This window comes from Strix uralensis, chromosome 10, assembly GCF_047716275.1.
Source record: "Strix uralensis isolate ZFMK-TIS-50842 chromosome 10, bStrUra1, whole genome shotgun sequence".
Lineage (NCBI taxonomy): Eukaryota > Metazoa > Chordata > Aves > Strigiformes > Strigidae > Strix > Strix uralensis.
Window position 1 is genome coordinate 7420560 of NC_133981.1, and position 144179 is coordinate 7564738.

Here is a 144179-nt window from a genome sequence, read left to right on the forward strand (position 1 = left end):
TAGGAATGCTTGGGAAGGAAAGCCAGGACCCAAACCATGTGGCAGGTATTACAGGCAACGAACTCTCAGTGACAACAAAAAGAGAAAACTAATCCTGCAGGTTTTCTGATAGTTCAATTTTATTCACACTCCTTCCCTTGGCATTAGATGGAAATCCTTCTTTAATTAAAAACTGCTCCCAGTCCCCCAGTGCAGCAGGTGCTGAGCTGGGCCATGGTGGGCTGTGCTGGGCTGCATGCTTGTGCCATGTGCTGGGCTGAGCATCCCGCTCTGCGCCGCGCTGCCATTCCTCCTATTTCCATGAGTCCCACTAATCTTGCCTCAGGTACCAGCCTCATGCAGCCATTTCAGGACAGGTGATGGATTTCTACAACGTAGGTGAGAAAAAAAGCAAACAGGATAGTTTCCAAGGTGAAGGCACGATCTCCAAGCCACCAAGTGTGCCTCTGTGCGAGATGGCGGCGTCTGCGCTCTGACGCTCTGCGTTATTTCTTCTCAGAAAAGTTGCTCAAATACTTCCCTGAAATGCAAAATATTTTGGAAGCTAAAGATAGTTCAGGCGGAAAGGCAGACATCTAACTGACACTGAGAAAATAAATACAAGTTATGAAGAATTCTTAGTGAAAATAAAACCCTGGAGGAATGGAGCTCGTTACTGAAAACAGGGCGGGAGCCTGGGACAATGGCAGGCTCCACTGATAACTATTGGTTCCATCCACAGAGTCCATTTTGGGGTTGGGGAGCATCCACAGTTTCTGTTAATGTCACTGAAACATGCTGCAGGTGAAGGAAATTACAGTACTGTCATATGTTGCAAGGTACCTGATCTTGGTGTAACTTGAGTAACGCGGGTGGCTTCCACTGAGCAGTGTGCATGGCCTGCGGTCTGCAGCAGTATCCTGAACGGGGTGAACTGGAGTTTTGCATTCCATTCCCTCCCAGTCAACCGTTTTTGGCTGCAGATGGAGCTCAAGTTTCTTTCAGAGCCAAGACAAGCTCTGGGGCACATCTTCCCAGGTCATCCTCAGGGGCACTTTTTGGTCAGGTTGCTCCTAAAGCCTGGCCCAGCCCTTAGAAGCATTGATGCTGTTAAACACGCATGCGTTGTTGCTTTTCCCAGAACCAGCCTTGAGGCATTGCCTTCAGGTGTCGAAATTCCTGGACTTCAAGGGAGAAAGCAGTGTGGAGAAAATGTACTCTACCCAAGGAGTGCATTTCTTTAGTATCTTTCCTGGCTTGCTCTGTCCTCTAGATTTTAGTGACTGCAAACACTACGAGCAGGGACTGATGTCCCTTCTTTAAGCTTTATTGCTGTTGAGTGAGGATGTAACAGAGTCAGGTGGAATTTCAAGAAAAAAAATAGTTTGCAGAAATTACCCTTCTTTTAAACATACAAGCTTTTGTATGTGTGTGTGCGTGCACCATTGCCTTTATCTACTTGTAACGAAGACTGTATCGGATAGCTGCTGTTGTCACCTGTTGATGGTAGTAGGACGTTGGTGCTAAGCAGAAGTTACTGTTAAAAATACTTTTATTGGATTTTATGTGTTTATGGAAACTGTCACTAGAGTGATTTTCAAGGGATACAATGCAGAAACTTCAGAAGAGGCACTGAGGTGTTGGCTGAATCGCCTTCGACATCTTCACTTCCCAAGAAAATGTCAGGTCTTGCTGCTGTTTGACATGACGACTGTAGTTGGTTGTGTAAATACAATATCAGATAAAGAGACCAGAAGAGGAACTGAGAAAAGATACTAAAGGCTGAGGAGTGGTTTTGTGGAGTTGGCATCTTCTTCTCTTGATGTTTCAATTGTGAAGTAGTTTGGCCTCATGGGTTGAAGCCTTATTCTTTTATGAGATCACTGTTCAGTTCCCCACCATGAGGCTGCTTTCCTTGGCTCAAGGGAGTCAAAAGCACTGGCTGTTGCTTGCAGGGATATATTCATGGTAGTGTCAAGCTAAAAGCCTGTTTCCACCAGCAGTGCAGTCATTGTGGTTTGCCACCACATGACGCTGGGGCACTGCACTGAGCCCAGGGTAAAAGGCTGCTATCCTGGGATGGAGAGGCTGCCCCAGTACACGCAGCCTCTTCTGTCATAGTGAATGAGGAAGGGCTTCTTTTTGCAAAGAGCTGATGAAATGATGTAAAAGGCTGGCTCAACCAGAGGAGAAAAATTCTCAGCTACTTAATAGTGCCGATAGCCACCATTGTTTCTATTTCCTGGGGCTGAACCAGGGCTATTTTGCAGTGAGTGGGAGTAAATCCCATATTGAAATACCACAATGAATATTAGCTATTAGAAGTGCCTTGATAGAAATACTAGATACAGCCACAGCAATCAAGAGGAATATGCCAGAGATGATTTCACTGCTCCAGAAGCTAATGAGCTTGTTAGAGGAAGGCACTATTATTAGCTCCTGCAGATACTTGTAGCTTGCCTTGTTCAATAAACTGCTCATGGGGCTTGGTTTCCAGTGTGGTTTATTGCAGAGCACGGTGCCCACATGGTTTCCATCCCATGACGCCATCCTGCAAAGCGCAGGCTGGCTTCCTGAGGGATGACAGCTGTGATGTGGGCCATGCTGCATCTCTCCGGACACCTTCATGCACCTATTTAATCTCCTTGGGCTTCATCTTTCTGCATCTTTCACCTGGCACTGTAGGGACTGGGGGTTATATTCAGCTACCCCCATGGGAAGATGTTGAGAAAAACTTACCGCAGTGGTTTAATTTCCCAGGCAACCCTGGGCTGCTGTTTAACAGGGCTGTGGCCCCAGCTGTTAATCCAGCCCTTGCAGACTCCACAGCTTCCTCACTTTATATTGTGGTGAGTGGTAAGTGAGTCCTATGGCCATACTGGAGTCATCAGTGACTTGCAGATTGGGGAAGTCTGTATGGGCAAGCAGCGCCGCACAAGGGACAAGCTCATCTGGCAGGCGCCGCTGGGCGACGGTCCTGCTGCAATCTTTGACCACGTTTGATTTCAGGGGGTGATGTACATAATGGCTCAGCTCGACTTGAAAGCCTCTGGATGCGAGATCATTAGCCTTCTCATTTGGACAAGGTAGGTTCGTTTTCCTTAATGTGGCCAAAGTTGCTGGGCAGGGCAGCCAGGGAAATGAGATCAAAGTTTGCCCGATGCCTTTCAAAGCAAAACGGCCTATCTTCTGATTGGGCTCTTAAATAAAAGCCACACAGCCACCCTTTGAAAGTGCACGGACCTGAGTGTAAACGTTGCATTATGCATGGAAAACACCAGAGCAAATGCTTTTATCAGCGAGAGCGATCAGGGCTGGCTATTAGCTTAACGCAGCACTAAGAGGACAAAAATTGCACCCGCTGATGTGGTTGAGAGAGGTTATGAGGTGTAATGAGTTTTTCCTCTTGGAGGGGCCTGACTGGAGCAGGAATAAGGGCAGCCTCCTCATGGGCAGCAGAGGTGAAATGGGATCTCCAAAGAGGACTGGGACGCACAGCCCGGTTGGTGCAGCTCAGTTATCCCCAGCACCATCAGGGCATGTACACCCTAAGGCTGCTGCTGCCTTGTTTCTGCAAAGCAGATTCAAAAGCAAATACACGGTGCTCACACCAGCCGGGCAAGAGTCTCACCCTGTTCCTTAATACGGCCAACATGGCAAACTCTGAGCACCTCCGTACATAATAGAGGATGTTTCCAGCCCTTTGCAGGTCAAATAGTTTGTGTGAAACATGTTGGCAGCGAAGGGAGTTTTGAGGGTTACAGGAACCAGGAGAGAAGGCTGAGAAGTTGGGGTGAAATTGTGGACCTCTGGAGGCTCTCCTTGGCCTGCTACAGACTTCTTGTGTGACCTTAGCTCTACTTTTTTTTTTTTTTTTTTTTTTTTTGAATGAAGCAATGATTTTCATTCGCTGAAGATGGGGCCTTCATCTTTTCTGGTCTGGGTTCTCTCTTGGTAGATGAAAAATGCTTTCTCTTCTCTAAGGGGCTCCCAGGATGCGTGTCTGTTCTCACCACTGAGGTGCTCACAGACTGAGGTGATGAGAAACCTGTAAAAGCAAATCAAGCTCTCAGAACTGAAGAAAATGAAATAGGAAACAAATGTTCGCCCCAGATTAGAATAAGCACAGAGGGATCGCTTGCTCTGTTGGAAAAAAAAAAAAAAAAGAGTAATTCTGCATATTTTGGCCTCCATTTGGTGTCAAACTGCACAGCTGTGAGTACTCCAGGGTGAAATGACAACCCATCCCGAGGTTGCTCTTAGGAATAGTGCGCCTTCAGAAAGAGGACAGTTTTAAACAATTTGTTCCTAATTGAAAGAGGTCACATGAGACTGACTTTACAAAGTTTACATAACAAAGAGTAATTCTGTTAAGTAAAATGATTAATTCCTGTCATTGCACATCAAACGGCGCAGTTACAAAACAGTATTGTCTATGCTCGCATTGCATTGAAAGCCATTTTTTCTCCAGTTTCCCTTCCCATAACGAAACCTTTTGACAGAGCCTTAACTCTTTGGTGTTATTCAGTGGAGGAATTTGTGAATGGGAAGCGAGTAGGCTGCCATGGATGTGTGAGATATGTTACGCTGGTGTGGTGGCAGGCAAAAGACAACAGCTCTTTAGAGTGGACCCAGCTTACCCAGGGACCCAGTGCGATGAGAAATGCTTGCCAGTACAATGCGTCGGTTGTCGCCCTTCCTCGGCACAATGAGGCATTGAGGGAGAATTGCAAGCCCAAAATGGCAGATTTTTCCTTTGAAATGCTTCCACGGTGTGTTGCACAGACATGTCAAGGACCCAGAACAGCAAACGGCTGAGTAATGTGCTTGGATACCCTGGGAGAACATGGGTAGCTTCACATCCATCACACTGTGTGCTTACAAGTCGTTGGGGTAGCATGCTGGCTGTTCAGAGAGACTGAAAAACCTGGGGAGTCCCTGTGTGATACACACAGAGCTGATAGAAGGAGAATCTTTGGCTTTGGAGCAGTTCCCTGTCACTGCTATAGGGCCGGATCCAGCTTTGGAAGGAGGCTGTATATCCATGTGGCTGCAGGGAGACCAGATGCACTACCCTGTGCATGGGGATAGAGGTTCTTTGTTGCCCTGAGGACAAACCTGCATCTGTGGGTGCTGGAAGACACCTTCCCAGCTCATTAGTCAAGGGGGTGGTCTTTTCCTCTGCTGCTGCTGAAGAGCATAGGCAGACTGGGGAAAGGCTGGGGTGCACTGGGGTGCACAGTTTTGCGGGAGAACCATGCTTCCAGCTTGGGCTGGCATTATTAAAAGCCCACTGCTGGACTTTAATATGATGTCTCCTGCACACCATGAAGTTTTGTGGCACACCTTTTCTTGCCAGCTGGTCCCTCTGCTCACTTTTTTATCCCTAAGACAGTATCTTTCTCACTCAGTAAGAGCCACAGCGAAAGGAGGTGCTGAGACTGGTGAGGATATAGGGGACAGGGGACACAAATTTGTGCTTACTCAGGCTATAGTTCTGCAGCTCCTGAAATTCCTTGTTTGTTCAAATAGTTTGGGATTTGCTTGTATGTAAATCTACCTTTGCCCAGTCTGTGAGGTATAAGTGACTTTCCTGTAAGAACTTATTCTTGCTTGCTTATTCAATGTAGAGTGCTTATTTGCTCCCTTTGCTTTTCTTCTCATCACAGTCCCTTTCCTTCCCTTTCTCCAGCCTCCCCTTAGGTCTCTCCTTCCTTGCCTGCATTTCAATTCAAAGCCCTGTTGGAGTTTTCCATTCTCTTCTAGGGCTGAGTCACTGACTTTTGTCAGCCTCCCACCATGGATGGCAAAGGGGAGGGGGAAGAGAAAGAAGAAACAGACAGAAATTGCTTCAACACCAGCCAAAAGCTGCATAAAAAGGCCCAAATGTTATGGCATCTGAAATAAAATCAAGCACAAGCAAGCCCTGCCAAATCTCCCTTGAAATGCTGGAAATCTGGAAGTGTTCAGCACAGCTAAAGTGCAGCTTTCCAGCCTAAATGTCAGTGGAGGTGTCGGGGCACGTATCCTGCTTTGCAGGTGGGATGTCCGTGTTCTCGGTCCTTCCCAGGCACAGCCAGGCTCTGCATCCCTTCCCTGTCGTGAGGGCATTTGCTCTGCAGAGAGACGATGCCATGACTCTTGCTGCAGTTTGGTGGCCTGATAGCCAACATGCAGTAGAGCTTGAGTTAATCTCCCGATGAGCACACGGTGGAGCAGTGCTGCCAGCCCCCGTCCTGCCCCTGGCACCCTGCTGGAGCCAAGGGAAGAAGGAGCTGGGTCCACTGCTACATCCTAGTGCCGTCTTCAGTCTTGATCACACAAAGACTGAGCTTTGGACTCTGACTTTCATAGAGTGCTCCCAACCTGTGCCCAGGCTGTGAGGCATGCAATACAACTATATCCCCTATACAAATTATCCAGTACCTCTTTTTATTCCCCACGTTTTCATGGCAACTGATCTTATTTCCAATTACTGAGAAATCTGCCAAGCCTAATTAATCTGTCTGGGCTGATGGCAAGTTTCCCCATGTTGAAATCAGACTCCTTTTTTTAGTAGAAAGCCCTGGACTTAGCATGGCACCTGGAGTCCCAGAGACCTTCCCCTGCCTGTGCGCAGCTCTGCACCTCCCTGAGCATCTCAATCATGTCTGCAAGGAGTGCTCAGGCTTTGAAATCCCCACCCACAGAGCATCTGAAACTCCTGCAGCCAGGCCATTGCTTTCCCTGTTCAGGTGGAAATGATGGAGCAAAAATTCTTCTTCTTCTCCTGTATCTCCAGTGACAAGACCCACCTCTTCCAGGTCTTTGCCTGGAGAAAGAAGGGTTGAGTTGCTCCACAAGGACATTTGAGCTAGATTTTGTCCCTGTCTTTGGTTATCTTCTGGAAAAGCCTGCTTTTCTCCACCGAATATATAAGTACTAATCTTCTCACCATCATGCCTCCTACATTAAATAAAAACCCCCTCTGCACCCACCACCTTGCAATATCTTTTCAAGGTCCCGTGACAGACCTTGCAAGGTTTACTCTCATGGCACTTGGCTCTGGAAGTGTGCAGAGTAGGTGAAGGTTCATTTCAATATATGTCCACTAAAATCTACTATTGCCATAAAAGGCTATCACTGGCAAATCCCAGGCATTTTCTACACCTCTTGCTATAAATCTAAGCAGTTTTAGCTGTATTTACTTATTTATTTGTGCCACCAGCTAATCTGTTCTGTTGGGAAAGCAGATTTTGTATTGTTTGTCATTTCAGAGACATTTTTCCATCTCTTTCATGTGCTAAATCACAAACTCCCTAATGTTGCAATCCATTTTTCTCCATAAAAGTGTTTAATAATGATAGATTAGATTGGCCCTTCTGACAGATTAGATAGGTTTTTAGTTTTGGCCTTTGATGAAATTACAAGGGAGAGCACGAGGCAAGTAGTAAAAAATGTCCTCGTAGTGAAAGGTTTGACTTCTTATCTTCATAGATTAGCACCCTGCCTCTGCAAACAGCTTCAAGAAAGCTTAATGAGTCTGTGGGGACTGGCTGTTATCAAGAATAGTTGCTCTCCGGGGACTTGAAGGGCAAGGAGCAGCCACTTTGATTTAATGAGTAAAAATACACTGTGCTGCCCACTGCAAGGGCCATTAAACAAAGAAGGCCATGGGTTTTCTTACTGCTGCATATACATCGTCTTCTCTCTCTGTGTCTCATGTATACTTATTTTAAAACATTTTGAGAAATCCCAGTACAGACAGTGTAATCAGGATGGGTAAAGGTTGGTGGTTTAAGTACTTGATTCTGTCCATGGCTGGGTCCAGCCAGTCAGGAAAGGGATGACAAGACCTGGAGTCTGGAATAGGACATGAATTAGCAAACCAGTGTGATTTCCATCTAATAAAGACAAGTTTGAGGACATTGTCTATCCATCTGCACCTCTCCTGTGATATATATCCACGGCAGACTAACATGGGCTCTCTCTGCCTGTCTCCATGAGCTAGGTAGAAATTTCAGGAGCTAGGAGATGAACACACCCAAGTGTACCATACTGTTGCACCCATGCCTGGGATGAGCTGTGCTCCGTAGCTGTCACTAGTATGAAAGGAGACTGGGCACCAGAAGGATGCCAAGTGGATGGGAAAGATGGAAACGAAAGCCCTTAATGTCCTTTTCAGTTGCAAATGTGTTGGAAGGGTGTTAGAGAAAACATTCTAGCAGAGAGTCTGTGATGCACAAAATATGCTCTCAGAATGATACAGGTCAAGTGTTTCCAGGAGGAGCAGGGATGTATGTATGGAGCTTGTAGAAGCTGTGGGTGAGGCAACATCTAGAGCAGTGAGTATGATTTTGGTCACCCATGTTCAAAGACTTGTAGCTGAAAGGGATGCACAGGAAGACTGCATGACAGCAAGGCAATGGGGAGTCTGTCAGAGAAGAAGCTAAACCAGCTTGTTTAGTCTGGCAAAGATGAAGGGTGAGAGGGTGGTCTCTATAAATATACATTTGCAAAGCAAGGCCCCATATTTATTTCTTTTTTCATTAGATCAGTTTAAAAATGGGAAACCTCATTTTATTTTTTGAAAAATAAATGCAGTAGAGTTCACAGTCATTTCCACATCTCAGTTCCATTTTATAGACATTTTCAAGTGTTCCAACTTCACTTTTATCTTATTTTCCAGAGGGCTGAGTTCACAGGTAGCAGGAGGTGGTGGACCCACTGGAGAGGTGGGTCCTGCCAAGGAGGACCTGTACCTATGGAACCTGTGTGGGAAGATACATGGTCTCCAAGTGCAGCCTACGTATCTTGCGCTTCATGGTTGTGTTTGCTCCTTAATAGCCATGTGGCCCAGTGAGGTCATCTCCTGAGGCCAAGATCCCTGTGGCAGCCTCAGCCCAGCAGACAAGGGGCTGGATGTTTGGTCACTAATGGGAATCTGACCATTTCCAGGCCAAAGGAAGGTGATATCTTCCTGTGTGAATTTTTCTGATCCTAAAATCTGTCCATTGCTTCCTCCTGCACCAAGAGTATCACTGGGAATATCTCTTGGCAGTTCCACCACAGATTATTGCTTTTCTTTTTAATTAACTCAGAATGTTCTCTTTTTAACAAATGGAGGCCAAAAGAACGTCCTGGGCCTTTGCATTGTGGCTCAGTGCCTTAAGGAACAGCCCTGTCTCCGAGGGGCTGCAGGACTCCCTTCCTTATAGGTCAGGGGCCCAGTTTTCATCTGACTGTGTGGTGTGGTGCCCTATAGAAGTGCCATAAGCCTGGGGACCTTATATAGGGGCTGAGCTGGGCACAGAGCAGCAAACCCCACAGGGGAGCTTTATAGGGGAGCGCTGGGATGTCAAAGGAACTCACAAAGCACAGCAGGTGACTTTGCTGAGCAAGAACACCACCTCCCCGTCTCGGGAATGCCCGGATTTCTTATTTTTGCCCAAAAGAAAGAAAAGGTCAGCTTGAAGCATGTGCAAATTTCTGAAGCTGCTTTCGCCCTGCAGTTCCCACCTGTGGAAATGCTGAAGGGGTGTCAAGGCAGCATTGTTTCCCCACCAGGGAAAAGGAAACACACCCCGCTGCAGCAGAGTCCTTGTAGTTCCCCAGAAAAAGCAGATTTGGCCGTCACTGTACAGAAGTACCTCTTTTTTGGAGGTGGCTGCTGTGCTGCATCCCTGATCCTGATTCCAGCAAAGCGACTAGCCGATCGATTAGCTGGTTGGTGAAAAAAGTAACGTAACACCATCCCCAAGTCCTTCTTCTCTGAAACAAGTCAGCCTCCGGACTGCAGGCTCAGTTTCATGCCCTGGCAGCAACCCCCGCGGTGTGTGAGCTCTTCGAGAAACCCAGTTTCAAAGGGGGATCTGTGCCCTTCCCTCACACTCCCAGATTAATTAAAAAAGGCTTCAAACTTCCCAAAAGCAATGATTTCCCTGCAATTTTTTCAAATAAGCAATTTATTTTAGAAATAACACCTCAGCCTCGGGGACCTGTTATCTATGCAACTGGTTTTTATTAACTGCGGAGCAGGAATCCTAAGAGGAGAAAACACGAGCTTTCGGAAGATTGTAATACACTGCTAATTTGTACTTATTTATTTATTTTACAAAAGGCATGAAAATTGAAAGGCGTCCCAAGGATTATTTTAATCTCCTTGCCATACTCTGGGTATTGTTTGCATTCTGGGTAGATTACTTGAAATTTCAGCGCCGTCTTCCCATACAAAGGATATGTTATTAACATGCATATTCTTTGGCAGTGGTTCCACATGTTTTTCGAACCAGGAAGGCATTTTTTATCTTGCTTGCATTTGAAAGGTGGAAAAGCTGTTTTTCCATTAGGGCAGATCATCAAGGGAAATACTTCAGGCTGGAAGAAATCAGTCACGGGAGTGTCAATTCAGCTGCACAGGGCCCCAGAGGAAAGCTCGGAGGAGTTTGGCTCTGTCTGGACTTTATCTAACATGGCAAACCGCTCAGGCCTGATGGCTTTTTGGTGCAGAGGGTGATGTGCAGGGAGCCTGTGAGGATCTGTGCTACCCACTGAAAGGCAAGGGTGGTTCAACTGGGCTTGGCATGGAGAAAGTGCCAGCCATGCCGCTGAGGACTTTTAACTCGTGACACGTGCTGGCCAAGCCAGGCAGCGGGACCCTGGCTCCTCCTGGGCTACGTGAGATGCTTTTGGCAAAGGAAGGGGATCAGTTCCCCTGCCACCTGTAGCCCGGGCTGATATGATCCCCCTGTAACCGGGCCAGCCCCACGGAGGTCTACTCTACCTGAAGACTTCAGCTCATGCAGTTTGTGTTAATCTGAATTAATTCAGCTGCTTTCTCTAGACACGAGTCCGTGGGCTTTTCTGCTGCAGCAGGAGGACAAGCGAGGGTGGAGGGGCCGTTTTCACTGGCATGGCTGGATCCAGAAGGGATTTCTGTCCACAGGAGGGGTTTGGAGCAGAGACGTAGCAGTGAGGTCCCCCCAGCGTGGCTGGGCACAGCTCCTGCAGGCACCCCAGTGGAGGCCTCTGGCAGGACTCTGCCTCCCCTGCGCTTCTGGACACCCCCCAGTATGATTTCATCTGTTGGCCTAAAAATGCATGCAGTTGTTTCACTGCTTGCTTTGTGCCTGTAACACACACGCCTGATAACACTCACTTTGGATTTACCAAAACCGTTAGTTGGGAGTGATCTTGTACATCATCTTGTACTTACCAACCTCATTTGCAGCCAATAAAATTAATGGCCACGGCTGGCTCCATTTCTTTTCCTACATAAAGGGCACAGGTGAGAAGGGAAGGTGCCAGCGAACAGGCAAAATTGGGTGTCCCTGCAGACCCTCTGGAGATGCGTCCCCCTTTTCTCATGGTGTGCAGGCAGTGCCCTCTAGTGCTGCTAACTTTGGACATCGTTGGAAATATTAAAGAAAATCTGTGAGAGCAAAGCCCCAGTCCGAGCTGGCTTGGTGGCACAGAGAGATGGACATAAACCCCTGAGCTGCTGTGCCAGCACCTTGGGCATGGGGTGGCCATGGTTGGTCTTCTCCCTGGAGGACCTGCATCAGCGGTGGCCATGGTGGCCAGCGGTGAGGAGAAACTGGGGCCACCATGGAGAGGGGAGATAGAGAGGAAAACCCATTTGACAGTGGGATTCCCCCCTGGAGTCACAGAAAGAACTGGGACATGTGGATGATCAATGGTGGCTCTGCAGGGATGTCCCCTCCTGGCGGTGCCTCAATGTGGTGGCCAGGATCCTTGCAAGCTTGTAGCATATTCATGTTGGGAGCTCCCATAAGACCCATCACACTCTGCTGCCACTAAACCAGCACGTTTCAACCAACAGGTGATGCCCAACACAGGCAGTCGAACTCCTGATGAAACAAGTGCCATTGGCATGAATGGGGAGAAAAGTTAAATCTGTTTTGAGTTAAGAAAACAGCAATGTTAGTTTAGATTAGGGACTTCTTTTGTATCTTTCTTTTCTTTTTTCCTCTAAGAAGTGTTTTTTACTGTCTTGCAAGTACTAAACATTTCAGTGCTTCATTTTCATTTCTTGATCGCACTTTGTTTGCTGTTGGCTCCCAGCTCAAATCAGCTCTTCTTTCCAGAAGGGAAAAATGCTTTTTTCTGGATGCATGTATGTTTAATGAAAAAAAAGGCCAAAAACCCCCATCCTACCTCTGGTTTGAAGGAAATTTTCATCGGTACCCTCGGGAGCAGGCGAAAAGCTTTTCTATTAAAACACAATGAGAGAGGAAATTCGATCCATATGATTCACTGCACAGCCTCTTCCTTCTTATTTCTGGCAGCATCCTCAGAGGATGTCTTTTATCTTCATATCATCTTGGCTGACACTAGCCACAATCCGTGTACTGCTTTCAACATACTTGAGCACAATCTTGTTGCTGAAAATGCCTCCCATTTCTCAGCAAGGAAGATGTCATTTATTACTTCCACCCCATTAGTCTCTGGGGACTGAGAAGAGAGCAGGTTTCTTTTGCGTTAGTCGCTGTAAATACAGACAATTAAAAAATTGCCCACTACTTCTTACAGATGGAGACAAATGGGAATGGACTTACCCTTGGCAGCAGTCCCTTACGGCAGAATGGGGGCCAGATGAGGTGCTAGCAGCAGCGCTGTACCATGGAGAAACTGCCTCTTCTCTGCCCATCTCAGCTACGGGCACCATGATGGTCACAGCTCCAGCAAACGCCCCCTCCACCCATACCCCCACAGGTTCGTGCAGCCAACTTTGGTGCCAGCAGTGAGATGTCACAGGTGGGGCTGGTGGGCCCCAGAGATGTTCTTCTTGGAAAGGTCATGTTCTGAGAAGTGTCTTAATTCTTCTGAATGAATGCAATCTCAATAGTCACAGTTTTTTCTTCTCCAGTGGACTAAATTGCCTCCACTGAGACATCCTTTTTGAAACCAAGAGGACTAGACAACTCTTTGGTTGACACATAAATATCCTGGCCTGGTATCAGAAGAACAAGAATCAGGGTATGTCTCCCTGGGACACAGTGAAAATCTGGGCACAAGTGCTTTGTGGATTCCTGCTGCAATTGATACTCTGACACTTGATCTCCAGTGTAGACAGTACCTCATTAACAGAAGAGTTTTAAGAGAGCCACAGCCCCATGCCAGCATCTTCCTTGCATGGCCAGAAAGTAACTCCCCTTCCTTTTAGTTAGCTGGAGTTCTTCGTTAAGACTCCTTTTTCCTTAAGTGATATTTCACTGCTACAGTAAATGATCAATTTCTGTTCCTTGTAACCAAGGTCAGGTGTGAGAGAATAATAGTCTCCTACTCTAGCCTTGCACGTCATGTAGAAATGATTTATCGCATTTCTAAAAGACGATGCTTGACATTTTGAAAATGCAATGTAGTCCAACAGTAATTAAGCAAAAAGTAGACCGCTGAACAATTGATTGCCACTGTCGGCAAAGCCTGATTAACTCAGATGCTTGAAAAACTGTTTTTGCCACTTATGAATTAAAGGTTAGTGATTAAATTTATGGGCCACGGCCACTGTCTCTGGATGGTACTTCATTTATAAGGGTCCCAATGAAGAATAATCAGATGGAAAAAATGCAGGCTGTTAACTCAAAGGCTTTTTATTGAGAGACAGAGTGAAAAATTCCTGAGGACTGTGCCAGCCTACACACAGCATGATGTAGTGGTACCAGCCGTCGGGCAACTTGCCTGAGGTGGCCAGCAAAGGCATGCCTGGCAGGACTGATGTCCCAAGAGGGGGATGGAACCATGTTCAAACTGAGAAGCAGGAGCTTGGTTTGAACAGGAATTTTAATTTGAAGGGATGAGCATTAGTAACTTCTCTCCCACTTGGAGACTTCAGGGTCAGTTCCTGATCCACCAGCCCAACTGCACAATGTTAAGCTTGATGCAGAAGTCACTGGTTGAGTTCTCCCAGTGATGGGAGAGGCCAGAGGGTGATTGCAGGAGCCTTTCTGCAACGCAAGCTGGTTATAATCACAGCTAGTAACAGGGAGTTTATTTTTGGGCTCACCTGGCCAATGTGCAAAACAGATGACAGACAGCAGCTGCCATGAAAAATTGCTGAACCGTAAAGACAAGGGTCATCTCAATGTTATCAAGGCCCCATATTTCAATTCCTCCCTTGTGCAGGCTAAGAAACATGAAAGACTGATGGGAATTTCCCATCCTTTCAAAGACCAAAATTTAGGGCTCAGGTGTTTAGAGTTTCAGGCTCTGCTTTGGGCTGGGGCTGCCTCATCTGGGACCCACCAACCCCAGGGTAGCCAAAAGGCAGAGTCTGTACCCAACCACTGGATTTTACTGGGAAGTGACAAACACTTCTGTGAAAGGACACTTTGGGGTTTGGTGAGGCCATCAGTTTTGTACTAGATTCATGAAAGCTGTGCTGACAAATACTGGCTCTGATGCACCTTTGGATTTCCTCCATCACCCCTCACCACTGGAGCTCCTCTTGTGGTCCAGAGCGCTAAGAGTTGGTCACTGAAACAGGGAGTCTGTGAACAATTCAGTGCAGTGAAAATGAAAAACTGAACTCATTTACATGTGGATGTCAACAGGATGAGCTCGTGGTGCAAATCCACTTGGCAATAGAGAGCAAAAAGCACTTCTGGAGCGGTTGCTTGGTGGGGTTTGAGGGGACTGTGCTGGAGGAGAGGGAGGCTGTTCCAGCCGTGCCGGGGGTGCCGCTGAGCCACACTGGTGTGTGAGGTCATGTAGGTTCTCCACCTGCCCCAGCACAATGCAGAACTCCTCAGGGACATCCCATGTACAGGAGCAGCCAGGGATGGGGGACACAGACAACAACTGAGTCTGTTTTCACATTTGAGTGCAGATACCCAAATTCTGCCCTTTCAGGCACTCCAGGGAGCCTACAGGAGCATGCAAAAACTACAGCAAAGCACCTGACTGGCACAACCTGAACCTGGCTTGTGCTCAAATCAACCATCCTCCTGCTGCCCTCCATCTTCATGGCACTGCAAAAGCTGATAATTTAAGGAGGTTTTGGGAGAGGCCTGAAGTTTTGTACCTGAGCAGAAGTTAACAGGTGATTTTGATTGCTTTGACAGTCTTCAGCATTGTTTTTGCAGCTTTTTCTCCCACTGCTGGGCTGTCATTCTTCATGAAAGCAACTTGAATTTAATTGCAAGGCTATGTCGGACTCCTGCAGAAGCACTTTTTAGTCTTATTTTGACATTATGACAAAACAACAACAACAACAAAAGAATCAATGCATAGTAATTTCTGCAATCTGCCATCCTTTTTGGTCAAACTCATCCATAACAAACTAAATAACAGTGAAAAACCACTGCTTCTACAAAGACCCAACTGTGCTCATTGCACATTTCAGATTTCTGCAACCTTTTCCCTGCTTCCTGCCAATCTTGACAGATACATTTAAAATCCTTGCACTTCACTGAGAGCAAATGACTCCTAGTTTCAGCAGCTGGAAGAGCACAGCATGATCGAGCTCATGCTGCACCTTTACTATTATTTGCCCTTGTGAACACAGACCTGCAAACCCTCCTGTGCGTTTAGAGGGGGTTTCCACCACACATGATTAGGATTCACACTCCCTTGCTGATAGAAACACACAGGATCTGAACCTGCCCTTTGCCACCCAGTTTGCTCTAGTATGAGTTACCTCTCCTGCTAATTGTGTCTCTGTAGCTACCAGTGCTGTCCCTCAGCACGGCTGCCAGCAGCTGAGACATGAAGCATTTATGCTGTTTGCAGGATTTGGGTTGTATTTGCCCAGTGGCACCAGAAATACCAGTTATTTGTGAAGGAGCTCAGCTCATTCCCATGTGAGCAGGTCTTTGCTGACATGCTCATGTCTGGTTGAAAATCCAGAGTGACCAAAACTGGAACACAGAACTGATTTTTTTCCCTGAATTTCAAAAAGGATAAGAGCATTTAAAATCCTGCCCCAAACCCAAAGTACTATTTCCTATGCATCTAAACAGCAGAACTGCTTAATGGGATTTTCTTGGATCCAAACCAGCAGAAATCTCATGGGATTTTTGATGATTTGGGGTTAAATTTATTAGGGTGGTTGGGAATTTCATACTGCTGGCTTTCAGACTTTGTCCTGGGGCTCTTCCTAACTGAACCTGCACTGAACTCATCTTTCTTCTACATCTAAGCAAGGGGCTGAACCAGTCTCCTTTTAAAAAAATGGTGTTTTATTGAAAGGAACAGAAAAGGGACATGAAGACTTGCCACCATTAACTGAACATGGGATGACTGGCTGCACCCCAGTAAGTCTAAGGGGTAAGGATGGTAATTATACAAGTAGGTAGGATAGTAAATATTCCTTCAAGTTTCTTCCTATTTAAAATATATTTGGGCATCCCAGGAAAGTGAAGTGACATCACCTGGATTGGGGGGTTTGCAGCTGTGGTCTACAGGCTGGTTGTGGTCCAGCTTATGGCACCTTCAGGACCACTTTGCCTGGTGGTATTGCATACGGAGCTCGATGGTGCTCGTCTCACACCACAACAACATGAAAGTGTGCCCATGGGGCAGACTGGGGTGGCCAAGGACACATGACCAGGGCAGCAGCATTCATTCATGCAGCCTGAATGTGATAAATAGGCAGCGATTCATATTTCCACGGGTTCGTACACATTCACACAGCAGAATGAAAGGAGAAGAAAGAGTTATTTATGATGTGTTCTGAAACATAAATTATATCAAAGTCAAAGCTCAGGGTAATTGCTGCTGAAGTAGATCCAGAGGTTGGCATTATGATTAAATAGTGCTGCTGCCTTTTAGGGGAAATCTAGTTATAGACAAACAACATGGAGGTCAGCAACAAAATATAATTCAATTCTTCGCTATGAATTAATGAATGTGTTTTAGATTAATTTAAATCCACAAAGAGACTTTGTGTTGCAGAAATATTCATTAAGAAGTTTACCAGATTATTCCTCTGGCAGGGGTTCAGCTTTCTGTGCTCCTCCAGGTGAACCCGCTCCTCCCAAAGCACAAGTGACGTGCCAGCTTTCCTTACAAAATGCATCTGTTTTGGTTCTCCGATGCCTTCCCCCCTTTCCAGCTGACCTGTACAATGCCTGCCGCTGCCCATTGCGCTCTGAATAGGACGTTTGCAATGTGCACCAACAGGATGAGAGACTGAGGGTTGTTTGAGCTCAGCTTGATTCAGTAGCAATGAGAAAATGGTGAAATGGAACAACAACAACAAAAAAAGGCTGGAAATACCATTCATGGACCAGGTGATATCTTTCCACCTTTTGTTCTGGGAGTGTGACCTCTCTGCAGGAGAGCACAGGCTTCAGTGGGGCTTAAGTGTGTCCTTGAATGTTTTCTGGAATAATGAAGCTCTTCCCAACCAGTTCTTGTGGGTGTGTGTGTTAGAAATCTTTTATTTTTGAGGTTATTTGGAACCTCTTCTATGTGATAATAGTCTCTGGCCGCCTTCCTAATCGTACAAGGAAAAGAGCTGATACAGCCAACAACCATCCAGGGGAGGAAAATAAAATGTTTCCAGTGGTCGCAAGAGGGGATGGAATGGGGACAAGTCACACCAGTAGATTCACAGCCCTGCCAAGGGGTGGTGAGCCCCAGTCCTGCCTCCAGGAATGGTGCTGGAGTGGGAAGGGCCCCTCAACCCACCACCCCTTCCCTGGAGGGAGTGGAGGCCATGGGGACTGTGCTGGCAGGACATGAAAGCAGCTCTGACACTGCCTTGGCTTCGCTGTCCCTGTCATGGTGGTGGAGGAGGGAGGGATGGCCGGGCCAGAAGGCCACCCGCTTCCTTCCACCTCCTGCGAAGTTAATTTGCTTCCTCCCAGTGCTGGAGGGATTTATGATGTGCTTTTATGGGGGCAGAAGGCTGCATTTGAAATAAGATGGACAGATCCCTCTGTCCTCACTTGGAGCTTCTATGGCTTTGGGTTGCAAACCAAATCACAAAGAGTATATAGGGCATGAGAGATGATCAGATAGCACCTCCCTAGAGTGAAATATTTGGATATTGAGAGCTAGGTCAGCTCACACCCCAAGATAAACTGCTCTTGAGCTTGTGGCTGCTGCTAATGGAGATGGGCCATCTGCACTCAGCCCATGGTACCTGCTTGTGGTGTGCACGAGGGACTTTGAGGGTGGCTCTGGGGGTTTGGTTAACTGGAGGGAGCTGGAGCTTCCTCCTTCCACACAGACCTGCAGAGAGATGCTAAAAGGTGAGGTGTGGGGGTTTCTGGCTGTCCTGCCCCCCCCAGGTCCCCCCACACTAAACACACTGTTGCACTCCTGGGAGAGCAAGGGAGGCAGCGCGGGTCTGCAAGTTCATCTCCCATGGCTCATTTGGAGTGGGTTAGAGGGGGTGGATTAGGAAGCGCTCACAGGAGGTAATTTCAGGGCCAGCCCAGCTCCTGGAGACACTGGTGCAGAGGGGTGGGCTCCTGCCTGGACAGCCCCAGCCTCTGTGTGATGGGGACCACTGTCTCCCCAGACCTTGGGTGCCCCTGATGGACTTCTTCATGTTAACCTCTGAGTGCTCAAATCCTCCTGCTTGCTCTTTTCATTCCTCTGATGGAAGTGGTACAAGAGGTGAAGGTGCTCTGATAACCTCCCTCATGGTTCCTTCTCATTCACCAGCACAAGAACAGCAGATTTCATTTCCTCCAGTCCCCAAATAAGTGACTCTTACTGTCAGATTAAGACACTTTTGACAAATCCAAAATTATAAATCCTCCTCTGGATATTTCTCACTCTGGGGAAATGGTATTCACCTTTTTCCTTGCTTCCCCATCAGCTCCTTCCACTGCATTTGCAGCAATGACAGCCGTTCTCCCTCAGCTGTGATCCGGTGTTTGAGCAACTTCACTTTTTAACTCGAGTACAAGTTGTCTGAGCAAGTTGCTCTTTGATTTCAGATTAGCTGTTCTTCACAGAAGTGCTTTGCTTTTGCTGTGCTCCTTGGTTTGTAAAATGTTAGTGGCTGAGGCTATGTGTATTTGCATTATTTGAACATCTGGCTTTTTATGACTTGGCATCCTGGTCTCTAATCAACAGCGATGCAATATAGCCTGTGCAGGAACCTTCAACAGGGGTGACTACTGGCCACAGCAGCCACCACCCGCTCTTGCTTGTGACATTGCTCGGTGTCCCCAAAGTGCTGCAGACAAAGCCTGCTTCCAAGTCCACCTACCTACTAAGATGAAACACTTTGCTCCATGTCCTAAACATAGCTTGGTTGATTGCTTCTTCAATGCAATGTTGCTTTTTTGGGGGTCTGGGGTTTTTTTGTTTGTTTGTTTTTTAAGCAGAACAACTTTTTTTCTTTTCCTGTGACTTTATATGGTTTGTTTCAGAAAGCTGCCCTAGCCTTGGGTAGCCTCACCCTTCCCAGTCTTCTGCTCCAGATAGTTTTGCTTTCCTGCAACAGCAAGATCTTTGGTCACAGAGGCCAGCAAGTAATAATTCATAAGCTGTTTTTGGCTTCTTTTAGCTCACAGTCAGGAACCAGGGTGGAAATGCATTTATTATGGACAAGTTTTAGCCATTAAACTTGGATTTTACCTTCAAAGCACTGTGGTAACTTGTCACCGCTAAGTTTCTCTGCTTCTGGTGGGGAATCAGCTGCAGCTGTTTAGGATGCTCAGAATGTAGCTTCCTTCATCCTTGTGCATGCTCAGGTCTCAGTGAGCAGGTGAAGACTCTTCCACACTCTTAAAAGGTGATTTCCAGTCATCACCAATTCAGTCCTGGGGTTTCTGGAAGGTTCTCACTTGGCTGAATATGGGCTTTTTTTCCAGGCACCATTTACACCATCCCTGGGGTCCCTGTACAGAGGTCACAGGATGAAAACCCCTGTCCTGGTGTAAAGGATCAGGTGGACTAGAGCATGTGTTTCTTTCTTGTATGGCAACTCTGATAGCTGGAGTTTGAGAACAAGATTCATCACTGGCATGAAATGGTATAGTTCAAATGAACTCAGGTCATATCTGCTTGTAAAGAGATGCTACTATTTTCCAAGCAGCAGGAAAAGCAGTTGAAGTTGCTCGGCTGAAGTCTTTCTTTTTCAGCACTAAGAAAGCAGAAGAAAGAGGGTGTTGAAGGCAAGTCTGCTTGTGCTGCTCTTGGGAATCACAGACCAGATCCTCCCCTCTGAGATTTAATTCAGCTTTAATTCAGTCACAAATCCCAACCTCACTCTTTCTGGGTGCTGGAAATTATTTGTCTGTAAGCTTTTTACCAGAAGATTTCCTTTCTTAATCTAAATGCCACAATAGCATTTGAGCCGTGCACCTGTTCCCAGCAGAAGCTTTTCACTCCACTTCCTAAACAATAATTTAATATTCTGGCAGTCTCCAGGATAAATGTGTGTGTGCTCCTGTTATCAGCATGTATCTACTATCTATTACCTAAATATGTTAAAGGGTCAACATGTAACCCTGTACTAGAAAGGGCCCCACGCTGGAAGGGCAGGCCTGTGTTGCTAGTGTTGCTGATGACCGAACTAGATGCTTGATTCAAACTGAAGTTTGTTAAAAGACTCCTATAATTTTGAAGGATTGCATTCTAAGCAATAGAAGAAATCTATAACTAAAGCTGAAACCACAGTGAGAAGAAACACCAAGAGTGTGAATATTTTAAATAAGCAGCACCCCATAATAGGTTCAGGAACTAGATGTTTTGGGTTCATGGAGAGTCCTCAAAATGCATAAAATTAATTGAGGCAGGAAGGACACTAGTGACTCCAAGGAATAGATGCAGCAGAAAACTCTTGGCTACTTAGCTGTTTCTCTTCCCATCCCCACCCCTCTCTGGAGGGCAATCTCCTGGTGTCACTGTGTCCCCCCTGCAGCATGGAGGCCACTGGTAGTGTTACTGTGCATGGGATGTTGGGCTCTTGCGAGTCAATTAACTGGGAGGTAGAGAGGGAAGCAGAGAGACTGCCCGATGGAAAATGTGTCACTTTGAGATGTCTCACCTGCAACTAAAGCATTCCCAAATTGTTTAGCGCTTTTCTCTCCAAGGGCAGTTGGCACCTGGAGACCCTGGGTGAGATTTTCCTGCCCCAGCAGGACTGTACACTGAAATTTTATAGCCTGGTTCTTGTATGTTTCCAGGAGAAAATTTTATCTTGGAGGATAACCAGTGGAGCAGATGGGAAAGGCTGAAGCAGCTGCTGGTCCAGGGAGCACATCTGGAAGGCTTGCTAGCCTCTCATCGGGTGCCAGCTCCCCGGGATCAGGCCATGCTGCACCACGGTGCATCCCCCAAAAGGCAGCTTGCAGTGACTCTGGCACCAGCCTCTGGTACCAGGGGACGATGCCTCCCATTTCTGGAGCTTGAAACTGCCAAATGCTTATCTTCATTAAATACAATAGTTCTGTCGCCAGGTTTGGAGACTGTGGGCTCTGTGTGTGCGTTCACTGACCTCTCCTGGCCAGAAGCAGGATGCTCGGCTGGGCTGCACCAGGCATCTCGCAGGAAACCAGGCACCCCCGAACACCTGCCTGGGGAAGCATTCCCACTGGGCAAGCAGCGATAGGACTTAACTTCCAGTTGAAAGGCAAAACAAAGAGGCAAGGCAGCCTTTTGGGGAAATGCAGGAGATCTTCAGTGATATCTTTAATTAACAAACTAAATGTGTCTGTGATTATGAGTAGACCACGGCGTGCAAGTGGTTATTATTGCAGCAACAAACCACAGTATAGGACCCCAGAAAAGGCAGATTTGGAAACATCCAAAAATCCATCCCAATTCCAGAGTCCTTACTGGGGAAAAGCTAGGAGTGAAACTGAGGGCTGCCTGTGTGGAAAATCGGCAACCTTGGAAATATTAAAGAAATAAGTACAAGGAAGAAAGGAGACAATCCAAGAGGTTATCACATGTATCAGGAGGGCATCATCTGCCAAAGGAATCTGGTAAATCTCTTAGCTGCATAGTGTGGGAGCTTTTGTAAAAACCTGTATGAAAATGACTCTTATTGTACAGTTGTAGTAAGAGTTCAAATAAGCAGCAGTAATTTTCCTGACAAGATAAACCCAAAATCTCCCTGTTCTTATGGATTTCCACAAATTCCTCTTATTTATGTAACGACCACAAAATATCTCATTGAACTGATATTTCTCGGCTGAACATTTCAACACCTTGCAGGCAGAGTTCCACTCCTGCAAGCTCACATTTGCTTTCAGGAAGAGGCAGATGATGAAGCGGTGCCTCTCGGGTGGCTCTCCAGCAGTCCCAGAGCAGCACTCACCCCTCTGCAGCTCCCTTACAAACCAGGGGCCAAACAGACACAGACCTCCCTTCTCAGCCTGCTACCCTTTTTTTTTTTTTTTCATTTTTCCTGCTGGAAAACAAGGAGGATCAGCTAAGCCTATAGCTTAAATATTATAATTAATCAGTGCTTTTTGATTTTTTTTAATATGCCTTCTGCTGCTCTGCTAAAAGTGGCTTTTCTTTGTGTGAGAAAGCCTTTGTTTGCCTGAAACAGGTTTTTTTTCCTCCCCTGCATAAATACCACTTTGAAAAATTGCATCACAAAACCCACAGCATCGGGCTTTCAGAAAGAGAGACTGAACGTCTTGAAACTTCACATAGCTCCGCAGCGAGGAGAGCAAGGAGAGCGTGGCTTTCATCTGACAGGCTGTTTAAGGATGGTTTAACCTCTCTCTTCCTTTACATGCTGGGAGTTAACTTCTCCTGTAAGTGTCCAGCATAAATTCTTTCAATGCAAATTTCCTTGTCAAAACTACAAACAGACATTTGATCAAAGGTCAGCTCTCCTTTGTGTTCCTGTTTGATATAGAAATTTCTATTTCATCTTTGACTGTCATGGTCATTTAAGGGAACTGTAGCCTGATGGGAAATTACTGATGCATTTCATGTCCTCTTTCCAACAAGGCTTTTTTCCCCCCTTTCATATCTTACGGATGTTTTAATTTGAATATGTTTTCATTTTTTAATGGAATAGTTAAATTAGCTTTGAAAATGTAGTGGTATGACACTGAAAATTGTCTGCTTTTTAAACTGAAGCTCAATTTACTGCTATTTGATACTCTGGGAGCTGATCAAATACTTATTATTCCCTTACTGCTGGCTTTATTTCATGCTTAACTTGTGGACCTTTTTTTTTTTTTTTAATGGGGTAGTGCCTGAAGAACGGGAATTGCAGAAAATTTTAAGGTTTTGGAAAATTTTGTATTTACTTATTGGGGTTCCTTGGCTCTGCTGGATCTGAGAGCTTGGGGACCCCTGTGTCTGCAGCACTGGAGCCTCCTTGGACCCCCGAGCTGTGGCTGCTGCAGGGAACTGGCCACACTGAGATCTGGGATGATGCAGAAAGTAGCTAGTGAATGAATGTGAACCCCATTTCTATCCACACTGACTCTCCCAGGAGATATTTTCTTCTTTTCTAGAAGCAGCTCCATGGTTTAACTAGTCTGCACTGGATTGTCCAAGCTATTTGCCTTCCCAGTGTCCCCCAAGCCCATCTGTCTCTTGACTTATGGTCCCTCTTGCCCCATTAGCTTTGCTCCTGAATCCCATGATGAGATTTAATATCAGGCACCTTTGGGAGGCAGGGGAATTTCATTTTACAGCTGTGACCCTTGGGTTAAGTCTCCAAGAATGTAAGAGTGACCCCCATGAGGCTTTGAGCCACTGGACCTACGTGATTTGCTCAAAACAGCAAAAGAAGTTTTTGCCAAAATAAGGAATTGAACGCAGGTCTTCTCACACTCCTGGCCAACATCCTAATCCCCATTTATCATCTTCCCACAATTTTTTTGGAGCTCTTCACAGTGTGTAAAGTCAAGCCCATGTCTAAGTCCTTGTAGGATTAAACCACTGCTACTGTATCCCTTCATTTTTGTCTATGTAAGTACACAGATGTGTCTGTGTGTCTAGAGGGCTGACAAAACCCTGGGAACAAGTGAGATTTGAGGACCAAAACCCAGATTATGATTACCACACAGTTGTCCAAACCTAGAGCCACTTAGGGGTCCCTGCTTGTCAACAAGGTCTGAAACTCAACCCCTTTGGGGTTTTTGCTAACATACACCATGATTGCTACTTAAAAAAAAAGAACTGGAGCCATAACCATATCTAATGAGTGGGGTGGCAGAACTGGATATCACTGTGCCTTTGAGAAAAGTGGCTGTAAAGCAGATGTGTGCTGCAGGGGCTGAGATGGACCACAGCCCCAACAACTGCCCTGGGACTTTCATCCGTGAAGCTGCCCAGACCAACTGCTGGGCCACGCAAAAGCTGTAAGGCAGGTGTGCATCACTGCTAAGCAGAGTGCGAGGCCTGGGAGCGGGCAGAAAAAGTGGGCATCCAGGAGATGGATTAGGAAATAGCCTTAAACTTAGCTTTATCGCTACCCCTCAGGAGAGATCCTGAAGCATCTCTGCTGCTGCAAATCTGTGCCTTGGATCTGTAATTGCTGGTGAATTGATTCAACTGCTTTTAGTGCTATGCAGTTCAGCAAGAAGCTGTGGCTTTCCAACCTGCAGACAGCAAAAGGGACGAGTGAGTCCTTCTATTGCCATCACTTAAAAAATTGATACCTGGGCTTGTTGGCTTGATTCCCTACTGAGTATAATTGTCTCCGGAGGGAATAGGAGGCCATGGGCCCCCTCTCTTGGGATGTCACCTGGGTCTTGCAGCATCCAGGAACAGTGTCTGTTCAACAACTATCCCATGCCAAGAGAGATTGTCCTTTGCAGTGACAAGAGGCACAAACATCTCCTTTGTCACTGATCTCTTTGAAATAAATCACTCCTTCATGTATCAGAAACACTTCTTATAAATCAGAAACGCATCACCCTTGCTAGCCTGGCTCTTGGCAGGGTTTAGCTCTCAGGAGCACTTAATGAACCCATCAGCCAGCTGGCCCTGCGACTATGGAGGGGGGTCTCTGGTGCTCCCTGGGGCCTGATCCTTCCCCCAGGCCCATGTTGGTGCACAAGGGGTAATTCCCATGGAGAAATGCACATGTGGCTCCAGGACACAGCCCTGCAAGCTCTCACACTGATGGTAAATGCAAAGGAGCCTTTTCCCAGATCACCACTATTTATTCTGTTTTTCTGGGAGTTAAGTTGATGGAAATACACACAGTGATGCATCATGGTCAGGAGAAATTGCATGAGACATCTGGAGATGGTCTCTAATGCCACTAATGTCCCCTGGCTGGCTCTGAAACGACCCAGTGCTGCAGACAGTTGTGCCTGTGCTTGCAGGGAGCTGGGGCAGCGTGGTGGCACCCAGTGCTGTGTCCAGGCTCCCACAACTGGGGCGGCCCCCTGTGCCCACTGTCCCCGGGATCCAAGCACCCTGCTCAGCCCCAAATGGTACCTTGAATCAGGTTTCTGCAGCCCTATATGGCAAATGCTTCTCCAGCAGCCTGGAGTCAGTATTGCACTGGGAAAGGGAGGAAAGAGGGCTTGAAACTTGAACTTGTCATAGTAGAGAGCACGTTCTGCCACTGCAGTCAGTGTGCTGGGACAAAGGAGGGAACAGGCCTGGCCCCTAGGGCTGTAAAAGTGCAAGGGCTGTTTGTATGAATGCTGTCCTTAATGAAGGAGATGCCGTGGTTGCAGGGCTTCAGCTTGTAGGGAATCTGAGGGTTGGCAAGCCTGTGTGGATAGACAAAAGATAGATGAGAAAAATGAACAACAAATGGCTGTGGAAGAACCACTCTCTCTTCTAAATGGTTCCAATTCCACAGTGAGGATGCATTTTAAAGGAATGTTGCCTTCATATGTAAAACTACTTAAGACCAAGGCTTAGAAGACCTAATCATGACTGAGTCACTGCCTCCTCCTCCCCACATGGCTCCAGCCTGAGCTCCCAGAGACCTGAACCCCCCCCTTCACTCTGTAGCTTTGTGAGCCTCCCCCTTCCACGAGTGTTTCCCAGTGGCTCTGCCGGAGCAGGATGACCACAGCTGCTGACCCGTAACTCGCGCTGCTAGACTGTGTTTCCTCTCAGCAAAAAGTGTTTTAAGTAATTTCTGTTCTCCTTTCTTATGTCTCCTTCTGTTATCTTCAAGCACACAAGCTTGTTCCGTTCAGATGGAGACAGACGTAAGGCGGCTCAGATGTGCAGAGCCATCCTTTGCCAGGGAAGGCTTTGTCCTTCCTCAATGTCTGGGACCAAGTCACCTCTCATTTATCCAGCTTGAGTGAACACACCTTCGGTCTGCAACATCCCAGCTCTCCTCCGTCGGTTGACAGTGACACCAGATGGCAGCAGTGGCCTTCGGATCCCAGCAGCGCTACCAGCTCTGAGCGAAGATGCAGGCGAGTGTTTCTCCGCATCCCGGATATTTCGAGGACAGCTTCCCTCCGTGCTCTCCTTCGCTGGGGCTCAATCAGCATCTGTATGGGCTGTCAAAATATAATTGCACCGAGTATCTATACGCTGTAGTTGTTTAGTATGTCAAAATGATACACAGACTCCAACTTAAAAAGTCAAGAAAGTAAATTCTTATTTTCAGTTGTGCTTTAATTAACATTTTGCATGGCTTTGATGGCTTTGGTGCTGCATAGATGGGTGAAAACAAAGAAAAGGATTTTTGAAGGTCATGGGGATTTCTGGGTGCCTGGTTAGTGACTGCTAACTCTGAGTTGATCACTCAGGATTTGTGGCATCCCACATCTTTGACCCTTGGTCTCAAGAGGCTTTGGAAGATGTTGGAAGGCGCTGGCTGCATTGCCACAGAGCCTCCTGCTCGCTGTGCCACAGCACGAGTCCTGCCACTGCCCCTCCTGCCTTCAAAGCCCTCAGCAGGGTTAGCATTAAAACTGTGGCAGAGACCAAAAGTTGGACCAGGATGCCACAGGCTGCGTCAAGAGGTGGGTTTTTGGAGATGCATTCACCCAGGAAACCTCCTTTGCAGGTGGGGAATATGGGGCCCTGTGCAGGGCTCCCCAGGCAGAAATGGCCTCAGCCACTGCAGGCCAGGTGGGAGACGGGGTACAGGGTGTGGGTCCTGTGGGAGGAACCAACTACAAAGCAGCAAATTGGAGGACAGACCCTCACAGGTCAGATGAAGATGGCTTGATTTGGCTGGCTGCATCTCAGAAGACTTTCAGGACATGTTATAAACCATACCAACATGCAGCAGGGCAAAATATTGCTTAATCCATGTTTTTTCTTGAAATAAATCAATTGAAGAAAGTTACATTAATTCTCTGGGCAGCAGTTTATTCTCTCACTTCAAATTACCATGTTGTAGTCCTTTAATCTCCTGAATGAGTTTTGTTTATGATGATGCTCAAATATTTATTGATTTTTTTTATTGATCTGGGAGCTATCAATTTACCTGTTAGCCACTGGGTCACTCCAGGAATTATTAGTGTACTAACTGCAAACAGAAAAAAAACCAACAAAACAACTTGGATGATTGATTGTTCTGTGTGTTTGGGCAGAGAGTGCCAGCAAAGAGAGAGCAGGGCTGAATCCTGCTGGCAGGGGGAGAACCAGTTTCTGATGCACAAAATGGAGAAAGCCAAGTGAGTGCTGCCGGCAGTCCTGTCTGCACTGGACAGGCTGCCTGGCCGTGCTCATTCTGGGGATTCCTGAATGGTATCAATGTTCAGTTAGAAGGATACTGAGGAACTCATACTGGCACGCTTTAAAACTGAGTATTTTAAGCAGCCTGGCAGTGAGAGTAATTTTGTTCAACTGTGGAGATGGACTTTCTAGGTTAAATAAAAGAAATAAAGAAACAGGCCAGGATTCCTGCTAATACACTGTCTTTTTTTCTCTTAGATACTAATAACTGCATTTTAACCTCTCTGCTACTCACACTGACCTGGTTTGCAAACAGAAATAAACCATTTCAGCTTAGTTTATGCAGGGCAGTGACCCTGCAAGCAGCAGGACAGGAGATCTGGGTTCAGCTTTCTCTCCACCTGTACCCAGGAGCTTGGGAAAATTCAAATTTTAAGTAAAACCTCTAGGGTCAGGAAAATCTCAGAAATGCCAGTAGCTGTGGATCACAGACTTAGTTTCTTTATCTGCCTCCATTACCCCTGTGCAAACCACTGGACTGGCCTCTGGATGTGCTGACTGCAGCTGGGATGAGCCTGGAGGGGCCAGGAGAGGCTGGGATGGATACTTCTGGAAGTGTTATATTAAAGCCTGGAACATGAAGTCCCTTCAGAAAGGACTGGCAGTGTCTCCTACACACTAATATCTTGAAAACCTGATTGAGCTCACCAGATACCTCTGCCATAGAAATAAGCTACACCTAGAGCAGAGGTCCCATCATGGCAGCCAGGCAAAGCGGGCTGGACCCTGCTCTTGAGTTACCAGCACTTACAACTGGCTGTACGTGAACAAAATTGTGGGTATTCACAACTGAAAGAGGAGCTTGCGCTAGCTTTGGATTGCAATAGCATATAGGCTTTGCAACTTGGGATGCTAAGAAGGTGCTGCAGCATATTGCCTTGTAATAACATGAAGCAAAAGCTCAGCAGAAAGTCTGTGAACCAGATAAGATTGATTAAACAATTTCTAACCAACGGGGTTGCACATAAAAATTTTATTAAAACCTCAAGTGCTAAATTTATTTCCTGGGTCTGTCACTGCTATTTTTTTTTTATTCAGTAGTGATAATTACTACATTAGAAATTAAATGAACCTCATATACTACATCTTTCAGACCTCCTAGGAGAGTTGTGAAAGTGATTTAGGGAAGTGAATTTGCTATTGTGCCTAATCAAGTTACAGTAATTGTCACCTATAATTTTAACTTGACTGCTATGTGTTTAATTGGAAGCTTTACCTTTGGTTTTTTTGTAACTGAGCTTCTCTGTGACTGTTTTTCTAACTTTCCATCCCCTCCCAAAGCCCACTGACAGAAAATGAATCATTGCATGCAGCTGTGCAGTTAACAGCATTGCTGTTCGCTACCATGCTGGCTTCTTTATCAACCTGATGGGTTGCAGCACCAGGTGATTTTCCCTGTGAGACCAGCACCAGGTTGTCTTCGTTGGGATTATAATCACAGCTGTGTAGGTATCAGTGACAATAAAGGGGCTATGACTGCAATCATTGCAGCACTATGTGGATTACAATGTTAAGGTAAGTCCTAGGGTTGTCTTATGTATGTTGGGGTAAAAGTCAGTCTGCTGCAGAGCTACTAATATGTACTAAAATCTCTGTGGTTGTTTCTGAGGGTGTTGACTTTCAGCAGCATGGAGCCAGGCTGATATGGCTCTGTGTGGTCCCTGGTTCTGTAGGTACCTGGTCAGAGATAATTTCAGGGAATTGCTGCCCTGCTCTCTACCTTGTACTTCAGAGATGCTGGGTTATATGCAGACACCTTAGAAAAGCTTATTAATGAGTTCCTTATCTCAGTTCCCCCAATCAGCTATAGATTGTTTCCTCAGTGAGCTCTACAGGGCAGTAAACTGCCCAGCAAGCTGAAGGGTTTACCAAAGGGCAGCAGCAGGTGAGTGGCAAAGAAAGATTCAGGGGAGTCAGAGGCATCCCACTGTCTCTCAGCCAAGGCACCTAGGCTGGAAGTGGGATCAAGGGTGGGTTTGTGGAGGCTGCTAATGCCATCTCTCTTCCTAAACATATGTAGTGAGTCTAACACACAGGTTCCCTTCTCTGGTCTGAGATCTGGGCAATTGCTCTGGTGACTCAGCTCTAGAACAGACCTGCTGTTTCCTCCTTCCCTTTTTTGCTAAAGAAATGTGTCTATGCACATATATACGTGACTTCAGCCTGCATGGACACAAGGTTTCTTCTGGATTTAGGGAAGATGGTGATAATTATGAGTATGGAAACTCTAAATGGTTCATCTGACTATTGGTCTTCAACCCTCCTAGATGCTTGCCTGCTATCAGATTGAAGAACGGGGCTGCTTCTGACCATATCTCTTCAACATAAAGTAATACTTGTTCCCCTAGAGTTGTGTAATATATAAAACCTGTTCAGTTTAGACTGGGATCGGGCCTTCCATTTTTAGACAGTCTGTTATGGATCCTTAATGATCCAGAAAGGCTATATCATGTTGATGCAATTAACAGTGGTTATTTGAAACTATTTTATCACTGTAACACTCATAGAATTATTGTGCTTGTGTGGCTTCGTGCTCACATTCTGGAGCAATGTGCGTAGAATAGCAGTAACCTTGTCCCTGAATAATTCATGTGGTTTGTCAGCCACTTTTTAAGCCTTTCTGTGTAACCACAGAAGATTAGCATTTTTGTTGCTTTTTTTAATCAAAGGTTTGGGGTGGGGGAAAGGGAGAGTGTTGGTTTTCATTTTAGCTTCCTTTAAGCACTTCCCCAGGCTTTCAGTACACAACTTAGCTATTCAAATTGGGATATTTTGGCCTTAGAAGCATTTTAGCTAGCTCTTAGGCCTGCTACGTTATACAACTTTCTAGTAAATCATGAATAAGTTGAAAGGCTATAGAGCTTTTTTCCTAATTCCTCAAGGGTCCTTTTACTACCTAATTTGTTTTCATCCCATGTTATTTACTAACTCTAATCAACTCTTCTGGTATTGTTCCAGTCCGCAAGTGTGGGAAGGTTTGGCAGGTAATGTGTGGCAGCACAGGGAGTTTGAAAGATCCTGGCCTTGAAATGAATATTGTTGGTTGGAAACTGGACTGCATTCATCAAATGCTGGAGTTCTCCTGAGCTTTGCCTTCAAGTAAGGATGCTCCACTGGTGTAAAACAGCAAAGCTCTGTCAGGGTTCCGAAGTGATGCTGAGTTGCACAGCTGCAGTTCAGAAGAACTTGGCCTCAAAATCAACAGGATGGAGGTAAAAGCCAAAGGTCTGGCTCGGAACAAAGTAAGAAGTGAATTCCAACCTTGGCAAATGCAGGATTGGGGGGTGTATTTTCTTTGCTTTCATCTTGGGGTCATGCAAAGTAGTGTTTGGAGGTTTTTTGTTTTTTTGTTTTTTTTTTTAAAAAAAAAAAAGAGCGAAAAGTTGAATTGGCGATCCCATTGAGCATCCATCCTTTATACCTCAAGGAAAGAGGACAACAGAGATAAGACAAGGGGTTTGTGATACCACTAGCTGATGGGATGACAGTAGGAGGTAGCGCACTGAAAACAGCCTGATACCTTGGCTGGGAACTCCTTCTGTCCAAGAGATCAGTAAATCAGTGACGCAGCTCCTCTGACTGCCTGTGGATCCACACCAGCCCTTGGTGTCTGAGTAAACTAAAATCACTGGTATGCAAGAGCAGTCAAGTCCTGTTGGCAAGAGTGTTATCATTGAAGGGGAGTATGTTTGGGTTGTGCTGACAGATTTAACAGAGAAATGTTGATGTATGCAGAGAGCTTTGTGGGCATATTTGGTGAAGAAGAGGTTGGAGTGAGATCACTGCTGTAGGAAAGCAATTCCCTATCTCTGCAAGGTATGTCTGCTCTCCACTGTTCTGTGTTTTTCCTGTATTTTCCGTGTTCTTTCACTCTAAATCTTCTTCTGACATACCAGGTGAGGTCTGGCAGGGGATGGGGTGTCAGAATTCAGTACATGGCCACATCTGTTTGAGCGTGGAGCACCGTGGTGTGACATTCACAGCTTCCTCTGGCACTTAGAGTTGGCTTATCTCCTTTCTGCAATTGCTGCTTCTTTTCTTCTCTATACCATAACATTAAGAAACAAAACCAGGATGCTATTGGAAAACCAAATAGATTTTGAAACGGACTGCTGTATTAAATCCCAAACTTTGCAATGCAAACTTCCCAATCAAGCTAATTTTCCACAATGCTGGCACTGAGTTTCTCTTCCTTCCCTCATTGTTACTGTTCAAGCCTCTTCTCCTGGAACTGCAGCTCATTCTACCACGCGTGGTTGCCAAGAGCCAGTCCGCAGCTTCCACATTGACATGCAGTTGAAATGACAGCTCCAGCTTTCACACGCTGGTGCACTGTAGTTGCTGGGGAGTTTCTCTGTTCCTGTTCCACTATTAGGTTTCAAACCTCCCTGCTGAGTAGCTGTCCTAAAGTCACATCAGGTAAGCTTAGCTATGCATTGAATTTGGAGAGTGGAACTAATCCCACATTTCAGCTTTAGATAGAGGAGAACAATAAGACAGGGAGCTAAACCTGGCCTCTGCCTGAAAGGTAAGCTTTTTAATATATTAAAAGAAACAGATGCCCTACACTTAACCATGTGTGTTGGATCTAATTCCAGGTCTACCTCTGTTTAGCTCAATGCCAGGCCTATATATTTGAGGCAAAGTATGTACAAAGTAGTGTATTACACACAATAAACATAATATACATAATTTAAATATATATGTACGTTTTGGTTCACTACTTTTGGCAGGAAAGCTGTAATACCAGGATCAGTAGTCTGCATATAAATGTAGGAAGCTATAGAAAACTATTACCACAAGCAGACAGGAGCCAACCCCAACAAATATACACTTCTGTTTTCCCAACTGTTGATATTTCTGTCATGGAAAGAATTAAGTTCTGCCCCACAGTGTTATCTCCACTACTCTTGGAGAAGTGACTGGCTCACAGTGGATTTTCTCCCAGCATTCCCTTTGCCTCAAAGGGACATTTATACTGACTATGATAGAACTGGGTTTAAATTTTTTTAATGATAAGAAGTTGAATCTTTATTGGATTTGAATTTATAAAATCCTTATTTATAAAGATTTGAATCTTTTAGCTGAAATGAGCGGACATGCTAGCTGCTAAAAATGGTCCTTAATTGTCTTACCAGGTCCCCAAAGCGCACTTGCTATTTTCTTTGGCAAATAGAGGAAAATTTTAATTTCCCATCATTTGTTATGTAAAAAGAATGGTGAATAAGAGTGACTACCCTGAGATCTTGCCTGGACAGCGCATGCTAGAAATGAACAGTCTCTGCAAGAAGAAAATGGCACTAAAATTACTTTCCCTTTTAGCATTTATACTATTGCTATGATTAGTAAAAGAATTGAGCTCTGAGTGTTCTCCATGCCTATGACAAGCAAGCACAACAAATCTGAAGTTTATGAAGTTGTGTGTGGGTGTATATATCTATTTATATATGTATCTCAGAGGATGGGAAAGGTGATGGTGATTAGCTGGGATGTATTGGAAAGTATGGGACCTGGGCATGATGTAAATGGTATAGAATAAGGGGCAGACACTGTCCTGGTTTTGGCTGGGATAGAGTTAATTTTCTTCCCAGTAGCTGGTAAAGTGCTGCATTTTGGATTTAGTGTGAGAATAAAGCTGGGAGGGGAGGTCTTTGTGTGCCTGGAGGTCTGTTTGGGGCAGCAGGAGTGATGGACTGTCCTGGTTTGGGCCCAGAGGGCAACTGAGCACCACGCAGCTGCTTGCTCACCCCTTCCACCTCAGGAATGGGAAGGAGTAAATAAAGCAAAAGGCTCGGGAATCAAGACAGGTACAGGGTGAAATGACTCACCCATTATGGTCATGGGCAAGAGACAGACTCATTAGGGGAAGGAAAAAAAAAGAACATTAAAACACTAAAACCAGCACCACTTAACAGAGTTGGACTGTGAGAAGTATTACCACATCTTAAAAACACCTGCCCCTACTGCTCCCTTCTTCCTGGGCTCAGTTTTGCTCCTGATTCTTCTACCTCCTTCCCAGCAGCAGTGCAGGGGGGCAGGGAATGGGGTTATGGTCAGTCTGCTGTTCCTTCTTCAGGGGGAGGACTCCTTACATTCTTCCCCTGCTCCAGCGTGGGGTCCCTCTCACAGGAGACAGTCCTCCACAAACTTTCTCTGACATGAGTTCTTCCCACGGGAGGCAGCTCTCCCCAGGCTGCTCCAGTGTGGGTCACCCCCACGTGTTGCAGTCCTGCCAGCACTGAACTGCAACAGTGGGGGCTTCCCACAGAGTCCTGGCCTTCTTCAGGTGCAGTCACCTGCTCCAGTGTGGGGTCTTCCACGGACTGCAGGTGTCATATGCTCCACTAGTGGCCTCCACGGGCTGCAGGGCACAGCCTGCCCTCTCACCATGGGCTGCAGGGGAATCTCTGCTCTGGCTCAGCTCCTCCCCTTCTCCTCCTTTCTTCCACTGACCTCGGTGTTTGCAGAGGTGTCTCCTTCACAACTCCTCCTCACATGTTCCTCTTAAATATGTTATCACAGAGGCATGGTGGCTATCGCTAATTGGCTTGGCCTTGGCAAGAGGTGGGTCTGACTTGGAGCTGGGGGAGCTTTGAGAAGCTCCTCACAGGGACCACTGCTGTAGCGCCCTCCACCAAAAACCCCACCATACAAACCCAACACATGGGCCATTTCCCAGCAGGTGCAGGAACACTCACCAAACCAGGTCTTGGGAGGGACTGGTGAGGCTGCTACGGCATTGCTAGAGCTGGCCTGAAGATCACACCAGGAGCTGACTGGCATGCAGGGCCCTAGCTGGCCCAGCCATGTCTGCAGTCACATTTGTTGTAGGCTTGCTTTCTAGGTGATCAGCAAGTTTAGTTTTGGGGGTGCATTCAGACTCCTGAAAAAGTGCAGATGTAGTAGTGATGGATCCTCCAGGATGAGTGCTTTCCTGATGTCCAGTGTGGCTGTCTCAGAATCCTTTGGGAACTGTACGTCCTACCCTCGCCTGGCATGTGACTCAGAGCAAAGCCATTTTGTTTATGGTGAGTGCATGCCAAGGGTGGGGAAAAAATAGTGAATCAGGCCCTTAGGTCTTTTCGCTGTGCATATGCTGAATGTCCTGTCCTGGGCTGAGGCAGGGAAAGGCTACTGCATGGAGCTTCTGTGCACTGGTGTGCATATGCTATGCGAAGAAGTGCTTAATGTAATACCACTTATCCATAAAACAAACTAAAAGGCAACAGAGTCCCAATTAAGGGGGTTAGACTACTTCAGCTCAGCATCTGACCTAGCACCAATAGGCTACTTAAAAAAAAATCTGTATGTGTAGTCGTTCTTTGAGATGTGACCTCAAAAGTAGAGCTTCCCTTTCCCCCACATGGCAGATTGTTGGCTTGGCTCACTGGCTGTGCAGTCTCTTGGCAGACCTTACGGTTTCCTTCTTTACTTGATGGATTTTGCGAGTGTTTTTACCACGTGCTGCCTTCGTAATTGAAACTAGTCACAGTCTCTTCAAAACGTATCTAATTCCAGGTTGTTGACATCTCATTTGTTTCCTACTTTCTTCCTAAGGAGGGCTGAGTGCAAAAACTCATATGGTTGAAACAGAAATGGTTGTGTGGAGCTCAAGTGAGTGCTAGATGTAGAACAAGGGGCTGGCGGGGCACAACAGCTGGCAGTTTCTGCATTTCAGCATAGCATGGTCCCATCCTGAGCCTGACAAATAAGAACCTTGTTTTTTGACTCTAATGTGTCTTTCAGTAGTTCTTAAATTTGTGTAACAGACCAAAAGAATTAAGTTTAAATATGAATGGATGACATGGCAGGATTATACAGGTATCCATACATGAAGCTCTACTTTTATTTATATGTCAGTTTATCACTTTTATCTATATGTCAGTTTATCATCTATTTATCAAACAAGCCTAGGAAGGTTCAGTAGTCAAGATAGTGATATTCAGTGTAATTCTTAAATAGTCAGATTTGAAATTTTGGAAACCCTTCCCACTCAACAGCAAAAAAGTGAATGCCCTTCTAGCTCCAAGTATCACATGAACCATTTTATCTTAACTATTTTTGCTTGCAAGGCTCTTCTTTATTCTACTAGGTTAAAGAGCAGGCATGTTGTCTCAGCACAGTTAAATCCCACAGCTTCTTCTCATGAAATACATAAGCTTAGGGGATGTGAAAGTGTTCCATCCAAGAGGATATGAAAGTCGTCTGCCCAGAGCAAGTTCAAGGCCTTCTGTAAAAGGAACAGAGTTCCAGGCTTTAAAGCTGTGCCATGTGACAGGATTTTCAAAAAGGCAGTTCTCAAAATGGCCTTTTAAACTGGCAATTATTTTCCATATATCATCAAGGCAGCCTTTTAGAGGAGAAATGAAGACACTAAAACCAATTCCATTTGGAAGTATTCCTCTGCTTCAGAGGTGCAATGGCAGGATGGGTGGGGACAATCCAGCTAGCTGCAATTTGAGTAGTCCAGGGACCCAAGAGCAGCTTCATCACTGAAGTTTTTGAAGCCTAAACTGGGTGGCTGATGTGTATTACAGCTGGCATCACTGCAGCTTTACTGCTGCTAGTATCTCCTTGGGCCGTTTTAAAGCTGAGTGACTGCAGTTAGACATAGTCTTATTTGGCAAAAGAATTAGCAAAACCTGTATGATGTTATTTGGGGGAGGGTGGGGGTCAAATGGGGAAAAATCCTGTTGTCCATCTTACTGATTTAGATGCCAGAATGAGTCATCTTTCTTTTTGTATATCCTAACACAGTACTTGCAAATAATTTCTAGGAATCCAGCTATTGTATGACTTCTAGTTATCTGATTTATTCTGTTGCACAGAGATTTTAGAGGAAATAACCTTTCATTCTTTTTAATACATAACCATTAAATACACTTTATACAGTCAATAACAGACTAGGCATTCTCCTGGGACCTCAGCTCAGTGTCCCTCCATTCAATAATAAAGCTATTGACCACAATAAGAAAAGGTTCTAAAGCCACAAACAGAAAATAAAAATTGCCAGTACCCAGAAATATGTAACCTAAAGTTTTCATAAACAGTCAAATATTCCAAATTGAACCCATAGAATATAAACTATGTAACTGAATTTGGACAGTCAAGTAAATAAGGACAGGTAATGAGACACCTGTATCACAGCTCATTACTTAAAGAACCTAGCACCACGTATTAAACTTATTTCCTTATGAAAGCTGACACATTGGACTTTCCTCTATACAAAAAAACAAATACAGGAGCACTTATAAAAATATTCATACTATCCATTACCCTTTCAAGGATGTTAAGATTGTTTATGGTTGTTACCTTTCTGCATTCAGTGAATATGTCTGTAACACCACACTGCTCTGTCTTGTTGGCAGATAGTATTAACTCAAAAATAGCCATTAAAACTTAGATGTCTGAGACACTTCTTTTTTTTTAAAGCAACAGGCCTTCTGAGTTATGAAAATAACTCCAGTGTATTAAGCTTCCTGTGTTCTTCAGGCTGAAAGCATGAAGGGGAGAGATACTCTCCTTCCTGGTACAGCTCCAGGGATTGTCTTTTCCATATTAAAGTTCTTTAAAACACAGGAAAAAGTTACTGAAGAGAGAAAGAACTGGAAAACACAGCAGCTCTGAGTGATGACTTCAGAATGGCCCAGTGACATAGGATGGTATTGAGTGATTCAAGTTTACTGCACTCTCCCTAAAAAGAAACAAATGTGGTTGCAGCTATGCCAGCTCCCCCATTAAGAATGAAAACTAGTTTGCTCTTAACCTTCTCAGCTTCTTCCAGGCAGAAGAGGTGCCTTCTGGTTTTCTCTCCCCTTTCTCTAGCCATCTGTGCTCTTGGGAAAGTGTCTGCACCTTTCCTGTGGTTGAACCATGTTCTGACTAGTGGCTGGATCAGTTTACATCTACATTTGTGCACTGAAGTCCCAGCCTGGGAGCTGGCCAGGCCATCAGTGACCTATTTCTTTGAGGTCTTTATGGGTTTTTCTATGCAAGCTGCAGAGTTTTAACACCACACACACACACATATAGGTAGAAGCAAAAATGGATGGAGGAGAGAAGGGCCAGCAAGAAGTTATTGTTCTCTGTCGTTACATCTTCCACCATTGCAACGGAAGGGTTTGGAGATGAGATTAAACTACTTGCTGAAAACCTGTTCTGGCGACAAGGTCAGAAACACACCTCTTTCTGCTCTGGATGGGGCACATTTCCCCTTTGTGTGTGGTTTGTTTTACAGAGTGGCCAAGAGGCCTGGAGGATATGGCTCCTGTTTGCTGGCAAGAGGGATTTCAGAGACTCCAGGTCTGACATGCAATGTTTGTTCCAAATAGCTGGGAAGATAGTTATTTTTAAAGTGGTGTTTTTAAACACGGCTTTTAGGAATAAGAAATTAAACATGCACAGATGTGCATGAAATACCAACAGAAATACTTTACCTGCAAAGAGGCTAGAGTTAATTCGGTCTCAGTGAATGCTCTGGTAGTGCCACATCTTCTGTTGGCAACCAGGGCTCTGGTGCACACCTCTGTAACACAGCCATGAGAAGCTTAAGGGTCCTGGCGTGTTAAGGAGGGATCATCATAAAAATACGATTAGAGACTTGACAAATTGGAACAGGACTCATGCTCCGAGTCCGCTGTAACCCAAACAGTGCTGCTTCCTTTGAGATTGCTGTTGGGTTATACCTGCTGAAAAATGAGGTTTCACTGTGACTAAACTCACTGAATCTCCTCTTCTGTCCCCTGTGCAGAGCAGATCTAGTGGAGTACAGATGTCTTGTCTCTAGGCAGGTACCCAAGCCTTCTCTGTCAGGCTCCTAGTAATAGCAGACTGCTCTTGCGAAACTTTCGTTGATGGTGGATGAATGGGTATTTTGTTCTAAAGTGACTGCTGCAGAAAACATCACTGTCACATCACCTAAACAATGTCAGTCACCCAGATTTTCAGTAGCTGCTGGGACTTGCTGAAAACTGTGGAGCCTGTCATTCTGAGATTAAGGAGGGATTAGCTGTGCGATTTCAGTCAGCCTTCAGAGAAAGGTTAAACACATTGGGAGGAGGAAGTATGCGTGTGTGCGCGCACATGTGTCTTCCAAAACAACAGATGGTTTCAATAAAGTTGCTCCTGCTGCTAGGAAGTGGCACTTCTTGACATTAGCAGAGCCATGTCTCATCAGGGTTCTTGTTTCTACCAGCCTGTCTCAGCAAGGCCAAATCCACTGTACAGTATGGGGTAATCAGAAAAGGCACTCCAATATCTGCCCCATTAATTGCCCCCTGCCAGCCTTCCCTCTCTTCTGATGTAATGCCCACTGTGCTCAGTACGGCAGGATCGATCGGCTTTGAAGGGCAACTCTCCCTAATGATCCACAATTCCCCCTACTTAAACTGCAGCAAGAACTGTCTTTTTAAAAATTCTGCAAGAAACGCGTGATTTCTTGGAACCGCTAAACAAAAACCTCTCTGCTTCAATCAATGTATCAATGTATTAAATTATTGTGCAGCTAAATTAATGTGCCCCTTGGTGACAGAATTGAAGAAAATGAGCAGTGTTTTATGCATTAAAGACAAACTGGTAAAAGATTGTTTTTCAAGGTTAGATTGTTCCACAGTGAATATCAAGATTTTTCCAATTAAAATATGAGGGGTTTTCAGAGTGTAGTTGTATCAGCTGTATTACTTCTCACAGATTCACGGGACGAATTAACATATACAAATAACTGAAGAATTGTAAATATTAGTAATTGAGACATATTTGGGAGATAGCAAGTATTAATATTTTTTACTGGTATTGTATTTAAATTCATAGTTTATTTTGCTGGAAATTAATGCTTTTTTTTTTAAAACTCAAGATTAATGAAAAAAGTGACCATTCAAATTGTTGCTGTGAAAAAATAAAATGTCATGTTTCTGCAAACCTTACTTTCCTTTGTTTGGACTGTATGGTGTGTGTGGGGGTAGGTTGGCCCTTCCTTTCATGATGCCCTCCATTTTTTAATGAAAAAACACCATACAGCGAAGGGCCAAGAAAAAAAGGAAAAGAGGCAGCTGTGACTTCTTCCTACAGCTTTAAACTAAACATGATATCCAAAATGATAATGGAAATATTCATGTGGATTAAAAATTGTTCCCTTTTAAAGCTGCTTGAACAAACCCCTATTCATATTTTTCTTTACATTTTGGTCCAGTTGCATTTATTATCTTCATTTTTCTGGCAGGACAAAATATGAAAAGTCTTACCTAACACTGTCTAGCAAGAGCTGGATTGTGCAAAAGTGCTCTGTGCATCACCTCTTGTGTAGCAGGAGCACTGGGGATGGTTCAGGTAGTTCTCTACCAGATGACCCAAACCAACAATTTGCCAAAGATATGATGCTCTCTTGGTCCCTATATTGGAAGTAGATAAACCACAGTTTTCTAATTAACTTGTTCTGCGGGTGTAACGAAGAAGGGGAACATTTTCAATAACTTCATTGTTTATTCAAACCTTTTTTTCTGATATCTTCTAAGTTCTCAAATATCTGAAAAAGTGTGTATTTTGTTCATTTTCTCCTGAAACTTTTTCCTTCCCCTCTTTTCTTGCTTGGGCTCATAACAAAGACATTCTTTATTCTGAAGGCAAGAATCCCAGAACAAGCAGTGCCAGTTCTGAGTTCATAAGGGGGGCAATGTTTCTAATCACTTATAAAAGACAGACATGGACTCTGTGTTCCTTCTCAGTTGATATGATTTCATTTTTATTTTTGAACCTTTGGAATATGAAATGGGAAAAAACCACTTTCTCCACGAAGTGTTTTCAGCCGTATGTTTTCAAGCTGTATCTGCAGGAATGATAAATTAGGTGTGAAATTAAAGCATAAGTGAAAGCATCCCAGTCCCTCAATAACCAGGACATTTTGAATTCTTGCAAAATCTTAAAATGGTATCATCAGTCTCAGTACATTGTTGACCAGAAGAATTGAAAAAAACCCAAAACCCCAACAAAACCACCCTATGAAAAATTATTATAGTATTGTTAAAGGAATTTACATCAATATATCTCTAAGGACTTCACAGCTCCCCATTGTCTCCTGGGAAGCCAAAATCCATGAAATCAAATTATTTGATCGATAGCGTGAGTAAATTAGTGTCAGCACCAAGCCAAGAACCCAATTTTCTGATTTCTAGTTCTATGCTCAAATACTGGGCCTGCATCACTTTCCAGGCAAAACGACAACAGAAGAGAGAAAGAAAAGGATGCAGCAGAAGGAACGGAAGCTGTAACTCATTAAGCGTCTTGTAATTTCTGAAAGAACCGGTTCTAATATTTGTGTGTAATGCAAATGCCATTTGTAATACCTAGCTTTAACATGCTAGGTGACTGCCACAGATTTCAGAGCAACTTGCACAGGCAACATTCTCATTTTGTACCTGAGAGATCCAGAAAATAATATGCAGAGCTGGATGAAAAAGCCATGTTCCTGGACTTCCATGGGAGTGCTACATTGTGCTAAATCTTTGGAGCGCTAGGGACTGCTAATGAAGGTTTCCAGAGGGGAGTGGGTGATGGCATATTACAGCTGAGAAAGACTTCAGACTAAGACCAAGTGCTGATATGAATGCCTTGTAAAGAATATTTAAACCTGTATGTATGGTAATTTACTTGCTTCACCAAAAACCATACAAAGGTAAGCTATTCCAACAAAAGCTTGTGCTCCAAAGTACCAGTTCAATGCGGTATCTATATTAAAAAACATTCTCCATTTCGCTTCTGCATTTTGAACACTAATCCAGCACGGCCTGTGTCCACACCAAAGGAAATGAACTGTATCAGGCAATGTCATTTGCTAAAAGGTAAGAGTGGAGGTATTCTCCTTCCCTTCGTTTTATATTTCTAGGAACAATTTCACAGGCCGTGCCATAGCTGAATGGGGAAATTGGAAAACTGCAGAATCGATTTGCAGATGTGAAATTCTATTTTCTTTTACACCTCCTTCATCAGAGTCTCTATCATTCCTGTGTTGTGTAGCACTATTATCGACAGCAGCCTGGACACCACTGATAATTGCTAAACTAGGGAAAAGCTATGCCTCGCAAGTGAAAGCTAAACCATGTAAGCAGCAGTCGGGTGACACTAAACGGTGCTGCTCTTGCCTTTAAATTCATCTCCTTTAGAGCACTGGTAATGTACCCACGCTACTATTTCTGAGAGTTAAAGGGAAATGTATTTTAAAAATATTATTTAAATTGGTTTTGTTTGCATTTTTTTCTTAACAAAACTTCACAGCTAAAAGCTGCAAAGTTGTATTAAACCTATTTTGATTAAAACCAGAAAAATATACTGGACTTTGTAACACTCACATTATTTGTAATTCTTCTTTCATTAATTGTGCTTCACAAAGAAGAAGAAAAAAGAAAAACCTCTTCCACAGCAAACTTCTGATAATGACTCAGTTACCAAGAATGAAACCAGTGGCTAGTCACTGCAGAAAACTGGAAAAGCTGGTGACCATCAGCCTCTTGATCTCCGGGTTGGAGAGAGAAATGTGCTTTGTGATTAAAGGTCATTGGCAACAAAATGGTTGCTTGTCTGCTGGAGACATTCAGCTGCTCTCTATGTAGGACCGGTACAGCTGATCCGGCTGGCCAGTGTGCTGGGGGGTACAAACACTGGAAAAACAAAAAAGACTCCTGGTGTGATGAGCTTTCAGACTAAGCAGCTGATTAGATGCTTTTCATTACAGGTCAATTCAGCCTTGCATAGCTCTGGGTCTTGCATCCAGACACGCCCCTGACCACATGCTTGCAGTGTTAGGGCGGTGGCAGGCATTTTCTTTTCCCCTTTTCTGTCTGTTTTCCAGCAGTGACCGTGGTGGGTGCTCTGCCCGGCCTGCTGGGCAGACAGTTTGTGGGTGTCACCTCTGCTCCCCTTTGGGAGGGTTTGCCCCAGGAGGTGCAGGTCAGCATGGACGGCAGAGGCAGTGCAAGGCCTAAAAAAGCAGGAACTGGGGGGTGGGGCGGGGATTTATTTACGTGGCGAGGCCATTTCTGCTGGGTGCTCCTGGCGAGGCCAGCACTCTGGCACAAGATGCTGAGCGCTGCCCACACGCCGCTGCCGGAGGGCCCCAAAATGGCCGCTCCGCCCTCAGGCACCCACCTCCCCGTTGCTACGCGACGGGCAGAGCCCGCCGCCGCCGCCTGCTGGGAACTACAACTCCCAGGCACTCCCCTCCCCGGGGGGAAACGACTACAGCTCCCAGCATGCCCCGCGCGCCAGGGGCGGGGCGCCGCCGGGGCCGGCACTACATTTCCCGGCAGGCGTTGGGGGCGGCGGCCAATCCGCGCGGCTTAGGTTGGTGGGTGCGAGGAGCGGGGTTGGCTTCCGCGGGAGTAAGCGGGCCGCGGAGAGGAAGCGGCGCAGGGGAAGCAGCGCCGGTGACATTTCCTTTCGGGCCGCCCCTCACCCCCCCTCCCCTCCTCTCCCGCTGCCGGAGCGGGGCCCCGAGAATGGCAGCGTTAGGAGGTCGGTGCGGCCGGGCCAGCGGGACAGGGGAATGGGCTGAAGCGGGGGAGCGGCCTGTGGGGTGGGGCGCCCGGGGAGGGGTCGCTGCTGAGGGCTGTTAGGGCCTGTGTGTTGAGGGGTGTCTCTGTGGGGGGCACGCAGAGGAGGGGGGTTGCGGCCTCTCTGCTGAGGGGCGTCGGGGAGGGTGCTTCATGGAGGGGGTGTCCTTGGGGAGCACCGTGTGAGGGAGGGGGGGTGCGTGGGGTCCCTGGGCTGAGGGGTGACTGTGAGGGGCAGGGGTGCTTGGCTGAGGGGCCTCCAGTGTGGGGGTGTCGCTTTCGGATGGGGAAGGTGATAGCAGAGGAGGGTGCCTGGGAGGTGTCTGTGGGGGAGGGGGGGTCAGGGCTGTGAGGTAAGAGTGCCCCTGAGAGAGGGGAGAGAGCAGTGCCCTCTGCGGGGAGGTGTGCAGTGGGCTTTGTTAGGGTGGAAGGAGGGTTTCCTGTGAGGGACACCCCTGCACTGTGGTCTGCGTGAGGGGAGCTGAGTCGAGAGGGAGGAGTGGGGCTATCCATGATGAAAGGGTTTTGTGAAGGTGAACATGTGGGGAGTGGAGAAGGGAAGGGTGCCTGAGAAATTAATGTAGAGAGTATTTTGGGGTGATGTTGGAGGAACAGACATAACATTTTGAGGTGCAAGTGAGACGAATATTAATAGAGGAAAAAGATGCTTGGGGCAGGAGGGGGAAAATTAAGGTGATTAAGGTGACTGGGAAGGTTTCATGGGGTGAAAGCTGTAATGTGTGTAGTGTCAAGAACTGAATAGAAAAACTGGAATATAGGGATGAGTATCTATTCCAGCACTGGAAGCTGCCTTGATTGCATGTGCTCATTGCCCAAGTGACTGGCAGAGTTAGAGAGGAACTATTTTGCATCTTTTCCACTGTTAGAAAGTGAATTAAACTCTTCTGGAATGAGCTACTTGAGAGTTCTCTTGTACATCAAGGTGTTGCTAGGTAGGAAGCCTTGGAACCGATCTAGCAAAGTATTATTTACTTGGAATTTGCTTGCTAGTGATTAACATTGTTTCTAAACAAGTTCAAGTACGAATTCTCACCTTCCCTAATGATTGGTTAGTTTTGTATGTTGGAACTCAGTTACTGTGATAAACTCCCCTGTTGTAGATCTTACCTTTAAGTATCTACTTTAAGTATTTACTTATTTTAGTATTTGAGGGGAAAAAAAAAAAGTGTTTTGAAGACTTTTCCTAACAGTACTTTGAAGAGACACTGACAATATTTGGCCCCAAGCCTGCCATGGGAAATGTGTGCCCAACAGTAGATCCCTACTGATTCAATTGTGACTGTGCTCAAAGCTGTGCCTGAATTCTGAGTAAGAGAAATTGTAACTGCTGTATATCACCACGAGTTAGAGTTTAAATCTCCTATTCATCATCAACATTGTTGTTCGCTATCCTCTTTGCCCCTTTGTGTTGCCCAAAATTTGTTGGAAGCATTCTCTGTTGCAGTCAGCAGCTTTACCTGATTTGCAGCTCTTGCCACCTAATGTTTTTCTTTTGAGCTCTCCTTTGTTGTTGTTGGGTAAAAAATTTGTTGCTGTTACGAAACAGATTTTTGTGCTTGAGATATTGCTCAATTTTCACTTTGGGATTTACTTCATTAGCCATGTCACGTGTTACGTAGAAGCATATGCTCCACTTCATATGTTTCCACAATGATACGCGAGCTCATTCACACCTGAGTAATTTTAAATGATAATTGTATCTTATTTGTAAAGAGAAACATGTAACCTTATACACAAATTTATTTGAATTTAAGTTTGTTGTCTGACATGCTTATCAGGGCTGTTTCATGAGTCTACACTATTAACCATCACTCGTGTACGTTAGTAGTCAGTTCCTGTTTCAGTGTGGAGTTAAGTACATACAGACTTGCGTAATGGTGATGAAGGTTGGGGGGTTATTTCATGCATTCTTTGTTTTTCTCATTTTATAAGTCAGTAAGCATTGTAATTCTTGACTTAATTTCCCCCTTCCCAAGTAATATGTAATAAATATGAACTATTTATATGATTTTTTTCTTAATATTAATGAATATAATTTTATAGGTTAACAGTAAACTACATGCACATTGGGAAAAGGGAAAAAGATATTGAGATACATTTTCAAGGGTCAGTAAAGATATAAAGTTTAGACCTGCTCTTGATGGATGGTGACAGTGAGAAAGTACGGAATATTAATTTGTGCTAGTTCTTGTTGGGGGGGGGCGGGGGGCTGTTTGTCTGTTTTTTGTTAAACAGTTTCAATTTTGCTTTGTAGAACCAAGTAAGTTTTCACAAACACTGAACGGAATTCCTTCTTCAAACACAGTCAGCAGCGGGATGGACCCCTTCCATGCTTGTAGTATTCTTCAACAGCTTAAAACCATGTATGATGAAGGACAACTGACGGATATCGTAGTGGAAGTGGATCATGGGAAAACATTCTCCTGTCATAGGAATGTTCTTGCTGCAATCAGTCCTTATTTCAGGTACAATAGTACATTGTTCTAGTGGTGATCAAAAGCAGAATTATAACTTATTTTTGTTAAATGAAAATTTAAAAAAATTACACCTATACTAATATTCCATTATAGTAATATTCCATTTAACTATTGATAATATAATGCACCTAGTACATAAAGATTATTGTTCTCTTTAAGATCAATGAATTATCAGTGTGTTTATCAAAGGAGAGTTTCACTGGAGAAAATGTAATGCTATTTAAAAAAACAAAACAAAACAAAAATGCCTCCAGTATTGAGGGTATCTTGGATACAGTAACAGCATAGTTAAACTACTTGTTTCCTTTGAAAGTTATATATTCTGGTGTGCTAGAATATGCACATGGAATAACATGTTGAAAGTTGAGTGCAAAGACTTGGCTATGTCAAGAGCTTTGTTTGTAAACTGACTAAATTTTAATATGGGGTTAGGGAGATAACTAAACAAGAAATTCCAGCTTGCCACTTTTGTTTCAGTAAGTCTAGAACTGATCTTAAATTTAGGTACCCAAACAGGACAGTGTAACATCAGTGATAAAAGTATTTGTGCTGATACAAGGGCGAATGCATTGCGATTAGCTGTACAATATAATTTCTTATACCTGTAGTTAGAAGGTAATTACAAATAAACTGCTAAATATTTTTTCTTTTGTAGATCTATGTTCACTAGCGGCCTTACAGAGAGTACCCAGAAGGAAGTTCGTATAGTTGGTGTTGAAGCAGAGTCAATGCATTTAGTATTGAACTATGCATATACCTCCAGAGTAATGCTGACAGAGGCCAACGTTCAAGCTTTGTTCACTGCAGCTAGTATCTTCCAGATCCCTTCCATACAAGACCAGTGTGCTAAATATATGATCAGTCATTTGGACCCACAGAACTCCATTGGGGTGTTTATCTTTGCTGATCACTATGGTCATCAGGAACTCAAAGACAGATCGCAAGACTACATTCGTAAAAAGTTTCTGAGTGTCACCAAAGAGCAAGAATTTCTTCAGTTGAGAAAAGACCAACTGATAAGTATACTCGACAGTGATGATTTAAATGTAGACAAAGAAGAACATGTTTATGACAGCATTATAAGGTGGTTTGAACATGAACAAAATAAGAGAGAAGTGCACCTTCCAGAAATATTTGCCAAATGCATCCGTATGCCTCTGTTGGAAGAGACATTTTTAGAGAAAATCCCTCCCATGTTTGCACAGGCTATGGCCAAAAGCTGTGTACAAAAGGGACAACATAGTGCCAATGGCTATACACAACGGCTTGGAATGACCGCTTCTGAAATGATCATATGCTTTGATGCTGCCCACAAACACTCAGGAAAGAAGCAAACAGTGCCTTGTTTAGATTCGGTCACAGGGAGAGTGTTTAAACTATGCAAGCCACCAAATGACTTGAGGGAGGTTGGAATTCTTGTATCTCCTGATAACGATATTTATATTGCGGGTGGTTACAGACCAAGCAGCAGCGAGGTCTCCATTGACCACAGAGCAGAGAGTGATTTTTGGATGTATGATCACTCTGGCAATAGGTGGATTCCGAAAGCTCCTTTGTTGCGAGCCAGAATAGGCTGCAAATTGGTTCATTGCTGTGGTAAACTGTATGCAATAGGTGGTCGCGTTTATGAAGGAGATGGGCGAAACTCACTCAAGTCTGTGGAGTGTTATGACAGCCGAGAGAACTGTTGGACAGCTGTCTGTCCAATGCCTGTAGCAATGGAGTTTCATAGTGCTGTGGAATATAAGGATAACATCTATGTTTTACAGGGTAAGGTGGCTTGACTGACTATGTGGTGTTTTATTGGAAGTGGGTATTGTTCAGTCCAACTGTCTGCGCTCTCTTAAGCACCTTAGAAAACCCAACTTTACTGGACACTTGAAGAGTGTCCTGGGACAATGGAGTGGGAGGAAGGCTAGGGAGAGCTGTGGGTGAGGAAGAGGGAGGTTGGTCCTGAAGTTCTCCAGCCCTGGGAATGTGTCACTAAGTTGTGGTATTGAGTTATTGCACAAACAGCAGTTTTGGTGGTGTTCTAAGCCAGCAGGACAGTATTAAATTTTTCTGTGAAAATTCTTTATTAAATCTTCTTTATCTGAAATGCACTACAGTTGAAGAAAAGATACTGTCCTGTAAAAAAGCACTTGCCGTTTTGTTTAGCTAAACCTGTGAAAATTCTTGGTGTCTGTATTCTTGGTGACATGTAAAAGTACAAGGCCTTCCTTTCCTGCCTTACCCTGCTTTTTGAAGTCATCCTGGTAACTGAGAAAGATGGTTTCTCTCTTCCTAGTTAACACTGTTTCTTTGGTCAGTAATTATAGTACTGCCTTTATGTCCTTCCAGTAAATGATCAGACTTACTGGTGTATTAGATATTGATTCTTAAATGCATAAAAAATCTCGTTATGGGGATAGATCAGATTTATTCTTCCCTTTATTTATGGGATTAATATAAAATACATATTTGTGTGTATGCATGAGCCATATAGCAGTCTACACTTAAAAGTGCTGAGACTGGGCTATGAGGCTGTAGTAAGAGTCCCAAGAACTAGAAAGAAAGGAGGAGGTGGGTGTCTTGGTTATGTTTTGCTAAGGGCCACCTCTGTGTAAACACCTGCAGAAGTTGGGGTCTTGGATCCATACCAGCTCCCTCTTTGGGTCACTCTCCTTGCAAAGCTGGACCACAGGAAAGAAACAGGTTAGAGAATACTGTAAGGTCATTGTTATTTACAGGAAGAAGTCAACCTGATTTCTTGACTTTGCATTCCTGCCACTCAGTAAGGTTGGTGGGCTTCCACAGGATTTGCAGAGAGTTGTCATCTTCTTTTGTTGTTTCTGTATCAGGCTTAACTGTGGCTTTAAATATGTCTGTTACACTAGCAAGTTCTCTCAGTCTATCTCATCTGTTGGGTCAGACGTCTGCTTTAGATGGTTAAAAGGAATGCTGAAGAATATTTAACTTAGTAGAGTATTCATTCATCCTTTAAATGTTTTTAGAACTGCTGAAAAATAGATATTATTATAACCTATAGAATAAGAGTGCATCTGGTTTACAAATTTTAGCTGCACTAATTCTGTGCTTCAGTGGTTTAAATGACAACTCAGTGCTCCCATAACTAAGCAAGCTGCTTCACTGTGCTAACCAGCAAATTATAAAGATTTGTGTGATGGGAAATAGGCAACTTTTCTATTTGAGTGTGGTAGATAAAACCTTGATTGAGTTGCACTGAAGTAGTATAACAAAGTTAACTTTCAGTAATTTTTCTAGAGAAAGCTCATAAGTTTGAAGTAGTCAATAAAGATTGATGAGAGTATTAAAATGCCAACAGAATGCCAGCATCAGTCGTAGGAGATTACACTGTGGAACAAAAATGAATAATCAAAAAATGTATTATCTGTAAGACTTAATCTCTTGAGCTATGTTCCACCCATTTTACTGTATTTCTGTATTCTTTGTTATACTTGAGGTGCTTGGTTACACAGCAGCTTGGTTAAAATTCTTAAAATAGCCATGTAAAATTATATATAATTTGAGTTATGCTAATATTTGGCAAATGTTAGACCTTTCTTCCCATGGGCTTCACAAAAGACAAGGTGGCTTTTATCCGTGTTCTTTTCATCAAGTTTGCAGAGCATGAGCTTTCAGTCATCGGAACTTCCATTATCTATGGTCTGTAGCTGCTACTCTGTGCAGTCAACAGAAGAGAGGTTTTATAATCTAATCGCAAAACTAATGATGAATCAGTAGCTTCATGCAAGTATTCACCTGGCATCCTTTTAAGCAAATCCACCTTAATGTGTAACCCAGCCACCTGATACAAGTAGCTTCAAAATCTGTGTAGTACCAGACACGATTATTTGCTCAGATTTAACAACTTTCAAGCACTGAATTCTGAGACTCCATGGTCTGTAGATGACATGTTATGAAGATGTTAAAGAACAAAACAAATACTTCGGATGTTTCAGGACTGGAATCTTGAAGTGTTTTGTCCCAAATTATTAAGCATGGTTTAGAAGTAGTAAAGGATAGCCAGGAAATATGTAAAACACTGTATTTCTGATATGTTTTAAATTCCTTCTTCAGTTGGAATAGAAGCTCAGAGTAGTTCTTACTCATGCTATTAATATTTTTGTAATGCACTTGGAAGAAAGCAGGCGATGGTGCTAGGTTTTTTGTGATGGGATCAAAGCTTTTAAAAATTGGTAGACCGTTTCTGTCTGTGGAAGAACATACCTGAAACCTTAGTAGCTGCAGAATTGCTGTTCTGGAAATGAAGCATAAGTTATGTTTTTATTTTTCCTCTCTCTTTTCAGGGGAATTTTTTCTCTGCTATGATCCTCAGAAGGATTACTGGGGATTTTTGACCCCAATGACTGTGCCTAGAATCCAAGGCTTGGCAACTGTATACAATGACTCCATCTACTACATAGCTGGAACCTGTGGAAACCATCAACGTATGTTTACCGTAGAGGCCTATGACATTGAACAAAATAAGTGGACTCGAAAAAAAGACTTCCCGTGTGATCAGTCCATTAATCCGTATATAAAACTTGTACTCCTCAAAAATAAACTCCATCTGTTTGTCAGAGCTACTCAAGTCACTGTTGAAGAACATGTTTTCAGAACCAGCAGGAAGAATTCACTCTACCAGTATGATGAGGTTACTGACCAATGGCAAAAAGTATACGAGACTCCAGATAGGCTCTGGGATTTAGGCCGGCATTTTGAATGTGTTGTTGCTAAATTGTATCCGCAGTGTCTTCAGAAAGTTATTTAATTTTTTTTTTCAGTAACAGGCCTTTCAGTGGTAATCTGATGCTAGAGAAAACATGTCTTAAAAGAAAACAAAGAAATTCTGTCAGTATTTATTGTAAGCTGAAACAGACAGTTTTTTGTATATGGGGATGGGTGCTCTTTAAAGGTTGCAGTCTGGGGAGGGAATTACTGGTTCAGTTTCATATTTACTGATATTTTCCTGGGAAATGAGAAGGAGGTTACAAAGTGCAATTATCAGCATTTTTTTTCTGGTAAACACTTAATCATGTCATACTAGAGGGGTGTTTTTGTGGTAAGAGCAAATTAAGTGGAAGAGCCAGGATAACTATGCACTACAGTGAAAGAAAATCTAGCATTAATAGCTAAGGATGTCCAAGATGTTTTGAAGTGACTTTTCTTCTTTTTCTCTTTTTTTTTAAATACGGGTAAAATTTGAGGCAATATCACTAAGTTGTTTTTTCTTTTTTATTTTAGATTGCAAGTACATAGAGGAATGGTAGATCCTGATTCATAATGATCTTTTTTTTGTACTGTTTTTGAAGTCTGCTAAGATGTTTGATGTTGTTTGTGCACTACAATTTGGGAGGAAAAACTCAAGTCAGAATTGGAACATGGAGTACCTTTGCCCCAGACGGAGGCCTGTTCAGATTACTGTACCACTTCCTGTCTGTGGGTTTTTGTTAAAATTGAGCTTAATGATGGGGGGAGGGGGAGTGGAAATCCCAACACCTATTTTCTGCCACATAGATGTAGTGCTGTAAAAATATTCTTTTTGACACTGCTTAAAACCTTTTTTTTTTCATCCCATAAAGGGCTCTAACCCAAAAGTTGATGGTGCTAGTACATTTTTAATACTTGTCTGAAATGGGCTAGCCTTATGCTGCTCTTTAAGACAGCCTGTTATTTTTCATGGAGTGTGTGTCTGTCTTCAGGCCCTGTCCTGTCATCATATCGTCTTTTTTAACATAACATTTTTACTGCAGTGGTATTCTTGCACAGAATGGTGACAGGATATGGCCTTAATAATATTGATTTTTTTTTTCTTTTTGTGTGGAGTGTTCATTCTGTCTCCACTAAAGTACAGTGCTACGTGCAGAGTTGGCATGTGCTCCAGTAATTTGGAAAAGTGTGGCTTAACTTTTACAAGTTGTTTTTCTTTTCTCCCTGCAGTCAGGCCCTCAAATATCTTCTATTTCATTCTGATCTATAATGTGAAAATTTGCACTACTGAGCTGTCTTAATTATCCAGTGTATTAAAGCAAAATTGGCAATAAGTGTCCATGGCTTAAATAATCTTAGATGCAAATACTGAATAGGGATCCAATATATTGCAACACTTTTCTCTATGTATTTAACATTTAGCTTATTTTTAAGTAAATAAGTTCAGAGTTCAGCCTCTACTTTCAGTAGTGAAAACTGGATTTAAAAGGGAAAAGATGAATCCTAAAACTCGTATCAGCTGAAACTTGCCAGGTTTAATTTGTTTACAGCTCTAATTTTTGCAGAGCTGTATGTTATCTTACTCTTCCCTATTTTCTCGGTTGACCTAAGTAAACCAGGTAACTTGAAATGGCAGTGGCCATCACGGACTGTAAGTGCTTACCATTATCTGGCTTAACAGCTGATATTTCAGTAAGCCAAATATTTAGCTCATTGTTTATCCCCCTGGCATGGCTGAGGATTTGGATAATGTTTGTTTACTATGTGGTCTTACTGTTTCCAAATGGGATCTTTCTAATACATGAAAATACTCCCCTGGTTCTATTTCTTAATTCTTGCACAAAATGTTTAAAAGGCAAAAACAAACAAAAAAACTGTGAAATGAAAAGGATAACAAGAAAAATGCCTCTTTGCATTACATACCTCATCTTCCAGAGATTCACCAAACTGCTTCTTTCAAATGCGAGCGCCTGATTGTTTGTTTTTTTTTCTGAAGCTGAAGTTGACAATTCTTGCTAAGACTGCATTTTCCTACAGTGTTGAGGTGTGTTCCTTTGTTTAGTTTTCTTCTGGATACTGTTTTATATATATCCATAGCCAAGAATAAGAGTTTTTTTTAAAAGTACAACTAATTTCATTTTAAAAATTATCCTTAGTCCTTGGCTAGCTCTCTTTGCGCTGTTGTAGGCCTCTAGCTGCAAGCTTTCTGAAGCACCCTCCCTAACAGTGTTGCATTTGTGTGTAAAACCATTTTTTTTGCAAAGTGTTATGTAACTTTTTTCTTTTTTTTTTTAAGCTTGGTTGAATATTTACAAGACTTCTTGCTGCTTTTTGACAATCTTCTATATTTATTTAGTAGAACAAATTTCAATATATTACTTGAAACTATGAAATAGAATTGAGTTAGCAATTGACTGGTCATGTGATGTATAGAAGTACAATATGCTGTGGTTAATTCTGCAGTAGGTTTGTTAATTTTGTTTATCTGCACTAAAGTACGAAGATCTCCATTCTGTTTAACCATTCAAACTGAGGGTGTGATCCAAGTCTGTAATGTGTTTAAAAGCTAAATCCTGGAACTTGCCGTGGGAGTAGAATATACTAAATCTTGTGCATGAGGAGTTTGTTGAGACAGTAACGTAGCTGTGACATTTTGCCAATTCTTAAATGCTTCTACATTTTGCTGAAAGTCAGATTCCTGGTAAAGTTTTGCTTTAGAGTCAGGCTTAAGTAAACTTGCACAGCACAAAAAAAAAAAAATGCACCAAAGGTACTGATAATATTTAAACAGTAATCTGTGCATTTTCCCCAGTTGGTATTTTTTCTGCATTCATTTATTTCCCTTTATTAAATGAATTTCTAGTGTTGTAAGGACTTACATGAGTGTAAATCTCTTTTCCAAAATTATTAGTTACTTTAGAAGGAAACATTTTGTAATTTCCACTTGATTCCATCAGTAAAATTTAGAATAACTAAAAGCAGTTTTGGTGCACCAAACATGCAGTGTGTGTGTGTGTTCCACAAGAAATCGAAGAGCTCCCTGTTCGTAAGGCTGTTTAGAAATGGCATCCAACATTCAGTGCTCAGGTATGTTAGTAAGAAGTACTGTAGTCCTATGAGGGCAAATGTGTGGATTTTTAAACATTTTGCCATAATTGCACAATTTTGCATTTTTACTTAATGTCATGTTATGTTTCTTAAAATAAACCTATTGTTGAAATACAATGGAGTTCAACTGGTGGTGTGATAAATCTCTTGCATTTTAGTAGATTTCTGAAATGATGTATCTCTTTGATGCTTGTTCAGTTCTATTTCTGCACTTGTGTGTCTCAGCTGTACGTAATGTCACTTTTTTTAAGGCAGCACTACACGGTTGCTTGAGGTGGAAGGTGCTTTGTTCTGCTTTGTTGTCTTGTTCTTGTTTCTTTCCTCTTCCTTTCCTCCCTGTCTTTGGCTGGAGCTGACATCCCAGCAAGAATGTCAGGCAGGGCTTTCCAGTCTGTATATTGGAAAACCCCAGAATGCTTTGTGCTGGATTTCCCAGCATCCTCACTTAGGAGGGAAGTTACTTCCCAGGTGGCAAAAGGGACAGAGAGAGCAGTAATGTGGTTGCAAAGGAGTCTGCTGCAGAGCTGAGAACGAGAGGCCTCCTCTTCCTGAGCTGTTTTAAGCAAAACTCCAGAATTATATATGGCTTCTGATTAGTGATAGCGCTTAGTACATCTGCCTGTAAATGATACTTTTTATTCAAGAACCTTTGTTCTCTTTCAGAGACTAAGGACTTCAGCGGTGATGCTGTCATTGCATCAAGTTCTCTTGGGAAGGTGCTCCTGTTGACAGGTTCTTGCAGGTGTTATTTCCACCCCGCCACCCCCTCAGCCCCAGCCTGTAAACTTGTCAGGGTGTGATCTGAAGGCTTCACTGGGCCACTTAGTCACAGCAGAAGTGATTCAGGAGTCTGGTCTGGTGGTGCTTGTGTATCTTCAGATGAACTCTGGCACAGGTGAGCAGTGTTGGGCTGGGTTGGCTGTCGTGGCGGCCTGCTCGTGAGCTATGCGGTGCGGTACCCACCTTTCTGGAGACTGCTGCAGGATGATCCTAACCTTGGGTGAGTTTGTGCTAACTGATCCACGCTCCTGGTCACTGGTTCGGGATGGTACAGCCCCTCCAGTCAGACCGAAGAGCAGCCTGCAGCTCTCCAGTTACAGCACCCAAGGGTCCCAGGCTCTTTGTGTAATCACTGGTTTATTTTGTGTGATCACAGCATTGTTCCTCTTATACTTGAGCTCCTTTCCTCCAACCTATGACAACATGTACAGGACCATCTTGGTATCTTTTCTGTTCACAGCCCTTCTGTTGCTGGGATGATTTCTCTGGAGAAATTAGCTAGCAGAGCAGAGGCACTGCTTGCCTTCCAGCGTTCCTGTCCAGATCTGCAACTGCTCTGTTAAAAACCAGGGACACATCCTCTTGAAGAGCTAGCAGAAAAAGTGATGAAGCCAGCACAGAGGTAGGCTTGCTGTTTAACTTATTTTAGTGGGCTGAATAAATCAACAACACACACTAAACTGTATGCATTTTCTACTTGCTTCCACATCCAAGGACTCAGCTGGGGCCATGAAATACTAATGGCTGCTGTTAGGCAGACAGGTCTAACTAGATTTGGCTCTATTTTCATGCTGTCTCTGGAGTTTGCTAATAAAATAGTAACTGAGAGTTCAAATTGTCCATCCCCAGTATGGAGTTTGCAGTTGTAGCTACCCAATACTTGAATGGTAAAAGCATCCTAACCTGAGTGTCCCTGATTGCTGTCTCCTTTGGAGCACCTTTGCTCTGTCCAAAACTCTACAAACTTATAAGGAAAGATCCTCTAGTGCCAAGTGATGGTTTTGCAAAATGCTAGTATGTAATGAACTGTTGCGACTTAAAGAAATCAAAAAAGAGCTGAAGCTGTCAGGAACAAAAAAAGAGAGACCTCCCTATGTGATCCCCAAGACAAAAATTTATATTAAAGCATAATAACAAAAGACTTCAAGAAAAAGCTAAGCAAACTGTGTCGGCTTCCTGAGGACAATTCAAATTAACTTGGGGTCTGCAGTTTGGACAAAGCTAATGCTTCAGAAGCTAACTGGAATTATCTCCTTAAGGGTTTTTAACTGGAGGGGAAAAGAAACCGAACTGAGCAGTTGTAGCAGAAGCCTCAGTGAGTGCCTTGCTCTTCAGATACATCCTTTGCTGCAGTGCTCATGGCTCCTTCAAAAAACAGTCAGGTTGTCTATGAGTTAGTAGTAGCTGTTATCTGGTTTATAAAACATGTTTATGGGGATGTCTGCAAACTTTCAGCTAAGTCATCAAAGTCATATCTACAAGGCACTCTAGGTTTGTAATAGCCAGGGAGAGGGACCAGGGCCAAAACTGGACAGGAGTAGTTAGACCATGTTCTTTGATTTTCTAATTTCTCTTTTGCTCTCATGGCAAAAAAATAGATAATTGAATTGTCCCTCAGTGCCCCAAATTTCCTAGTAACTGTTGTGAAATCTTAATGCTTGGCATGCATTATCACGTGAAGTTATGCACGTCAACGGATGAGAGAACTTTGCATGGTCAAGTTAACCTATTCAGGTACTAGGAGGGCTCCCAGCTAACTAAGGGAGCAGTTTTGTCAGTTTTGCAAATGATTATAGCCTCTAAGTGTCAAAGGTGATTTTCCTTTTTTGGACACTAAAGTAAATTCTGATGTATTTTTTGAAGAGAGAAATAGATGGACACTTGGGAGATTGTTTCTGTCCTGGGGGAGGGTGGAATTCTTTTCTGACCATGTTGTTTTTCCTTTCAGACATCCTTTGGGAAGCAAGGCATGTTATTTTGGAAGCATTTGCTGGAGGAATGGAAAAACATCCCCACCCCCCGAAATAAAGTAGTATTACTTAAATGAAATAATCCACCAGGTTTGTTCCATGGCAGTCCACTTTCATGAACCCATGCTCTGGTTCTTCATAGCCCCAAGGCTGTGAAGAATTGCACTCACGTATGCTGCGTGCAGGGGAATATCTCAGTTGGGCGCTCACATGCAGTCAACAGGTGGAGAAATAACCACCCAGCTGTTGCTTTCTCCTTGTCTCTGCAACATGTACTCCCCTCTCTGCCTTTCAAAGGGGGAAGAGTTAGACCAGCAAAGCTTGAACCTCCCCCCTTTCTTAACATTTAGTTAAGGTCCTGCATGCCGCACTGCTGACTTACGTGTTTCTGTACTTTACACAAATAATAATGCAAATATCCACTGTAAGAGGCAGGTATTTATTAACTTTAGCTAAGTTTATGTGATCAAGCTATGGTTTAACAAGTTAGCAAAACCTAACTGATTTCTAATGTATCTCTCCATAGTGGATTTTCTGAAGCATAACAAAAGCTGAGTTTGGCAGCTTTCCCTTATGGGAGGTGACAGTGGGATCTCTTTCCTTTTTAGCCAACTAACTGCACACAAAACCTGTACAGACTCTACATCTTTGAACGCTTTGGCTCTCCACAGAATGTAATTTAAACCAGACACATCTCAGAAGTTGAGGTGTGTGTGGTGGCAGATAGTGAGCGTGATCGAGCACATGTATGAAACCCCACTGTGTTTCCTCATAGAAAAAAAAAATGCTGAAAATCCCCACTTAGTGAACATTTGGCTGGGTTTGACTGTTTTTGAAGGGCTAGGCAGCTTCCTGCATGTCATAAGCTTTGAGAAAAGAAGGCATAGATTTGCCTGAGGAGGAACAAAAGGGAAATAGATAAAGCATGATGTCGTGCTCTTTATAGTACCTGAGTGATGGTGAGGCCTTCCCAGCATGGAGGGACCACTGCTGCATGCAATTCTATAAAAGTAGGTCACAGGTTGCTCCTACATCCTACCGCTTCCTGCAGCTGTGGGCCAGGACCTCGCCTGGCCCCGCAGCCACAACAGGAGGCTGTGTGCCCTGACAGCCTCAGTTACTCTCTTTAAAGTGTGGAACCTGACCTGTTAAAAGACAGTATGTGCTTATTTAGATCTTTTAAGTGTCACTGAGTACTAGCAATAATAACATACCTGTAAAACATCAACCAAAATAGTACCAAATAAATTCATTTAAAAGAATGCTCTCTGTGTTCCCATGTCTCCTTAGACCTGCATGTGACCTCTGTTCTACAGCTCTTACTGTCGTAGAAAGCTGACAACGTCCAGTCCAAATGTAGAGAAGTATGAACTGTATGCTCGGTTTGTGCCAACTTTTGATTCTCTTTTATGATACGTAGATAACTTTTGATTATCTGTAAACTTGAATTCCAAATTTCATTAATTTGAAGTCAAGATGGTATATGATGCATCAGCTGCAGAAAAATATTTGTAGATAAATTTTTAATTACTTTACCCTTCCAGTGTGATTCTGTTAATATTCCTTCAGTAACAGATTTCTTCAAACATTCTGAGAAGTTCAGAGACAAGAATATTTGGTGAATATCAAATTAACCTTTTCCCACAGCCAATAAATGAAGTGCTTAAATTGTCTGCATATTTGGATTTTGTTTTTCTTAAAGATGTACCACATTTTACATCAAAAGTAGTATTGGAGAGCAAGTGTTAAGAAGCAAGAGCCATCTGATTAGTCATTCAAATTTCAATTTTTCATAGGCCAGTGAAATAGTAAAGGAGAGCTGCTGCTGCTTTTGTCCATCTCAACCACCAGTGGAGCTGACCAAATTTTTCCAAAGTGATTTTGAAAAGCAGTCTCAATGGTTTGAATTGCTATTGTGTCTGAAGTGTTTACAAATGGTAACAGCCCAATAACTATCAGCAGAAAACCTTTATAACTTAGGCACTTGCTATTAACATGGAGGTGGAAGGAGGGACAATATAATTTAACGTGGCAAATTCATGTTTTGATTTGATAAAGCACAGTTCTGAAATGACTCAGAGCCAAGGGAACTATCAAATGTCTGCAAACAAAGAAGAAAGCACATTTTTGGAAGAAAGACCAGCAGTGAAGAAGCTACTTAATTCTAAAAGTCTAAGGAATTTCACCTTCTGCAATGCCATTAAGTTTTTACAATAACATTATTCCTAAAGGTGTAGTGTTGAAAGAAATGACTCCTGTGAACTCTAGGTCTGTGTGACTGCAGCCTCTTCAATAGGCACCTTCTGATGACCTCCTGTCACTTAAGGATTTACTCCTTTTAGAAGACAGAAAACTACCAGATAGGCTTGTTATACTTCTGATTGTAAATCATTTTTAGAAAGAGTAACTGGTAGAAGCCATGACCAGTGAGTTAGAGCCGGACCGTAAGATCGATCAGACCAAGGTATGTCCAATTGGTATTCTCTCCCTGACAGTGAATTAATAGCGGATACCTGGAGAGACAAGAACAGAGTTAACTGTCAATACTCCCCAGTTTCCAGCAGTTTGCACTCTGCAATGCCAGAAGTAGCATCTTTGTATTTAATAGCCCTCGATGGATTTCTCCCAAGAATTTATCTTGCTATCTTTTGACCATTGGAGACTTTTTCTAGCGTGCTGTGACTGTTGGCTGGTAGAAGAATTCTTCTAAATGGGAGGGGTGTGTGTGTTGTGTGTCCTGTGCTTGTGAGAAGAGCATCTGAGCTGGCTGCGGTAGCACTGGTAGCAGTGTTTCTTATTAATGTGAACTGGGAGCTAGTGTGTGGTTTTAAGCATTTGTTGTGTTGTTGCAAGGAAGATATTTTTTTCTGGGGCAATATGAAATAGCATGGATGACTGCATGTGGCTACAAGGCAGGAAACATGGGCTACAGTAGATGCTGACTTGCAAAGTTAGCTTGGATGAATCATTTTTCTCTTTGTTTACCTTTTCTGCTGAGTTTTCTACTCAGATTGGATGAGAACATTACCCTGGCCCACCTACAGTCAGCTTTTTTTTTCCTGTTTGTTCTAGCGCTTTAGTGCATTGCAGCATCTGGATTATAAACACAGCAGGGGAATGTTTTAAATCCCCCAAATGGGCATTTGCAACCTAAGTCTTGTGGAAACATTCCTACTGAAAATGGGTTATATAAACCTCTGTAAAGCATGGGCTCACGTTGTGGACATTGTTCACTCACTAGTCCAAGTCAACTGCTTGATTACTGGCAAGAAATTCAGGAAGTTTCTGTACCCCCTCCCCTCACTCCAGGGTGAAATTCACCCCTGATAAGTGTTGCTGTGTCCTGTGAATCCCTTCATTTGTTCTTGAGTGATCAAAATAAGTCTAATGTAGGCTTTTAGGTGACCCAGAGGCCATGCCAGAGAATTTCAGCCAGAAGGTTAAAATTGTTATAGCAGGATGCGGTAAAAATAGGGGCTCTCTGTATGCAAATTCCCTGTGAGGAGAGTGAGAGCAGAGCCTGCAGAAATGTGTCACGAAGAAATAATAAGTTAATATGTACAGGGAAGAGAGGGAGGAAGGAAAAGGGATATCTGACAAATAATTTATTAACACCCACAGATCAGAGAGAGGTCAGCACTCCAATCACTGCAAATGGAGATTTGGCCCTGAATTTGTCCCTGGTGGGCGAAGGGACAATGTTCATGAAAGGTTAGTTAATGTGGGATGCGGTTGCCTTTGGATGTAACTTGAGGGGTTGGGTGGAAGAGGGTGTTGCAGGTTACAGGAAGGTCTTGCATCTAAGGATACAGCCTCTGATCTCAACCTTTGATCTCAGCTGCATCTGGGGTGGGGGAAGAGTTCAGCACATGGCTTTAAAAGCTGAGCAGGTTGCTGCCAGGGGAGCCAGCAACTGGAGTGCCACAGGGAGGGGAGCCTGAGTGGTACCCGCCTCTGCCGAGGAGAGAGCAGTCCCACTGGATGGCGGTTAGTGAGTTTTTATGTCTGGTGTGTGGTGGCTTGCTTGGGTTGAGGGAAGCTTGGCACCAGGGAGTCCCTGGGTCAATAGGTGAAGCTGCATTAGACTTGGTTTTGACTTGTCATGGTGTGCTCTCATATAACAACAAAAACCCCACCAATAAACAAAACGAATGTTGCAGGAAATAATTGTATAGTTCAAGAATAGTCCCTGGTTGATTTGGCTTATGAAATAGAGGACTGTGGTCATATGTGTTGGTTCCAAAAGACAAAAGTCCAATAAATTAAGGAAAGAAGTTGGTAATATCAACTGGATTGAGACATAAGGGCCTTGATTGTGCAAGAGACCTGGAATTCCTTTCTTTTTTAAGCTCTTGATAGTAGCCTCAGCCACTTTCCTAAAGAGGCGGGAAGAATAGTGGATAAAGAAGACCCAGTGAATAACCAACTCTTAAAAAAGTAGCAGGAATAAAGCAGAAAGCCTATAGGGAATGGTGGATAGAGAAATTGGAAGTCCAGACATGTATAGCTTCACAAAAAATGAAACAGGGGTGAAATAAGAGGCCCTACAAGTGAGTTTGGTCGTAACTCATTATTTTCCTCTGTTACAATAAAAGGTGAATAAAGAGGTGGGGCTTTCAATCTTTTTGGAATAAAGCAAAGATAAAACCTGTCAAAGATAGGGTGAGATGGGGTGATCTCAAAGAGTTGACAAATGAAATTCCATGCACAATGCAACTGGAGAACAACAAATGAAATATGTCTCCAATTGTTTAAATATGACCTGGAAAATTATAGGTCTGTAATTTTACTTCAGTGGTGTGGCAGGGCCTGAACAATATTGAGTGGAAAAAGCAAGCGTGGTCCTGGAGGTAAATGGGCCTTGACATAAGAAAACAAGGGCTTCCCAGAGGACATCAAACAGTTTAGAGAACAGTTATTAAAAAGGAAAATCAAAATGTAAAAGATTTCCTTGAAGTGGATATTGGAGAAGGAGCTGATATTAAATTAAGAAATAAAGAGCCAACCTGTAGAAGATGGAGGGCTGGTGCAGAGAAACTTTAAGGTGACAAAGACATGGCTAAGAGGGTGGTAATGGCAGAGGTAATGTCCTGCGGGAGAATTGTCCTGGGCCCTCCTTAGTGCTGATGTCTCCACAGACCATGGCGCAGGAGAAACAAGGGGAGAATGTGAATGTATCCCATTACTGTCTGTTCGTTGCTCAGGCTATTAAACTCTGTTAAACTAATTCCTAAAGTTCGGCTCCTCCAAGCCAGCCTCTGGAAGCCTTGTTTTACAGTCAGGGAAGTAAGAGTCAACTGGTGTGATTTTTATTTTTTAGTGTACACTACATTTTCATTTAACTTCAGTTCCTCTCTTTGGTTTTCTGTATTATGTAAGAATTTGCCTTGATAAAGAAAAGCTGGACAATGAAACTGATACCATAATCTGATTTTATGCTAATGTCTTCTCAATAAATCTTCCATTAAACAGAAAATGAAATTAAATGGACAAATATATTCATAATGTGAGACTTTTAAAGGTGGTGTGCAATTAGTCACAGTTTTACAAGCAGCGTGAATTGGTGGTAATAAAAAATAACCTTTCTTGTTAATCCCTGAAAATATATTTAAAGTTCAGGCTCAACCTTTTTAAAGGACTGCCAAAAAAGATTTGCATTTAAGGGGCCTGAGAATTTTTGCATATCTTGAACTTTGGTAGATTGTGAATACCAAACATAATGTTAAATAAGGAAATGTGTCCTCACTGTGCTCACCCCTTAATCAATTTTATTTTGCCTGATTTCAGAACCACTAGGATATGTCAATATTTTTGGGAGCTTGGTATCCTCCATAATATTTGAATGGCCTAAATTTGGTATAATAACTGTAAATGAAAGAAACAGTGCAATGAAATGCATATTTGATAAGTAACAAATGCTCTTAAATGTCTTGTCAATCATTCCAACATGACCACTATTACTCTTTAACTTGGGTTTCCTTTTAAAATCCCACCCTACAGTAATGAAGTATAGTTAATAAAATTCTAAAAGACAATTATTTTGTTCTATGGAAAAATTTAGATGATGGGGGATAATAGATTCTGCATCAGAATAACTTGTTCCGTATGTTCTGGATGCCTGTAATGGAAAAATAATATTCCATGAATTTCTCAGACCATTTTATGACTTAGTATCAGAAAAGGAGAAACTTTACAAGTACAATATTCCTTGCTGCTGAAATCATAACATAGTATCCCTCATAGTGTAACAGGACACTTTCATTATTATTTATTATTTTGTTGTAAAATATTTATGTAAATATTGTAAAAAAATGTAAAATATTATTATTTTGTTTTGTAAAAGGCTTCTTAGTTGGTCTTCTCTTGATGTAGCAATGGAATCTCAGAGAACCCAACAACTTGGCACCTGGATGTTATCCAGGTAGAAATTAGAATTCTTTAAGACTGGGTTTATTAAATATTACCATTTTGAACCAATGTTTCCTCCAGTTACAACGGGGTTTTGCTCATCTGCTTTGGACAGAGGTCTAGGGCTGTAGGGGTTTTTCTTTATGTCAAGAGTTGAGTAGTTCTTATGTGTGCATTTGCCAGGTGGCCCTCGGAGCAACTACATGAAGAGTGCAGCAGCTCTTGGCCTGTTTAAAGAGTGCTTTCATGTGAGGGTACAGACCAACATGGGTTTCTTCATCTGCCCCTTTCCACGCATGCCAGACAGGCATGCTACCCCAAGCACAGCCCGCCTCTCGTGTGGCTGCACAGCTCCTGCCCCACACTCGCAGGCACGTGGCCACCTCAAAACGTGACCAGTAGTCGTGCCTGCTTGGACTTGCCTGTGCAGACATACCTGTGATAATCCCAGACAAGCAGTGGAGTAAACTGGCTTTAATTTGAAGGGCAAAAGGACTTCTTCCCCAGCTTCCTCTCATCTTCCAGTGAGGATCCTGGGCTGTAAATGGTAACGTATGGTCAAATGGGTCTCAGTGGGGCAAAGCCTGGAGCCACGTGTGCAGTGCAGTTTCTACGTGCTGTTAGACTGGATCTGACCACAAGCCCTCCTCACCCACAGTGGCTGGTAGTGGATGCTGAGGGATGAAGGTGAGAATGAGACTGACAGGTAGTGATCCTTCTCCAGTGTAATTTCTAGCCCTTTGAGGGACTCCAGAACCAGCAGCAATGCCTTTGCAACACTGACCATGGGCTAACATAAATTCCCTTAAATAAAATGTAAATGGAGCTGAACAGTCTCAGATAAAAAAGGCAGTGAAGAAAGGTTATGATAGGAAAAAATTATCTTTGGGGGGAATTGAAAACTTTCAATGGAGGTCTGATGAGTGTTTCACAGAGGGCTTCCTAAACTCATCCCTATATTTCCTGATGTATCTGGAAATCTCATCCAAAAGCAATGTGGTATTCTCCTTGGCTGGGGCTGTTTTCCTTTTCACCACCTTTAGCTGCCACCAAAATGATGGGCAGCGTGTAGACACAGGTAACCAGAGGAAGGTAGGTTCTCTGTTCCCATGGTCCTTGTTAAGGAGAGGGGAAAAATACAGCTTCTTTACCTAGGTGAAGTAAAGGCTAAAAGGGATATGATTGCTCTCAGTAAAACCATCGGGGCATAACACCAGGGAAGGGAAGAAAGCCTCTGAGCTGTATAACACTATCAGCACAAAACCATTATAAAATAGAAGTGGATAAACTTGAGTTAGACAGTAAGTGATTAACAAGAAGTAGGAGGCTCTGGGACAATGTCTTCATGGGAGGACCAGGGAATAAATGCTTATGGCAGTTTGGGAGTTTACGAACCAGATCTCATTATATTTATACAGTGTTCTTGAACTGTCTTTCAGCTCCTCTTAATGCTGTAAGTTCAATTCACAATCTGGGGGTGCCCCAGCAAGCTGCTGAGGTTGGAGAGGAGATAGCGTGTCTCTGCTGTGCGTGCCACAGGTGTCCAGACGTAGGGGGAGCTTGAAGCCTGTAGCGTAAGGGCCCCCTATTAGTTTTATCACTTAACAGCTGTAAAAGTAGATGAAGGAAAGTATGAATTCAGGAGTATATCTGTAGGTACATAAATAGCTTAAAATAATATTTTTTTCTCTACTGTTCCAGTAGTGTTCTCCTACTCACAGTTTGAATCTCTGAAGAGGCAATGGACTCTCAAATAGATGCAGATTACACTATACTATTCCAAAGGTGTTTTTATTTCCTTTTTTTTTTTTTTCCAAGACAAGCAAAGGTCCCTCTCTCCCCAGTTAGCTGACTACTACCTCTGACATCCAGCAAAATGTGTCCAGCTTATATCTGGGCCTGCTACTTCCCGTTAGTTCTGATGATGCCCTTCCTATCAGCTTCACTTGCTTCTGAGTTTGGAATATATAAAGACAATAAACCACCTTTTATCCACAAAGATGCAGGTGCACCTACCTGGCACCCTTTGCTGTGGGACCTACTCCTTTCCTCTCTGGTTTAATATCTTGACCTTGAGAGGAGACTTTTGGATTAACTCCTGAGAGGCATGTAGATTATAATTTTTTTCTTTTTACCCTTATTTTAATGGCCAGGGAAAATGGGAAGAATGCAAATGAGTGAATGCCTTCTTTGATCTGTGTTGTTCTTGAGCATAATCTGCTAACCTGGTATGTGCCAGGCACAAGAGGAGTTGCTGCCCCTAAGTAGGGAGAAACTTCAGTCACTTTGCAAGCACTTGCTCGCAGTTTGCTTGTTGGCTTGGGGGAAGCAAGCAGCCAGGAAAGCCTTGTCCCTCTGCAGAAGAGGGGAGCTGGACGGACTGTGGGGCTGATCGCCTGCTGCTCATGTAATGGGAATTATTCTTTTAAGCAGGGATAACCTGAAATCATAAAGTTTTCTACCCACATCTGAAAAATATGCAAGTGGTTACTCTGAAAATTGTAAAACTGTGGCACTGACTTCTCTCTGGAGGGGCGAACTGAGCAACGGTGATGGGGCAACCTACAGAAGCCATCTCCTGAGGTGAGACACTGAGCTACCGGCTGGATGTGGAAGAGAATATGGAGGCATTATCTTCAGTTCTGAATGAGGTCCATCCCTGAACACGGAAGGCATGGGAGTATTTTGAAGGTATGTACTTAAAATACAGGTAGAAGGGCTGGTCAGTGTTATCGGAGAGGGAAGCGTGGTTTTGGTTGTGTTAAACTGAACAATAAAACTGTTAGTAACCAGCAAAAGATCAAGCGTTCAAGAGTGGGTGATCCTCTTTACCTCTAAATTATTTTACTACACTTTAAAATCATGCCTGGTTATGCTATATGCATGTTCTGTAAAATATACATATCCTTTGCTCTCCAGGATACCGGGAAGTGGTTTTTGCTCTGAAATCTGGATGGACCATGTCTCCTTCAGTCCCTTCAGACCTGGGCTATGTACCCCCTGATGGTGGATGGGGATGGGCAGTGGTGTTCGGAGCCTCCATCTCAGTTGGGTTTGCATATACCTTTCCTAAGGCTTTCACAATCTACTTTAAAGAGCTCCAGGCTGTTTACAGCATTTCCTATAGCCAGATTGCCTGGATAACATCCATCATGTGTGCTACCACCTACGGAGGAGGTAAGTGAAGCAAGACCATATCTTTGTTTGGAAAAGAGGAGGTCTGATCTCTACCCCAAAAAGGGAGGGGAGAATATATTTCTTTAAGAAAGTTATTGGAAAGCTCTGACTGCAAGTTTGGCTTTGTTTTCTGATGATGTACATTGGCAAAACAGAGAAAACCAGTGCTGCTGAGTGTTTTATTGGCAACATATAGGATGTCACCAGTTCTTGAAATGAAATAATTTTTGATGAAATAATTTTATCAGAAGTCTAGCTATGTGTGGAATTATTTGAGTCTTGAACAGTTATTTCAGCATATTTAGTATTGCATCTTTCGTTCTGTTCATATCTTGGCTTTCTTCTTGAAACAAAAAATGTATTTCTTGCACTCATGATTGTAGAGAAGATGCTGGAAACTCAAAACCTGAAGTTTTGATGATGAACAGGCATGGCATACATGCATGTAAATCTTGAGGTAGTATGTAAATACGTTTTTAAATAGTCCCTAATTCTGTTGCTAAAATCTTGCTGCAAGTCATTTATTAAGGGATGTTGTTTTGGATTTCTCTCTGCAGAACCTGTCTGAAAGGACAAATGTGTCCACTGGTTACTTCAAGTTAAAACATTGAGTACTTGCACCACAATAGCTGCAAAAGTTGCCACTGTGCAAAGGTTGTGGGAAGGTATTGCTTGTCCTCATAATGAAATCACCAAGTGGGTTTTCTCAGGGGGATGTTTGCCTCGGATACTGATGCAAGGTATCAGTCTGCCACTTTGATCTGAGCCGCTGGTGTGTACCTTGCTGTTAATGGTTAGTAGAGGACCATCTTGCTTTTAGGTTGCTGATGCCTGCAAGGTGCAGCTGCTGGAGGTTATTGCTGGGCTCTTAGCAGACTCTTGGTTCTTCTTAGCCTGTTTTGCAACAGTGAAACATAAAAGGATTAACACTTAAGAACATAAGAATAGCCACACTGACACACATCTACCTCAGCTTGTATTCTTTCTCAAACAAGATCAGTGACACAGACTTTGGGAAAGACAAACAAGTTCTAGATGGAAGGATCTTTTCAGTACACCCTCACCTTCAGGATGGGTGCATTTTGGAGGTTTCCTGGGTCACACACTACAAATGTCAGGGTACAGTGTGTGCACAGAAGTTGTGCACACTCATCTCATGCACTTTAGGAACTGGTTTTACATGGCAATAAAAAAAAGAGCTGTTTTGGCATCTGATATGGGATGGATTAAGGTGAAAGAAAGCTTCTGTAAGGCTCACCTGGCACCTGGGGCAGTGATACACATCACTCTGTCAGTGCCCTGAGCAATGCCTGTGACTCTGGGCAACCCGTGTCTTCACTCTTTTGACAGCTCATGCCTAGTGTTATTGAGCACGCGATTCCCAAGACATCTGCGTGCCTTGGAAAGCTGGCACAGGAACAAGCAACTTCTTACTTACTGATTCAAATCCAGCCCTTGTCAAGGGAGACTGAAGGCTCCTACTGCCACTGAGCCACTGAGCTGGTCTCAGGCCATTCCCAGTGGGCAGGTACTGATGTCACTAACCCACCGGCGCTGCCTGGCATGCTCAGGGTTGAGGATGTACGTGACCAGAGAGGTGTGAGGGATGAGCTGCTTCCCTGATTGCAGAAACAGCCTTTTCAGGTGTGGCTGGAGTTGTTCAGCCGGGCAGCGAGGAGGCTTCACTGGGCTCTTTGGGCTACAGTCTCTGCTGCAGATGGACAGAAAGGTTCACTTCCAGGGTTATTAAATCAGCAGCTCTACTGAGCACCTATTTCCCGTTAAAACAATGAATGTGTATCCTCTGGCTGCTGTTTGGCTCTGGTGGTTTTATGTCAGGAGCTGAGAAGGGCTAACAGAGTCTGAGCAAGGGACTGAAGAGAGATTCAGGCTGTGGGGGCTGTTCAGGGCCCTCTGAAAATTGGATTTCTGAAACTGAGCATTAGACAGTCTCAGACTGGTTGAGATTTCTGGCTTTTCTTTTTCCACATTCCCTGAGCTAGGGCTGTCATCACCTGGACAAAGATACAGAGGAGAGCACAGCAAGGAAACTGCTGTCAGTGATCTTGATGGCAGAAGAAGATGTTAGAGTATAAAACTTGTGCTTTTCATCATTGATCTTCCCATCTTTAAATACAGACTTTCATGAAATCTTATTGCTGCAGAGCTATCATTGTAAACTACAGCCACGTGTGCACGCACCTGACTTTCCCGGATGCTGCATGTAACAACAGGAGGATGTCAGCATCAGCAGGAAAATATGAGATGCTGTGAAGCAAGATGACTTTTCCTTTTCAGCATTGCGTTTACCTTTACACAGATGTTGGGCTAATAACACTCTGCTGGCAGGGGGGGTCCTGTCCCACCTTTCCTGGCGTTTTCACAAACACCCGTGTTCATCACTGCAAGAGCACCTTTCCTCTCTGGGAGTCTGTCCTGTGGTGTGGTAGTTGTTGCTCTTTCCCTCACTCAGTTTTTAAGTCACTGTAGCATCTGGGTTTAAAAAAAAAAAAAAAAATCAAAAAAACAAATGAACTATGAAAGAAACAGATCTTGAAAAAAAGTCTTAGGAAGAATCCCTGTGTAATGGTTATAGACTCTTCTAGAATTAAGGAAGATCAATTATCTCCTCTGTTCTTGCAAATGATTAATAATTCTAAACGTTTCCCTGTCATGTTCTCATCTTTCAGTTGTTGTTTCTGATAAATGGTGTTGACATCTCCATAGATCTGAAAGCAGCAGCATGCTAATACTAATAGAAGAGGGAATGGCAATAATAACAGATTTAGGAGTTTCATCTTGGGGAATAAATATCTTTGAGTGCATAAGTAATTGAATACTCAGTTTGATCTTCCTTTCAGCATAAATCTAGAGCAACTCTGTAGCATCCAGTGAAGCTGCACGCTGTGTTTGAGGGAGGAGGAAAGCACCAGCAAAGCCTGCCCAGAGTGGTTGAGGGCATGCAGAGGATCCCTTCAGAGTCAATTATATCTTTAAACCCCAACTTCAGTTTTACAATATTCAGAAATGCTACAGCTAACTGTACACAGAGTAGTCATTTAGGACAGCATGTGTTTCTTTGCACTAGAGTAATTACAAGGAAAAAAGCTTCAACAAACACTGAATATTGTTTCTAAGTGGAACTTTGGCTGCACTGAAGTCAGCAGGCACCTTGCCATCACCTTTAGTGGAGCCAGGATTTCATCCTTCAGCTGCAAAGATTGATCTGCTGATGTGTAGCACTAGAAACATGGCAAATTTCAGCCCCAAGCATGGCATTTAGGAGAGGGGACTGAGAACTGAATGAAATTTTAGAAATTAATTCTGTGTCTGTAAACAGTTTCACAAAGGTCTCCAGGAATGTTAAGTGATGGAGTGGCCTATAAACACGACCTAGATAATAGGTGCATCTTTGAAGCCTGTCTTACGAGGAGTCATTTCTGGGGCACTTAGGGGGCTCTTGGGAAGGTCACTCTGTAAACCCAGGATTACAGCAAGCTTGAGCAAATACTACACTTGGACCAAAAGCCTCCTCTTTTTGATCTTGTGGGGTAACATGGACGTACAGTGTCAAAAGTTCAACAAGCTCCTAAAGAACAATCTGTGTAAGACCTTGAAAGTTAATACTAAAGCATTGTGCTTGATCTGCTGGACAACGGTCAGCCAGAAGGGCAAAGCAACACAGAAAATGCAGGCACAGGAGCCTGTCCCAGCTTACCTACAGTAATATTGTGTATTGCATCACCCTGTGTTAAGGGCACTGAGGGCTGTTCAGCCTCGGGTGATGTTATATGCAGCTATCCACACCGCGTGATGCATGAACTGATCTCTTCCCATGTTTGATTCTGGTTTTTGTTTCCTTATCACAATATTTAACTGAATTTGAAAGGTAATGAGGGAGCTTGCTGGGTTTTCTCTGCCTTATAAAGAGGAGCTGGTTATATGCAGAGTGGCTGCAGACTTGATCCTGCAGACCTGCTTCCCACCCGCTCTCTTGCAGTGTCTAGCAGCCTCACTGGTGATGAGAGCTGCAGGGTGTCAGCCGAGATTGGCTTCTGCTCCGTGCGTCCTTGTCCTTGAAGCAAATCAAAGGTGCTCAACGTATATGCAGCAAACAGCAGTACCTGCTCCCAGAATGCTACAGTCCTAGAGGCAGATTTCTTGGGGTAACTCACAACAAGAGAAGAAGTCCTCATGGAGTTATGATCACTTGTCACAATAGTTTTATTTGATGGGGGGGGAAAAAAAACAGCAAAGCCCCAGCTGCCTCTTTATGATAGCTTTAATTGGCTGTTCCTCTAATACCTTAAAACTAGGGCAAGGTGGGCTTAATTTTTTGGGAAAATACCTGCATTATATAATGGCTCAGAGTACTATGATCTGCAAACAGCAGTGTTCCAGAGACTACTCGCAAACCCCTGTGACGTTCCCCTGTCCCCAAGCCACTGACCCTCAATTCAGGCTCAGCCAACATTGTGCAGTTCCAGCTTTTTGCTGTTCTGAAGTTGGAATTCCTCTTCATGGTGGCCCTGTATTATCTCTCCTCTCTCAAACATCAGGAGGGTTTACTGAGATCTAAAGCTGTCCACCTTGTTGAAGCATTATTCAGGCAGCCCTGAGGCAGGTGATCCTCTTTCTGTCCTGTTGACAATTACTTGAGAGTTTATTTGTAGCAGGACAGCCTTGGAGCTGGGCTGGAGGAGACAGCAGTGATCTTCTGGATGCAGCTGTGGCACAACTGCTTAGGGCCATGCCTTGGAGGAGGGGCTGGTGGAGGGGCTGGATGTGTTTGGACCCTGCAGTCACAATTCATTGGATTAGTTTTGACAGTCTAAGCTGCAGATCTTTGCTAACCTGGTTCCTTTTCATTGAAATGAGTAAAGAAACTCTCACAAGAATATTTCCATCAGAACCCACAGGAGACTGTGGGCTCAGTGGTGAGCCCAAGCCCACATGCTTGGGCTGCAGTACATGGGGGGTACATCCACCACAGAGAAACTCTCTCTGTATTTTCAAGCTGTGACCTTGTGAATCTCAGCTAAATTAATTCAGGGTGAAAAATGTAGTAAAGTAGCATCCCAAGCAAATGGGTCTAAGATACCTAGCAGGCATCGCGTGGAATATGTGTTGGGATAACTCAAGGCAAGGGCAAATGCTGCCCTTGGAAACAACTCCAAGGATTTAAGTGGTTGCTGCCTTTCTAGTACATTATCATCATTTCACATCTTCCTAAGTGAAGGGATGCACAGGATCACATGAAAATAATTATTGTATGTAAAACTGGGATTATGCAGTGACTCTAAGTTGGCTGAAAGTGGCAGAAGATGCTCTGGGGTGGAGGAAGCTGCTGTCTCTGTCGCTGGTGTAACCAGGTATCCCTGGTGGGATCAGCTACTGTGACAGCATTGGGGATCTGTAGGGTTTTACCTGTGTGACAGTTTGTGTTTACCAGGACATCCTTGACGGGGCAGAAATGTAGGTCCTTTATTTTTTTTGTGTGTGTGCTTTGGCTTCAAAATAAGAACAAGCAGGCAAAGTAGGTAAGGCAAACTGGAATAAAATGGGCTATAGTACCGAGTTTTCTTTGACAACACTAAAGTGCCTTTATTCACTACATGTTTTCCTTGAGCAAAAACGTATGAACTCTTTATCCTGTGGTAAAACCTCACATCAAGGAAAACAAGGCTTGAGTCTGGGAGTGGAGAACCACAGGCTGGGAAGGCAGAGGCTTCCCTCTCCACACAGTGTTCTCCAGTAAAGAGTCCTCTTTACTTTCGGTACAAATGAAAGAGTGACCTGCTCTGCTCTGGCTAATGTGTAATTACACCTTCAACACAACCTTATGCCCCAGCTGTTTGTTTGCCCGTGTTTGTGTGCATGATCTGAAATGCCAGCAGGCTCTGCATTCAGTGGTGTTTGGAAAAAACCACAGTATTTGTCCTAATTTTCAAACATTCAAGGCTTGGCATAGCCAGACTTCTGCCATAAAAGTTAACAGCTAAATTCTCAATGCATGTTTGAGTACTTCAACTATGTTGTTGTTCCCTTTCTCTGCAGTCATTTTCCAAATATAACAGAGGAAGATCCTACTGGGATTAAAATGTAAATGAGATGAAGATGCAATAGCAAAGGAATAATTTGTTTTAATTCCCCAGTGAAAACATTCCAGTTATTAGATTTAGATTAAATTGTAGCCATCTTTTTACCAACACAAATGTTTTGGTTTGGGCTGCTGATTAAACTCCTGCAACAGGGGAAAAACAGAAGTGATGTCACTACTTAGTTTATTTTATCATCTCCAGGAAACCAGTACATCCAGCAGCGATGCTTCATGCACCTGGCTGGTTTGACGGTATGGATGCAGGGCTAGAGCCATTGAAGAGGTTTGCTGGCTCTGGAGAGAGTTATTTTATGTCATATGAATCCCTCTGCCTGCCTGGCCTCTGCACTATTAATACTGGGGTTTAGTGAAGAGCAAATCTGACATTTCATAGCTTTCTGTTTTTCCTCTCCTTGACCCCTTTGTAAACCATTAGTTGGTGGAAAGCAGAGCCATGAGGCTCTGCCAGCATCCCGGGTGTTCCAAGCAGTGCCACCACTGATGTCCCTTGGCTCTGCACAGTGTCACCCCACTGCCAGGTGAAAGGACACGTGGGGCTGGTGGCTCTGTCTGCAGCAGAGCATCTCACACAGCGACGAAGAGGCTGCGTGGAAATTAAAGGTCCCCCCAAAATAGCCATAGGGATGTCAAGGGGTGTGGATTGACCACGCCTGACCCACGTGCCCCATTTGGGGCGTGTGTGGGTGCTGTGTTGGTGGGGTGCTGCCCACATCCCTCTCTCTGCCCGGCACACTGGGAGCTGCCGGGCAGAGTTAGGTTCCCTTTAATTAAAACCTCAAGCATGAAAATATTAGTGGTAAATCCCTGAATGCTGGAAGTCTTGTGGCTAAATGCTGAGGAATGTATCAGCCTGGTCAGGCTCAGCATGAGGAGAGCGCGGGGGAATAAGGGTAATTCTGCGCTCGCCAGGCAGGGAGCTATTGGTCTGTCCCCAGGCTGCCGTTTTGTGATTGCATCTGGTTGGGGTCCAGAGCCAAGAATTTTGCTCAATTCAAACTTCTTCCCAAGTAGTAATCTATATTAGTATGGATTGATCCCTTGGAAAAAGTTAAGAATGTTATTAGGAACATAAATGTGTGGGCCTATTTTCAGAGAATTGGCATATCTCTCTCCTAAGACAGATTTCACTGAAGAAAGTAACAGTATGGCACCCTGGGCCACGGGGTCCAGCCCATTGGTTTTGCGGACAATTGCTGTTTATAATCTCATTCATTAATGCAGAAGCTCCATTTTGACTGTGGTTATGGATTGGATTTCACTGCTGATGCTTTTTATGAGCAAATGGAAAGTGGCAATGGAATAGTTTTGAGAAATGCAGGTATGCCATGGAAGTGAAAATCACAGATGCTTTAAAGAAGTGCAGTTACCTCTTTAGGAGCTCACTTACCCAATGCTGTTTTGATGCAGCAGAGCTAGGCATGTATTTTTTTTCTTTAATGTGGAAGCAATTTCTAAAGCCTTTAATTGGCTTTCAAAGACTCAATGAAGGAAAAACACTGTTGGGGTTATAGAGTTGTAGCTCCTACCTTTGGCTGCAATAAAATGCCTTGTGTAAAAGGCTTCGAACAAAATTCTTTCTAAATACCAAAGTGGTCCACTGAGAACAAATAGAAATGCTTTTCATTCTCAAGGGAGCCCAGGGTTTCCCCCTCCACCCCCCCTTTTTTTTTTTATTTTCAGAAAAAGAAAAAGGTTGTCAACACTAGTCACTATTTCCCAGTGACCTTATATTTTAAATATTGTTTATCCAACCTTGGACTTAAGTAAGTGAAGGACATTAGTTCATTTGATTTAAAAATCATAACTTAAAATATCTATGGGAACTGTCATGGAAAGCTATGGAAATGGGAGCTTTTGGGGAGAGAGGAAGAGTTTCATGTTCTGCCTTGCCCCCAGCCACTCTTCTCCCTTGCCTCTCTTCTTTCAACAGCTCTGGGAATACAATAGCAGTCATTTATTTACATGGAGGACTGTGATAGGGAAATGAGTCATTTGAAAAGGTATTTTGCAATTTTAATCAATTTTGTTGCTGCTTGCCAGCAAATTAAAAAACCTGCCCTCCAGGAAGCGTCTGCTGTCTGCTGATGAGTAAGTGGAGCCCAGCCCCGGGGGGAGCTTGTGCTCCCGAAATGAAGGGGGAGCACTCACGTAGGCAGCTGCTGTGAGATGAGCCCAAGTATCCCCAAATTGTTAGGAAAGTCCTTTTTGACCTAGTGAGCCCAGGCTTTCTACTGTCAGTCCCACCCTCTGCCCTCAGGCTGCCGTGCTTTGCTTGTGAACATCTCTTCAGAGCAGCAACGGGAGGGCAGAGACTAATCGTTTTCAGACATCTTCAGAAACCACTTGTTTGCCCCCAATAGCTCCTGCTGCAACTGGTTTCCTGCTCCAATTTTGTGTTTGCCACCAGTTTGTATGAACGTTTACCCAGAAGGTGTCACATCAGGGTTTGCTGCAGAGGACGTTCTTTAACATGACACCAAATTTAGTATTTCTGTGGAAGGAAACTCCCACCTTCCAGTTGAGATTGTGGCTGGAGTTGTACCTGCTGCTTCATCCCTCTGGTCCCATGGGTTTCCATCTGCCCTCCCCACCTTCTGCACTGCAGCTAAGGATGTGCCCAAGTTCGATCTCATGTGTGTTTATTTAGATTTGGTCCAATTTTTTATTTTTGGCAGAACACAGAAACCAGCTGCTGAAACAAATGTCATTCCCGTTTATTAGAAAAACTCCACTAATCCAAACCCTCATCCCTCTGTAGGAAAATAGAGGAAAACAGCCCTGTCCCCTGGGTCATCCCCTTGTTCAGCTGCAGACAGGGTTTTCATGCTGGAGAGACTTTAATTGTCTCCTGCGATGGCAGACTGCCCGCCACTGCACTCTGAGCCTTCGTGCAAGCCGGAGTGTACGTTGTACAAGCGATGCAGTAAAAGCAGGTATCCTTATGGCCCATAAAGTGGGTCTAGGCTGTACCAAAACAAAACTCTGCAGGTCATCACGCTGTGACCCTGCACCTGAGAGTAAAGGTCTTCTGGTCATTTTAAGTTTACTCAGTTTTGTAGGAAGAAATAAATAGTAGTAATAAAACATTTTACAGACGTGTTGGAAGGAGATCTTTAAAGCTCTAGGTTAACTGTGCCAGGAAAGTTACTGAGCAAGGCACTGATTTTTTTCCTCCTCTCCATTACTGCTTCATTGATATGTAGGAAAATGGGATTTACAGTAACACAGGGTCTGTTTTGGGAATGTTGGAGGGAGGGTGGAAATTGGGAGGAGGGGAGCTCCTTCTCGTTTCATCAGAGACTGACGGATTTGTACCTGAACCTAAAGTGGTATTGCTATTAAAACCACGTTGTTAATTCAAAATTAGAGAACAGGCCCAGAAGGGCATGAGACGGGACAGCGGCAAAGCCTTACTAAGCCGTTTGTGAGCGCAGGGATTTTCTCTTTCCTGGACTAGCTGGGAAGGGCTCCCAGCATCCCCATGCAGAGGGTGCGGGCAGGCAGGGATGTGGGTGGCATTTGGCTCAAAAAGAACAGGAGGAAAGAAAAACGTGAACAGCAGCGGTGTTTAAATGCAGATTTTAAAACCAGCTGATTTCCACACGCCTAACTAGTGTGACTTGTTTCTTCAAATACAGCTTTATAGGCGATTAGGAAAGAGTTGGTCTGAGCCTTAACATCCAGAGAAGCCAAGGGGGAATGGAAGCTCTGCTTAGGGGAGCTGGGAAGAAAGGCCCATCTTTGCAATGCAGGTAGTATAGTTGATTTGCAGCTGAAATATCTTTTACCAAAATGATTTATAAAATCTGCCCAGATCATACCCTAATCTTCACGGTTGCACATGGAGGGAAGAACGTGTCCCTCTTCCAGGAGGCTGGAGGCAGAGCAGGAGGCAACAGGGCGTTGACACCAACTGCCATCTCCATGTGAATTTTCCCAAAATTGGGGCTGAGAGGGCACATGGCTGAATTCCTCCAAGACCCACGGGGCTGTTACTTAAGCCAGGGGGAGGCAAGGTTGAGCAAGATGCACTCCGGTAGCAAAACTGCAACTTTCCAGCAAGAGCAAACACTGCTAAGGTTTCCCCGAAATGGATTTTAACGTAAAAACTAGAATATACAGCAAACTGGTGAACATAAATAGCGGGTGGACAACCGCACAAGTCCGCAGTGATGTTGTGGTTCGGGGAGAGGAGAGCAGCCTGCAACTTCGTAAGGAGAAAAGAGGTGCTGGTGGAAACAGAGAGGGAAAAGAAAAATGATTTCTATTTAAATAACTGAGGATAGTTTAATTAATGGGTGGCTGGGTGCTGCTGCTGCCTCCCGCAGCGCCTCGGCTTGGGGCGGGGTGGGGCGAGGAAAAACAGGGGGGGAAAGGGCAAAGCAGAAAGGCACGTCCAGCCCGGCGGAGGTTTGGTCTGTGCCCGGGTCTGCCGGGGCGGGCCGGTCCCGCGTGGGGCGGTGCGGGCGGCTCCCCCGCCCCGTCCCGCCGCCGCGGGGGGGGGTCAGTGGCCGCGCCGCGCTCCCGCAGGTGGGTGCTGCTGCGGGGGGGGTCCCACGCGTGTTCGGGGGAAGGGGTCCGGGGGGGGCGGTCGGGGGTGTGGGCACGCACGAGTGGGGCGCTGCACCGGGTGGGAGCCGTCGTTTCTATTCTTACCCACTTCCACGGGGCATTTCTGGCACCGTCCCGCTCGCCCCCAGCCCCAGGACAGACGCCAGGAGGAACTCTTACATATCGCTGATATTCTTTGCGTGAAATGGCAGCGCAGAATGGCAGGGGTGAGGTGCGACGTTAGGAATAAATGCCTAGATTGAAGCTGCGTTGGGGCGATGCTGTCGCTCGGGGTCTGGGGGTGCAACACCTGACTCTCGGCCTTTGCCCTTTGTGTTTCAGAGCTTCCCGAGGAGCGCTGGGCACCCGCTCCCCCAGCCCGGCCATGCCACCCCCCGCTACCACGGGGCGAGCCCCTGGCCCTCCGGACGGCGGCTGGGGTTGGGCGGTGGTCTTCGGCGCTTTCATCTCTATCGGCTTCGCGTACGCCTTCCCCAAAGGCTTAGCCATCTTCTTCAAAGAAATCCAGGATTTCTTTGGCACGTCCTATAGCGAGATCGCGTGGGTCTCCTCGATCATGCTGGCCACGACGTATGGTGCAGGTGAGTAAACCTGCACCAGCTGCCGCGGCGCGATGTGTTGTAAAAGCAGAAATAAGCCAGAAATCTCCGCTCCGGGCCAGCGTACAGGGAAAGCACCAGCGTCCTTCTGCACGGGCACTATCAACAGCTTTATCTTCTGATCGTGTTTCCAATGTTGTTTAGGGAAACAAGTTGTATGTGTAGCCTAAACAGACTAAAGGGCAGTTTTTTGGAGGTAAATCAGTGTTGGCTGGGATTTTCAAAGCCTTGCAAATTTGTCACTGGGTTCAGTGGGTACAGACATCTTTTGACCACTTTGGTTGCGTTTTGAGCCTGTGGGGGACTCCAGATGCCTTTGAAAATGTGGTCTGCAACCAGTTTGGTGCTGACATCCCCTTTATTTCCATCTGGGTGTGCAACACTTTTGCTGCTTTTCAAAATAGGGCTCACTTCACTAATACAGGCACGGTGTTATGTGGAAGCCTTTGTAAAGGGGTGTGGTGTCCTCTGTGCACCAGAGGCTGAGCTGCATGGTGTGTCCCTTCGCTGTATCCCCTTCCCCGGCCACGGGCTGCGTTGGGGGATTCCTCTGACACTACAAACAAAGCATGGCCTTGGCCCTGTCATGCAGCACCTCCGTTGCCCCAAAGGCGGGCAGCACCAGCCCTGCTCCTTGTGTCAGAGTGGTGAGGGGACAGGCAAGCTGGTTTTTTGAAGAGACACTGGCATCCTCCTGCCTTGCTTTGACACAAATCTGTAACTTTGCACCCAAGAAGCTGTGAAATACCACCATGGCATGATGCTGAGAGTAACAGTGGTGGTCCCCTACCCAGAAATCAGAAGATTACCTACAAAAGCTTTCCGTGGGCATCAGTGAAAAAGCCCTGAGAACAGGCTGGTGTGAAATAGCTGGGTCTGGGTTTCAGCCAAATGTAAGCGTGGAGTAGAGCAATAAACGAAGTAGCTGCTTGTTTATTGTGGCAGCTTATAATTGCAGCAATGAAATCACCAGAGTCAATCATTCTTATCAGTTGCAAAGCAGTGCATATAACTTTGTTCCTTTTTTATGATTTTGATATCACTTTCATGACTCAATGAAAAACTTGGGCTGCCTTTGATTCAATCTGCAATGGGAGGTAGACAGGAACCACGCTCTGTAATTGCAGGAAACTTCATCAATATTTATCCTGGCTATTAAAACAATTCTGAAAATATTCTTTGTTTTTAAAAAGGGTTTGTTTTTTTTTTTCCTTAACAGTGCACTGTAGTGGTTTTTAGAGGGCAGAGTTGGTAATGAAAGTAAAGATGCTTTGTAAAGGTTTGTAACGTGGAAGCGATGCTTGAGTCAGAGCCCATTGTAATCTACTCTGTTGTAACCTGCAAAGGCTTGGTCCCATGGAGGGTAGCTCTGCAAGGGCTGAGCCCCTGTTTGAGAGCCCACAAATGGAGCACTTTGAGGGCAAAACCCAAGCAGTAATTTAGAAACAGAAATACTACACTTAAGCAGTGCTGTTGCCCCTTGGCCTACCTGATGGGATTCTGAGCCCGAGCCCTGGGGAGCGCGGCGGCTTTGGGATAGATTTCCATTGGGGCTTGTTATTAAATGCAGAGAAAAGCACTTTTGCCTTAGCCCCAGCAAAATATAAATATAAATAAGCAGTCTGCGGTGAAAAGGAAACAGACAAGCTCTGTATAGGCTGAACGAGAGCAAGTGGGTTGTGGTGGGGAGGGAAACATTGTCGTGGGGAGGCAGGCGGATGACCGCTTGTCATTTAGATGCTACTTAAATGTTGTTTTAAAGGGATGGGGTCAATTATGTGGAATGTCTCTGTAGCAGGCAGGTGTAAAAAAATAAAAAGTAGGCAGCCCGTGCCTTTGGTGTGTTCATTTGCCTACAGATTAGTGTCCAGGAAGGTGCATGGTTTGGAAGTCAAAGAGAGATGGCTAATATTTGGTACCAGAAGTATGTGAAGGAGTGGAGACTGCTGTAAATTTTGTTGTCTGGTACTAAAATCAGAACATCACTTGTTGGGAAGGCTGTGATTGGGGTTTTAATATAGGTGAGTGTACTACATGTGTCCGATGGAGAGCAGAGACGGCTGCTCTTCCTGATGGCTGAGTGCCTAACACATTTCTCTCTGTCTTCCCAGCAGCTCAGGGCATCATAGAGTGTAAGCCTTCTGGGGAAATGCTGTTTCTTCCATTGCACTCAGTCTTGGGTAGATGTTAGCTGAGACTCAAGGCACCGTGGTGATTATGTCCCTTATGAGGACAGGCTGAGAGAGTTGGGGGTGTTCAGCCTGGAGAAGAGAAGGCTCTGGGGAGACCTTAGAGCAGCCTCCCAGTACTTAAAGGGGCTACAGGAAAGGGGGGAGGGACTCTTTATCAGGGGTGTAGGGATAGGACGAGGGGTAATGGTTTTAAACCGAAAGAGGGTACATTTAGATTAGATGTGAGGAAGAAATTCTTCCATGTGAGAGTGGTGAGGCCCTGGCACAGGTTTCCCAGAGAAGCTGTGGCTGCCCCCTCCCTGGAAGGGTTCAAGGCCAGGTTGGATGGGGCTTTGAACAACCTGGTCTAGTGGAAGGTGTCCCTGCCCATGGCGGGGGGGTTGGAACTAGGTGATCTTTAAGGTCCCTTCCAACCCAAACCATTCTATGATTCTATGATGATTTTATGATTTCAACCACCAATCATCCACAGTGAAGCAGTGGGAAACCCTGCTCTGCTGTGGGGTGGGGGGAGACCTTGATGGACCAGCCCCAGAAATCATGTCCCTTCTGCAGACTGCCATGTGCTGAAGTCATATTCCATTGCCTGTCCCGTAACGCTGCAATAAATGTGCCAAAGTAGTTACCTGTAGGCTGGGGGTTCCCTGGCTGCCTCTCTGGGTTGCTGCCAGCTCTGCTTTGTCTTCCAATAAAAACATGTCCCCTCACCCTCTGGTATGGAAGAGACGCTTTGCGCCTGACTATGACGAGCGAGGAACATACTCTGCAGATTAACCCTGCACCTGGCAGCGCCTGAAGTTGCTCACGGGGGTGTAGATGGGGGGCTTGAGCCTCTCGGGGTGCAGGTTATGGCCAACAAACTGGTGCTGGAGCAGGTGAAATGCTTCTCTGATCGCCTCTGCCTTCTCCCATCTGCAGACCTTCCAACCAACTTTCTTCTCTTTCTCTCCAAGCGTTCAAGCTTTAACTTTACCCTCCCTTATGCTATTATACGGTAATATGGGGGATGATACAGCTGTTAGACTTAATTGCAGGTGATTGTACTTTGTACCTTCCCACCTGCCTTGCAGTTGCTTAGAGTTATGTCCATTTAATAGTCCTCCCCTCCTCTGCTCTGCTCTTGAATAAGATTTATGGTTGTTTGATCATCCCTCTCTGCAGTGATCCAGGCTGAGACACTGAGTCGCTCAGTGACTGCAGACGGTGCCGTGGTGGGAGTTTGCAGAACATGGAGCAAATGAAACACACATGCCCAAGAGCATATTTAACACATCTAATTTGATTGACTGGGCATTTAATGCCAGAGCGGGTTTGACTTATGAACGACTTCAGTGATTTGGAAATTCTCATTAAAGAAACGGGGCGACGGTTCCTGTGAGCTGCCAAAGTCTTGCTCTGCTGTGGTGCCCGTTAGAGCTGTTAGGATGCCTGTGCAGCAAAGCTTGATTTACTTTGCTGAAAAAAATAGAAAGTAGCTTAACACTAGATTTTTGCTAATCTTTTCTGAAAAAAAAAGAAATTCCAAATGCCAAAGGAAGCTTTCAACAGTCCTGAGTAACTAGTAGAGTGACCAAACCAGGTAATTATTGCCATGGCTTGTCCATTCCTTCTCTTCCTTTCCCAAAGCAGTGGTGAGGCAGAACTGTCAGAGCCTGCGTGGAGGTGCAGGGGTAGGTGGGCTACAACCACGCAGGAACCACGGCGGGTGTACTGAGCATCTCCTGCGTGAAGTGTCAGACCCTGTGTCCTGTGGGGCTGGAGGGGCCAAGTGGTGCATTTGCTGGTGTCAGGTGTGGGCATCCCAGCCATGAAAGGAAAGCCCTAAACTTGCCTCACCTCCACCCCTTCCCCCTGCTCCAGCAGCAGTAAATGGCTGTGATTTGGAAGCTTTCCTCAAGAGTGCACAGGCTCCGCTGTTTGCTCAGTGGGCTGCAGGGAAAGGCTGTAAGTGTTGCTGTCCCCTCCCTGGTGTTCGGCCAGGTCTCTGGGCTGTGCCGTGGCTCTCGAAGCCAGAACTTGGGGCATCGAGGCTGGCATCTGAACACGGGGATGTCCCCCACGAGGACTGACCCCACTGGCCAGCTTGGCTCCCCCCGCCCCAAGCTTGGGGCAGCTGTGCCACCTGCCGCCTTGGCAGGGTGTGGGGTGTCTGATGCTCTCACTGACAACAGCTTTTGTTTGCAAACATCCTCAGCAGACAGTCCCTCATTTCCTTGGCATGCTCTTTGGTGTGCGGACTTGTTTTTAGGCTGTGCTGCTTACTGTGTAACAGAGCTTATGTTTGCATTTCTTAAATAATGCAAATGAAACATATTTTCTGAAAATACCTGCATGAACTAACCCAAATCTCCACTGGAGTAGCTCTGTTGACTTTGACAGCATGGATGCAGATTTACAGTGACCACCTGAGGCTTTGGCTTGTAGCACCGAAGCAGTTCCAGTTTTTCAGACTGAAACTGAAAATCAGCAGCCGAGACTGTTTTGCCCTTCACTTTTTGCTTAATTCCCCTAGGAAGCCGTTTTACACCAGCCGAGGCTCTGGCAGTATATATTGCAGAAGTTTTAATGTGTCTTATCCCCCAGTTTCTTAATCTGAACTAGGCTGCAGAAAACAATTCTGTCACTATAATACAAGTAGTAAAACAGATTAGTGTGCAGTAAAGTGGATAGCCTGGACTTTATGATAGGGTACTTGTAGTTCTCGCCGGTGTTCAGCAAGTCCATGTTTCCAGTTGTGGAGGGCAAACTGCGAGGTTTGTGAGTGAGTAGCTCAAGGAAACATTTCTTTTCTCTGACCTGCAGTGTGAAACCCTATCCATCTGATAAGGAAGGATTTCTGTTTTGCAATCTTTCTACTTTTTTTTTTTTTTTTAATCATAGACGAAGAGCTCATTCCTTACCCCAAATGAGAAAAGTATTACAGAGCAGAGTCTTTGACAGATGGAAAGAAAAGGAACCAGGATTTGTCCATAAGGGACCAGGGGAGATGCCATCATCCTTCCCTAAAGGTGTTTTCAGCTCCCTTAGCTCCCAGGTATCAGGCTCAGGGGATGATGAGGACATGCCAACACTGTCAAAATGTGGAGCATCGTAGGGCACCCGTTGTGCTGCTGCATGCCCTTGGCAGGCTTTCCTTTTGCAAACTGCCTCCTTGGACTTTGCTATACCAACACAAGACCAAGGTTTCCAAGGTCTTGCCTCATGTACAAGGATGAGTTTTGTTCAGGAAGACCATCTTAAATAACGTAATTGCAAAACCAAAAGCCTTTGGCCTTCACACCTCCTGACCCGGACTGTGCGCCCATGTTGTGTTCACAATACCAAACTGAGCTGCCCTTCTCCCATTTTTAAGGGTGACACATTTCAAGCTAGCCCACAGATGAGTGCCTGGGCATAACCATTACTCAAGGAAAGCAGGAGGCAGTTGAGCTCCCAGGAAAGAAAAGATAAGCAGTATTAATTTGCTAGTAATTTAGTTGCCCTATTCAGCATCAGGGGAAGCAGCCAAACATTCTAAAAATAAGAAATATTGATGCCACTAATTTAATAGCAGCAATGTTCTTGTACCTGTTACGGTTTCCTCTAAGGCTATAAGAGATGTAAGGATCATGGAAAGAAGTAATGTCTTTTATTATGGCCAACTGTTAGAGCTTGAACAATGAGCCGGCTTTCTAGTATGTGTGCCAGAACAGAGAGAATAATTTAGTACTTAGGACAGTATCTGCATTTTCAGTTTTTTTTATGGTGACTGTGTGGCCAAAATGCTCCCTTCATCATTGTAATGAAACAACAGAAGTCATCTGAGTGAAACTCAGAGACCAGATCCTGACACAGAGTCATTTCAGCTGATAGGTTTGAATAGTTGGGGCTAGAGCCGTAGACATCTGACCTTTCTTTTTTTCCTCATTTTGAAGAATTTCACTCTTTCCTTTGCAACTGCTGTGCATTTAAGCCTTGTGCATGTTTGTATACATGTAGATGTAAATATGTGCTGCTTCTGTTGCCCCTTAATACATAAAACGCTAAGTTGCATCAGGACCATACATTGTTTTTATTCACTATGTAGTGCAGTGGAGGCTTGGTCTCAGTCTCGCTATAGGCTGCTGTATGATTCCCCTCAAAATCTCCAGGGTGCTGTTCTTACACATCCAAATTTCTGTTAAAATTAGGGAATCACCTTGTGCCTATTTTGTAAAGATAGGAGCAGAGAGCCACCTTTTGCAAACACAAGAAAAATGAGAGCGTTTCTGAAGTAAAAGCCTTATCTTGAGCCAGCCAGTGTTTATTACTCTTGTTATTTATTATTTATTGTTTTGTAATTGGATGAAATGTCTAAAGATTTAGTTCTGAAGATGCTCCACAACTGAGTCTTTTTTCCAAAGAAACTTTCTCCCAGAGCTTGTAACTGCTTAATAGAGCATCTGCCAAAGCAGCAAGGAAGAGATTGGGAAGCTGAAAGTCAACCATTGACCTTGAACATTTAATCCAAAATTTTATAGCTGTATTTTATTACACTGCTAGCATGATAAATTGCAGTGACAGGTTTAGAAAGCACCTTACAACATGTGGTGGCGTGAAGCTATATTAATAATGAGTTTGATTCTGCAGTTTTTAACTTAATCAAAACTGCCAATGTTCTCTTCTGGTCTGGTCCAAACTTCATCAAAACCTTCTCTGCCTCCAGAAGACCTCACTCAGGGCTCTCCACCCATCCCAAGTGCTTGCAAATAGAATCACAGAATCACAGAATCATTCGGGTTGGAAAAGACCCTTGGGATCATCGAGTCCAACCGTCAGCCCTACTCTACAAAGTTCTCCCCTACACCATATTCCCCAGCATCTCATCCAAACGACCCTTAAACACATCCAGGGATGGTGACTCCACCCCCTCCCTGAGCAGCCTATTCCACTGTCTGACCACTCTTTCTGTGAAAAATTTTTTCCTAATGTCCAGTCTGAACCTCCTCTGTTGCAGTTTAAAGCCGTTCCCTCTTGTTCTGTCGCTAATTACCTGTGAGAAGAGACCAGCACCAACCTCTCTACAATGTCCTTTCAGAAGTACCACAGCACTAAAAGGGGGAACTGAGGCAGGGGATGTGAGGTGTGGGGTTTTTTTCAAGGACAAGCAGCAAGTGGGTGGTGGAGTCCAGGCCAGGGCTCAGGAGGTGCAAACTCTCTGCGAGCCAGTTCTGGCTCTGACGTTGCTTGAGGGACCACAAGTGCCAGGGCAGGATGTGCCCTGACAGGCGGAGGCTTTGCCTGCTAAAAGCTCGGTGTTGGGGGTGCCTGGCAAAATTGTGGGCTGTGCATTGCCCAGCATTTTACAGTGGATTTCTGTGTGTGGAGTCCCAACGGCTGGGCATCCCCCTCGCTGTGGGGAAGAGACCTGCACGCATGAGAGCAGGTTGCCTGTGTGAAGCAGCCTACGGGGCTGTCATCTGGTTTAAGAAATAATCTCTCCAAGGCACGAGTCCTTTTGCAGATACTGTGCTCACACGCTGTTGCTGCTGTTTTCATCTCCTGCTGCTGAGAAATGAGCTTCCACAGCATGTGCTGGTGCTTTTTCTTGTTCTTTAAGAAAACCAGAGCCCCAAGCCTGTGAGCTCCCACACAAGTGGCTTCACTCCTGAAAAGCAAAGGGATTATCCTTGTGCATCATGCTTGGATGGTTGCACTATGGGCTTCCCATCATTTTCTATAACGTAGGCCTAGCAGAGAAATAAAAGGGTCAGTACCGGGGCACAGTTTGCATTCGGAGGTGCCCAGCCCATACGGCTGCAGTGTGGATCTGCGGTGCACACCGGCTGCTCGCTGGGCTTTCCAGGAAATCCAGCACCTCTGTCCCCTGGGTCCTGTGTTGTGTCTGACCATCCCTTGGGATGCCTCAGTTATCCGAGGGTGTGTGAATGGCATGAGCACCTCCTTCATCAGCCCTCAGTGCTGAGTGAGGGTTATGAGAGAGGGGAGGGAGAGGAGGGGAGGACAGGTGATATTTGCAGTAATGTATCATGTCAGCCCTCTCTACTTATGTGCTTACAGCATTGGTTCAACAAAAATTCCCAAGTAGGGCTTTCTGTAGGATTTCCCTAGACGTGTGCTTTACCACCTGCATATTTTGTGTAGACTGAAACAAAAGGAATATCTCTGTTTATTCACAGTGGATATCCAGCATCCTGCCATTGTGGCCCAAGCCCAGGCAGGTGCCCCCTTGCGTACCCGGAGCTCAGCTGCCTGGTGCTGGACTTCATCCCTTTGCTTATCGTCATCTTGGAGTCCCACCAAGAGTCAATCAGCCTCCCTGTGTCATTGAAACAAGACATCTTCCCACGCTGGGGCAATCCCCGGGGTAGCAGCACCATTACAATCGTGGATTTTGTTAGGAAAGCTGCATGAGGAATGATTTGATTTCTGTAATGGATGGAGCTGCAGATTCATATACTTCTCCTGACTCTCAGAGAGCACTCAAGCCCTGCAAGGTCACCACGTATGTGCTTATATTTTTTATTTTTTTAAATAGCCCTGTTCTACTTAAGAGCGATAATAGCACTATAGGTTCAGGTGAAATATTTCTGTGTTCGTGGACTTGGTCACAAAGCTTTATCATTTTGCCCTTCACTGGAGGTAGCAAGGTCACCAGGCAGCAGTAATAGAGATGTGATAGACTTTATAAAAACCAAGATTAGTAAGAACTAGGAAGAAGAAAGCGAAGACTTTTGGTTGGGGGATTGTTTATGCTTTGCAGTCAGGTGTTAAGCCCAGGTGTAAGTTATAATCCACTCCTCCAAGTGAAGTTCAAACATGTCAAAGCTTCTTCCCCCAGTCATTTTGAGTGCTGCTGTAGGAAGGAGTGCAAGAGCGTTGATGCCGGCCTGTCCCACAGCATTGCAGCTTTTCAGCCCCTGGATGGCTCACCAGCATAACTGGTCTCTTGGTCAAATTATGTAGGGCTTCCAGGAGGTAGACAAAGTCCTCTGGGGGGCATGGCCAGGTAGGGGCCAATTTTCTCGTAGAACAGTGTGTTAAGACTGGTTAATGAAGGGCTGCTGATCTCAGGGAATAGGTGTTTCAGCTGCGTAGGGAACTCATGTTCTGCAGCTGGGATTCAAATGACAGAAGGGATGAAAGTCTGTGGTCCTGCCAAAGCAAAAGGTTAGCTAAAAAAGTCATGGGAAAGAAATTCAAAAACTGTGAAGTTGTGACCTTCTGAAGGTCAGTGGCTGTGATCTGCTGTGTGGGTGAGATCCAAACCAGCAGCCCAGGGAAACCACTGAGCGCAGGCAGCTGCATGCTCGGCACCTGCAATGCCGTCCCCTTGCAGGAGTGGTTATTTAATTGCCTAAATACGAAGTGACACGAAGGACCTTGGCTCCAGCCCCAATTTTGGAGCTGTTGGCCTGTAGCTCCTCCATGCGCCGCAGGAGCAGCACGTGTCAGCTGTGTAATCTGGAAATTGAAATGCTGAAGCACTGATCAGATAAGATCGCTGGATAATGAAGAGAACGTTTTGTCTTTCTGAAGCCTGGGCCTCGTCTGCTTTGCTTTTCTTCTTTTTTTTCACATCAGGATGCTGCTGTGGCAATTGCATGTATTTCTGACGGGAGGTCAGGGTCCCTGGCTTCCCAAGGACGTGCCTGGTGGGTGCAGGGGAGGGAGAGCTGCCGCAACTTGTTTTCTGCAGCAGATCATTACACCCACTCCCTTCTCAGCTGGATATGTTACCAATCGTGCTTAGGAGACCCAGCACCACAGAGCCTGGCTCGACCAGTTTGATGACCAAGTAGTGCATGTCCAGGCAATCTATCCCATGCTTGGCTTATGCATCTCACAGGGGTTGTGCTGAAACTGCAGCCCTTGGCCCCTTTAACATACAGACCATTTTCCTCACCTACGAGGAAGAAAGAGAGACAGCTTCTGGTGACTGGTCAGCTGTTGGAGCTGCTATGGAGTATGCTGGACTTCAGCCTCCTTGTTTAAAAATGATTATTTGCAATGCAAAGTAATACTAACAGAAGGCATTAGGGCAGTTAGGGGTGGACAGGTCTTTGCAAGCTGCCCTTTGGGATCTAGCAGAGGAGTATTTGACAGCATGGGTGTCACCTGGGGTGTTTTCTCACTGCCACTTGTCCTCCAGCCCGGTGTGCATGGCCATCCTGTCTCCAGAGCACTGCCTGGGGAATCGCCAGTTGTCTGTGGCATCCTCAGCCATTGCAGGTGCAAAACAAATCCTCTGAACAAGCAGCTGAGACTAATAATACACTGTATTATTACCAGGTACCACCAATTCTTCTCTGGTGATCTGGAGCAGGCATGTGCAGGGCTCAGTTACTGTGAGTCAGCTGGTGAACAGCCATTCTCCAAGCCCTGGTGACACTTCAGAGCATGAGCCACCCAGGTCCTGGACCTCAGACTTCAAGCAAAGCAAAAGACTGAAAGGCTGCAGGTTTTACCTCCCCCCCACCCCCCCCATTTCCTTCCCCCCTGCCTTTGTGACTGCGCCCCGTGTTTTCTCAGGCCACCTCCCTTTCGGGGCGTGCATCATTACGGGGTGCTGATTGCTGGCGCTGATCCCCTCTGCCTTGGGAGGTTGGTGGATTCTGGCACCATGTTAATAACACAGGGCACTTGCTTTCATTTGCGGGGTAATGAGGAGTTTGCTCTGTTACAATGGGCTGGTACCCTGGTGGATAAATTATGAGGCCAAAGGCAGTGTTGTTATTCCGCTGAGGGAATGAGATTATTACTGAGGAAATTGCAGGCCTGCTCCTGTCGTTGTTTTACTACTAGTGTAATAATAGACTTTGTTTTATTAGTATAAATGATTTCCCCTCCTTTCTTCCCAGCTGAGTATGCTCCGCTCATTCTTACATCCCCAGTGATTCCACATAGTCAACGCCAGTCATGTCGTGCTGAGTTCCTTAGTATTATCTGTGTTTTCACAGTACTTTGGAAAATATTAACTATCTATCTGGGCAGTTCTTTTGATGCTGACCAATGTCCCTGTACAGTAACAGCTCTTTAGAGCCACTTGTCACAGCGGAAAGGTGGGAAAAGCTGAGCTGCATGTTGCAGCCCCAATGATGGGGGCTCTGGTCGTCCCAAAACTGCCAGCACTGGGGTCCATGCAGTGGAATATTTTAAAGTGTTGCTATTTTATCATCTGCACAGCCATCAAATGGTCTTACCAGCAGACGTATGAAGTTTGCAATGGCTTTGTGCCACTTTACACTGTCAGAAGGTCAGTCTTGTGAAACCTGGAAAAAAACTCACGTTGCATGGAGGCCTCTGGGTTACAGGGTCAGTCTTTCAGAGTCTCTGCTCTTAGCTCTCTGAGAGCCCTGCACAGAAATATTTCAGCAGAAATTCATCCAAGACAGGTTCCACAGAAAAGGGGAAAAACTGTTTCTCTTAGTATTAGGTTAAATTAAAAAAAATGACAAACCAAACTTCACAAATAAGGGATATATATATGGTCAGAGGTATGGGAGAGAAGAATGTTTTAGTCCTGTTAAAAATACATAGGTGTTTTGCACCAACACTGGAAGTTTTGCAGCTCATAAAAAATTCATAAGGCTTATTGAGGAAAACAGAAAGGCAATTCTCTATTTTTTGAGCACTGTCATACTTGCAAGAGTTTAAGCCAGTCTGGATTGATATTTCTTGTTAAATGCCAACTCTGCGTTATGATCCTCTCTGGATCATAGTTCAGCAGCTCAAAAAGAATAAATGACAAGATGGCCTGGCTTTGTGGAGGAGAAGAGAGAAGAGTCCAGGGTATTTTGCATTTTCTTTACGGTTTTACAATCTCTTCTTCAGGGTCCTTTTCACTTCTGCAAACACAAAACTCAAGGTGAAAAGTAATTGGACAAGCTAACAAATGAGTTAGGGTTTGCTGTATTTCCCACTGGCGAGTTCCTGTGTTTTGCTTGCCACCAAGATCAGCTTCTTTGACATGGCCTTTCATGTACCAGCTAACAACAAATGGAAATCTGCCACAGGTATGAGAAAAGAGAGGCTTTATACAGGACAGACACTAAACCGGCATGATTTATATAGGCTGAGGATAGTGCTTTCCATGACATTAGTCTTCCAGGAGTGCCATGATCCCAGCAGCATCTTTTGGGGATATTTGGTGCAAACTTGCTCTCCAGCCTGCAGGGTTTTACTGCAGGCAGAACCCCCTTTGTGTGCACCGCACTCTGCAATGGCTTTGGATGTAAAGCAAGGCGTTCCTGAGCAGGCTTTCCTTGCTCTTACCCGAGGATGATGGTAGCTCCACTGGCCAGTGTGTCCTCCAGCAGTGCCCTGTGAGCCTGGGGAGGTGCAGAACCACACGCATGGCTCTGAGCAAAGCCAGCAGCAAGATGAAGCTCAGTATCCCCTGTCTCATCCTCCACTGCCTCATGTCATCCCCTTGTGATGAATGATAAATGACAGTCGTGGCTGGACATCTGTTGGGACAGAGAAAGCCACTTGCTGGGCTGTGGAAGGGACCTGTCTTCTTTCCTAAGGCTGGATGGGTGGAAACACCATCCTCTCCCACAAAGCACCTGCTGCTACCACCCCTGTGTTGGCAGCCTTGTCCTTATAATGCATTGGGGTGAAAGGGGGTGGTTAAATTTTACTTCTAATTTCCTCATTAGAAGTTGCAGTGCTGCCATGGTGGTGGGTTGTGGGGACAGTGCTGGCTGGGTGACACTAGCCCTGACTGCTCCAGTCCCTGAGAAGCCATACATCGGGGACACGCTCAGCAGCTGAGCTGGCTTTTGCTCCTTGCCATGACTTTTCAGGGACTTAGTGTTCTCATGGCTGCTCCTGCAAGGTAAAGCCAGGTAAATGGTAGCTTTCTGGGAGCTTTGCCAGCTGTTTCTCTTGCCCTGTCCTCACCTTACTCTGTAAATTAAGAGGCAAAAATCACCCCAACTCCTGCTAGCGTCTCCCACTGTTGGCTCACAGGAAGGAAGGATGATTTAATTTGGATGCCAGGACAGGCAGCCTGTGGTTCCTGCACATTTGACCAGGCAGGTATTACCACGTAAAGGTGCCTTGGGATCTAAGCTGCACATCTTGTTACCATAAATGGTTTCTCTGTGGTAATATACAGCATCTTTATTCTTTCCATGTCAGCTGAATAACGTAAATGACAGGTCTTGCTTTTCAATTCCACCATGTTTCCAGGGGCTGTCACACTTTTAATTTTTGCAATAGCTGCAAGCAAAGCAGTAATTGTGTTTCCTATTTCCCACAACTGTGGTGCAGGCTTTGTTGTTCCCTCTTCTTAATTCCTCTGCCCTGACTTGAGCTATTTGATGTTTTCTGAAGCTCCCCACAGCACTGCCGTTAAAGTTATCTAATGTTTGATGGCTAAACAGCCCCCTGCAAGAAATACACTATAGGTGGTGTGTGGCAGAGCAGGGCAGGAGAGGTGCATTTAGATCTGCGGGGTGTGATGCTGATCACTGAAGACATCTGGGCAGGGTGAAGGCGTACTTGTCTGTGCTTCATGCACCTGTCCAAACTGGCAGGGTTTGCATGCTGAAGTGTGCACAGCTATGTGACATGTTGTGTGTGCTGGTTTCTGCCCAGAGATGGGACAGCTTTTGAAAGGCTGCTCCATTAAAGCCTACGGACGTTTCTGAGGTCCAGAATGACTTAAGTGGAAGTAATTTTGGGAATGTGATTTTGCATTTGCTTCAGTGCATTTGAAAGGTCTGCTCAGGACTATTACAAAACCTTCAGCCTATGAGGAGCAGCTCAGGGAAGTTTTGTCTCCCAACTGTTTGAGGCCTTTGGTTGGATTCTCTGGTGTGTTGTAAAGCGTAGGTCTAGCTGATACTTTCCCTGCAGGTTGAATGCTCATCATGGCCTTCGTTGTGGATTCTCCAGTGGAGGGAAGGGTTTGGTTCAGATGTGCTACTCCTGTTTTCTCCTCTAACTGGCTGCACTTAGTACCTTAGAGGTCTCTGACCCTCAGTTCTGTGTGGGTGAGGCTGGTCAGGGAGATGAAACGCTGTCACTCGCAAGTGTGTGCAGTGATGCTGTACACTGTGCTTCTTTAGCAAAGCAGACTCACAGGGCCTGGGCTTAAGGTTTCAGGCTGCAAAGGAGAAAGGCTTATGTTGCTTCTGAAGTTTGTCACAGTTCCCTGTGAGCTCGGCCCAGTCCAGACAGATAAGGCCTTTGAGACCACAGCTCTCCCACCTGGACTGACAAACAAGTGTGACTGATTATCCCCCTGTAAAACTGATAACGCTGGTTGCAGCAGATGAAGGCTGTTTGCTGAAGGTCACTCAGACCTGCTGTAAAGCATTGCTGAGAGACCACACAAGACAAGAGCAGGGAGCAATTGCAGTCTCGTGGCTTAATAAGTGACCACTGGGAAGTTGGGATGTGGTTGAGGAAACTGCACGTTCATGGAGGGTGCCCAAGGGGAACAGGAAGGGTGCTCTCATTTGTAAAGCCAGTGGTTGGGATATGAACTTTTGCTTTCATCTGCTCCAGTCTCTACCCCGGGTTGTCCCCATAGCTGGGAAGCAGAGCAGAATGTGTCCCACCCTCAGCCCCTTCCAGTTCATCATCTGCTGTCATGGTCCAAACCCATCCTTACTGATGGGTGAAGCCAATACAACAGCTTATGGACTGCAGTGAGAGGGACGTGGATCCACATATCCCTTCTCCCAAGGTGGATGCTGCAAGAGTGGGACATATGTGAGCATTTTGTTTCACTTCTCATATCAGGGGCTTCTCTTCCTGGAAGCTGCCCCAAGTCAGAGCAGGAGAGGGGCCTTAGCAGGAATCTTGTGGGCTTTAAATGCTCTGCTCCGTAGTATGACATCCTGTAGTTTTAGGGCTAATGTGAAAGCCCTCTTCCAGTGGGAGAAGGTAATTGAAACCACATTTTCTTAGTTGAGTAATTAGATTGATTCTGGAAAAACACGGACATGTGGAAAATTGAAAAATGGAAGAGTTGTGTGCCCTTAGGCTGCAGAGGAATGTGTTGATGCCTTTCCGAGGAACACTGGCTCGGTCTATTGAATTACAGGACACACTGAGACCAGCTCAAGCACGATGGAAGTCCAAGCCCTGACCAGGGGAAGCTCAGTGAGAGTGGGGTCCCTTTCCTGCTGTGCTCATCTGGCACATGTATCTTTTTCCCCAGAACTTCTCATTGAATTCTGTAGTGCTCAGTGCAGCAAAAGGATGCGTGCATGTGAATTCAGTTAAAGGATTAGGAGAAAAAACTCTTCACGTAATTATGCACTCACAGAAATTTTAATTGAATGGTACATTCAATGGGGCCAACTCACAGATCACACAGTTACAGGGAAGCTGTTAAGACTGTGCCTGGGTGTATTTCATTTGAGTGTTTTGACCTTGGACATTTAGTGGAAAGTATTTTATATGTTACAGATGTAACAATGGGCTTTATTCCCTAGATTAAACCAGTCATACCTACTGTTTTTTATTCTTGCACATTATAACATCTGAGAACTTGTTCGGATGCTGTCAGCCATGCTCTGAGGGAATATTGGAGTTTTTGGGTCTGGCTCCTGTGCTCAAGTGTGCCGTGGTTGGCAGGGTCTGGAAAGAGCTCTGGCACTATTTCTGGCTGAGATTATTTAAGCAAAGGTAAATATCCTACTAAATGGCTCTATGGTGAGGTAGATCCCACAGTCAAACTCTTCATAGATGCCTGTAAGCTTAAAATACCTGTTTCCAGTAATCGGTATGTGGACAGTGTGGGCTGTTCATAATGGTGGGATTGAAGGCAAATAGGCACACTGGGCTCTGAAACACTGTTGCTGTGTGCTGAGCAGGACCAGAAATAGTCAGGTAAGATAAGATACTAAATGCTGCCTGTATCCCCTTGCCTCATTGCCAGCATCATTTTTGCAGCATTTTGGTTCAGGGTTTTTGAGTAATACAGAATCTTTTTCTTACATCTCATAGCTTGAATTCTGGACTACTCTTTCCTGCTCAGTTTGCTTTCTCCTGTTCTGACTTCTCAGCCTGATCTAACTTGAGAGTTGGCTCTGCTTTGGGCAGGATGTTGGTTCTGAGACCTTCAAAGTCCCTCTGACATATATTATTCTGTGATTCTGATTTTTACTCGTCCTCCAACTGGTTGAGACTACCATATGCAAGACCACCCTTCTTTCCTCCTCCGCCCAAATCTGCTGGCATGTTCCACTTCCTCAGATTAAAATGCTTCCTTTCAGTGTGCACAGTGTTTGTTAACCCATTTCCCTCTTTCATAATTTTGCACTTTTCTGAACCACCTCTTTACATAAATGCAAGACCAAACTAGTTCTTTTGAGCTCCAGCTAATCCATCATTCTGAGCTGTTTCTGCATACACAGACTGCTATTAAGATTTAATTAACAACTGTTCTGCTGAAGCTTCAGTCCTGGTCAGCAGTATTGAAACTGCATTAAATAGAGGCATTAAAAATGCAACAGTATTCATGATATCAGCCTTGTAATATGAACCACTGCTTTGTATGTAAGGTTTAGCATCATAATAAATCTAGAAGCTCCTATGTTGGGATCATGTGTTCACCTGAGTTGTTATTGCTGTTTGCCTTCTCTGATGACACTTTAAAGTCCTGGGGGCAGGAGCTGTCAACGACTACACAGCCGCTGTGTGGCATGGGACATGCTGCCATCTCCACACAGTGTGGATCATCCTTCCCTCTTTTTCTATTTTCTTCCTGATGTCACCCTAGAAGCTGTCAGCAACACCTCAGGGGCACTGATATTGCAGAATTTTACCTGCTTTGTGTCAAACGTGCCCTTCTGTCAGAAGATACCTACCTCAAGGACTATTTTGCACTTTTTCCCCAGGTCCCATTAGCAGTATTTTAGTAAACCGCTATGGCAGCCGACCCGTGGTGATATTTGGAGGCCTGCTGTGTGGCATTGGGATGGTCTCAGCTGCCTTCTGCACCAGCATCCTGCAGCTCTACATCTGCGTGGGCTTCATTACAGGTAAGAAGAAAGCATCTCCTTTCCACCCATGCTTGAGGTTCACTTCTGATGGCTTCGGGCATTCACACTTGGGCACCTTAGCCAAACGCAATGGGAAGCTGGTGAGATGAAAAGCTGGTGGGACAAGGGCCCTTGCTTGTTAACTGCTCCAGATGAACTTTAGCAAAGAGCATATCCCCCGCTAAGCTCTGTGTTCCTGGCTGAACACTGCGTGCGGGATCTTAGCAGGGGATGTGCTCTTTGCAGATGAATGCTCTCAGCCAGAGGCGATGGTGAGGATGGCCATCAGTGCCCTCAGCTCCTGTTGAAGCGAATGCAGGTTGACTGTGCTCTGCCCTGGGCAAGGCAAGCCCTTCGAGATACAAAGTGCTGCTATGATGAAAGCACCTGTGTTCCTATATTACTGTGTGTTATCTTCCCTCTGTGAGATATGTGAAATGAGATTTCAGGGGTTTGCTTTAGTTTACTTGCCCTTTGCCTGCTTGTAAGGTTAGGAGGTCCTTTATCTGAAAATAATAACTACCGGAGTTGATTGAAAATATGCAATATTCTCCCTATTGAGAAAAAAATAAAACTATATTTCCTTATTGAAGTTACAATTTGAATTGTCTGTATTGAAATATGAATTTCCATATTGGAAACTCAAACAGAAGGCATAGGCTAAGTCCAGCATCTTTAAAGGCTGCAGTTGCTGGGTTATTGCTTTTAATGGTAGATGGATTGGAGTTCTCCGCCTGTGTGAATATAGCTGCTTAATTGTAAGCATTTTTGTTTGATTATTTTGTCTAAGGTACAACCAATGTTTCTTCCAGTGCAGCTAGGACATCTGACACAATGAGTTCAAAATTGGCTTTTGAGGTTGAAGGTGTATGTTTTAATGAATGTTCCCTAACTCTCTTCAGCCACATTAAGTGTTGCTGCTTTCTGAACATGAAAAGTGTGAGCTCAACATTTAAAATCGTAAAATCACCCACTAGCAAAGTGAATTGGGACAAAAAGTTTGTCACCCTGTTCTCCTACACCAATATTGCTTTATTAAATCTGTACAGTAGTGAATAAATCCCCATGTAGGATTCTCTTTCCCTCTCTTAAACCTTACTCTTTCTAAGAAGAGTCACTGTAGTTAGATGAAACTGTGTTATTACTGAATGAATAAATCTTGCAGATTCCTTGAAAGACATTCCAGAAACAAAACAATGAGAAATAAAAATAACCAATGTCTCCCATGGATAAATTCAATATTTATCGATGCATGAGCTTGCATCATTCCCTGCTAAACAAATGTCCTCTAGCAAGTTGACTAACACTGGATTAGCACATGGAAACTGTAAATCCTTTGCTAAAAATATGTGCATTTTGGTGAGCAGAAGGGTTCAGGCAAGGAACAGTGCTGTAGGAAGCCACCAACTCCTATTTTCAGAGGTACTTTTCTAAAAACACACCGACAGGGAATTTCGTGCCTAACCCCAATGGGCCTAGGATTTATGAAGACCCTGCTCTTTTTTGCTCCTTAATATCTTTGCAAATCTGGTCCATTGCCCACCCCAGAGAGCTGACAGTATGAGCTGTGCTCAAAGCGCACACGTAACCCTTGTCTCAGCAACAGGGTACAGGGGCAAACTGCCCCCATATCTCCTCATCTTTAATGCTGTGACGTTTCCTCAGAGCAAAGCATGTTTTTTGTTGTGTATATCTTTTCCTTCTGCTTGCTGAATGAGGGCAGCTGTATGGATGAGGTCTTAGCTAATAACCCATCATTTCCAGGCATGGTGTGTGTGCTGGGGAAGGAATATTAATTTGACAGAGAAGGGAAGATGCTTGTAATACTGCTAACATGCTTGATGCCTCTAATTACGCTTGAAGTGCTTTCACTGGTCAGGCCTAACATGGAAGCATTCAAGGGCAATTATGAAGCTGCCCACTCATCATGCGGCTGAGACAGCATTACTGTATGAGGAGAGAGACTTTTGTAAAAGTGATGTGCAATGACTGTAAAGCAACCTGTAAACATCACTCTCTTTCTAGGCCCCTTCCTACTAGCCTGAAAAGGAAACAGACTGATGTGAAAGACCGTGTTCATGTAATTTTCAGGGATGCAGATAAAAACAAGGTAGTTGGTACTAGGAGGTCTCTGCTACAGTCCTGTGCCTTTGGCATATTAATGGAAATTTCTTCAGAGGAGGAGAGCAGGAAGTATCTGTTTACGGTGGAGGGATTAGACACGGCAATCTCAATTGCTTTCTTGATTATGTCTTTTCCATTTGCATGCAGAGCAGGGACTGGGCTCCACTGTCGGAGACAGCTCTGTCCTTGATGGCACCGAGCTGTGGGCTGCGCGAGGCACTTTGCATACACTGTAAAACCCATGTTCTCTTCCTCAGTTGTTTCCCTATAGCGCTTAGAAAAATAAATGGGGTTTGCAAGCTGTCGATCTGGATAGATGCCAGCATGGATGCATTAAATAGGTGTTTAGACATGCAACCTCTTCTTCAAGTCGAGGTAGAAGCAGCAAATTTCAAAGCTAAATACAAGGCAATAACAACTGGTCAGAGTTTAGTTCAATCTGTACCAATTAGACTGCCACGAACTAAATTGGGATCTAGGGTGAAGCATGTTGGCTAATAAGACTAGAATTTTTGCCTCAGCTGTAAATATTGAGCATTGAAATATCTGGTAGGGTCTTCACTTGCTAATAAAGTAAGAACAAGATCAATAACTACACAGTTCACTCCTGTAGCACCACATACTTCCTTTGAGGGAGATGTATTTAATCTAGGGAAGGGTACTTGTTCTGGCACAGGCTTGCTTCTGTTCATGCAACACCACCGATAGGCCTCTCTGTCATATCCCTGGGGAGAAAATGTGGTTATTTAAGTAACAATTTCAGCCATGGAAAAGCTGCTGTAGTTTCTGAAAACTGGAATAAAATGGATATAAATATTTCCAACTAAAGTCAGCCAAAAGCTTAAAGTAAATTGAAATTCCAGTCAGTCAATTTGAAACTCTCCAGATTTAATTAATGGGAAGAGCATGAGGTAATATTAAATTAGATTTGTCTGACTGGCAAATTAATGTTCCCATAATAAAAAATTTGAGTTGATTATTGTTTAAGTGGGTAGCTGGCATACAGTCTGATTTTCCTTCTCTGCACGACATGTGGTAGGTCCCTAACAAAAATGATTCTGTGGAAACAATGGACCAATTTCTGCCCTTGCCTACCAGCCTGGGAAATAGGGAGTTAAAGAAAAGTCTAATCCACTGTGTTGCAACTTCTCAGGTGAAAGAAGATGCATTCCTATATCTGAGTGCTGTCAAGAGTGTTATCTAACCAAGGCTGTGTTGTGCCTCCGTAGTTCTCAGGTCAGCCCTCTCATGGGGGTGAATTTGGCCCCTTATGCATTATGAGCAGGCTTTACTTCCCAAAGACATGCCCTACCAAATATACAAACTATCTAGAAAACTTCATGCTAAGAATGTGTTTCATATTAGACTAATTTTAATATGTTGCCGTTGCAATTTATTTTTAATGTTGTAAACTTCCAAGTAATTAAAAAAAAAAAAGAATTTTAGACTTGGCAAAAATCACAATTTTGTTCAACATCAGTTGAATTCTGCTGCATTAGTTGGATTCTAATCAGCGACTAATGATAGTGTTCCTTAATTAATTTTGAGGACCTTGACCTTTCTAAATTCTCTTCTGTAAAGCAATATGCCTAATTATGTACTGCACAGTTAAACAAACTAATTATATAGACTAATGAACAAGAAAAAATCTGCATGACCCTATTTTCAGGATTCATGTTCTCTGATATAATCACTTCAAGGATTACATTTCTGCTTTGTTCTAATGTGGCTCATTCTTTCCTGGATGATAGGGTGGAAAGTATGTGGCATGATTTTTAAATGTCATTTTGATGGAGTTCTGAAAAATTTAACTTTTTAAGGAAATATTGTGCATCATAGAAATGTTTGAGAAGAAGAGATTATTATATGCTAGTGCTCTCAGAACCACAGAAAGTTGAGACCATCACAGCATTCGGTATGTCTGCCTTCAGATTTCACCTGTGCAAGAGAAGCTGGCTAACTGAATTAACAATGCAGATTTATAATACCATTTATATATCTAAATGCAATAAAAATACATTTTAATTAAAAGAAACACTCTAGGGTCCTGTTTAATTAGCATCCTCAGTAGCTGTTTTGCTGTGTACTTGCAGACCTCTTAATCTTTTGCATCAGACCTGAATTGCTCACAGCACCAAATTAGTAGCGGTTGAGAAGGATGATGTTATTTTCTGTGCAGGTCTGTCTGCCCGGCAGCAGTGTTGGGTGCCCACCACCTGTGGAAGGGGGAGCCAGCCCCCACTGCATGTGAGAAGGATGTGCTTTGGTGGTTAGCGCTGTCCAAGCCAGAACAACCTTTCTCAAACTGGGAGTTTTCATTTTTTTAAATAGATTCATCCTCTCCTCCAACAAAGCTGCTGTGTCTGGACAAAACCAGCCAGCATTCATTGAGGGTGTAGTTTCAATTTATCCTGCAGCAAACTCTTTGTACTAGGTTTGCCACCCAAGAGATTTGCAGTGCAAAAGGAAGAGGCGTTCTCTGACTGAAGGTGTCCTTCTGGGGTCTAGTTACCCAAATGCAGCAGCCAGAAGCTTAGGGATATCTTGAGCAAAGTTTGAATTCAGACTATCATGTTGAAAACCCACCAGTGGACCAATTGTCCATGAATTTGCCTTAAACAACGAGCTCAGAATAAACGAGTCTCAAATCTTCCTTTGTGTATCACAACTATTTTTCTCTGTTCCAGGATTCGGCCTTGCTCTCAACCTCCAGCCATCAGTGATAATCATAGGGAAATACTTTTTGAAGAAAAGACCCATCGCAAATGGCCTTGCTATGGCAGGGAGCCCTGTGATGCTTTGCACCCTGGCTCCTCTCAACCAGTTCCTTTTTGACAATTTTGGCTGGAGAGGCAGCTTTTTAATTCTTGGGGCAATTTTATTGAACTGCTGTGTGGCGGGAGCGCTCTTCAGACCAATCGGTCCAGCCACAGCATCAGTCAAAACCCAGATGGCTGAGGAAGGGAAGGGTGCTCTGAAAGAAGAGGTCACTGAAGATGCCATGGAAATGAGCAGTCCCACAAATGTCCCCATGGAGAACAAAACAGAAGAGGAAGGAGGAAAGGACTGTTGTGAAAAAATCAATCAGTACCTCGATTTTTCCCTCTTTAAGCACAGAGGGTTCTTAATTTACCTGATTGGAAATGTGCTCATGTTCCTGGGTTTTTTTGCCCCCATTGTTTTTCTGGCACCCTACGCAAAGCACATCGGCATTGATGAATATTCAGCTGCTTTCCTCCTTTCGATCCTTGCTATCGTGGATATGATTGCCCGACCTACCACTGGCATCATTGCAAACAGCAAGTGGGTGAGGCCACGGATTCAATATTTTTTCAGCTTCTCCATTGCTTTCAACGGCACCTGCCACCTTCTGTGCCCACTGGCTTCCGGCTACACAGGGCTCGTTGTCTACTCCATCTTTTTTGGCTTGGCTTTTGGCATGGTTTGTGCCATGCTCTTTGAAACACTTATGGACCTCGTGGGAGCTGCCCGGTTTACAAGCGCTGTTGGCCTGGTCACCATTGCAGAGTGCTGCACAATATTGCTGGGACCACCTATTGGAGGTGAGTGTATTTCCTTCCTCTGCTTCCACTGGGTTGTCACTTATATTTAGACTCTTGCAAGCACAGTTTGTAAGAAGTGGCTCTAAATGTGTTTTCTCTGCTTCCCACCCACTGTTTTTCCACTAGTAATTGGACAGGGAAGGCAAGTCCTAGATATCTTCTCCAGAATTTCCTCTTTACTTCTTTCTGTGTAGTCCTCCATTTGAAGTCAACAGTTTGGAGAGTGATCTTTTCATCACTGATCCTGTCAAACACTTGAACTGAACTTGAACCTCCTACATCCCTAAGAATCTTGCACTTTAGATGACTCCTCCTGGAGATTCCTCCTGTTGCAAAAGGCTGGAGCCCACCACAGTTTAAGCACAGTAAGACACAAGAGTTCTGTGAAATCCTCTTGTTGACTCAAACCTAAGCCTTGCTATTTGTCTCTAAGGCTCTGAGTACTTCCACTTGTGGATTTCAATCATCTTACTGCATCTGATAGATTTAAGGCTGTTCTGAAAATAAAAGATTTTATTTTGGATGGCATAGTTTGAAATACCAAAAGGCAGAGACCCTCAAAGGTCCATGCTGACAATATTGAACCTCCAGCAGGGCTTACAGTCATCCGAAGGTAAGCGGGAGCCGTGATCTCCTCTGATTTTAACAGCCTCTGCTTCTTTGCCTTTGTAGCATGTGCTCACTTCTTTTTCTACAAGGAACACACCATGTCTGGAAGACACCGTATTTGAATCTGTCATTTGGCTCAAGTACAGTCCTTATCAAATCTGAGTTGGCTATGAATTAAATGACTTTATAGGTGACATCCTGTCAGTGTACAGATACCATCCTATCTATGTGCCCTGTCCTGCAATTTGCATTTAACCTGTACGCAAGCTTGAATAACTGGTTTGGAAACTGCTCACCTGTAAGTATGCTAAAATGTTTAATTAGGTTGTGTGTGCTGTCTGTATTTGGATGTATAAACACTAAACTCTGCTAATTCTTTTGATATGACAGTATCACAATAAATTTAAAGAATGCACAGAAAGAAGGCAGTTTAAACCCATTACCTGGATTCAAAACTGAGATCTGGCTAATACCCTGTATAACAAATATTGCAGAGCCATTTAATTCTTCATATTACCATGTAGCTCATACAGTGTGACAGAAGCAGCTGTATCCTCTTGCTGTCTTAGAGATTCATTATTTAATTAATGACAAACAAAAGAAAATACAATTTTAAAATGACCATTTTCTGAATTATATAATTTTCTGTGTGGAAGATTAAGTTAATGACCAGAGACTGCTAATGAGGCTAAACAGTTCTATGTAATAAACAGTAATGTTAGTTTTGTAGGGTTTTCCCCACCATTTTAATAAGCAGCAAATTTATTGGTTCTTTGGCATTTTAATAACCTGCTGCAGTGTTCTGCTTTAATGAACTAAGTAAATTGTTCCCAGTGTGTTTTATGACTTTATCTTATTCTCAAAGGAAAAGAGGCAAGACTATCCTACTGTTGAATTTTCCAATACTCTACTCATTAAAACTCTCATTGAAACCTATTTAGGAGACCTCTAGGTCATCCTGATTAGCAGAAAAGGAAAATTGTTGCAATTAGCATTTGGTTGATGTCTCACCAGTAACATGAAAAACACAGTGCATTGAAAATGGTGTACCAAGACATCTAGGAATGATTCAGGATGAACCATTGACCAAAACCAGTTAAAAATTAATATTTTTGTGATCAAGAAATCTATTTGGTGACCATAAAATCCCTTGTTAGTGTAATGCAGTGGGATAATTAATCATCAGTTTTCAACATTAGGGGTCAGTCAGGAAGTAATTAAAGGTCCCTCTTTCTAAGGAGGAGAACATACTCTAAAAAGTCAGAGAGCTAATGGATGATGGGCCAGTTTCAAGGAGCACTGTCTGTACTGTGAAGGCCAGGTTAGGAGTGGGTGTTACTTTAATTAGGATTTGGGATGTTAAGAATGGTCTGTGTTGCACCAGTAAATGGGAATTAATGCTCAGGATCATAATCCCAATAAGATTTGCATTACATTTTGACATAATGGAGAACACTGACATTTCAATTAAGCCATCTCCCTTCAATTACTCTGTAACTCCGTAGCAGAGGCATTAACCTTTGAGAGGAACCTGTCACATTTGTCTTGGCATTGAAATTATCTGACATTGACAGCATCATCTTTGCTTTCCCTGGAACTAATGTTTCCCAGTTCCACGCAGTGCCCTTTCATCTTTAGATCATGAGTATAAATGCAGAAAGGGCAGCTGTGACCAAAAGCTGAGTCCTCTCTAATGCTGGTGAATGACCCGTGGTGAAATAAGGTGGAGGGTCTTTGTCAAGAGTCTGAGATGATATCCAGTGGCCAGGTGCCATCTCACAAAGGTCTTCCCAAAAGCTGCTGCTTTGTTGGCAGCCTGAGGACTACCAAGTCGAACGGACATCCTTGTAGGTGATCACTGGAGTCAATGTGAAGACTGTCTGCAGACTCTGTGGTTGGAGAACTTAGTTTCTGCATGGAAAAAATAGGTGTGCCTGAAAAGTCCAGACTTCCCAATGTAGGTTCTCTGTCCCCTTCTACTTAACTGTACAAATTATTCATAATGTTACCTGTATCGATGTTAACTACACACAGGCTATATAGTGGAACGTGTGAAGTATTTGCAGGATCAGCATATTCGTGGAAGAGATCAGAAGTCCAGAGAATGTCTTATTTTATCCTAAAGCCACGAGGGTGTCCCTTTATATTTAGGATCTCAAAACACAATATTTTTGCCTTCACCTCTAAGTTTCTTTTTTTTTTTTTAATTATATGTTTTACAGGAACTCTTATCGATACCTTTGGGGACTATAAATATATGTTCATTAAATGTGGAGCTGTGATGGTCCTGGCAGGAACCTTCCTGTTCATCATGAATTATTATAATTATCATATGCTTGCCAAGGAGGAGAAGGAAAGAAAGGTAAAAGAGGATCCAAAAGAGGATCCTGTAAGGACAGAAAATGAAGGCAGAAATAACTGGAACAAAGAAACTGCACAGGATGGGCCTGAGCTGGAACCTTTGAGAGAGGAACAAGAAGGACTAAAGAAGGAAGTGAATGGCACAAATGAAGTTTAAACCTGTTCTCATGGGCTGAACGGGAAATTGCTTCTGGGTTGCTTAAGTGGACACCAGCTGTGAAATGACACTAGGGTTTTAAATTTTGCTCTGTGCTCTGCCATGTGCATCCTCTTCTTTGTTGTAGGAGAAGACTAGAACAGAAACAAGTCTAGTTTCTTATAAAGTGCTGGGACACAGTGCAGTATCCATTTGCATACCAAAGGTCCTGCAACATTTTTCTTTAGGTATTTCCCGTTTCCTAGAGGGGCTGAGTAAGGGTGTAACTGACACCCCCCCCTTTTATTCCCTGTACCACAGATTTACTCAGTGAAAAGGTCAATGGCCATCAGAGTCCTTCCAGCAGCCGGAACGGGCTTTGCATTGAGTACCGTGGTGGCTGGATCTTCTTGACATACAGTCAAAACTCTTTGAGTCTCTTCGACTGCAGTGTCAGAATTATCCCAGGGATTTGGTGCTGCCTTCCACTGGCAGCTGCACTGTGACTTGCACCTCTATCTCATGGAAATGTAAAATAGACCTTACATTCATCTTAAATACAGCATGAGACTGCTGCTTCAACAGAACAAGGGTAGTACATGCCAGTGTGCGAGGTGGTAGCAAGGCAGCCTGTCCTTGTAGCTGGAGCATGCTAGGAAAGAACTAACTTGGGGTGGCTCATCATGGCTTGACCAGAGACTTTCTCAGGGACCTCTGCATTTACCAAAATGCCTTGAGAAAGGTGACATTATGCAGGGGGCCAGCACAAGGCTGACATGGTACAGGAGTCCTTCCTCCAGGTCCTCTGTGCAGGGCAGAAATGCAGTCTTAAAGGGCTTAAATTTTGATCTACATTCGAACAGTGCAAATTCTTTTAAAATTTTCCCTAGAAGGTTACAAAGTCCTGATTATCCAATATCTGAGTGCCTTACCATTTTTAGCATGCTTTTTCTTTACACTACCCCTGTGAGGCAGTAAGTGTTCTTACTAATCATTAATTGTACAAATGAAGAACTGAAGCACAGAGGAGCTATGAGTATCATTGCATCAGTGAATAAAGCTTAGGCATGCCAGAGCTGAAATGGGATCCACTGCTGTGAGTTAGGTGCCTGAAAGCCCTGCTGAGCACAGGTATCCCCCTGCTAGAAAATAGGAAATACCACGGATAGTCACGCATCAAACCACAGCCCTCTCTGCAGTGCAGCCTGGTTAATTTGTGCTTCGTACTACTCAGGATTAATGATGTTAAACACTGTCTTAGAGCTGTGACCTTGTGCCATATTTTTTTATTGTGGTTAAGTTGCATCCGTCCTGGAGGGAATCCAAACACAGCTGCCTCCCCCTTGTTTGGGCCGGGTTAGGCACCGCCCTGTTGCTAGCACTTCAATACCTGGTGGCCTCATGCCATCCTGTTGCATGAAATAAAGTTTCCCAGGTCAGTGATGCAGAGCTGGATCTAAGGTCACGTAGGAGGCTCTCATCCAGTGGTGATAATTTTGAACTGGAAAGACCTGGACTCTGACACCAAGCACTGATGTATTTTATAATAAGCAGCTGTTGCCCAAGAGCCATGATGCTGAGCATGGCATCATGTAGTTGAATCATCAGCCTTTTGTGGATTTAGCTCCAAGTGACTAGATAAAAACAAGGACTCTTCAGGCAGATCACCCAAATCCAAGGGTAACACCAGTCCAAAGGCTAGGTATCCTTTTTCTTCTTTTCTTCAATGGTACCCTTATGTGATCAGATAGTATTTTTTCATGACTTTGTCACTGAAGAACTGTGTTTAATTATCACTTGTGTACACACTATGAAGAATGTCTTGAACAAATACTTTCATATATATACTATATGCTTAAATTTAGATCACTTATATCTTCTTGTACAAAACCTTTTCTGTGAAGCCTTTTGTTCCACTAAAGAATAATGGTCTTTGGCCATTGAATTCAGTAGGACTTAAATTTTATCCTTATGTAGTATTTTATATTTTCTCTGAAAAACAAAATCTATACCATATACTTAGGCCTTGTTGTGTTTTTAATACTCTTTATTTCTGTCAAATATACCTATGGTATTTCAGTAAAAAAGGCATTGATAGAAGGTCCTGAACATTTTCCAATATGCCTTCTAAAAGCTTTCATATACTTAATAAAACTTTTAAAAAAAATGAAATGAGTTTACATTTGCCTGCTGTGATCTGTAGGGTAACGCTGCCTTTCTATTCAGTAAGGAGTTTATCCTCACAGGGTTTCTAGCCTGGCTCCATGTACATGGTAATACAGCTCTTGGTCGTAGCCTCTTATTCCAGGAGCACCACTGGGAGCATCTTGCCACAGTTTCTTTGACTTTTTCAGTGATCTGGGCCAGCCTGACTCACACCTCCAGTTCTGTGGGCCCATGAATCTGAAAGCAGCTGAGAATGATGTGGCAAGGATCTGACAAGACAATTTTCATACCTTCCCACCAGGTTGCATCAATTAATTTTATGACCAATGACCCAGATCCCCAGCTGTCCTTACTGCAGGAGCTGATGCTAAGGCTTTTTGTCTAGCAGAAACCCAAAGCAAGCCTTTTAGATCATTAAATTTTGTTAATACAGGTAACATTTTCAATAAAAGGGCTTTCTGTTCAGCTGTCTCTGAAAATCCTCTGGAAAAGAGACACCTTTGTTAACCTGTCCCTGAGGGCAAAAAGTGCTACATTGGATAAGTAGTTCTTTACGGCTTCAGAAGTCTTCTAACATTAAGTAGCCACTTCATTTAACCTACTCAACCTCCTGTCATAGAACCATATACTGTCTTTAAGATTATGGTACTATTTCTATCACGTAGGAAGCCAGAGTATTTAAACACAAATTTGGCAATTATGGCTGGTTTTCAGTGGCGGGTGGTCTGCCTCTTCCTTGTTACCCTGCCTCCTGCCCCCCACCATAGGTTCAGACATTTCACTAATCAATGCAGCAAAACAATGCCAAATAACTGTACTTCTAAGCATGTAAGTAGTCCTAGAAATGCTTCGCTGAGTCAAATCCCATGAAGTCAACACCTTGCAGACTCAAGCTGTAATCCAGGCTTGGAAAACTCTCAAACTTTCCTAACAACATTTTAAGTTATTAAAAATGACTGGTGCAAAATGAAATATCCATTAGAAAAAGCTCTTGTGAAAGAGTAGAAGCTGCCTGTGCATCTAATTTAGGTATTTGTGTGGCAGATTGAACAAAATATTCATATTTACGTGCATGCTTAAGTCTGGAAATCACCTGTGTAGCAAAGTCAAGAGATGTGAGTGTTGTACCATAAACATATGTACTAGGCACATGGGGCATATCTGGGATATCAGACGTGCAAGGATGATTGCTAACACTTTCATTGGGGTGCCATTATTAGACATCTTTTATATTTCATTATCTTGTGATCTTGTTAGAAACAATAGCCCATTGTTTCCAAGGTTGCTTGAACTTCTACAGAGTCTGATTTTGATGCTGAACCATCACTCCCAACAACCGTAACAGAAGCCAACAGGCAGGAACACAGCACTCCCTGCAGCCGTGTTCTGCTAGTGAGGCACGAGTGGTGTTTCGGGGGAGCTGTGACAAGTACCATTGATTGGGTTTAGATTTATCCCACACACTCATTTCTTATTTATAATTCCCCTCAATTTTTCCTTCCCTATATTTAGCTTTCCAAACGTAAAGGCATAGAGGAGGAATTAAAGTATTTTAATGCTTACTCTGAAGTGGCAAAATTTGTACACCTTCCTAGCTCCCTTTTTAACAGAATGATAAAGCAGTGACTGTGCCACGTGGTGGAATGTCACGCTACTAGAAGGGAACATTTTCTGCCAACACACATTGTGCCAGGTGCTGCTTTGCCACACATAGCCTTGTCTTGGCCTGGAAAAGGAGTAACTTGGACTGCCTTGGAGTAAGGCTGATGAGTAAGGCTGGGGGACACAGCTCTGCAAGGTCAGCTGTAGATTTGAGCTCATCACAAAGAAGAGCTTTGGTGCTTTTTATTTTATACTGTTAATGAAAACCTTCAGTGGGGTGATAGCCAAGAGGACACCAGTACCCAGCACTTAAGGAACAGAGTGTAAAAACCAGGCTGTCTTGCGCAGTGAGCGCAGGAGGCTGCAGTTTTCAGTCTCGCAACCATCACTGGTGTGTCTTTATGCTGCTCTGGGCAGTCCTTCACATTCAGCACACAGAGGAGCTCATGGCTGCGAAGAGGAAGGATGTTCACCGGCAATATGTGGAGCAATAGAACACAATATAATTGTCCTCCTTTTAATTAAAAGGATAAACCATGTCCAGAAAGTACAAAACTCATGAGGAGACCAGAGAAGTCTGGAACCACGAATGAGAAGTAACTTGGTAGTAACTGTGATAAAAACAAGCAAGCGAACAAAAAAAATGAAGTGCCAACCTATATGTTTGAAATTTGCAATCATTTTAGACAACACAAGAGATTATTCAAAAGGACAGTTCCTGTGGCAGTTGACGCCAAATTTATTTGGCTGCGTTCAGAAAACGCCTAGTAGACAATACAGGCGCATTCAGATTGCATTGAGGAATGAATTTAAAAGACGACTTTCGTGCCCTCTGCAGTGACAGTGACATTGACTATAAAATAGTACTATTTAGACTTATCAGAACCATGTGAGGGTGTTTTGATGAGTGACATTCATAACTGTCAGCAAAGCTTCCCATAATGGCAGTGCAGCTCAGAAACGAAGACTTGATTTGCCATCTGCTTTGGCACTGACTAAAGTATTGCTATGCTTTTGTTTGTGTTTGGAGAGAGGCTCATTTACATTCTGACACCAAAAAAATGAACATATAGAGGTAAATGGGATCTTCTATGTCACCACGGTCAAGACCCTGCTATCAGAGGTAATGGCATCACATAATTCCCTTTTAAAAAATGTACAACCCCTTGTCCTGCAGACCCAAGCACCTGTCAAGGTGTGACCCTGCTGTGACATTTGTGCCTGCAACTTCAACGTGTCTGCAGAGGCTGAACCTCCACATATTCGACAGCGCAGGTTTCTGGGGGCTTAGACAAGCGCAAGCCTACGTGGTGTAGGATACCCAAGCTCTTAGCCCATCAGTCAAGCAGAGAGGATATTTATGCAAGGGAAAAATTATATGTCCCCTCCCTCCAAAACAGCATACATTTGGATGATATTTAAAAATAATCTTTCTTTTTTAAATATTTATTTGTTTATATGTTACTGCTTTCTGAAACATACTCTACGTCTCTTCAACTTTAGTATTACTGATTAATTTGGACTGAAAATGCTTCACTTTCTTTTCTCTTTTTAAACCATCTTATTCAGACACACTACCTTTGCATTGCATTTGGCTGTCATAAGTTTCTATACTTTTTAAAAGCATGTTTTCCCCTATTCCAACACTACAAAGTCATTAAAGAGTTGTAGGTCATATTTTAGTCAGAAATTCAAGATGCAATTTTGCTGGACAGCCTAAGAAACCTGTTACAGTGCAAAACAGAGAGGGAAAGCCTCAGAGGAGCAACACCATATCTCTTGCAGCAGGGACTGGGCAATTCATGGACAGTCTAGCACAGACACTGAGGTTTGTACCCTCCAAATATAACAGTCCCTCCCAGTGTTCAAAAAAATGCATTTACATTTTGGTTTCTCTGAATTCATAGATAACTCAGTGAGAGATATTTGGCCATAACTGTCCACAGCTGTCCCAGTCAGCTATCTTTTGTAAACTGAACACTGCAAAGGACCCTCTCTTCAGAGACTGCATGTCCAGCACTGCAGAAACTGCTTCTCTGCAAAGGCTTGTTAAAATCATACCAGAAGCTGGCATTTAGCTGAATTAGTGTTTCCCAGCCAATGCTGTGGGACAGGCTAGAGGCAGTCCCAGCAGGCCAGCATAGAGTTTAAAGCCTTTTGATGAACACAGCTCTGTTTTATGTCTTTCCCCTTAAGGCATACATGTCCAGCAGATTTTAGGAGGGATAAGCATGATATATATCTATTGCTACAAAGGTAGCTAAGAGGTATCTTATGATGGAAAGGATGGGGATGTCCTCAATGCACTCACAGGTCAGGGTCCTGCACTATGCCCCTAGGAGCCAAAGTCTGAATTCAAACTAACCATCTGATAGTCCTTAATGGTGCAAACACCTCAGCTGGTACTGCCCATCACACCATGATCATCTCTGAATGGTCCATTTTCCACTACCAGCTCCCCAGCCCATGAATTTGTAATTTTTCGTACCAGACTAAATGCATGGGAAAAGAAACACAGAGAAACACGGGCTTCCCTTAGGCTCTCCAGAGTTTTTAGACTTCTGTCTGCTCAGTGCAAAGGTGTCCCAACAAAATGTGTCGCATGAAGAAGTTCCCACCTTCTACGCTTTTCTGATCAAATCCATCGGCTTCTGAGGAGGGGAAGATACCCATTCACTGAAGATGTCAGCTTTAATGTCTAACTCTGACTAAGCTCAGACACCTTGGATTCCTTATGTATCCTGGATTCCCTTTGATGTGCAAAGCAAGGTCATTCAGCGCCTGCTGCTAGTGACAGATGAACTGGTACAACTGAAATGAAATAGGGACAAGCACTTCCCTTGTACTACAGGGCTTGGCATTCCCTTCCTGGATAGATGAGATTTTTAAGTAGTTTTTAATCAGTATGTAATCAGCCTCGGCCATTAGTTATGCCATCTGATCAGAAAACATAAATCCAGAGAGAGATCCTTAGGACGCCTAGGAGGATCCATGCATTATTAAGTGAAAAAACCACAGACTCTACCTATCACCCATTAATACTATGTACAATAAGTGCTTGTTGAGCAAACTTGCCAAGCCTAATTATTCTCCCAGCAGACTATGGGGCTTGTTTGGCACTTCTACAAGTCTAATGGAAACCACAGCAGGCCTGCTCCTGCAGAGGCAGTGTGGGGAAGAAAATCTCTCTGACGTGCTTCAGACTTCCGAGATAGTCCCTACCTCGTGTGCACATGCATGCATGCACGTCCCAGCCTTGCTGCAACAGATCGGAGGGAAAATCCACAAGCTAAAGCCTTGCACAGAGGGGCTGCATTCCCCAGCGATGTCAGGATTGATGTGTTAAAAGACTGTGAGTAACTCAAATCTGGTGGAAAGAGAGATCCTCAAAGCCAGGTGCCAGTCACAATGTGAAGCGAGAAGGGAGCTCCCTTCAGCGCTGACTCCGACCCCAGACCACAGCCGGGGACTGAGGAGGCAGCAGAACTTGTTCTCCATGGCTGGGCTCTCCTTTCCACTCTTCCAGGCAGGACAACCCACATAATAAAGTTTATTCACAGCTCAAGATCTTGGACATGATGTGTGATGATTCATATTTCTTATTTCTTTGGACTTTTTTTTTTTTTGATATCTCTTAGTATTACTCCCAAAAGTCAGCTTAACCCTGAAATTGTGAGTATTTATGTGGAAAGATTTTTTGAGCACATGTGCTTCTTCATGGGATGTGTTCTCCAGAAAGTCTGTCAAAAGTTTGTTGGACAACAGCGCTTGTGGCTTGATACAAGGTAGATGAATGAGTTCTCATACCTCATCCAAGAAGTTAATAAAGACTGTGCTGATTAACTAAGACCAGAAGTAAAATGTCTCTGCAGCTCAAAGGGTGGGCTACAGCCACACGGGGCTTCTCCTGCATGGAGTGCAAACATGTCATCTGTATTATGATATTTAAACAGAGGTCTACAAGGAGGAACCATCACCTCTCTGAAGATGAGCCTCCATTTGGAGACCTCAGTCAATGGATTCGTTTACAAAATCCCAAATATCCAGAAGGCTGGTGTCCTTCTCACTAAACCCAATGTTTTGGAAAACTATCTAACTGTTTGGGTTTATCTTTTTCTTTTTGATAGCAAACTATTGCCAAACTATTTTTTTTAAAAAAAAAAAAAACAAAAAACAAAACACCAAACCAAAAATGTGAGTGCAGTGGCTAGAAATATATTGAATTAATTTACCCACTTGGTATTTGTCCTCTGACTTACCTGTTACAGATCTCCTTCAAAATACAGTATTGTATAATACATTCCAGTATGAAACATGAGGGACAATAATATCATGATTTCAGCTTTCAGTCAAAGATAGTAATTATACACTATATAAATAGAAGTGCTATGAAGCAGATTTGTAATTACAGTGTAACTAATCTGTAGCTAGTGTACTTGTATTCTGAAGTGCATCTGAAGTTAGCAATTAGGGCCAGTACATGATGAAACACTAGCAATATACTTACCTTCACACTGTGTATTATTTTTCACTCGTATCTATCATGAACCTAGATATTTTCCAGGGATTAATGATAGGCTGTGAAAAGTTGATAGCCTGAAGTTCAGCAGAGAGCCATTAAACTGGCCTGGTCATTAATCCCTAGAAAATACCCTGCACCAAGGTTGTTATAAGGTGAATATGGAAAATAACTTTCCACTGATGTTGACTTTTGCCTTGGCAGTTATGTCTTTGACTGTGTATAGAAACAACACCCCAAATGCAGGTGACTCCCTCTCCCTTGTATTTGGATGTACTTGGTGTTAAGATGATGAATCCTCCCTAAGCTCATCTTTGTACATCACTGAGGGCTGCCAGTAGAAGACCCTGAATAGAGAGCTTGTATTCCAGCAAGTCTGTCTTAGCCACAGTTGTTTGGCAGTGTTTGGAGGCTAATTTTAGATTGAACCTCCATTTTCTAAAATGTGTAATTCCAGCTTCTCTGAGCTGAGAAACAACACTGGCAGCTGAGTAAAAATATCCATTACCTGGGGAATATGTAAAAACACTGTTTCATCAGTCATCCTGCTCACACAACTCCCTCTCAGAACTGAGGGTGGTAATGAAAGTAATTTAACATACTTCTATAATTAATTTACTACATTCGTCCTGCTGATGGCAATCTTCTTACCTAGAAAAGTTCATGAAATTGATCTTAATGCATAAAAATAGAGATGGAAAGGTGTTAAAGGCAGCTGAATGTGGTTTACTTCTAAGCATGTAAGCAGTTAAGCACTGTTTGGAGAAATGTTTTGGGGCTGATTTAGCAGGAGCCATTACCTGTGAGAAATGACGGCGAGCACACAAGCTGAGCAGGGCTTTCCCCTCGACACATGCAGTTTGCGAGCACTGATGAGAACAGCAGGCCTTTGCTCCTGGAGGTGCTTCTGTTTTGCATAATGTGAACAGAAATGTGAGTGTAGGTTCAAAGAGGCTTTGGAGAAGGGGACAAAGCTGCCGGACTGCTAGAGGTAGCACCAGGGACACAAACTGCTCCAGCTCATGGCTGTTACTCCAGTGCCATTTTAAGCCATGAGCCCAGGCCCCCGGCATCCAGTTGGAAGGACAACTCTGGCCAATGTTCAGAACATCCAGATGTGCAGATGTGTCCTGGGCACTCTGTGCACTGCTCACACACTTACCTGTGCACACATTGCATGCAGAGTACAGATGCCATATGCACATGACAGAGTCCTATGCATATGTGTGCAGGCTGTTTCTAGGGCTTCCTAGTGGCTTAAAAGCATCCTGGGGTTGCTCAGACATCACTGGGTCCTTGTCTACCAGCCATTATCATTTCACCAGCTGTGGCTTTTCTGTACATCCATAAGCCCCACACTCAGTGCCTCTAATGCTCCTAGAGCAGCAGAGCACCACTTGGGACCATTGGGCTGACAGAAACCCATACACTTATCTACAGACCATGATCTGCACTTCCCATAGGCCTACTTTAAAATGCAGTCATGACGTTATGACATTAATATGAACTGGAAAAACCTAGAAAAGCAGAAGCCCATAGCAAAAAATACTTCACTGCTCTTGTAGCAGCTATGTAAGTATGCATATAAATAAGTAAGAAGGCTTTTAAGTGCATCTTCCATCACTATGACCTCCAAATGAGGGAGCACAGTAGCCTTACATGGATGGGAGTCAGAGGAGGAAGAGCCACCATTCCCTTTGGTGCCCCCTTCAAGGTGGAACACAGCCTGTCCTGCCTGCACTGCAAGGGGGAAGGAAACCCTGCACAGGAAATATCAGTCCCTCTATGGAAGACCCCCAAACAGCATAGAAGCAGGGCAATTCTTTCATCCCCTACACCTTCCTGTGCAGCAGAGCTCACCAAATGGGCACTTGGCCTCTGTAGCCAGGACTGCTTGTTGCAAGCGTAGCCGAACGAGGCGGCATTTTTCTACAGGCTGCTTCCTCCAACTGCAAAGCTGCTGACTGGTTTCTCCTTAACGCCAGAAAGAGCAGGATGTGTCAGGCCCGTGCTGCCAGAGAGAGAGAGGCATGAATCAGCCTAAGGATCCATACAGACAGCAGCGGGTTGCTGCAGGACTTTTATTGCCCGTTGGCTGTCACGCAGCTCCTCATCACAAGGCAACAAATGCTTTTAGTGCTGCCTGCCAGAGCCGTGAGAGGGACAGCCAGCCACAAAATGTAAAAATGGCTCTGAAGCCATTCAGGGTTGGCTTTGAAGTGCTGGGGCATGAGCCCTGAGTACCTGCTTTTCAGTGTCCCCACAGCAGGAGTCTGGGAAAATGTCCGCCCTATTAAAACCCTAACTGGTCTCCAAGGAACTACAGTTAAGGTGCCCAAACTGGGGAGCTTCCTCTGCACAGGTTTCTGCTCCCAGTTTATACTGGCATGAGCATATTAGCCATGCCCTCCTGAAGAGCCTCCAGAGGCTCCTGCCCAGCCCTGACCAACTCATGGCATGAACTACTATGTTGTGTAAGACCTGGACACCTTCTTCCCTTTAACATCAAAGTGACTTTAAGACCAAAAATGCCCTGTAGTAAATACTTTCATTATAGACTCTAAGGAAATTTCAGGACACTGGCATCACATGGAAAGACTGGGACCTGCCCTGGCTCAAGGATGGATGGGACTTACCATCCCTCTCTTAGGAGCAAGGTCTCTTTCTTCCCATAAACACTTGTCACATAGTGAAGCTGCAGGGGACAGCCCTACTTTTGCCAAAAATGAAAGATTTCATCAAGAGGCAGAAAAAAAAAGAGATTCCCTGGGCTGAAAGCACAATCTGAGGTGTATAGCTCTATCTCCAGCCAAAATATGGGCATTGACTATGGCAGCACAGCGCAAGCCACTATCCCTGGCCAAGCTCCACTACTGAGCGAGAGCTGCCCTAAGCCATGCTAATTACCGAGATTTTCAAACGTGAGGAATATCAGAGGGATTGTACTCACCTAAGAAAGAGGATCTTAGTGGTGCAGTTGGTGGGAGGAGAATGAGACCAGTGTTGGACACTAAAACCACAAAAACAAACCTGCCCTTTCTGTAAATTCCCATATCGCTCAGCTTGGCTCCTTCCCACTACATTACAGTTATGTGCTGATTAGGTGTTTCTGTCTTTCCCTGAAGTTGTTGTGGCTTTGGTGATAATATTATTAGCTGTTGTTGTGAGAAGCCCAGCTGGGGAATAGATCACGGGGTGTTAGCTGCTGTATGGGCAGAATGAAAACCGCTCAGAATGAGAAGGATGTGATAGGCAAAGCACCCTTGAATGAACTGTGCTAGATCAATTTGAAGTATTCTTAATCATATCTTCTTTAATTAAGGAAAGGTAATATTTTATCTGGAAAAAAAATACCCAGTTTCAATGGACAGTGATGGATGAAATAATTTTCTGAAGTTTGTAGGCTTTTGTCTCTAGACTTATGCAATGTTCATCAGCAAATGTTATTAAGCAATGACTGCTAATGGAACATACAGAAATATACAGCCCTGCTGTGTGTTTTATCAGCTAATAAAAGAAAGCCCATAGATTAAGGATGCGTGAGCGTATAACAATCACATAAGTGATGCTCTGAATGTGTGGTTTCTGCTTCAGTGACTTGTCAGCATTATGTAGAACACAAATACATACAGTGACTGAAAAAACAATAGTATTGTCACTATTAGTCTTGCAGCTTGAGAACAAATTAGTGGGTTTAGGTGGTACAGCACAATCCAGGGGGACATGACTTGCCTGACAAACCCAATATTATATAGCTCTTCAAAGTACATAGTGCTCATCATTTTTGCCTGTTTTGAAATGTGTTTTGGATTTCTTCTTTCCTCTTGGTTCCTATGAGTGGTGGCTAAAAGACGTCTGATTTTCCCAATTGCCCTTTCAGAGACTCTGAGAAACCACAATACGTGAACAAGGCACTAATCAACTCGTGCACATTTGAGCAAGAACTGCTTTGCTGGCTGGATGACGGCATGAGTGTGTGCTTTGCTTAGTGAGGAGTTGCATTTTCCTATTGGAGAGGAACCATCCTTTTTTCTTCCAAAGAAATAATGTCTTTTTTTTTCTTTTTATTAATAGCACTGCAAATATTATGCATGAAAGGCCATCACTTTTTTTTTGTTAGAACAAGGAAGAAAACTATTTCAAACAAATGAAAAATACTTTGCATCTGGTTTTACCTCTCCTTTTCCCACCTTTTCTCCCTTCATCAATCATAGGAGGAACAAGATTGGATACCACTGAGAAAGTAAAAACAAACCAAGTATTCCACAGAGAATAAACCAGAAACAATTGCTTTGAAAAAGAATCTAAAAAATTCTAGAAATATCTAAAATGAACGTTTTCCTTTTTTATCTAAACAGTTCTCGACAAGAAACCCAGTACGGGAGAAAGAGCTCTGCTCCACGAGACCCATGGTAGCGCTGCTACAAAAACGGCTTCTTAGCGAGAGAAAATACATTCTAGCGTGCTATTTAAAGGTGAAAAAAAAAAATCTGGGCAAATTTTCCCTGCTCTGACTTGCAGTGCTGGGAGTGAGACCCCCGCAAGATACCCCTCACCTCCAAAAAGCAGAAGGTGTGGGAGCATTTAAGCAGCAGCCGCCGGCAGCTGCTGTGCCCGCAGCCGCTAGAGATCAGCCTTGCCCTGCTCTTGGGCGCCGCACTAAAAACCCTTTGGTTGCCTTTGGCTTGCTCAGTCCCCGCCCGACCTTTGGCTTTTTACATCCGACTTTTTTTTTTTTTTCCCTTTGGAATGTACATGCCCTTTCCAATGCGTTTTCAGCTTCCCCTGTGCTTTTCCCCATCACTTTCAACTTCGGTGTCATTAATTAGCCGACAGCATGACAGATACATTTTCTCGCAGAGAAATTCTGTGCATTTCTCTGCAGCAGAAATGCACAACGCCCTCTCTTTCCCCTTGCTGTTTGCTTTGTTTTAGCTGGTTTTTTTCTACTATACTCTGTTATAAACTTTTAGAGCTCTGTTCCCCAGCTCTCCTCCCCCCTTGACTCCTATCTGCTGTCAGATGACTGTGTTAGTGCTATGACTGACATTTTCCTTTCTTAGATACATGCAAATCTGGGAGGGGAGATAAAAACAGACAAAGGAAAAGGATATTTTGCTTTTCTACAAGGGTACTCCCATCCCTACCCTCTGCCTGCTCTGAGACTGGAGGCAGCAGGCAGCATGACAAGCCCAGCACTACCCTATATGCTCAGGCAGGGCTGGTGGACATTCAGCCTCCATCCAGCCCTGCACCCACACCAATCCACTTACACGCTGGGGATACTGGGGGCAGCAATATCGCACTGTTCAATAACCAGTGTGCAGTGGTCCTCCATAAGGAGCAGCTCAGCAGGTGCTTTCCCTGGAGCAGAGCTCTTCCAGCTCCCGCTTAGTGCCACGCTCACTCCTAATGCTGCAATTAAGCTCATAGTTTTCCTGTTTCAGATATTTCAGAACTTCTCTGATCATCTCTCATTTTGCACCTTGAAAATAAATTGAACACGATGTGCTGACATAACCAGGCATGACAAATTGTCACATGGATATCGGAAGCACATGGAATACAAAAGGATGCAAAATGCCAGGAACTGGGCTTCAACTTCATTTATGTTATAGGACCTCAGTCATAACTTTGTCTCAGGCACCCTCAGGATTTATCCCAGCGCTTTACCAGATAGCTGGGATCATCTTCCTAATGAAGAGCACCGGAGCTAATGAGCATGCCTGTGTGTGCACATATTTATGTTCATATGTGAATCTCACACGATATGTCTATGTTTTGGGTGCGTGCCTCCCTATTAGAGTAAAATAGTTAACCTACAGTAAATATTTTTAGTTAACTACAGTCTCTTCTGGAACAAGGTATAGCAGTTCTCATTCCGCCACAGTGCAAAAACCTACCTATCGGTTGGCTTAAACTGACAAGGCTGCTCTGCTGATTCTCCAGCTAAAATGAACAAACTGAAAATGAAAGCTAAAATGAATGATGTGACTTTGTGGTGCGCTGAGGACGGGTGTGGGCTCAGCCTCCTCCTCCTCTGAGCTGGCCAGATGTGGCAGCCCCCGAGGAACGTGCCCGCCTGAGGTTACTGGTGCTCTGGAAACACACCTGAATGGATAAATTTGAAAGCCACTCTCTTCAGGTGCTGGGAACTTTCCTCCTCCAGCTCATCTCTGAGAAACAAATTCAAAAAGCACAGGAAGATGGGACAAAATTAGTTTATGAATTATGCAGAATTTTAATGCTCACAGTTTTCTAGAGCTGGCAGTTAGTGTATATGGAATCAAATGTCTCTTTTCACATTAGAAGGACAGTTATCAGCCAACCAGAAATTCAGATTCTGACACCTGTATCTACCTCAATCTTGAAAGCCTAAAGTGCTAATATCCACACGTTAGACTTGTGATGAGCAGGAACGCTCTTTGAAAAGCCAAAAGTGACAGCATGTGTCTGCTGGGTGATGGAAACCAGACAAAAAGAGGAGCCAGCCATTCTGGAGGATCCACATGCCACTAACCCAAAGTGATCCCTGCAAACTGGATGGAAGCTTGAGAGTCAGAGACAGACCGGGAAGAGAGAAATCTGAGAGAAAAGGGACTAGTGCAAGAAATGTCAGTCCAAAATAACCTTCATGGCTACCCAGACTAAGAGCTTTTTTCTGCTTTCACACATGGTATGTAGGCACATGTTATTCTTATGCATTCATTGTCACCAAACCCCTTATGTCTGCAGGGGACAAGAATGGGCCCAGCATTATGATATCCATTCCTGTATGGACACAGTACAGAGGGTTTTAAAACAAACATGGCAATATCTGAGAACCTAATCTCTTTCAAATAGAGAAAATAACCAGGAAACACTGGAGCGAGTCCCAAAAGAGATGTCACTGCATTTAATGTGTATTTATGCAGCTATTTAGAGGCAAACGAGAAGCAGTGATTACGTATAGAATAAAATGGAACAACAAATTGAGATTGTTTTAGCTTCCGCTCTATCTGATTAGCCAGGAAGAACAACAGACTGATACGCTCTGAACAAACAAAAATACGCTAAGCCTAAATGCTCTGGTCCTTGGGGGATTAATTTTTATTTACTGCATGAAACAAAGAGGGAGAACAAAAGAGATTTTTTTTGAATCAGCTGGGAGGCTTGTCAGCCCAGGCTGAGCTGGTCCTTCTGCGCACCTGAAGTTCATGGGACTTCTCGGTGCCACTTCTCTGCTCTTCAGTGGAGTAGTCGTCCTCAGTTTATTGTAGCACCAGAAATGGCAGCTTTGCAAGCCAGCCCTGGCAATTGGTGGGAATAGTGGCATGGGAAAGGGCTGCAGCACAAGGTATTCCTCTCCTAAACACATTTAACAGCAGAATATTAAGTTAAATAGCTGAACCCGATGCGTCAGGGTCCCCTGGCTCAGATGTCTGCTCAGTGCTGTGAGATGCGAGCCAGATGCTGAGAGAATGAAAACCCATTACCTGGCTATAGCCAGACAGAATGGAAAGTGGTGATTTACGGGGAGAGCCAGCGATCTTTCCAAACCCTGAGAACAGCTATCAGGAACGGTGAATCCCTGAGACGGCTGGCATGATCAGGACACAAGGTGTAACTGGGGAGACTTCCAGGAGGCAGGTTTTAAGAAGGAAGCAAACTGTAATTGGGCACGAGCTCCTTGCTAGATCTATAACAGGACATCTCAGAAAGACCAGCGTTACTAACCCGTAGCTTTGCTCTTGTACACCCTTGACAGGTGCACAAAAAGGATGTGCTTGGGTTGAACAGGAGCTGCTGGATGAGCTCTTTGGAGTTGCATGATTTCATTCATCTACCTTTAGCACATACCATGGGACCACAAATTGCTAATGAACATCATTGCTCAGTGCACCACGTGATGTTATGTATTACCAAAGCTTAGGTACTACATTGCAAGGGCAACATGTCTCAGATCAGCAACAGAGAGCCTGGAATAACTAGTTCAGTGGTAAAGGTGAATGTTTAGTAGCTTTTTCATGCAGCAAATAATATTCTACACCAACAGAGTCCTCATGACCTAAGAAATAAGTAACACTACTGAAGCAGGCAATAAGACTGCACAGAACAAGCATTTTGTGTACATGCAGCCATCGAGCAAAACTTTCATACAACTGGGAAGGTCAAGCTAAATCTTGTTTACCCTCTGTTCTCTCGTAGGACCATGCTGGTGTGGGCACCCGTCAGGGTGAAATGCAATACAGCAGCAAGACATTCAATTAATTCATCACTGCCGGCCATCGGAGCCCTGCTCCCTCTGTGCTCTGTGGGGAGATGGTGGTGCTGTGCATGAGATAGGAAGCCTGAATATACCACAAAAGCTGCAAAACAACTGAAATATGGCTTTAATAAATGATAGATTTTGTTCTCTCTAATCAAAATACAGGACACTAAGTACTTCACTCCATTAACCTATCCATGTCGTCTCAAATGTTTTAATAATATTCTTTCAGTTTCTCAGTTATGTTTTATGAGGAATGAAAAAGTGAGGCTTCCCCACAAAACATGTTGTGCTATAAAAACCATTACAGATGTACTTAAGAAACAGTCAAATAGACACACTGACGCAGAATAGGAAGAACTGTTCCTACTTAGAGTCAATGGTATGATTTTCAACTTGCAAAAAGATCCTGTTAAATATAAAGAAAGGTCAGCAGCATAATTCTTTGTTCCTTTCCTCAAAAAGGGACTATTCATCAGAAAAAAAGTCTATGGTTTCTGCAAACACACTTTAGCAAATTTCTAAATGAAGAATGGCAATAGTTTTACAAAGCCTGGCATGGAAAAGGTCATTCGTGGAAAGGAGAGCCAGTAATGCAAAACCTGAGTGAAACAGAAGCGACTTAATAGAATATGTCAGAAAGGACTGTTCAGCTGTGATAATAACGAGGCTTCTGCATTTTATTATTTTTTAGCCTATTTTCCCAAGCAAGTGAGGTTCACACGATCATACTCCATGTACCTCTATGTGTCTATGTCTGTTCTCCCCAAATAATTTTTGAATCCATGCGGCTATCTGCACCAAATTTGAAGGGGAACAGCAGTTTCAAAGGCAACTGAGATCCTCTGGCTGTCATGAAAACAGGTGCTGCTATCCTCACTGGTGGGAAGGCTGCAGCCAGACCTCATCCTCACTCAGCCGCAGAAGAGTCCACAAAGGGAAAGATGTTATCAGCAACACAAACCCAGGAAAATGTTCACCTGGAGTCTTCCCCTTTCCTGGCTACCAGAAAATCAAATGACAGAGTACAAAACTGTAAGAAGTCAGCTTTTATTAGTCCCACTGCTGAAGGAACTACTCATTTAAAATTCAACTTTTCTGAGCCAGTTTTGTAAGGAGAAATCTTTTTACTTCTGACTTTTACACACAGATCTCAAGGCCATTGCAATAATCTGTTAGGCTGCTCACTGCTGAAAGCCAGACAGGCAGAGGACACAGCAGGAGAGGTACAGGCTGTGAAACTTTTTCCTGTAACTCGTGGAGCCCAAGGAGGTCTTTCACCCCTTGAGCTCAGAGGGGAGACCAGCCCTAGGGAGAGCTGCAGTCCCTCCTCTACCATGAATTTAGGAACCCAGGGTGCCCCATGTGACTGTCCCCATGATGCCTTCAGAAGAACTACCTCTATCCAAAAGGTCCCTGAAAGATTTTGAGCTAGAATCTTAATCTCCGTAATGGGGCAAACCTTTGGTGGAGCCAAGGGAAATCCTATGATTTACTAAGCCGGGATCAGCATAATGAGTCTCTTCTAGGCTCAAGGACCCAGGCAACTCTCTCTTGGCAGCACAAGGTCTTGGCCTTCATTGGGCATGTGTTAGTCTTTAGACAGGTATGGGAACCTGATTTTGTATGGAGGAAGGATGCTCTAACTTGTGGCTTTGGATAGGTCTGTTCAGTTCTCCCTTAAACATGTCACTTAGTGCCCAAGCTTCTTAGCAGATGAACATTTGTATCTCACTTTTATCTGCACTGACTTTATTGAAGCTACTCTGCCATTACAGTCAAGCCCTGTGATCACTCAGCTTTCCACCACTTAATGCAATTCAATATGCAGGGCAAGTTCAAAGCACAGCTGGGGATGCACGTCTCCTTCTCAGCGGGCGTGACTGTGAGAGTTTACAGAGGAGAGGTCTTGGCCTCTCTCACCCTCCCTCTGACTATCCCTTCTTCATTTCACACTTCACAAGTGCATAAAGTGCCCTTCTCAGTTGATAGCTGAGGGTCTTCACTGTGTGACCCTACATTTCCCTGTGCCAACAGGCTTTGGGGTGCATGAGAGTTGAATGCTAACATTCAAGTAAAGCAAAGCCTCTCCCTAAAGAGCCTCTCTCTCCATTCCCCAGGTCCCAATCTGACATGTAGGGGTAAACTCATGAAAGACTGAGATATTTAAAGACAATACCACAAAGCAGAGACAAAATAGGTAGGCCAAAGACCTCAAGCAATTCCAGCCATACAACAGTATAAATCCCAGAGCCAGGTATGGGAAAGCAAGCCTGGCCTGTCCGGAGAGTCCCTACTTCCAGACCCTTTCTACAGGGTGTTGCATTACCCCATACAAAAGTTCCCATCCAAGTCAGTGCTAGGTTAGGTTTCGTGGATGTTAGGATTCATTTTATGCTGTGAAGTACAGATATCCCTGACATGGTTCTCTTTGTCCCAGCCTCAGTTATACCTCACATTGCCCTCCCAAATTTTGGAATAATGAAGGCAACCATCCTATTAAAGCATCACAGTACTTCTGTGCTATCCTCTGCCAGTCAGAGGAGAGTGCTGGGAATGTTATCTGCATGGGTAAGGACAAGGCTGATTGAATTGAGAAGCAGCATTTGTAATCCTGATTTGAGGAAATGTCTGTGTTTACCAGGGCATTATACCCTCCATTTGTCTGTCATCTCTTCCCTTCTTCAGCTGACCAGTGAGGTTTTACATCAGCCAAATTTGTCAGGCTTCATTTTGTGTATTTACTTTTTCTTTGTCATCCTTGCAAACAAATGCATATACCACACACTGACTAGTTTATCTATATAGCGCATACAGACTATCATCTCTTATGAATGCACCAAAAAGGTCAGAGTATTCAGCTTGCATTGCAAATCAGCACCAGTTATATACTCTGACAGCACCAGATGTCAGCTCCAAAATGAACTGCATCTGTTCAGCAGTACACGAGGAGCAATGCATGTGAGGATGAGACTAGACTCTCGAATGGCCCCTCAGAGCCAGGGCTGTGGACTTGCATTGCAAATGCAGCAACGAGTCCATCTGCAAAGACAGGTTTGGACTTCTCTCCTAGGACTTGTTGCTCAGCTTAAGCTGAGTTGAGTATGAGAACTGTGGGTAAAATACAGCAGTCAGACAACGTAACTGACCTTGGGGCTGGCCTGTGTGGCAATTCCCTTTTCTGGCTCTGAGCAACTCAGGTCTGCTCTTACTTTTCCATCAGCTGTTTCCTACTCCAAATCCTGCTCCCCACCAGCTAGGTGGTGTTACAAGACACTCCACATTACATCTAGAGCAGCCCCTTGCTCTGCCTGTTGGCTGGAGCAGATGACTTCTTTGCTGGGCTTTTGTGACAAGGGGGGCTCATTCATCCAAGCTTTCCAACCTATTGCACAGGTGCCTCATGCCACATCAGTGGGTGGTCAAGTTGAGCTGAAGTTCAAAGACACTGTGCATCAGCCTTTCCAGCTCAGTTGCTTGTCCCCATCATCCTGTTCCTCCAGAAGGAAGATGGTTGTTTCTTACCAGGCTACTTGAAACACATGGGAAGGACCAGTCCTAACTCATCCATTGCTGATAAACAATCCAAAGAATCTAGGTCTGTGGCATAATTTGGGAGTCAGTCAGTTGAAGGGGCACTTGCGCTACACTGTTACCCGTGTGTGAGAGTTTGGGCTGGTTTTTGCAGTGTGAAGAACCTTGTTTACACCTCGTTTTGTGGCTGTTTCAATCTAGATCTGACCTGGCTGTGGCTACGTTGGTGGGAGCAGGGCCAGGGTTTTAGCTGGAGCCATGAAGCTCTGTGTTTTGCCAAGCAGCAATTCCAATTAAAACTTTTCTAGTATATTTGCAAGCCAAATAATTAGCACCCTTGAGATATCCATGGCCCTCTATAGATTCCCAACTTCTACATTTACAGTAAATTTCTAGAAAACAGGTAACTGCTACATTTAACAAGCATTTCAGAATAAATGCAGTGGCACAAAAAAGGAAACACATTACCTGCTTTAATGTTATTTGTTCATAAGTATTAAAAAACTTCATGCATTTTAATAGCTGTGACACACTTCCTGCCACCCTTTAGAAGAGGTACGATGTTACAGACTCAAAGTGGTTTCCTTCATCTTGCCAAGCCCTCAGGTAGCATCTTCCTCCCCGAGGGCCAGTTTTTACCAATGCCGGGGAAGAGCTGGTTTGGTAGCAACAGCCGGGGCAGGGCTACCTGCCCTGCCCTAGAGTATCTCTCCTGGAAGGGCTCCTCAAAGTCAGACCTTTTGAATTAATCGTGCCCCTTGTGAGGCTTGGCAAAATACGTGCTCACTGAACATGATGAGGATTATTTGGCTTATTTTGTCTGTTTGATTTTTTTAAGGTAAGGGCAAAGCAGGTTTTCCTTTCCTCCCTTGCACATTGCACCTGACATGATAAATCTTAGAACAGTAATGAGAACAAGTTAATATGGGACTATATTTTCTCTTCTCATAATGAGCTTTGTCATGGAAATGGATTGATTTTATGTCACTTTCTTTTCTCTTTATAATTTTTATGGGTGGAACGAGGTAGCAAAATTTTATCTCTCATAAATTCAACATAAATTTGCCTTAGCCTGCGTAACTCTGTGTTTATTTTGGCTACCTATTTCACTGCTCCCCTGTTTACAGCCTGGGAAACAGAGGAAATGGCCAATCAATCAAAATCTGGAATACTGAAAAGGTCACAGCCATCCACATGATATCACTGTCCCCTGCAGCATTAGGCATTTCCCAGCTGCTGCATCACTCCAGATGTGCCTCATTCTGTTTTCCCTGTAGTTTCCTCAGGCCCTGGAGAAACTGGGGGGAAGGCAGATCTTACCTAAAAGAAACCCAAGTACAAAGGATGGGAGTGAGAGGTTTCTGCCTCCCCTCCAACCAGAGCAGATGTCCCGTCTGGCACATGGCAAGCAGCGTGTCGTGCTGCGATGAGCCACCGCGCTCACGTATGGCAAAGCTCCTGTCACGCTGCTGTTATCCTGTCACTGATATTGTCAGCCCCTCAGAGGGAAAAATGTATTAACTATTTACCAGCTTCTTCCAACCGCTCTTCCCTGCAGCCCCAAAGCTTGGATCGATTCTGAATCATTTCCCCTTGAATGCTGCATGGCTTTGTCCATCCTCTCCAAATTTCTTGCGTACCACTTTTTATTAATCCTCTTTCCCTCCAATTCAACAGCTGCCACTGTGACAGAGAAGCAATTTTCTCCCAGGTACACATGAATAAACAAGGGGCTGAACTTTAGGTATCCCTCCTTGTAGGGCTAAACTAGACAGCCGTATATTCATCAGTGCTCATCTTCCATTGCACAGACTAATTGAAACTTAAAAATCCTCACTCAAAAATGGAGGCATGGAAATAAAAAGGGATTTTCACTTTGTACAGCTGACTATATACAAAATCAGTTTTAATGACAACAAGTAGGACAGTTATCTTCTGCTGCCCACAACAGCAGGGCAGAACGTAGGGATGGCTGGTGTGTACCATGGTAGCCTCTGTGCATACTAAGGAGTTGAACAAGACCCTACCAGGTAAGGATTTGGCCCCTAGAAGTCAAAGTGGATCAATAATTTGGACTCATGAACTGGCACAGAGTCAGAGGCTAGCTCAACTCTCTGAAAAATGTAACCCTTTGCAGTAAAACCTCATATTCCCATAATAAGAGACAAAAAAATTGCTTAATAGGTTTTTGGATGATAACTCTTTTGAATGGGAAGACTGTATAGGAGAAAAATTAAACAGGGGAATTGCAATTTTGCATTTTATGTGATAAAAACAATGGGGGGATAAAGGGAACATGTGGCCGCTATTTTACAAATTGAGTTGTGGAAGCCAAGCTCCAGCTTTGCTCCCATTAAGGATTAACATCTGGAGATAAGAGTTTAAAATCCAATATTGCCTTGAAAATGATGCACAGACACAGCTTCAAGTCGCTGTCTTGGCTACATATTCACAGCTCACCAATTTTATACCCCTTGTTTCCCCCTAAATTATTCATCCTGAGCATCCTTTGTGTTTTCTTTACATCATGTCACAGCTGGAAAAGGATGAAGATATCCTGCATGGTAGCTCCTTTTATCCCTGCTTTCACCCTGCAGGTGTGGCACATTTCCTACCTCCTTTGCTTCCCTGTGACACCACTGCTGTCAGGTTTGGGGGTCCCTCTGCCTTCTTAAACAGAAGAGTTTCATACCTGTCACGTTAAGGTGGAAATAAGAAGTGGGCAGGTTCCTACGCAAATAGTCACAGAAGGCAATGAATGCGCTGTGGCTCGTGATCAACCCAGGAAATCAAGCACGCTCTTACTTCAGCTCCTCTCCAACCTGCATCACTCTTCAGATAAAAATTACACTCCACTCTAAAAGAAAACAACATCCCACTTGAACTCTGTCAAAGGCTCCTCCACTTGTGTGCAACACCCTCATTAACCGCTCCCTGCTAAACTGCCAGGCAGTTGTTTCTGCCGTCTTGCAGTTACATCCAAGAAGTGCTTCCAAGCATCCATCAGAAATTCTGGATATACCCCTGAGCTCCCATGTACCCTGTCAGGATACACAGTTACTGTAGGCACTACACAACTGCTTTGCTAAACAGCCTCATCAAACACCGCAGAAAGGGAGGGAAAGCTGAGGCACAGACCCAGGGACATGCCAGGGGAATGCAGTTGGGAAATAAGAATCTCCCTCCTTCAGCATAACTCTCCTCTATCAGCATCTCAAAACCATCACCCTAATAAATGAGAGAAGAGACCCACTCACTGTTGAGAAGGATTACTTTTTGTCTTTACCTTTCAAGAGAAACTTAAGGAACTGTGGAAAAAAAAATAAAATTACTGCAGCAAATACTGTTTTAAACCACTGGAAAATTTTAAACTTCATTATATAAGACCTAGACAAGGAGAAAAACTATTTCAGCTATTGAACAATGCCAGCATACAGACAAATGGGTATCATATGGCTTTCTGAAGGCATGAAGCTAGGCATTTAGAAGTCAGCTTCCACTGAGAGAGAGAGCAAGAAAGGAGTATATTTAGGACCTGCGACACTAATATTAGCAGGTTTGCGTCCCTTTTCCTTCCACAGTGTAACTGAATAAACAACCATTGTTATAGGGAATAAGAAAATCTGTAATGTATAACTAATGCATAAGAAGGAGATCTGACTGTGTGTTACATATTCACAGAGGAGAAGGTAAATAAAGAACTCAAGGTACTTACTTAAAAACCAAAAATCCTTATTATTTTACAGCAAACTAAGTGTGTCAGTTCACCTTAAAAGTGGTGGGAATAAATGTAATTGTAAATAAGGATTACTAGAAATAATGTAAATAAGACAAAAAAAGCCAACCCAGCAAGCAGTGGTGGTTTTATGCTGAAATCATAGCTCCTCTTGCTACCATGGATTCTGAAGTTTGGCAAAGTAAAACTTAAAGAGAAGCAAAAACCTTCTAAATCCACCCAAACACAAGGCTGAGGGGTCAGTGCAAGCGCAAAGCCGGGGGGGGCCCTTCTTTACCAAAATTTGTTTCTACTCCTGGATGAATCCTCACAGCCACTTAAAAAGAGCAGGACAGGAAGGCATGTGCTAAAACTGAACTCCTGGTTCCAGGACTGTGACAATTTGTTCTGCTGCATGGTGTTTAGCACTGAGCATATCAATCAGCTAATTGACAGCTAATTGGCTTGTCAGCTCAAAATATTCCTTTCTGCCATAAGTAGTAGGGGTGGGGAAAAAGCCACCTGGGAGTCAGTATATGTTTTTCTGTATGCAAAGCTTTTGGATAAATAGTATTTTCTTGGCAGCTAATACAGAATTGTCCACAGAGCTGTTCGGCACAGCTCCATTGCTTAATACAGGGGCTCTAACATATTGTTCACATATGAATGGAGTTACGAAAGCATGCTGTGATTTATAGGCATCTTTCAATTTATATCTCTGATTTAGCTAGGCTGGGATTTGATTCTTTAGGGAGTTTTTCACTGGCATTTGCAAAGCACCAGACTACAGCAAGTTGTGAAGGACTTAGAAGCTCAAGAACAATTGGTACTGTACATCCCTAACAGAGCCAGAGCTCTCTGAACGAGGACAGTAAGAAATGTTTACCCTGCAAATGCTCTTTCAAATCCTTCTTCAAAAAGCCTGGTTCTTCTGCATTATTGCTTTGTCATCTTGGCTTTACAGCATGCCTGTAAGGAATAGCTCAGGGGAAAAAACTTAGAGCAAATATGTCTTTCGTTTCCTAAATAGGGAAAAATATCTGTTGCCCTGGTTAAATACATCTGGAAAAGGTAAAGTGATTTGAACATTGTCCTCTTTCAATCACCACCTCCTTGACTTTGTTTGCCATCTGTTGCCCAGCCTTTGCTGCAGGGCAGAGCAGTCCATTGGCATATAAGAGACCCAAGAGAAGGGCCTTGTTTTGCAGGTGCTGAGTAACGTCGACCCATCACCTCTCCTCCTCCTCCCTCAGCTTGCCCACTTGGAACTGGAGGACAATACTGATCTCCTTGGAAAAGCCCTTTAGGACTGATGGCTGATATTAATTTCAAAGCAGCAAAACAAACAGCTGATGGCTTATGAACCAGGCGGGATGAGGGTAAGCTGCTCCCAGGGCACAGCAGTGCGCAGTGGTGAATGACAGGGTTTATTGCACCTTCTTGCAGAGCCCTGTGGGACACCTTGCAGCTCTGTTTTCTGAGCTGACTTGCCTCAAGCTCCTCAGTTGTCAGCAGTCCTCAGGGTCCACAAACTGCAGAAGGCAGCAGGCATGCTGTCACATCCATGTACCTGTATAGTCATGTTTGCTCCTTTGTTCTCTTCTCCTCTCACTGATTTGTGCTGTTCACCCAGGTCTCACCTCTCTGCCCAGCCAGTAAATGCTTCATGCTAGGGCCATCCAGAGGAATGGGCGCACACACAGAGAGCTGATACCATAATAAATGCAGTATTAACATGAAAAGAAAAAGGAAAGGACTTTGACAGGGACCATGGAGTGTTAACTTGACAGAAACAGTCAATAATGAGATAGTATAATTTTAGTTCTCTTTGCTGACTATATGGCATGAAGATTCCTCCTAGCTTCATGTCATCAGAGCTGAAAATTTAAAACTTACATCATTTAACACTGCCTTGAACATGGGTGACATTTATTTGCCTTCCCTTTTGCTTTCATTAACGCCAGTTTTGCTGTTAGATTTGTTTGTTAATCCTACAAATGAAATTAAACTAAGGCTGTTATACATAAAGGGTTTGCATGGATCAGATCTAATAATGTCATGTTGTGTTATTTTATACAAAATGATTAGCTAGTAATTGGTTTAATGGAGGAAAAAAATAAACAAAGCTTCCATGAAATGGGTGTTTCATGTGCCATGCGTGGCTGAAGTTATGCAAACTGTGCAAAGAGTATCAGCTACTTCATGCTGGACACAGTCTTGTTCCCATTTGAATCAGCAGAGATATGCCAGTGTTGGGAGCAGGCTCAGATGCAGTATGTCATGGACCGGACAATAGGCAGTTGATGTAATTCACTGTGGTTTACTGATGCTGGCACTGCTGAGCTGACAGGAGCATATTCCAGTAACGAGCACATCTCCCTCTATAAGGTGTTCTGAGTGTGCAGGAATATTCCACATTTTGTTTTTCTGTTTGTGTGTGTACCAGTGGTCTCTCCAGACTTGCTTTCCTTTGCCACAACAGCAGCTGTGATAAATGACTGTAAACCTTTGAGACCTACAATTTTGGTTCACCCCCATGACCATCTCCGCACAGCTCTGTGGTCTGCAGTGGCTCAGGTCTCCCCTGGCTGCTGTGTCCATCCACCCGCATCACCCTGCAGCTTCAAGTCTATCACAAATCCACTGAACACAAGTTCAGATGCTGCACAATGCCAGAATGACAGCATAGGGGCAGTTGAGGCTTTCTGAAGAATCTTACACGTATAAAATCTTTTACATACCGCATAAAAATTTTAAGCATCATTTTGGTTCTGTGTCTGTTTAGAAATTCTACTCCATTCTGTTAATATCAAGGGAACTACGTTAATTTGCCCCAGAAGAGGATTTGTCTCTTGTTTTGATCAGTGGCATGACCAGGATATTTGTGTATTTTCTCTTCTAATGTCAGAGTGACTTGATGACATGCACAGGCTATTATTCAATAATGATGCCTAAATGGAGCTATCAGAAGGGTTATTATCAAGGTTATTAAAAAGCAATTCTTTCTGCCTTTAGTTTTAACCATGAATTGCAGAGCTAACCATCATCTAGGTGAGGATGGGGGTATTAATCAAGAGGCTTCCTATGGTCTACCTAGATATCCTGAGCCTGGATAATGATTGATTTACTCTACTTTCAGATTAGCACACAATCAACCAGGGGTGTTGAACATCTGACCAGCAGAGTTAATTCATAATGCTTGGCAACCATTTTGTAATTTTCTCACATCTGTTCTTTCTGGCTGAGACACTAGATTTCTTTTAAGAGCCCAGAAAATGGCACATAGAGAAATGTTTGTGGTGCAGTATTCCCTGCTATCAAATGGTAACGGTCTTACTAAAACCCCTTTCACTTCAACACTTTTCCAGGAGAAATAAGCCTTCTATATAATAATATGCCAGATGCTAAAGTATGGAAAATGCCAATAATTTTTTAGTAAACATTTGAAGGTAGCTGCTCATAATTGTATGCCTGTGCAAATCAAATTTGATCAGGTAAATTACTCATGAGCCTGCGAGCACCATTTGGGCCAAGTCACCAACTTTAGGGAAATGTATTTAATCTCCCTTCTTGCCTTGCTTAGGTAAAGAGCAGCTCCATATTGCTCTCACGTGCTTCTAGCAAACCCTGAAGTACAACACAACTTCCATCTGTTGCTGCAATTTCTCTGAACGCAAGCATGGCAATTCAGCTGGCTCGGGTCTTTTCTGCTGACTCCGTGCTATCAAAGCATACATTTCAGGTTTGGCAAAATTCGTGCAGTGCTGTCAAGCTAGCCAACACATCTAGTATTAAATGGTTTCCCATTTGCTGTTATCATCATTTTCACAGGCTACACTTCAGCTTCGCTGTGCACTTCTAACACTTTCAATATTGCTTTTTGCAAGTGAAGAGACAAGAGATGCCAAGACACAGACACATCCGCTCCAGCCCCTTTGCTCGGCAGCCTGAGGATGACGTAATGAAAATTAAAAATGGTCACTAAAGGCGGACAGACTTCTCTCTGGTCTATCCCTCAGTTATGTTATCAAAACTGTTCATCCTGTCTTGGGAAGCTGTCAAAGATGAATAAAGAGTCTTCTGAGAAGTATTACTTGCACAATCAATAAAAAGCTTTGGAGGGGCCCTCAGGACTTTTGGACAGTGATTTGAGTACAAGGAGCTGAGCTTCAACAAAATGGGGGAGACAGGCACTTCACAGAGAGCACCCAAGATTCACCTACTTAGACTAAAGCTTTGCGTGGCAGGCGATGCCATGGTGATGAACATTTCTATGATGTTTTTTAAAACTTTATTGTGAAGAGTTACAATGATTACACTGATTTGGAATAGCTGCCAAAAGTGAGAGGAAGAGAAGAGGTATCATTTATATGCAGAAAGACATATTCATCAAAAGTAAAGATCATTCTGAATTTCATACCATTCATGAAGTCACTAGGCTGGAAGCTGGATTCACAGTAAATTGAGTAGGACCAACCAAAACTACTTCACTGGAAGCACATGAAAAGTCTAGTGGAGAATCATCTCAAAAACCTATATGCTTCTATTGAATAATTCAGTGGTAAGAAACTCATGTTTAGTTGCTTCTTCTGCTTATAAAGCAAAAACTACTAGGACTCTATGCCTCTGATGTTATGGCATAAACTGAGAAGAGTAGCGCCTTGCTCTGAGGAACTTTAGGTATTTCATAACAAATATTCCTTTGTACGAGTGCTCTTCCTGTTAGAAAAAGAGACCTTACTACACACAGTACTATTAGAGTCCTACTTGCCATGTCACTTCCCCATCTGCCAAGTCCAACACAGAGCTAATTACTTCTGGTAAAGCATCTTTATTACAAGTCAGAAAGTACTTCAAGCTTTTGCCTTGGAATAGTCAATTCATCCCCTGGGGATAAATAAAGCAATACAGTTTTGCACCCCCCCTCCTTCAGAGCTGGATATCCCATCCTGCTTTAAGAATGAAACTGTTGGATAGAAAGGAAAGTCTTCCTGGAGCCCTGCTTTATGATAAAACCTATTTTTAGGGAGGATTTAGCAATGCCAACAGATGAAGAGCACCCAGCACACAGATCTGCCCAGGGTACAGCCTTGTGGGAGCTACAGAGATGGAGTGCTGCCATGACAAACAATTTTAGGTATGTCCAGAAGACAAGTTTCAGGGAATGGAACTGCTGAAGGCGTGGCTATGTGGGGAGCTGAAGTGCCCCCCAGGGTGGACAGCACTGGGGTGGGTGTAGATGACTTAGTTCTTCTCACCATCAGGGGTTTGAGCCCAGCTTAGCCTAGTGAAGTGGGCTCCTGTGGCCTGATAATTTATGCCTTGTTATGTCTTAGTGCTGTAATTTAACAAAATAAAGAATAACATTCCTGTAACAGAGATTAATGGCTGTCAGGCTGCAAAGTAATTTTTCAATATGAAATGGAGCAAAACTTACATTTTTAGCACAATTTCGCAGTTCAGTGATGCACCTGGTAATAATTATGATTTACATTAACCATAACATCATCCTTCTTATATCAACTTGCCTTAGTGAAGAATGAAATAGGCCCTTGTTAAATGTTTCATGAAATAATTCAAATTACATATGCTAAAATTTCCTAGTTCCCACTAGCCAGGATAAAAATCAACAGGAATAAAAATTATTTGCTGCTGCAGAGGCCCTGATTCTGTGTTAAGAATTAGGTGAGTAGAGTCCTAAGAGCTCTCATGATTAAGTTAATTATAACAAAAGCTAAGAAAAACCCTTAAGTCCAAAACATTGATGCAACTGCAAAACCCACTCTCAGTAGATTTTCCATGCACTGAGACTATGTTCAAGCTAACTTTCTCTTGTAAGAATTTGCCTATAACAAAACAAAAAAGAAACAAGAAGCCTACTATCCTCAAAGTCAGTGAGGTTCAACCCTTCAAGACCACCTAATTAATTAACTTCCAGGCAGCAGGACTGTAGCAAGCAAATTTGTTGCTTTGCTAACCCAGGGCCTGAGTGCATCTCTTGTTCTCTAAGGCACGATGGAACACTTTCCTAGTGGAGTTTCTTGCCAATATATAACAAACAAAGCACCTACAACAAAACCGAAAAACAATGTCCTTTCCTTGGCATTTGTGAGGAATGCAAAGCATTTACATGCTAAAACATTACAGCAAAAAAAGCACTGAAAGAATGTGAATTATTTGCCTTAGAAACACAGATAAATGAAATACAAAACTAATGTAGCCCTAAAGAGCAGGTAAATTCATTTGAATAATAGGATTATGATTTATGATTTTCCTATTGCAAGAAGGAGTTTCAATTCTACAGCCTTTAATTATGCCCTGACTTGCACAAAAGCTGCTCCATTCCCGTGCATGAAGTATCAGGACCCCAGACAAGATTCAGAGGACACCTCAGACACCATGCATAGACATGGCTTCAAAACATTCCCTTTCCCGGAGTCCTGCATCTCCACCAAAAGGAGCCCCTTAGCCAGCAGTTTACTAGGAATTCAGGGGGCTAGAAACCCTCATCCCCCATAAATATGCTCCATTTTACCTAAAAAGTCTCTAGAGCACCCGCTGGAGACACGTATGACTTCTCTCTTGCGGGCGCCCTAGCTTTGACTCTCGCTCCACCCTGTTACATATTAGGGAGCCTGCTGCTGTTTGAGGAGCAGTGACTGGATGCCATTCACCCCAGAGATGTGCAGAGTTACCTTGTAGTACTCAACCCCATACCCATCCCGCTGCGTTGCGGTTTGAACCCTACACAAGCCACATGCTGCAAATGTGGCTCTTAGGTAGCAGGAGCAGCTGCATTTGGCATCAGTGACCACTGCCCACACTGTGGGTGTGGGTAGGTATGGGCTGCCCAGGTAGCAGCAGCCCTGCCTCACCAGCCCAAAGGGCTGCTTCATTGCCTCTGACTCACGCGGTCCCTACCAACCGAGATGGGTAATAGCTTGCTTCTGCTGCCACTGCTGGAGTAAAGTTCAGCACTGAATCATTAATTAGGATGACTGGATACTCTGGGATTTAAACTAGTGATTAATGAGCCTTTCCAGCTCCAGCTCCATGTGAACAACTATCTAGTTCATGTTATATTTAATTTATTTAAAAAAACCTCACCAAGACAGTAAATCTTGCTCGGAAGAATTAGTGGAGGAAGAAATAACTCACCGTGTTTATAATGTTGATTGCAAATTTATATTCCCACTCTCTTGCACTAATTCGAATGCCTTCTTCAAAAAGACAATATAATTCATGTTTTAGGGGATTCTTTGAAAAATCTATTTAGAAATGGGAAATGGTGAAGGGGACATCACGACAGGGTAAGTAAAATGGGTATTGCAAATAATGCAAATGAATTCAAACTAAGCAAAAAATTACAGTGATTTGTTTGTCTTACTTTTGGCATAAAGCTCCCATTCCCGTGGTGGTAAGACACTGTGTTCTGCCAAACCAATCAATCTCCCAGCTGTTAATTACCTTTAAAAGTAAGTTTCAATCGTACTGTTTGCGTCATGCAGGTGCTGAGACATCCTAGGTTTTCCTGGTGGTTTGTTTTGTGTGGTTTTTGTTTTGTTTTGTTTTTTTCCCTTAAGCAAAGATTACAGTGCAGAGGTGCATGGCAAGTGCATTGGAAATACAATTTTGAATTCATCTGTTCAGAGCATTAATCCACTCCTAAGCTCCCTTCTCTCCTGTATGATACATAATCAAAAGCTGGGATCATGGCTGCTTGAGCAATGCTTTCCCTTACATCTGCATTTAGACACCATGAACTCAAAGGCCACCAGTTTTAATTCCTCTAACTATGTGTTCAGCGATTTCCCCACCAGGAGTCGGTCCAGGGTCTCTGCAAATTTCCATATGTTTGAAGTTTTCCTCTCCTCTTTTATCTTTGTCTGAAAGCTGTCAAAATGCAGCTACAATTTCAGAGGGTAATGAGGAAGAGATTAAGGAACGTACACATCTGTCACCTAAATACGTGCAATAAGGAGAACATAAAATAAATAAAATTAGGATCCCATAAAATCAAACAGCAGCCGCTAAATTGCTGGCAGAGCTGCTTCCTGCACCAAGCAGTGCACTGGTTTAACTCCTGCACCCCTGAGCTGCCACAACACTGCATCTGCAAGCCACAGGCCCAACCACCAGCAGCTCTTGGGACATTTTTATTATGCCCAGACTTGTGTCAGGGGGTGTAGATGGGCTGGAGGGAGGTGGGGTGGGTAAACGTGCTCTCCATCCAGCCCACTCCCCTTTGCAAGTGGGGCATAACCTAAACTACTTGTGATGCTCTAGCAGGTCTTCCCCAGCTGTGGCTCATCTTTCTTCTAACTGAATGGAAAACCCTGAATTTCAAACCAGATGCAAAGCCCAAAGCAGAGTCTTTATGCAGCAAATTAAATAAAACCACCAATGTTAAGCTTAAAATATTGACCTCTTGTTCTTTGGGATTGCTCTGGTATCATCTCTGGAAACACCATCAGCCCTCAGTTTCCCTTATCTCTGCAAGACTGAAGAGATACAGAAGCCTGTTCAGGGGCAGGAGAGCTCCAGGTACATGGGGCACATTGTTAGGCCTGTGAGCTGGGATGTCCACACAGCTTTCTCCACAGGAGGTAATGGAGATTGTGGAAATGGGCTCATTCTCTATGTTTAAGCAATAAAGTCCTGGAAAAATTCTCATTTTCAACCTTTATCCAGAAATGGTTAAGCTCCTAAATTGGATCCATTATCACCCAAATGAAGACACGTACCAGTGAGCTAATTATGTTTCTTACCAAACTCGTGAATAATTAAATATTTTATTGTGATGTTACAATTTGTATTTATTATCCTTTGCTAAGGAGTGAAATTAAACATAATGAGGCCTGTTAGTGTCTCTCTTCAGAGATGAGCCCATGTTACAGGCACCTATATCATTTGCACCAATGGTGATTAATGGTTTTAATTTACTTGACTTGCATATGTTGGAATCTGTGAGGGGGAGAGAGAAAAAGAACTCAGATTGTTAAAATCCTTTTAATTAGACTAATAATGCCAAGTTTGCATGTGTTAACTAGGGTGCACTATTAATTAGTTTTAGTAGGCTGTTTTCTAAAATGTGGCACTGTAGCATTTAGGCATGTCTTATGATCCCAGGAGAGCTAATAAGATGACAAATAGAGCATGACATTACACATAACTGCAAACAAACAGCTTTTAATCTTTCTGGATGAAGAATTGGGGGCAATTGATGGACAAAACACTTTCTGCACTGTAGCTGCCTCTCCCTCTCGTTGCCTTTACTGGGTGTTATTCATTCAGCTATGGCACAGTCGTCCATCCTCAGCGGTGGTAGAGCTGGAGGTTAGTTCTGGGTCTCAAGCCTCACAAAACTGACAGCTGAGAGCTTGGCCACAAGCAAGGCGCTCACCCCTGGGGTTTCACAGCTAAAAAAGCTCTTCCATCCCTGGGAGGCAGCAGGCTGGACAGATTGGTCCCGCTGGCAAACAGCCTTCCCTGCAGGTACCTGGGTGCTCAGCCCCCAGCAGCACCGCAGCAGCTCTTGTGCTTACGCCAGGGAGTCTGGGGCAGCCTGGCAGCCCTCAAGGCACCACCAAAGCAAGACTCACCATCTCGTCTGCCCTTACAGGAGGGGCAAACAGAGCACAAGGGACAGATTCTGTGTCTGATCAGATGGCAGGTCAAGTGAAAAGCACACTGCCAGGTGGGGGTTAGGGAAGGGAAACAGAGATGTCACAGTTGAGGCAGGCAGGTGTAAAGCTCTCTGACATAATTTAGCTCCCAATATCATGGAGGTAAGAAATGCATCTTTCCATACAACTCAGCTGCTGGTTACCACACTGATTGTCTTCCATCAGAGCTCAGCACAATCACTGGGCAGTTAAAATTATCTCCAGTTACCCCATGTGAGCAATCAGCACCATGATCTGTATGTATCCCCAACCCAGGGCTGTCAGGCAGGACCTGAGCCAGAGCTGCCAACGGCAGCTGGGTGGAGCACAGGCTTTCCCATTTTTTCTAATCCATATTGGCCAAACTGTGCCATCACAAGCAGCCTTCAGGGTGTTCTCAGACCTGAGCAGAGACAATAAAATTCCTGCCTTTTTACTGCTATGAACCTGGAGTTCAGCTGCACTGTCACCAGGCATTTATAACAGTTAGCAGTTTCACTGCTGGTATGGATGTCTAAAGGATTGAAGATTTCAATCTTCACTTGGCTTTCTCTGTTCATATTAAATTCCTGTCAGTGTACTAATGTGTGGAATTTGCATCCACATCCATGGAGACATTTTGAATGCAGAACAAGTGGGGATTGTGCAATAAAGATCTATAGTGCAGACAGGAACTGTAATAATAGAGGGAAAAATAACTTCAGTCTATTCTTTCTGCAGCCCTGTCACACTGTCCCCAAGAAATACAGGCAGGTATGTGGTTCATGTCCCTATAGGCTTACTCAGCTATAATGAGTTAGCTCCTGCTTCAAGAAAACAGGAGGGCAGAAGAGGTGTTCAGGCATATGCACCACATTAGGAGGTTGGAAGCCAGTGTAACGCTGGGGGAATGGAAAGATGCGTTTTATATCACCCTAAAATCTACATGTAGGGCAGTGGGGTGAGGGGATGTGTTTGGAGTTACCCAATTTGGAGGATCAGCTTTATAGGATCAGAGGGATGGACGCAGCTCTAGAAAGACTGTATCTCTACAGATGTCCCAAGGTTGGGGGCAAGTGGGGTGGATTTGGGACACTAGAGTCACCACATAGATCCAGAGCAGAGGAACTACTTGGAAACAAGGAATCTGGGGTTAGTGTCATGCCATGAACACTTTAAAATGGATACTATTACAAAATGGCCTCAATATAATCCATTTTCTTAAGAAGCTCTACTCAGATCACCCATGGCAAACTCAGGAGGGGAGGGGAAAAAAAGACCGTGTTCTTCACTGATCCACGCCAAACAGGCCACAGACACTTGGCTAGGCTTGCTGTTCCCAGTTCTGCTGGCCGTGCTTAAACAAGAGTTATTGCTCTGGATATTTCTTGCTTTGCTGCTCATTTACAGGAACTTCTTATGAAACTGCTTTGAGCTGGCACCAGAATGAGCCCGTTGGGAAGCTGGGGCAGTTGACAAGCGCCTGCGTGTTGGGATGCCCCGAGTGGAAGTGGGGCTGAACAGGTGCTTCTTTCTGCCCCAGCATCAGGGTTTGCTCAGCAGCACCCACATGTGGGAGAGCTGCAATCCTGCCCACAGTTGGACACACAAGCCTGGTTAGTGCATCTTCTGAGGGTAAATAATTATATACAAGTAATCATTTATAAGTTTCTCATTTATTTCTCTTACCATTTAAAAACATGCAACATAGATCAGAGCAAGACCCTTTCTAGCTTAGTACTCTCCCTCCAAAGTGCCCAGTAACAGATGCCCTATTTCTTACGACTGCTTGGTCTTGAGTTATCCAATGTCCCCAGTTGCTACAAATCTGAAAGCTAGAGATTCATTTAATGGCCTCCAATGGACTTTTATTCAATTAATTTCGCATTCTCTTGGTCCTGCAGCATGCTGCAGCCATGAGTTCCACAATTTCATTACGGATTTCCTTTTTTATACTTCTGCTCAATAGTGACATGTGATATCTCCCTCCCTCTGTCACATTCATGAGAAATTGAGAATAACCATTTCCTGTCATTTGTAATAATAAAAAAGGTTATTTGTTTCTCAAAGGGGGAAAACAGATTATATCTATAATAAGATCAGTGACTTAGGGATGCTAAATACATACAAATTATCTGCATAAATAATTGCTTGACGTATGTTGTTTGATTCTTAAAGAAATAGATATCGAATCTTTGAGTAGTAGCTACCCAGAGATTCCCATTAAATGAATAGTAAGTCTTAAGCATTTAGTGGAGCTCAAAAGCCAGAAATGTCAAAACCCCCTTTTGATTTATTGCTGAAGTGTATTGACAGGTTAAATAATGTTGCTTCCTACATAATAGGAACCTATTTATTGTTTTGATTTCTATTTGGGTAGCAAGAATATTGAATAGATATCTGCTCTCTTGATAGAGATGTCTAAAAATTTCCCATGTTTGAGGATGATTTTCAGAGTGACTGATCCCATTAATTCACCTGAGTGGCTCACTGTACTTTGGGCTCTACAAATCAACTATTATTTAATAACTTTTAATATACCTATAAAGTAATGATATTTAATATTTTCCACTGACAGCCTTCTGGCTCTGCTTGTTAGCCAACTCTATGGCAAATCCTGGCCTTCTTGTCTATTTTTTGGGAGAAAAATCTCAGTAAACACAGGTTCATAAATTTCAAAGCCCTACTGGTAAAACTGAAGCTTGATGATGTTTGAGGGGACCAGCCAAGCTACAAACAATGCCATATTCTGATTTACTTCAGCTTATGTACGAAGCAACAATAAAACCAGAAATACAGCTAACCCTTCCCATAGAAGGACACACACCTTAAATTGAGCTCTTGCTGTTACATCTCTTCTCTCCCTACTTCAGCTGCTCAACTCAAGTATTCAAACCGTACTCCCAGCCTTGTAGTCTGTTTGCTTAATTCCCACAGAAGACCTGCTGAGTTGTTTTCAGGCTAAGCAAAGACAGATCAGGAAAGCAAAGCCTCAGAACTCAAGCCTGAAAAAAACATCATGTTCCCACTCTCTAAAGCGGGAGCTAGGGCAGATACATCTTGCAAACTTCACAAGGACTGCCGAATAAGTGAAACGTTTGAGGCAGAGGAGTGCACGGCTGGCAGTGCTGTTTGATCTATTTGCTAATCTATCTGCGGCAGGCACCCCTCTGCATCTCAAGCATAGATTTTCCTGCATCCCTCCACCCCCATAATTTCATTATCACTTAGATGAAAGCTGGTACTATCATCCTTCTGACTGACTGCTATGCACTGCCAAGGCAGACTGTTCTAGGGAATATGTCCACATTTTTCAAACATTTCCATTCACACTTAGGTCACTTCTTTCCTCCACTGTATCAAGTTATCCTGATTTAAAGCCCACTGAAACCAATGGAAAGGCTCCCCGGGATCTGGTCGGGATCAGGCCAGCAGGTTTGGCTTCAGGTCCTAGGTGGAGGCAATGCTTTGAGAATGAGGCACCTAAACCCTGAGCTCATGTACTGTCAGCATCTGCCATGCCTTGGAGATGTTGAAACCATCAGCAGTCTAGTCCGTAAATAAGTAGAGGTTAAATTAAAGCAATAGCCACAGAAGAACAGAACCATACAAATGCTGGGAAAGAGTGGCAGCTGTTAAAAAAAAAACAGAAGAGAGGAGAGAAAGTACCAGGATCTTTGCAAGTCCCTCTTTCTGTGTTTCAGCCCACACCTGAACAGCTTGGGGCTGCAGCCCCTGGGTACCTCTATGGCATCACTCAGATGAACAGTCACTGCTGAGGCACAGGTAAGGATCACAGCTGGGCCAGAGATGCAAATCTAATTGCCACTATAACAAACCCTCCAGCAACACCTTATTTCATCTATTTTGAATGAGCATCAAGTGACCATCAAAACATTATCTGACAAGTGATGTGTCTAGGCAATGCACTGGCTGTGTACCAGCTTCCTTTGGTGATGAGTGGAGGAGTTAGTGGCAAATAAACCTATCTTTTTACCATTTACCAACTGCTAGGCTATGAGCTGGCTTTTCAATCAGACCTTGTCGGCCTAAATAGTAACACATCACTCTGAAGTGGTGTTCTGGGATTTGAAAGGAGACACACTGCAGATTCTTCAAGGAAAACAGGATATAGGCATTCATTTCTGCTACAAGCGTATCGCTGCAGTTTACACCTGGTGCTTTGCACCCAGCCACAGTTTAGAATCTGCCTCGCCATAAGGAATGAACTGGTACATTTCTCCCACAAAATAAATATGGTTAAAAACATGTTTTGTTTGGCCCAAGTTCCTTATCTGACTGCAGTGAGACTATGGCCATAAAAAAAGTACCCATGGCACGAACAGATTGCAGAATCATGATAAGCATTTCTGGCACATACCCCACCTTCAAGTGGGGAACCTACAAGGTTTTCTCTGTGAACATTTTGAGCACTCTGAGACATTTTATCCTGAACTGGGATAAGGTGAACTCTCAATTATGCTTAGATACTAAGAAAAGTTTCTGTCCAAGTCAGCTATTCATTGACCTTTCTGATAAAGTTCTAGACTTAAAGCCAAGCAAAATGTGGATTAGCTAACATTTTAAACCACAATGTTATTTCACATTACAGAAATAATTTTAATCTTAAAAAAGTGAAACTGTGCTTTTGAAGTATCTTCAATTTTTAATAACAAAGACCCATAGGACTCAACAGTTGGAAAAAACCTAAAAACCACACAGACAAACCGAAGGCTAGACTCTCTTCTCCAGGACCTAGTTTCCCAATAGGTTAAACGAGAGAAATATCCGGCCCTTCGACACAGATGAGGAAATATGCTTATTTTTAATTCTTCCTGGCAGGTAAAAAGCACTTATCACAGCAGGAACAAAGACACCCAAAAGAAAATACCAGAAGGTGGTTATGATAATAAGCTTATTTTCATTACAGTAGGATTATATTTTAAACCTTTGATTAGACTCTTAAAATTTCAGAACATGCTTCTTCAATCCTAGATTTTTAAAAGACAAAAGAAAAACAAGAAGAGAAAGTAAAGTCTTACTCCTGTGGATGAACCCAGTTTTGTTGCACAGAGAAGATCATATTGTAAAGTTACTTAATTACATTCAGAGGACATCTTTAATTCTGATTATGATGAGAATCATGCACGTCTTCATTTAGGAAGTCCTACTGGAGTCTGTGTGTCCTAAGACCAGGCTCTTTGAAGCATTGCTAAACGGGGTAATTTTATTGTACAAGTTTTCTTGTAAAAATTATTGTCTTTCTGGATGTCTAATTAAAATAAAGATGTAATAAAGAATTTATGGTTTTAATTAGAGCATAGATCTTAAAGCAATTATAGTGTGATTAATAATTCCTTAACAGGCTTTCTTATAAGAGATGAAGAAAAAAAAGATTTGAGCCCCATGAAAAATCAATATGCATTATTCAATTACATTAACGAAGCTACACAAAGCAGTCTAGGTCCCAATTAAATTGCTCCTCATGTTAAACTGGCAATGGAGTCTGTAGTTATTAATGAGTCTTGATCTATTTGTTTAGTCATTGTGGGATTTTTTTGAACTATAGAGTTTTGGGTTTGTTTGGTGGGTTTTTTGGTCTGTTTTTTTTTGTTTTGTTTTTGTGGGGGTTTTTTTGTTTGTTTGTTTGTTTTTACTGGAAGGCTGTTGTAACAGAGATGTGCCTATGGCCTCATCCTTCCTGAATACAATTTCAGAAGACAAAGTGAACAAGGTTTGCTCCAGAATCAACAGGACGGAACACAAGCCCTTTCTGCCTTGCCTTTACCTACATCTTGACCCAAGGCACAGCAGAGGAGCTGCTCATTAAGGCCAACCAGATGCAATACAAAGCACTATGTCCCTTTCCACTGATCTCTGTTCCCTGCACTCAGTGGAGGGGGTTCAGGGAACCGCCAGGACTTAACCTGAAAGCACCCCCCTGGGCCAAACATGCTGCTCCCCTTATTCCATACATAAAGATCACTGCCAGGAGCACTGCAGGGCTGGAAGCTCAGGACCCCAGATGCACCCAGTGTCTTGCTCCACTGGTTGCATCTCCAAGTCCTAAACACAGGAACTGGAGGCCAGCAGCATCTCCAGGAGTTACATGCAGAAGCTCAGCACAAGGGATCTCTCACTGGGCAGCACTTTATTTTTGTGGAGAAAAGGGAGCACAAAGGGTCCTGTGCTAGACCTGCACATCTAAATACTTCTCTGCCTAATGATGATCAGAAAGCTAACTGGCACAAAAGCCTTGGCCCTGACACAGGCAAGCAGTTTACAACATGCTTAATTTTAGGCGCTCAGTGGCCAATAGCATTACTTATGTACCTAAAATTAAAAATAACTGAGGTAGGACACAATATAGATCTACAATGAAGTACACAATATGGATCTACAATGCATGGTTAATCGAAGCTAAACAGGAAACAGTTATTCCCTATTTCTCATAAAAGCAGGAGCTCTAGAGAACACAATGAATGTACCAGAGAGCAGATAATGAAACAAACCAAAGGAGATATAATCTCAAACAACATCCCTGCAAAAGTTCCTGCCAAAACAATATTATAAAAGTAAAAAATATAAATTGATTCAAAAGGGGAACAGGGAAGACTCACTCACTGATAGGGAGATTTTCTTTTAGTAGTTCAGATGCCAGCTGCTGGGTGAAACCTCTCATACAGGGATGGCCCAAGGCATCAGAGAACCACCACCTAGACCTGCCCATCCCTTTGTCCTTAACCGTTTGCAGCTGATTGCTGTCAGGGACAGGACACCACTTGGTACAGCTGCTCTCTTCTTCCTTGGTTCTTTTTCAGATGATGGCTTTGTAAGTATCGATAAGAGGGTTTTATGGGGATCATGATTTAGCCTACAACTTACATGTCATCACTGACATTTCTACCAAAAATTTTATTTTACCTTTTATTAATAACCTGGCTGAAGTGGTAGAGCAGAGAACTAGGTAAGTTCATATTTTACAGATCAAATGAACTTTAAAACCAACAACGTAGCTATACATTCACTCATGCACAGACAGCTCCTCTGATCAAGCTGCTCAGCAAATGAAGCCATACTAATTTAAATGTACTACAGGAGGAAAACCATCTCACACAACACTTCTAATCTGTCATTCTGTAATATGGATTGTGGTTTGGAAACTTACTAATTGATCATTAAGTACACATTGTTATAAAGGTAGACTTCTTGGTGCAAGAAGAACAAAACCCCCAAACTTCTGAATGAAACCACCATTCGCTCCAAATAAATCTAGAGGACATTGATGTTTCATTGTGTTCAGACCCAGCTATAGCAGAACAGAGATTTATTTTGGCCCTGTCAGCTTGGGTGCATCGCTGCCTGCAGACCTGAGCCTTCATTGATATCTGTGAGTGATGCTGCCCAACTGCTGCAATGCACAAGGGTAAAGATGTTATTAGAGCTACCTGCAGATTTCAGCATCCAGTGAAACCTATTCATCCAGCAGGATTTCATTTCTTGAGCACATCCTGTGTAGTTCCCTTTAAAAATGCAGCTTCCTTCAGCCAAATGACTGCACAAATTCATGTTGTTTTCAAAGATTTGATCAGGTTAAAAAAACCCCCACATTCAGTAATTGCAGTGGGGAAGAGCAAGAACTATTTAATTCCAAGTTAATGCTGTGATTGGAGTGAATGCCTCAGAGCTGTTTTCAGTTACTTGAAAATCTGATTCTAAAAATCCTTTAAAACACTTCAAAAGGAGTGCAAGGGTTTCCCAAGATT

The 144179-nt window shown here is 43.9% G+C and overlaps 2 protein-coding genes across 4 annotated transcripts; both read left to right on the forward strand.

Moving 5' to 3' along the window:
* Positions 1-42909: 42909 nt before the first annotated feature.
* On the forward strand, positions 42910-53506 carry KBTBD8 (kelch repeat and BTB domain containing 8). 2 transcript variants are annotated; one of them, XM_074879092.1, is made up of 4 exons: positions 42910-43032; positions 45346-45556; positions 46224-47338; positions 49879-53506. In XM_074879092.1, the coding sequence occupies exons 1-4, from the start codon at positions 43017-43019 to the stop codon at positions 50340-50342; spliced, it is 1806 nt and encodes a 601-aa protein (XP_074735193.1). In that variant the 5' UTR covers positions 42910-43016; the 3' UTR covers positions 50343-53506. The 2 variants fall into 2 exon arrangements, with proteins under 2 accessions (XP_074735193.1, XP_074735194.1); XM_074879093.1 differs by having other exon boundaries at positions 45397-45556.
* Positions 53507-60106: 6600 nt separating this feature from the next.
* Positions 60107-119701, forward strand: LOC141947738 (monocarboxylate transporter 2-like). Of its 2 annotated transcripts, XM_074879173.1 has the most exons (7): positions 60107-60126; positions 64978-65238; positions 65467-65724; positions 94049-94192; positions 99004-99879; positions 102711-102850; positions 119460-119701. In XM_074879173.1, exons 3-7 carry the CDS (start codon positions 65508-65510, stop codon positions 119520-119522), a joined length of 1440 nt encoding a protein of 479 aa, XP_074735274.1. In that variant the 5' UTR covers positions 60107-60126; positions 64978-65238; positions 65467-65507; the 3' UTR covers positions 119523-119701. The 2 variants fall into 2 exon arrangements, with proteins under 2 accessions (XP_074735274.1, XP_074735273.1); XM_074879172.1 differs by lacking the exon at positions 119460-119701 and having other exon boundaries at positions 102711-105165.
* The last annotated feature ends 24478 nt before the right edge of the window (positions 119702-144179 follow it).

Bases quoted from the DNA above. Each gene is read 5' to 3' on its own strand.
- KBTBD8 (XM_074879092.1), top strand. The intron at 45,557-46,223 runs GTACAATAGTAC...TTTCTTTTGTAG, and splicing joins GCAATCAGTCCTTATTTCAG to ATCTATGTTCACTAGCGGCC. The intron at 47,339-49,878 runs GTAAGGTGGCTT...CTCTCTTTTCAG, and splicing joins TAACATCTATGTTTTACAGG to GGGAATTTTTTCTCTGCTAT.
- LOC141947738 (XM_074879172.1), top strand. From the start codon at position 65,508: ATGTCTCCTTCAGTCCCTTCAGACCTGGGCTATGTACCCCCTGATGGT. The intron at 65,725-94,048 runs GTAAGTGAAGCA...CTTTTTCCCCAG, and splicing joins TGCTACCACCTACGGAGGAG to GTCCCATTAGCAGTATTTTA. The intron at 99,880-102,710 runs GTGAGTGTATTT...TATGTTTTACAG, and splicing joins GCTGGGACCACCTATTGGAG to GAACTCTTATCGATACCTTT.